At 48.4% G+C, this 142,252-nt stretch overlaps 2 protein-coding genes and 1 pseudogene across 7 annotated transcripts; 1 reads left to right on the top strand and 2 right to left on the bottom strand.

Moving 5' to 3' along the window:
- Positions 1-53,209: 53,209 nt before the first annotated feature.
- SMOX (spermine oxidase) lies at positions 53,210-100,078 on the top strand. Of its 6 annotated transcripts, none has more exons than XM_074346969.1 (8): positions 53,210-53,404; positions 76,348-76,581; positions 80,174-80,400; positions 85,959-86,132; positions 86,295-87,054; positions 87,753-87,913; positions 89,920-90,009; positions 90,440-90,916. In XM_074346969.1, the coding sequence occupies exons 2-8, from the start codon at positions 76,374-76,376 to the stop codon at positions 90,575-90,577; spliced, it is 1,758 nt and encodes a 585-aa protein (XP_074203070.1). In that variant the 5' UTR covers positions 53,210-53,404; positions 76,348-76,373; the 3' UTR covers positions 90,578-90,916. The 6 variants fall into 6 exon arrangements, with proteins under 6 accessions (XP_074203070.1, XP_074203072.1, XP_074203073.1 ...); XM_010972739.3 differs by lacking the exon at positions 53,210-53,404 and adding an exon at positions 59,295-59,750; XM_074346971.1 differs by lacking the exons at positions 89,920-90,009; positions 90,440-90,916 and adding an exon at positions 94,286-100,078 and having other exon boundaries at positions 53,211-53,404.
- LOC123613606 (large ribosomal subunit protein eL21-like) lies at positions 61,012-68,727 on the bottom strand (annotated as a pseudogene).
- Positions 100,079-104,930: 4,852 nt separating the features above from the next.
- On the bottom strand, positions 104,931-124,469 carry ADRA1D (adrenoceptor alpha 1D). The gene is made up of 2 exons (XM_074346973.1): positions 122,557-124,469; positions 104,931-106,383 (listed from the first exon to the last, which is right to left on the bottom strand). The coding sequence occupies exons 1-2, from the start codon at positions 123,668-123,670 to the stop codon at positions 105,782-105,784; spliced, it is 1,716 nt and encodes a 571-aa protein (XP_074203074.1). The 5' UTR covers positions 123,671-124,469; the 3' UTR covers positions 104,931-105,781.
- Between the last annotated feature and the right edge of the window lie 17,783 nt (positions 124,470-142,252).

The raw sequence follows: 142,252 nt of genomic DNA, 5'->3' as shown, positions 1-142,252 counted from the left end.
AAATTGATGCCTGTATTAGTTTCCTATTGCTGCTGTAACAAAATAGCTTAAAACAACACAAATTTGTTATCATAGAATTCTGGAGGTCAGAAGTCCAGAATGTGTTTCACCGCACTAAAATCAAGGCATTGGCAGCTGTGATCCTTTCAGAGGCTCTGTCTAGGAGAGGATATGTTTCCTTGCCTTTTTCAGCTTCTTGAGGCTTCCTGTGTTCTTGACTTGTGAACCCTTCCTCCATCTTCAAAGTCATCAGTGTTAACACCTTAAAGTTTCTTTCTCTTTCTCTCCTCTGTTTCTACCATCACATCTCCTTCTCTGACTCTCCTGCCTCCCTCTTTCCTTTATGAGGACCCTGTGATTACACTGGACCAACCTTAATAATCCAGGGTAATCCTTCCATCTCAAGATCCTGAATTTAATTACATCACAAAGACCCTTATATCATATAAGGTAACAGGTTCTAGGGATTAGGATGTAGACTTCTTGGGGGGCCTTTATTCTGCTTACCAAAGCACCCATGGTCAAGGGTCCAGAATAAAGGGGTTGTAAGTTAGCAACACTGTGCATAGGAAGCACTGTGAGGGAGGGGAAGGTGGCCAAAGAGATTATAATATAAAATGGAGAAATACATAGAGGAAAACATATTTCTGTTGTTTTACATATAAATATGTAATATTTATATATAACATATTATCAACTAGTTACCAGTATGTAAATAAATAAACTATATATATTTAGAAAGAGAGAGAGAAATGTGTGTATAGATGCATGTGTGTGCGCACCTAGGGGGAGTAAGGTGGAGGAAGTGAGGTGAGTGGAATAGTGACAGGGGCCTGGAAGAAACAAGAGAAACTGTAAGGAGGAGACAGGGTGGGTCTACTTCTGAGGAAGTGGCCCTGTCTGAGGTGGGGCTGCAGGGAGGTGGAGCCCATGCATTTTACAGAGAAAAGTTTTATAGGCCACCAAGAATGTTCACAAGCAGTAAAAAAAAAAAAAAAAAAAAAAAAAAGAGGAAGGGAGTGTGAGTATGGTCTGTTGCTCCAGGCAGACCAGAGGGTGGGCGGAGCCTTCCGTGGTGTCCAGGATTGCAGAGAGAGAGAAGGGAAGAGGCAGGGCTCTGAGACCACGGAGGAAAAGAAAAGAGAAACTAGGTTTAAGAGAAACTATGTTTGTTATGGGAAATAGGGCTGTGGTTTCATAGTGGAAATGCCTGTGTGTGATAAGCAAGGGCAGGGTTTGGTAACAGGTTGGGGAAGAAATATACCTTTGGAACTTTTGTAAAACGTTTTGTCCCCTAATAAAATATGTGCGTAGCAAGTGAGATTCATGCATGAATTCATGTAACAAACACTGAGCTGCTGCTAGGCATTGAGCAGTGTTCTCCGCACTGGAGACAGGAACAGTGAGCAAATGAGCTGAGTGAATGGACTCAGGGAATCAGCAATGAAAGAAAAAGACTATGGTATGAATGATGAAGTGGGTGAGTAGAGGACAGAGGCAGAGAACGCTTTCCTTGGCAGGAGATGATGTGGGGTTTTCAGTACCCTGGTCGCCTGCAGGGAGGCTTGCCCAGCTCCCACCCTGCAGCGCATCTGGCCTGGGGAGCAGCTTTAGGCAGTCTTTCTCCACTCTCCTCCTCCTTGGAGTCCTTTCCTTTTTTCTTCCTCCTTTCCCTCTTCCCATGTCTTCCTTTACCCTGGAGAAGTTAACTGTGGTTTCCTTCTCTTGCTTCCACCTTTTCTTTCTATCTTGGACCCAACTGAAGGAACAAAGATTGGGGGAGGGTATAGCTCAGTGGTAGAGTGCATGCCTAGCAAGCACGAGGCCCTGGGTTCAATCCCCAGTATTTCCATTAAAAATAAGTAAATACACATTATAAACTCAGTATATTTCAATAAAAATATATATTAAAAAATTAGTAAATAAATAAAAACCCAATTACCCCTCCAAATAAAATATTAGAAAAATTTAAAAAACCAAAGAAGGGGATGGGAGACTCCCACAGCCAAGGGCAATCTCCAGCAAGGGGGCATCTGGGAGCTGTTAGCAGCCAACAAGCACAGCAGCTGGGCCAGGGTGTACCAGCCAGGAAAGGGGGTCTGTGTGAGGCACCGACAGCGTCCACAGAAAGAAGGAAGTGAAGTAGCAGATAATCTCACACTCCGCTCTAGAAAATGCACATTGCTATAAGACTTTGGAGAGCAATTTGATGATATCTTATAGAGTGGAAGACTCACGTGCCCTATGAGCCAGCACTTCCAGCCATATACCCTAGAGAAATGTTCATATGTGGCAGAGAGTCTTGCAGAGAGAGGGAGAGAGGGCTGCAGACTGAGAGGGTGCTCAGTGAGCACCGGCATTTAGGCAACAGGAAGAAGATGAAAGACTCAAGCGTAGACTCCAGGAGGCAGGGACTATGTGGTCTTGTTCACGTCAATGTCCTCAGCATCATGCCTGGCACATAAGGAACGTTCTTGGGGTGCATGAGAAAGGAAGGAAGAAGTAGTGAAGGAGACAGAGGTCAGAGAGAATCCAAAAAATCAGGAGCCCTCACCCTGGGAGCCAGAAGAGGAGATCATTAAAGGGGATAGACGGCTACCTTGTGGACTGTGCATTGGCCACTCTTCCACTCTGGACCCAGCCTTGCTGTCTGGGTGTGGCATTCCAGCACAGAAGGGACAAACACCAGTTTCACTTGGTGGGTTTTGTCTCAGTCTTAGCTTCCGAGCAGTAGGAACTGAAAGGCCCCACCCCTTCCTGTCCACCAGTCCATCTCTTTATTCTGCCACACCCTTCTCTCCCTTTTCCCTTTTTTGGGGGGGTGGGAGAGAGGTCATTAGGTCTATTTATTTAATTATTGTGTTTTCTCTTTTTTTAATGGAGGTACTGGGGATTGAACCCAGTACCTCATGCTTGCTAAGCCTGTGCTCTACCACTGAGCTATACCCTCCCTCCTTTCTCTTTTGCTTCCCCTGTTTCTCTCCTCATGTCTCCTCTCCAGCATCCCCCCTTCTCAGGTCCTCACTGTGAGGAGTGAGGGTGCAGAGGCCCAGAGGGGAAGAGGCTTGGGGCAGTCGAGGCTCTCTGGGATCAGGAGTGCAGGTGGGCATGGAGCAGGTGGGGGATGGAATGGAGCCCCTCAGTTGCTACCTGTTTGGCCTGAAAAGCTCTCCTGAGCCCTTGTAAAGGGCAGGGAGCCAAAGGCTCCAGGAAAAGGTAGACTCATTGCCCTAGAGATTAGGTGGTTTTGAGTGCGGGAGTTTCACATGTGGCTTTTTTGCATAACCAGGTTATCAGATAGTCCATTAGAGGGCTCATAAAGTCTCCCGCTGCTCTGACTCACAGCATGAGACATGTGTGAGGTGAGCCAGAGGGACAGGCTCTGGGGAGGAGCCGCCCCGTGGCCGGACTATGGGGTGTCAGGTAGCAATACATTTTGGGGCCTAAGTGTCACAAAAACCTGGACTTTAGAATCAATCTGAGTCCAAGTCTTGGCCCCATCACTTGCCAGCTGTGTGACTTTAGGCACGTAATTAATCTTCCCTGAGACTTCGTTTCCACCTGAGGGCATTGGTGGTTTCAAGGGGGAGGACTGGCCTAGGAAAGTGCAGCTGGCTGCCCTGACAGATCCCTGAGGAGGGCAGGACCTGGGCGTGGCCACCACTTTCTGGATTTGAATCCTTGGATTCTCTTTGGAAATTTAGTGATTGGCGCTTTGGCAAACTTGGACAGTACCTACTAAACCCACTGAATTTGTTTCCTACGACTGCTATAACGAAGCATACAAACTAGGGGACTTCAAGGCAACAGAATTTATTCTCTCAAAGTTCTGCAGGCTAGAAGTCCAAAATCAAGTTGCCAACAGGGCCACACTCTCTCTAAGGCTCTAGGGTGAGTCCTCCTATTGGGGTCACCATTGCCCCTTTCTTTAGGACAAGAACTTTTCTGTGGAGGCCAGGGCAGGGCACAATAATGCCTATGTCAGTCCTGATAACATATGGAAGGGTGGGGAGCCCTCAGTGCAGGAAAAAAGGAGGGAACATTATGGAGCCTAAGCTAATCGGGGAGGTTATTTGGGGATCCTTGCATCTCTTCTGGTCCCCTTGAGGTGGCCCTGGGTCCTCAGCATCCTGGTGAGATCACCATGTGTGGGTGGGAGCAGTCAACTCCAGCAAGTACTGCCTCTTCTGGGTCTCCCTCTCTGTTCCAAGGACTCACCCTTCCACCCATGCCCCTTAGGCTAGAGGTATGGGGTGTGGAGAAGCTGGAGGTGGGGCTGATAATGACTGGTAGGAGGTGGCCGAGGAGCAGGATGTCCACTCGAAGGGGCTGCCTGGGGATTCAGCGGATGCCAGGCAGGCTGGGAGAGTGGGGCTCTGTCCTGATTCCCAAAAATTATGCCTCAGAACAAGTGGGGGCATATATATGTGTGTGTGTGTGTATGTATATATACATAGACTCCCATGGTTATAGAGACTGGTAAGTCCAAAATCTGCAGAGTGGACCACCATGCTGGGGACCCAAAGAAGAGATGACGTTGCAGTTCAAGTCCAAAGACCATCTGCTGGCAGAATCTCCTCTTGTTCAGTAAGGCTTTTTCTCTATTCAGACCTTCAGTTAATTGAATGAGGCCCACCCACATTATGGAAGCCAGTCTACTTTACTCAAAGCCCACTGCTTTACTCAAAGCCCACTGATTTGAGTGTTAATCTCATCCAAAAGCACCCTCACAGAAACATTCAGAATAATGTTTATCCAAAAATATAGGCACCATACGGGCTAACCAAGTTGACACATAAAATTAAAATTAACTTTACTCAAATGACTTCACCAGGAAATAGGAATGGCAGCTCCCAGCCACTGAGGACTTTCCTTGTGTTGGGGGCCTTGCACTTACCTCCTAACACATAGGTGTGGTGTTATGCTTGTTTCCCAGAGGAATCCACTGAATCTTGCCTAGTGTGATAGCCAGTGCTGGACCCCAACCTGGATCTCTTTTCCCAGTCAGTAACCCCTCCCACAACTGCTGCCAGGGCAGTGGCTAAAAACTGGCATCTGAGACCTTCTCTAGGGGATTGCCTTGTGGCTGATGTCCTTATCCAGAACCTCTTGGGAACTTCCATCCCCGTCTCCCATCCCCCACCCCCTATTTTCCAGAGGAGGACAATGGCTGATTGATATAGGGTTATGAGAGCCTGGCTTGCTTACCTCAAGGGGGGATAACTCTGGACCATTCATCACCCCCGCGCAGCCACCAGAACTCCCCGTGGGGTCAGGCTGAGGTGAGACTCCAGCGGAGACCCCATCCTTGCCAAGTATCTTCCCTTGCCCTGCCCTGCTTCCCTTCCTCCCTTTCTCTTGAGGTCACTTCCTTAGTAAATCATGCTCATGAATCTCCATGTCACGCTCTGACTCTAGTGAATGGGATTTCAGACACCTGTTAGTGAGGAATTTAAAGCCAGGTCGAGCTGGCTTCAGAGCCAGCCCACGAACTCCTGCATTGTGCCCAGTTGGGGATGGGAAGCTGGCAGGCATGAACGCATCCTTGGGGGACTGGGGTCTTAGCTGAGAAGAGCCCTAGCTCTTTGGTGGCTTTGTCACTCCTTCCCTTGCTTGCTCGCTCCTAACTGCTGTCTCATTCCACAGAACACAGCACCAGCAACAAGCTGCCCAGTTGGGTACTTCCACGAGGGCAAGAGGGGCAAGTTGAAGGTTACACTCATGGGTGCAGAGACTGTGGGTCTGGAGCCGCAGCCTCAAGGCTTCCCTGAGCGGAGAGTCTTGGCTTTCAGGAGCAGGAGGCAGATGTGCAGCAGCAGCTCTGTCCTCAAAATCCTGAGCTGCTCCTTGGGAGAGAGTATGAGCCAAACCCAGGCAGGCAGGCAGGCCTCCTGGTCAGCAGGCTGCAGGCCCAGGCTGTGGTCTGAGGCCCCCATGTGCAGCCCCCTGCCTGTGGGAGTGCCGAGTCACCACCCTGGGAAGGCCTCCGCTGGATTTTTCCATAACTTGGAGGTTTGGAACTGCCCCAGTCACCACTGTTCTAGTTAGAATTTTGCCTCTGGCTTTACCAGGTGGCCTCCAGTCCTCTCCAAGAGACAGCTGCTGAAGGAAAACAAATATGTGAGAGCACATTCTGCCGAGTGGAATGAGAGAGTCTGGACTGGAGAGGGTGGAGCCAAAGCCTGGCAGAGGAATTGCTGGGAGTGGCTGTGGAGCGGAGGAAGGGCTCCTTGCTGGCCCCCAAAGAGCCTTCTACTCCAACCAGCTGGAGAAGACAACAAAGGATGGGGCCCCTGTTGGCAGAAGGCTTCTTCTAAAAAAAAGAGGAGTTGGGCTGTTCTCTTTGGTTGAAGACCTTCACTACTGCTTTTTCTATAAAAGGATATCATGTGGGAACTTGGAAACTTTGGTGTCAGAAGACCTGATTAAAAACCTCTATCCTATCCTTGTAAGTTTTCTGATGCTGGGAAAGTCACTTAATATATCAGAGGCTCAGTTTCCTCATCCAGAAAATGGGTGGCCATGCTCAGTGCACAAGTTTACTGCCTGGGATGGGGCAAATCCAATGAAGGATATAGGTTAGTTTGCCTATTCTTGAACTTCATATAAAAAGAATCATACAGTTTGTACTCTTTTGTGTGAAGTTTCTTTTGCTCAGCATAATACACTGGAGATTCAGCCAGGTTGCTGTGTGTATCAGTAGTGAGTTCCTTTTTCTTGCTGAGCAGTATTCCATAATTTGCTTATACATTCTCTTGTTTTGTTTGTTTTTAAATATTAGTTCAGAATTCTTTTTTTTTTTAGTAATTTATTTACTTTTGAGGGGAGGTAATTAGGTTTGCTTGTTTATTTATTTATTTATTTATTATTATTATTATTTAATTGTGGCACTGGGGATTGAACCCAGGACCTCGTGCATGCTAAGCACACACTCTACCACTGTGCTATACCCTCCCTCTTCCATTCTCTTGTCGATAGACATTTGGGTTGTCTCCAGTTTGGATTCTTATGAATAAAACCATGAACATTCATGTACAAATCTTTCTGTAGTCAGGCACCGTGTACCCCTGGAGTTTTGATTCGCTGTCCTGCTTCACTGGAAAAGTTCCCTGCCACATTAGTCACATACTCAGCTAGAAAGACAGATGAGTTGTTTCCCCCATAAAGCCACTATTCACAACCTAGATGGAACTACACACGCATATCCCTAAACCTGCTCCTTCTGGGGTCTTTGCCATGTCACTATATTGCTTGGGCCAGAAACCTGATTACTCTCTTTGCTCATATCCTTCAACCTAGCCATCAACAACCCCATCAGATGTACCTTCCAAACACCTAACCACTTATCTCCTCCATGGCTACCAGCTGGTCTGGACCACCATCACCTGCTGCCTGGGTCACTGCAGTAGCCTCTCCTCTGCATTCACCCTAGTTTTTCTCCCCCACCCCCACCTCCACTCCTGAGTGATTCTTACCATAGCGTGCAGAGCAATCCTGCAGAGGCTGAGAGAGACTATGCTCTGCCTTTGTATGAAATCCTCCCATGGTTCCCACCCAACTCTAAGCAAGAGCTGCAGTCATCACAATGTCTGTGAAGCCCTCACGATCTCCCCCTGCTAATTCTCTCCCATCACCTCCCTCCCTTTCTCCTCTTCAGTCACATTCTGCTTGTTCCTTTAGTATGTCAAAGATGCTCCTGCCTGTGGACTTTTGCATTGATTGTTCTCCCTGAATAGAAAAGCTCTTCCCCTGGATATCCACATGGCTCCCTCCCTTACTTTCCTTCAGGACCACTGACTTTACCAGCTCTATTTTTCTCTACAGTGCTTGCCACCATTTGAGACAGTCTATTCACTGGTTTACTTGTTTGTTGTCTGTTTGTCTGTCTCCCCCATGTCAGCTCCATGAGCACAGAGACTTTGTCAGTTTGTACTTGTGTCCCTGGTGCCTGAGCAGTATCGGCCGTGTCCTCGGCACCAATTAAGAGACACAGAGGGACCTAGAACACACATGAAAGGGGGAATCAAGTTTGGAGTCTTTCATGCTAAGCTCACTATCTGGGTGTTGGCTACTTTAGGAGACTGCTAAGAGCACCATTTGGGCTCTCTCTGCACCCTCAGATTTAGCTCACTTTGACCCAAGCCCTAGTCTCACAGCCTACGTAATGAGTCCAGTGCAGGCTCAGAGATTGGAAGAGGCTTTTGGAAATGGTGAGTTGGATCCAGGCCTGGAAGGGTAGGTGGAGTTGGGTAGGCAGAGGACAGTGGGACAGCATGGGCTGGCACGGCTAGTGGTGCTTAGGTGAGATATGAGGGGCTGGCACCTTTGACAGATTTTCTGAAAGGCTGCTCCCTAGGAAGGCCATCATCACCACTCCTTCTGGTGCTGACGCAGCAGGGCTTTGGGGGAGAGGTCCCAGCACCACCCACCCATGGTTCTTCTCCCAATATCAACACCAGTCCCAGTCTGGACTTCGATTATTTTCAGAATGTTTTCCTTAGCACTGAAGTAAATCTGTGGAAGGAAGTTTTTCCTTTAATTAATTATTTGTTAATTGAAGTATAGTCAGTTACAATGTGTCAATTTCTGGTGTACAGCACAATGTCCCAGTCATGCATATACATACCTATATTTGTTTACATATTTTTGTGAAAGGAAAATTATTCCTCAATAAAGCAAACCTACAATATCTCTGGACAGGCAAGAATGAGACAGCCCTACCTCAGTCAATCTCTGGAGAGACAAGAGTGAATCTGTCCCTAAACAAAGCAAGGTCTGACCTCTGCCAGGATGTTCTGAAGTCCTCTGCCTTCAGACACAGACCTTGCCACACCCAGGCCATTGATACCAGGTTCCATAGTACATCATGCTGGGTTTTGAAAGATGTGAGGGGGATTTCCTAACCTTCTTGGCTGTTCCCATCAGACCTGCTCCCATCCCATCACCGCTGCCCTCGGTATTTTTTGCAGGGAAGTTTTTTCTTGAGTACAAGCTGTGTCTCAAAAGATTTTCCTACCCAGGAGGAGAGGGGGAGTTTACCACCAGTGTGGTGTTCAAATTGGACTGGGTGGGTCATTCGGGATAGGTCTAGGATAAAGAGTCAAAGAGGTCATGAAAATGATGATAGCAGGGATAAAGGTGCCCAGAGGCTTCCCAACCTGTCATAGGTAGTATGGCAGGTAGGCAGGTTGCTGGCTGCAGAGGCCTCTATCTTGGCTCTATGTGCTAACCTGCCTGGGATCTGGGCTCCTCTGAGCCCCAAAGACCCTGTTCTTTTGGAGAAGGGCTGGGCCCCAATCCACAGAGGCTTCCTCTAGACCCTCACTGACTTCTTCCACAATTCTGTCTGGGTCTCCCCGGAGGTGGGTCCTCACTCTGGAGGGCAAGCTGTCCTGAAGTTGCCCTCCCAGAGCTTGCCCTCGCTCAGGGCTCTTGTCTCAAGACATGTGGGGCTGGCCTGGGAACTCTCTTCCCTCCATTACAATAAGGATCTTAACCTTGTTTGGGCAACAGACCCCTTTGGCAGGCTGGTGAGGCCCATGGAGCCCTTGCCAGAATAATGCTTTTAAATGCATAAAGTAAAACACACTGGATAAAAAAGAAAACCAATTGCACTGAAATGCAGATAGTAACATATTTTAAAATATGGTATAGTAAGGCATGTGTTTCTTGTTAACGCATTAACAAAGAAAATCTAGCATTGGATCTCACATCTATCATAATCTCATAAATGATACTTTAAGGTACCTGCAATGACTGTTATATGATAGAGAAATACCTGATTTCTTTTGGTGACAAAGTCTCAGATGCTGCTAACACTAATGTGGTCTGTTGCCTACATTCAGAATGCAAGGAAATGTCATAATTCAGTAGAGGCTAATCAAAATAATGGGGTAATATTTTTCCCACCCAAGTTCATGGGCCCCAGGATAAGAGGGATGCCTTTGACCTTTCACTTTTATTGCCTCCTGGGGCTAGAATGAGGACATGTGGGGAGATGTGGAGGGGTGCACAAAGCAAGAATACTGCACAACATTGTAAAATGACTATAATTCAATAAAAAATTAAAAAAAAGAATACTGCGCCCTGGTTTCTCATTTGTAAAATGTATTTATTTTAAATTAACAAGAAGAATTGCATTTGTTAAGAATTCAGGCAATATAGATTTATCCCTCAAACCCTCTTTGCTCCAGAGGGAAGCTTGTTATTTTATTTCTCACTCTCTCTCACTCACACATGCACACCCAAATAAAATTAAAAAAGTAATATTGAAATATATTTGTCTTGGAAAAAATCAGATTATTTATTTATTTTTTATTGAGGCATAGTTGATTTACAATGTTGTATTCGTTTCTGGTGTACAGCATAATTATTCAGTTATACATATATATATACATATTTCCTTTTTGGTGTACAGCATAATTATTCAGTTATACATATATATATACATATTTCCTTTTTCATGTTCTTTTTCATTATAGGTTATTACAAGATTTTGAATGTAGTTCCCTGTGCTCTACAGTAGGACCTTGTTGTTTTTCTATTTTATATATAGTTGTTTGTATCTGCTAATCCCAAACTCCTAATTTATCCCTCCCCCCACTTTCTCCTTTGGTAACCATATAGAAACAGTCCTTTATCAAATGCAAGTAGGATCATGCTGTACACACTCTCTTGAAACTTGCTTTTTTCTCCGTTAACAGTGGGTCTTGGATGTCCTTCCATGTCAGTCCATACGCTGCTGTATTCTTGATTTTTCTTATTCTTTTTACTGCCGAGTAGTATTTAATACTATGCATATATGTGTTTTAGTTTATTTAGTCATTGTCTTCTCAATCAGATTTTAGTTTTTTTCAGTTTTTCAGTGTTTTAGACAATCTTGCTGTGAACACCCTTGCTTGTGCCTCTTGGGTATATAGCTGGATGTCTAAGTGCTAGGTCAGAGGGGGTACATGTTTTGAATTTTAATAGATATGATTTAGCCCCTCTACCCATTGTTTCTAGGGTATGGGTGGGGCACCCAGGCCAGAATTCAGGCTTTAACTTCCCTCTCCCTCACTTCAGTCACCCAAGTCACTCAGTCATCCATCAGCAAGCCATGTTAGTTTCACCTCATCTTCTCTTGCTCTTGCCTGAGTTAATGGATTAGGTCCCTGCTCCCACTCCCCATCCCTAGTCTTGGCCTTTCTATCTCCTACATGACCCACATTGTTCTGCAGTCAGAATTTTCCTTCTTGATCCCCAATCCAATCATGTCCTCCTCTGACTCAGTGGTTCCCCATTACGCTTAGGGTAATTTCTAAGCCCTGTTGCTGGGTCTACTTGCATCACTTGGCTAGGCCAAACTCTCCAGCATCCTTCCTCCCTGGCCTCTCACCTCATCTGTATTTTCCTCTAAATTAAATCAAATGTTTCCTTTAATTATGGATATGGGCAACAAATCATGCAGCTGAGTCTTTGCAACAGATATTTGTTTGCCACGAATATTTTCATGTCACATTACAGTTATAAATATTTTGAAAGGTCATTTATACTTCAGAGTTACAGTAGTTATTAGACACTGTCTCCCCCACACTAGATCTCGTGTAGTATATCAAGGAAGAAGCACATATTATATTACATTTTAAAATAATTTGGTAAAAATATTTCAACATAACTGATTTCCTTTATAACCTGATGTATTTAATTTTTCCTATTTTATTGTTCTTAGAAGGGGTCTATAGGGCTCACCAGACAAAAAGCCCAAGAATCCCTGTATCAGATGAGGAAAGGCCAATACTGACTTATATGCTGGGACCCCTCTTGCCTGCACCAACGGCAGACATTACTAACCAATCATGGCAGTCTTTCCAGCAGATGCCTCTGTGGGCATTTTCCACTGACTGATCTGTGTAGACATATGAGGCCAAATTTATTTGTTCTTACTTGTCTGTAGTGAACTATATGAACCAACGCAGAATAAAGCAAGGCAGGGGAAGGGTATGATTAAGTGCTTCTTTGGCAGGCACAGCAAATTAGAGCAAAGTTTGAAACTGAAAGTGAGAAAGGCATTAGAACAACAAGAAACACTATCATGGAACACTCCAGAGTAAGGTATTAAAGGAAGGACATAATTTTGAGAGATGGAGAAAGGAAGGTGAAATGGTATTCAGGGTGGGGAGAGGGGAAAGAAGGGTGAGAGGGAAGATTATATAAGCAAAGGTGCAAGGATGGAAAGAGCAAGAAATACCAGGAACACTGTGGGGACCAGGCTTTAGAGAAGTTGTGATAAATGAAGCTGAGGTATCAACTTCAGTAGGAAGGCTTTTAATACCAAGATGAGGAGTTTGGTCTGGGAAGTCCCTAAGAGTCAGTGAGCAGAAGACAAAGGGTATATCAGTTTGCTTTTGCTATGTAACAAAACACCCCAGAATTTAGTGACTTAATACTATAATTATTTATTATTTCTCACTAATCTGTGGGTTGGCTGAGTGGATCTTCTGGTCTGGGCTGGCTTAGCTGATCTTGGTGGTTCCCTCATGCATATTTGATTGGCTAATGGATTGGATAGGGACTAGCTGGTTCAGGATAGCCTCATCATATGGTCAGCATTTGGCTGGCTATTGGCTGGGCCACATGGCTTCTCATCTTTCAGAAGGCTAGCCTGGGCTTGTTGGTGGCTAGGTAGATTTCCAAGAGAGGTGGAAATGCACATGGCCTCTTGAAGCCTATTCAGTATTGGCATTGTGCCACTTCGACCGTATTCTATTGGCCAAAGCAATTCACAAGACCAGCCCAGATTCAAGAGGTGGGGAAATACTTTTCCTCTTGATAGAAAGAGATGCAAAGTCACATTGCAAAGGGTGTGGACACAGGAAGAGGAACAACTGTGGCCACATTTGCAATTAATATATCACAGAGGGTTTGAGAGTAGTTGGTGGAACGTGAAACAGTAAGAAAAGAGCCCTGTGGACAGGGAGACTGGCTGGGACGCAATCACAGTAGTGATTGGGAAGAAAAGGGTTAGATGATTGCCCAGACACTCTAACGGGAAAGACTAGGGATGGGGGACAATAGAGGAAATGGGGAGGAAACAAGTCTCTGACTTTGAGGTCTGAATGGGCCAGGCAAGGGACAAAACCATTCACAGAGCTAGGGTGTCAGCAGGTGGCTGCTGGTGAAAGGCCTGTCTGATTTGGAGCCCTGCACCAGAGGGGCCTTGGAGGCCTTGGGAGATGGCAGCTTGAGTGTGCATTTGAGTCCTGAGGCCTCTGCTATCTACAAGCTGGGAGGGATCATCAAGCCCTTTGACATCTCCTGGGCTTGCTGTTCCCCTCCGTAGGGTAGGGGGAGGAATTCTAACCTTGAAGGGCTGTTGGATGATAAATTGAGAGGCACAGTAAATGGAAGCATTTTGTAAACTCTCCTGGGATGAACATTTATTAGTGGTTTTATGGCTTGGTTTTGTTTTTAATTCAAGAGATATTAGCCACCCAGGGATTGTGACTAGGACAGACCTAGGACAGGGCATGAAGGGGGAAGTGGAGGGCTCAGGGTTTGAGGGAAAAGGCTGCTGTTAGGAGGTGAGAGGAAAAGAAGGATCCAGAGAGAGGGGGCATGATCTGTCCACAGTCCCTCTGACTTGGGGTTGGGAAAGTCTTAAGACAGTCACAGTGTGGGGCACTCCCTATGGCTGCTCTGTGCTCACTCACACGTTGAGCTCAGAGTTGGAAGTCATACTGGGAGCAGTATGGTAGGAGATGTTAGTCTCAGTTAATCTCCCTGCTTGGTCCTCCAAAGGCAAACTCCTGGGTGGTCTGGACTGAGGTCGTACAGCTCCCCACTCCTCTCTTCTTTCTTATGCCTACTGCTCTGAAAAGTCCAGTGGCATCACTACTTCCAGATGTGGCCTCCAGATGTGGCCTGGAGCAGTTCCAGACGGATCAAGGATGCAGAGGCAGTAGCCAACCTCCTGGCTTTTCCTCCTCCCTTCTTCTCCAATGGGGCCTGCCCAATGTTTTCCCTCCTCTGCCTTCCTTCCACCACTAGGTCAGGGTACCAGGTACCCAGAGGCACTGGTGGGTGGATAAATAAATACCTGTTAGGAATAAACCTGAGCCAGACAGATGCATCTTTATTCGTGTTGGAAGGAGCTTATAACAGGGAGAGTGGAAAACTCTCAAATGTTTCCGTTCTAAGCAGTTCCAGCGGCTCTTGGAGGAGGAAGTGAGCTGTTTCCCTGGCTGGGGAGCTGCCAGGGAACTGGGCTCAGGGCCAGCTGGGGCCTGGGAGGAGCTGCTGAAATCTTCCCTCTGAATGGGAACAGCCTGGGTCCTGGTGTCTTACCAGGATGGAGCCCCAGTTAGGGGGAAAAGGCAGTTGTTTTATTAGTAATAGACCATGCTACCAACACAGCTGGTGCTGCTAAGAGTGAGTCCTTTGGTTGCCCAGGCAAGTGTGTATCAATGTACTATGTGCTTGAGTTCCCGAGGGCTCATGTTCAAATGCAGACTCTGACTCTGTCCATGTGGAGTGAGGCCTGGAGTTCTGCATTGCTCTCCTTCAGGTGATTCGAAAGCTGCCTGTCTATAGACCACATTTTGAGTAGGAAGGGTACTAGACTAGACATCCAGAACATATCTAAACTTTTGACACTTCTCTATTTTTTCTTGCAGGTTTTCCTGATTTTTTTTTTTAAGTTCAAAAAATATCAAAGAGTAGACAGTGGAAAATCTCCTATTTCTGGCCTCAGCAACCCAGTGATCCCTTCCTGTGGCCAAACAGTTTTGTTGGCTTTTGTCTATGTCCTTCCAGGGATGTGTGATGAATATTCAAGCAAGTGTGCATATTCTCTTCTCTCTCCTTGCCCTATTTTGAATCTCATCTCATATATCCTGTTTTGCATTTTGCTTTTTTCACATAACAACCTACCTTGGACATCACACCAGTTCCTTCTTTCTGTTTTTAAAGTCATACAGTTTCATTACAGCTTCCTGGGCAAATCCCTTTCAATGGACACTTGATTACGTCCAATCCTTTGCTCTTGCTGACAGTGGTGCAACGAATAACTTAGCATCCTATTATTTCTCCTGGGTGTGAGTCTATCTGGAAGATAAAGGTCTGCAAGAGGAAATGTAGGGCCAAAGGATATATGCATTTGTAAGCTGGATGAATATCTCCCCAGAGTTTGTGCTAACAACGTCAGAGACAGACTATTTCCCATCTCTCAAAGCCACATGTTAACAAACTTTCTGATATTTGCCAATTTGATATACAAAAATGATCACTGCTCCTTTTGAAGCTCTCTCCTCCTTTAGCTTCCATCATTCTCTTCAACTATTTATCAGAGGGTCATTGCCTTCATCCTCTCTGTTCTAGCAGCCATATCAGGTGCTGGGAATCTAATAAGAAATAGCATGAGTCATCCTTGTGCTTTCCTCTAGTGGGAAAGACAATTAATTAGCCGATAATTCCTGATAAGCATGAAGAGTGCTCTGAATAGGGGGTGACTTCTTAACACAGAGCTACTCAAACTTCAGTGTGCTCTTGCATCAACCTGTGGATCTCGTCAAAATGCAGATTCTGATTCAGCAGGTCTGGGGCAGGGTCTGGGAATCTCCCAGTTCTAACAATCTCCCAGGTGAAGCTGGGACTGCGGGTCCCAGGACCATATTTTGAGTAACAAGGGCCTACAGAACTTCTGTAAAAGAACTGGATGGTAAATATTTTCAGCTTTGTTAGACACCTGGTCTCTATGGCAGCTGTTCAATTCTGATTTGACAGCAGCATAGACAATATGTAAATGAATGGATGTGGTTGTGTTCTGATAAAATTTTATTTACAAAATGGGCAGTGGGCTGGGGATTTGTCCAGCAGTCTATGGTTTCCTGAACCCCCGTGTGGAACATCATAGGCATCCAATAACTACTTGTTGAAGCAATGAGTGAAGGGTGCTATTTGAGTACTAGCCAGGGCCTGGACTCACCTCGGGATCAGTGGTACCTGGAGGAATGGTGTAGTAGTACCAGCAAAACAAAAACCAGAGTTTAACTGGAGGTAATTAAATGCATGGAATTGTTTAGACAGTCAGTGGAAGAGCTGAGAAGTCAACCAGGAGCAACCCAGAAATTAACAACAGCAGGAAGCTGTTACCGCCCTGGGGAAGAGGAGAAGGGCGGAGATGGTATTACTGGGGCTCATGTCACCCAGTGGGAGCTGGAACCATAGGGAGGACCCAGCTGTGGTCGAAGTCCTGGGAGGAAATACCTTTGGAATCTCCCTTCTTCTTTCACTCCAGTCTCCCATCGATTGGCCAGACCCAGCTGTGATCTAATTTACACAGGAAGCTGCAGGGGCCAACCCCTGTCATATGGAATAGAGCAGGAGAAGTCAAGTATAGTCTGAAGCCAACAGGTCAAGGCCCAGCCAAAGGGACACTTAAAATGAGACTGGAAGTGCAGGTAGTAGACCAGGCATATGGGAGGGGAAGGCTGGGTGTTTCAGGCACAGAAAGTAGGCACAGGGCATGTAGGGGTGCGTGTGTGGGATGAGACCAGCAGGGAGGCCACTCCCTTAGGCAGTATGAGATTTATGCTTTAGAACAGGGAGGGGGTGGATGGGTGGGTAGCAAATGTCTTTGTCACATAGTGTTCTTTGTTTTGTGTTAAAAACATGTAAAAACGTAGAAACCATTTTTAGCTCACAGGATGCACAAAAACAGGCCACAGGCAGCCTTGCAGCCCATCACAGTTTGATGGCCTGTTGTAGAAAGATCCACTTTAGAAGAATGGGTTTGGGTGGACACGAAGCTGAGAGAGGAGACAGAGAGGTAGGAAAGGAGGCTGCTAAAGATGCCAGGCAGGGGATGGCAGGAGCCCAAATGGGGAGCATCACGGTGGAGAGAAGGGATGACTTAGAGATGTGCAATGGACAGAATGTGGAATGGCTGGTCTGAATAGAGGGCTGGGCTGGATCTGGAGGGATTTGCTGACACATTGGATGTTCTCCTGATGATCTTGGAACCCTTTCCTCGCTTGCTTTAGGGAATGAGAGGAAATCCTGTCCTGCTGGCAGTGCACTTCCCTCTGCACCCCCACCCTACCCACTCTCTTTAGGTAGAACAGTGGGGGAGCAAGTTGTGCTGCCTCTTAGTAAGCCAGGAGTCGGCTGCCCAGGTGTCGGTGACTCACTGGTTGCTCACGGTAAAATATGGGTAGTAAGAATCTTCTGTCTTCAGTTTCAGGCCTTAGCTGCCATTCCAGAATGACAGAGGACATCCCACCAACATTCTGTGACATCTCCCTGTGGCATTTGGGTCCAGAGTAGAGATGAGGGCTGGAAAGTCCCTTGCCCAGCCCTAAGCTCAGACACCTACTGGGAGCCCCTGCCATCATCTTGATCGTCAGCTGACTGTGGCAGAGACAGGGCCGAGATGCTGTCTTTGTTTGGGCTCCCCTAAAAGAGGAGGCAAGGATTTGTGTGTAAGCAGTTCCTTGCACTAGGAAGGAGTCAGGAATTGAGGCAGCGGAGGGAAGCAGCCCATATTGGGTGCAATATGGAGCCAATTACCACTGTGGGCAACTGGAACTGAGTACTGCTGGGGAGCTCTGGACTTCAAGGTAGAACATATACCCCCAGAATTCTCCTCTCTGAGGAGCGAGGTAGCTAGGGTATATTCATCAACTCCCATGAGTCACAGACGGATGGATCCTCCAAGAGGGGTTGATTCCCTGGTGCGTGCAGCCTGCTACCTAGCCTTCGGCAGCTCAGGGCACTCAAAGGGACTGCAAAGTGGGCTGGGCAGGTTTGAGCCCCCTGCCTCTTGTCCTGATTATTTGGGACCTGAGACTCTTCACATAACTGGGAACAGATGGAATTGTTTGTTACACAGGAAAAGCTAGCTGATACACAGTCCAACTTCTGCAATACCTGCCCCCCAGGTATTCTATCTGTCTGTTTCCTTCATTGATGGAGAAGATACCGGCAAACAGAGGGCCTGTTTCAGGTTTTATAAGGTCCTGTGTTGTCTGTATTCATTGATGGCATGCATGTAGATACTCCTCCACCCTGATATTTAAAAATATCTCTGCCCAAGCCCACTCTGGCCTGGCAGGCTCCTACAGTAATGTGCCAGAGCAGAAGGAGGGGCTGAGGGTTGAAAGAGGCCAAGGGCGGGGCCCTGGAGACCACCTCTGTGGACCTGGGAGAGCATCAGGGGTTTATCATAGGATGGAGCACAGGAACGGAACTTGGGAGGCAGCAAACCTGGGTCAAGTTCTGCTTCCACTGCTCATTAAGTCTGTGTCCTGGGGTAATTTGCTTTTTTATTCAGAGCTTCAGTTTCTCTAAGAGCAGAGTTAGGTTTTGTGGTGCCTGAAGCTGAAACAAGTTGGGAATGCTCTTTAAGCAGAAGAATATCTAAAACTCTCATAACAAAATTATGATTATAAAATTGCAGGACTTTGGAAGAGGCTCTGGCTTCCTTAGCTTTGCAGTGAATTGCTTCTGCTTCTGGCTTCCTCAGTTGTGGAATAGGAAAGGTAATAATAGTGATCGACAAGGATTGCTTTGAAGGTCAAATGAATACACTGTATGTGGGTGTCCTAGTGGATGGGATCTAGCAGGAAGACAAGAAATGATTGCATGGGGCGAAAGGGCTCATGTCGTGGCTGGTGGGTGGGCTTCTGGGGGAGAGATGGAGCGGCATGAGGAGCAGAAGAGTGGAGAAGGACGGTGTGGTACCTATACTTCTACCAGGCCCCTAAGGCTCACAGAGAGTGTCTACAGGCAGACGCAGGAGCTGATTTCATGAGGGTCTTTGTGAGGTTCTGGAGCCCAAGTAAGTTTGGGAAAGGTTCTGAAAACAAAATCGGGAGAAACATGTATCTTCTTCTAGAGTAAGAGGCTGAAATGGGGATTGTTGAGCAAGTGATTTATTGAGGACATGCTCTCAGAGAAGAATGGAAGGGAGGAAGGGAAGCAGGACAGGTCAGGGGAAGATGCTCAACAGGGAGACGGTCTTAGCTGGAGTCTAGCCTCACCCTGACCCCACGGGGATCTGTGGGGTGTGAGTGGACAGAGATTTGTCCCATTCTGAGGGAAGCAGGGCAGGCTTTCCCTGATGTTCCAATCAGTTTTTGGGAGGAGGATGGATAGTATAACCTCCCAGAGTCATCCATCCATCAAGAGCAATTCTCAGGAGAAGGGGGCAGCCTTTGCAGCAGTTGCTGGATGGTTACGCTGGCCTGGGAAAGGGCATCTGGGCAGGGCACTAACAGAATCTACTACAACGGTCCTCTCCCCATTTCTGCAGGATGCTCAGACCTACCGTGGTATGGGGTTGGCAACGTGGGGAGTGCAGGGGGACGAAGGAATGAAATTTAGGAGAGCCCACAGTGCTGATCTTTGGGGCACTCTGACAGGGGCTGTGGACAGGTGCTGCCCCCAAGTGGCTTCTAAGGACTTGGCTTTCTAGAAGGGGCCCCTGTGCTAAGCTCATGTGCAACAGCCTGGGGAATTTCAGAAATAACTGGAGCAAGTCGAGGGACTCTGGAGCACCTGTGGTCTGCAGCTGAGGGTAAAAGCCCATGAAACGTGTGTTTTTCCTATTAATGCAACCTCTTTGTGTCCATGGGCTGGAAAGGCCTGGAGGAACTCCGGGCTCATGTGCTCATGTGGAAAAGGGCTTTGTCAACTCTGAAGTACAGGATGATTTCCAAGACCATGAACATGGTCAGTTCCCTGCCCTGTGGAAGGACCACTGGTTGGTTCAAAAAGAAGGGGAGATAAGCAGGAGGGTATGACTGTTGGTGACTCTGGGTTCATATCCCTCGCTGTGTCCTATTGTCAAAGTTAATGTTATTTCTCTTTGGTGAGATGGGTCTTAGGAAAAAGCAACTAGAACTGGCATGTGGTGTAGGTAGGAGGTAAAATGGACAACCACCTTGGAAAAGTGTTTGGCAGCCTCATGAAGTTAAACATACACTCATCGTGTGACCTAGCAATTTCACTGCTAGATATTTACCCAAGAGAAATGAAAGCCCACTGTATTAGGTATCGACTGCTGTGTACTAAATTATGCCAAAGCCTAGCAGCTTAAAATAACAATAAATATCTGTTATCTTCACAATTGGGTCAGGAATCCAGGAGCAGCTTTGCTGGGTGGTTCCGGCTAGAGGTCTTTCATCAAGCTGCAGTCAATACGGTGACTGGCCAACAAGAAGTCTTGATGGAGCTGGAAGATCTGTTCCCACTCACTCACACACACTTGGCAAGTTAGCGCTGAATGTTGGTGAGAGGCTTCAGTTCTTTTCCACATGGACCTCCCATGGGGCTGCTTAAGTGTCATCACATGGCAGTTAGTTTTCCCCAAAACAAGTGATTGGAAGGAGTAAGGCAGAGGGTAAAGTACAGCTCAGTGTTAGAGCGCATGCTTAGCATGCACGTGGTCCTGGGTTCAATCCCCAGTGCCTCCATATAAAAATAAAACAAAAAAACAAAACCCCTCACACAAAGCCCAATTCCCCTCTCCCCCCAACAAAAAAAGAGTAATGCAGAAGTTGCAATGTCTTTTAAGACCTAGCCTTGGAGGACACACTGACATTTCTGAAATAGCCTACTGACTACTTGGCCAGCTCTATCCAATGTTGGAGTGATGACACAAGGTCTTGAATACCAGGAGGGGAGGATCAGTGGGGACCATCTCGGAGGCTGGTGACGACAGGCGTTAACACAGTCATGCCTCGTCTGTTCTGCACATACATGAGCAACACATACACCTTTGGCATTCTGAGATTCTAGTATGGATTCTGAGTATCCCTGGGGTGGGTATGTGGCTTTGCTTCCAGTGAAGAAGAAAGACTGCAGTGCTCAGCAAGATGCTGGGCAGAGAAGCTGGAGTGGATGCGCTCCTGAGTGAACATGTCTCAGGAGCAGCCCAGTGTGGAGGGTGGCTTGGTGCAGTTTGATTAGACCTAATGGGAGGAAATGGAGGGATCACTTGGCTTCCATTTTTTAAAAAAATATGCGTTGAAACAAGAGTCCAGGACCCTCAAGGCAGCCTCTCAGCTGGTGTGTCAGCAAAGCATGGATATAGAAGCACTTTAATGAAGAGGCAGCTCCAAACCCAAGGGCTTGTCTTTTCCTCATCCTGGAGCCTCCCCAGCAGGGCAAGGAGCCTGTGAGGGGTTTCTCGTCTGTGCCACAAAGCCAGAGCACTGTCAGTCCTCAAATCATGGTCTCATGAGACCCCTCCTGTCTTCCAGGTTGGAGAGCAGGACTTACCCTCCACTTGTTAAGGACCCCTATTATCCAATCATGCGCTTTAATAAATAGGTAACTCCAACAGAGTTGTGGTGAATTCTGATTGCTGGGCTCCTCTCTAGGAAGCTGAGTTCTAGGCTGAATATATAAGTCCTCAGACCCCAAGCCTTCTCCCCCTATCCCACTAGCTCAGCTTCCAGTCTGGGAGCCTTGTGGAGTTGGGGTTGTAACCCTCTCTCCATCTCTGTGGGCTGGGTAAGGGAATGGAGGCAGGAAAACAGGATGTAACCTCTAGTCCTTAAAGGCAGCCTGTGCTTCCATAATGAATTTTGGACCCTCAGTAAAGGAATTTTGAACAAATGCAAAAGTTTGAGGACCCGCAGACAAGCGGACCCCTTCTTTTTCATCACCAGAGCCGGCATTGCTTAAGGATGTGGGTGAAGGGATGAGAATGGTAGGGAAAGGGAGGCACTAGCCCTTTAAAGGGGAAGCCAGGGTTTGCAGAGCAATGTAAATTAGCATGTAAATGGATCTGTAAAATCAGACTTGAGACCCAGGGGCAGTGGACTTGGATGAACCAAAGGATCTTCGCACCAGTTTGCCCAGCCCTGAATCTTGGTTCCCTGCTGGATGTGAGAAGAGGTGACACAGCTCCAGAATTTCTATAAAGGAGGCGCTGGGGTAGGGGGTGCAATCTGGCTAGGAAAGTGGGAGATGGAGAGTCACTGAACTGACCTGAGAACCACACATTTTGTTGATTGTATGTTTACTACAGGGTGGCTTTGACTCTCAATTTTCTCTCTCTTTTCTATTAATGTGACAGCAGGAATCAATGTTACTTTAATAACTCCTCTATCTGATTATCTATTTTGGAATTTTGTAAACGATTCTTCTCTTGTGTGTTCTTTTACCAACAGAATTTAGCTCTTCTCATTATGCATGATGGAATTTGACATCTTTTGATGTATTTGCCTGGTTCTAAGGTTATTCCAGTGGCCAGTGCAAATCTCTTCCTGGAGCTCCAGACTCAAGTAGCCCAGCATCACCTAAACAACCTCTGGATGTCTCGTGGAGACCTCAACCTGAACATATCTGAGATGGAATTCATAGTCCTCCAAAATCCAGTTCTTTTGAATAGTCCCTACCCCCACACCATCCAACTAGTGCCCAAGCCAGAAGGCTGAGATCAGTCTGGACACCTCCCTTGCTCTCAATTCTCCCTGAAGCAATCTATTTCTAAGTCCTGAGACCTCTTGTCTGACATCTTGACAATTTCAATGACTCTTAACTGGTCCCTCTGCACCCTCTCTTATGACACTCCCATCATGCCATTGCCAATACCAATCTGCACACAGATGTCAGGGTTATTTGCGTCCTCCACCCCGAGGCACTAGTTTATCTGTGTGACATTGGGGAAGTTGCTGCTCCTCTCTGAGCCTTCGCTCCCCATTGGTCAAAGAGAAATTGGTCTAGAGACTTGCCAAGGACCAGCACAGATTAATTTCTGGGGTGTTGTGGCACTGAGGGGCTGACTGCATTCTGGATAGAGAGTAACCCCGTGGTAGGGTGGGGGACACCCTAGGGTCCAGGAACTGCAGGGTAAGCAGTACTTGGAGCCATAGGCTTTCCATGTTTTTGCAGCCTGCCAGCCACTTCCTGCTACCAAGAGAGAAGAAGTGTTGTAAGTGACTTCTTCTGAAATTCATGTCTGTTTTAATTGCTCCCCCCCTCCACATACCAAAAATACGTATCTGCTCCTTTCCTATTCCTCAACTTCAAACCCAGCCCAGTCTAACCCAGGTTCTCACCACTGTGAACTTTCCTATATTCATTATTAAAAAAAACAAACAAACTTTATTTTGGACCCGGGGGAGTGTCAGGGAAAGAAAATATGGCAATCCTAAGTGTGTGTGCACACATGACAGCATTGCTTTAGGTGTGCACCACAGATTTTGCTATGTTATATTTTCATTTTCATTTTAGTTTGCTCTATTTTAAAATTTTCCTTGAGTGTCCTCTGTGATCCATGAATTAGTCTGAAGTATGTTGTTTAATTTCCAAGTGTTTGGAGATTTTCCAGTTACCTTTCTGTTATTGATTACATTGCAGGCAGAGGACGCAGTATGATTAAATTCTTTTAAACTTGTTGAGGTTGATTTTATGGTCCAGCATATGGTCTATCTAGGTATATGTTCCCTGGGTGCTTGAAAATAATGTATTTTTGATATTATTGGGTGAAGTGTTCTACAAATGTCAATTAGATCCTCTTGCTTAATGGTACAATGGAGGTCTTCTATACTCTTGCTGATTTTCTTCTAATTGTTCTATCAGTTATTGAGAAAGGGGTGTTGAAGACTCCAACTACGGTAGTGAATCTGTCTATTTCTTCTTTCAGTTCTATCAATTTTTGCTTCACGTATTTTGCAGCTCTGTCATTTTGTGCACACACGTTTAGAATTGCTATATCTTTGCAGATTGTCCATTTTATCACTATATAAAGTCTTTGGTAATTTTCTTTGCTCTGAAGTCTATTTATCTGATATTAACATAGCCATTTCTGCTTTCTCTTGGTTAATGTTTGCCTGTTATAACCTATCATATTTTTTTACTTTTAACCTACCTATATTGTTATATACGAAATGAATTTCATATGGACAGCATGTCATACTTTTAAATCCCTTCTGCCATTCTCTGTGTTTTAATTGGTGCTCTTTGATAATTTATATTTAATGTGATTATTTATGCTAGCCTGCCATTAGAGTCCAAGAATATACCTACACACATCTGGTCAATTGATTTTTGACAAAGGTACAAAGGCAATTCACTGGAGAAAAGATGGTATTTCCAACAAATGTTGCATGAAAAATTGGATATCCATATGCAGAAAAATGCACTTTGATCCATACACGACAACACAAAAAGTGAACTCACAAGTGATCACAGCCCTAAGTTTAAAATCTAAAATTATAAAATGATGAGAATAAAACATGGGAGAAAAAATTTATGACCTTGTGTTAGGCAAAAGCTTCTCAGAAAAAACACTAAAGCACAGCTGTTAAAAAATTTAGTAAGTTGTACTTCATCAACATTAGTAACTTCTGCTCTTTGAAAGACACTGTTAGGAGAATAAAAACAAGCCAAAGATTGGAAGAATGGTATTTGCAAATTATGTAACTGATAAAAAGACTTGTATTCAGAATATATTTAAAAAAAAAACTCTTAAAACTCAATAATAAAAAAACCAACAACTCAACAAAAAATGAGAAAAGAAGGGGGAGGGTATAGCTTAAGGAATAGTGTGCATGGTTAGCATGCACAAGGTCCTGGGTTCATTCCCCAGTACCTCCTCCAAAAATAAATAAACAAATAAACCTAAGTACCTCCCCCCACCAAAAATTTTTTTTTAAATGAGAAAAGATATGAACTCATACTTCACCAAAGAAGTGATACAGATGGCAAATAAATGCATAAAAAGATGCTCAATATTCAGCCTCATTAGTCATTAGGAAAATGGAAATTAAATCACAATGAAATCTCACTACATACCTATTTGAATGGCTGAAGTAAAAAGAAAGACCATAGCAAAAATTGTGGCTGGAGATCAACTGAAACTTTGATATGGTGCTGTTGGGAATGAAAATGGTAAAACCATTTTTGAAAAGCTTTGAAAAGGACTTTGGCAGTACCTTAAAAAGTTAAACATACAAATTCTATATGACCAAGCATTTCATTCCTAGTTTTTCACCCAAGAGAAGTGAAATGTTCATCCAAAGATTTGTACGTGAATGTTCCTAGCATCTTTATTTTTATTAGGCAAAAATTATAAACAACCCAAATGTCCATCAACAGATGAATGGGCAAACAAATTGTGATATAAAATGGAATACTGCTCTGAAATAAAAGTAAATTATTGATGCAACAACACAGATGAATCTCAAAATAATTGTGCTGAGTGAAAGACGTCATTAAAAAGGGCTTTTTAAGTGGGTTCCAAGGAGACACAACTATGATAGATGGAGAAGGAGGTAAGGCATTCGTCTTGAAGGAATAGCCTTGGACCATTTGTTGAGTTAACCTTTTAAAGGGAGGTCCAGGGAAGACATGATCCCCTTAATGGCAGCTGGGCAGGACAGTAAGACAGCAAATCCAGGTGTAAATGTTTGTTCACTTTCTGGCTTCATATCTCTTACCATGAGGACCTAAAAAGCCTGAAATTTGAGCAGTTATTTTCGGACTTGGTTCCACACTAGAACCACTTGGGAACATTTAGAAATGATTTTGCCACCTGCAGACATTCTCATGAAATTGGTCTGGGCTGTAGCCTAGGCATCAGGATATTTTTTTGTCCTTCAATCCTTGTTTACATGCTCTCTCTCTTTTTTTTCATTTTTTCCAGTTTTATTAGGTAGAATTGTTTCAATTTGACTGCTTGTATACAATATATTGCATGTAAATACGTATACACAATGTACTGCATGTATTTTTTTAGTTTACATATATGTACTCAACGTTGTTTCTAAGAACAGTTTAGAGCTTTAGCTTTTTAAACTTACACAGTTATCAAAGAAATAAAGCCAAACACAAAATGAGAATCAACAGAATGTGGTAATCCAATCATAAAGGACAGTCAATTGTGCTTACACATATTCAAGAAATCAATCATCTAAGTTATGAATAATAAGTAGTTCATTTGTGTCCTTTTTTTTTTAAGATTCCACATATAAATGATATATGACATTTTTCTTTCTCTTTCCAGCCCACTTCACTTAGAAGGACGATCTCCAGATCCATCTAGGTTGCTGCAAATGTTATTATTTTATTCTTTTCATGGCTAAGTAATATTCTGTTGTATACATATACCACATCTTCTTTATCCAGTCATCTGTTGATGGACATTTTGGTTGTTTCCATGTCTTGGCTATTGTAAATAGTGCTGCTATGAACATTGGAGTGCATGTGTCTTTTGAATTTAATTTTTTTCCAGGTATATAGGCATCAGGATTTTTAAAATCTCCCCAAGGAAACAAGTGTTTGAGACCATTGCTCTGGAGGGTTGTTAGAAAAACTATGTCTGGATCCTGAAGGAAAGAAAAAAAAAGATAAAATAAAGCCCTCAAATCTAGCAAACACTTGGCCCTTGACACGGCAGAGAAGGAAAGAACCTAAGAATCAGGTTAAAATGTTCAAACCCAGTTAGTGGCCGGTTCCTCAACCATATGATATTTTGAGCATCCATTGATAATCCTTATTCTAATTATTTCACTGGGGGTTGCAGGATTGTTATTTAGTTATTCTATCAGTCCTTTGACATTTATTTACTATTAGTTGAATTCTTGTTTACTTTCTATTTTGCTTTGAGTATCACTATGAACTCACGGATTTTTTATTTTTAAAAGAACATTTTGTAATCAATTATAGTTATTCTTTTTGATTTACTCAAAATGTTCCAAAATTGGTCAGTGGCAGTCCCTTCAAGCTAATGTCTTTGCCCTTTCAGCATGACCCCATGTATTTTTGAGCCCTTCCCTGCTTTCTGCACTGGTAGATGCCAGGTCCAGTGGCGAACAGAGCGTTTGCATGCTGTGAAATTAATACCCCATTACTTGTTTAATTTCTACGGGAGAAGCACCTCTTTACATTAGAAAGATCCAGTGGTCACTATCTGTATTCTTTTCCTGGGACAGCCTAACAAATGACCACAAATGGGATGGCTTCAAAGAGCAGAAATTTGCTCTCTCACAGTTCTGGAGCTGGAAGTCTGGAATCAGGAGGGCTGGTTTCTTCTGAAGGCTCTGAGTGAGAATAAGTTCTGTGCCTGCCTTTAGCTTCTGCTGGTTGCTGGCAATTCTTGACATTCCTTGTAGTATAGACACCCCACTCCAATCTCTGCCTCTGCCATCACACGGTGTTGTCTCTGTGTGTCTGTGTTTTTGCATCCGAGTTCCCCTTTTATTAGAATACCAGTCATTGGAGTAGGCCCACCCTAGGCCAGTATGACCTCATTTTTGGCTTGATTACATCTGTAAAAACACTATTTCCACATAAAATCACATTAATAGGTACTGGAGATTAGGATTTCAACACCTCTTTTGGAGGGACACAGTTCAATTGACATTGCCTTAACTAGTGATCAGACTTACCATCATGTGTAGTCAGACAACTGAACCTTGTGAGTCTCCTGCTATAATGCGACATGATGTCATAGTACCATCTTTGAAGTACTCTTGCTAAAAATGTTTATCCCGAATCTAATTAAGCGTTCTGAATGAACTTCTAGATGACAAGAAATATAGAGGGTAGAAAAACTGAGTAAATGACATCATAATGAAGCAATCTGACAAGTCTGGAATAGGAATGTTCTGTAAGACAACTAGTCTGGTATCCTCAAAAAGCTAATGTCACAGGTAAAAAAAAAAAAGAGGTGTGTATGTGACCAGCACTGCCCAACTTTCTTAATTTAATTGTATTGCTCACTGGGTGAGAGTGTCCATGCCCACTATGGAATATTTTAGGGCAGTGGGTGCTATGACCATGGAAAATTCAGTCAAGGCAATAGTTCCGATGGTTAAGGTGAGGCATGCCTGTTTCTCCTCTATTTTATGTTTAGTGACTCCCCTAAGATTATAAGGGGTATCTCATTTAAATTTAGTGGGATTCCCTGGTATAAGTGTAATGTGAGCGCCACTATTGAAGCATGCGAGTTTGCCAATTGGTGCGTTTCCTCAGGTGCTAAAGTTAACTCAGAACCCATGTTGCAGAGGAGCAAAAGCCAACTGGTGCCCTTTTATCTTTTTACTGTATATGTGTTTATATATATATATGTATATATATATATATTTTTTTTTTTTAAGCAAATTTTGGATTTCCAGTCAGGTTATTTCCGATTTTGGACCTCTGTTTTTGTTTTCTCCCCTTGTATCCAGGTATTCTGGGGGGAGGTTGTTGTTGACTATACTTTGGTGTAGACCCCCCTCTACCCTTCTCATATTTGTGTTTCTTTTTCCAGAGAGCCTCAAATCAGCATCATCAGGGTTAGAGGCCTTCTCCAGGGCAACTGTCAGCTTATTGGCTAAGGGGCACCAGCCTAGGCAAGGGGCAGAGTTGTGTTGATAAGACACCATACTCCATTGATCCCAGAGTCTTTTTTGGCCCCTTTTGAAGTTGTTCAATAGGATCATGGTATCCTCTGGCCCTTTAAGAGAGGCAGGGATACAGCATACAAGACACTTTTCATAAGGATCTGTGCCATGGCACAGCATGGTGTTTTCCCCATCACCCTTTGCATTGGCAGAAGCAGCAGAGGCGTGTAAAACTTGTAGAGTACTAGTGAGCCGTCTGCTTTTAAGAATGTGGCCCTCAGCAAGCCCCACAGTGACTGTCCTCTTTCACGGGAGCGAACATCGTTGAACCTCACTATTGCACAGGGCATTGGTCACAAATCAACAGTCGCAGTGTAAGAGTCGTTCCCCTGAGCCTACCATCAGTGGTGGCTTGGCTGGAATCGAGATATACAATTCACTGAGACACACATGTAGGTCAAAGCCAACGTACACAACCCAGGGCCATTATAAGGAGGGCCCCAATGTCATACTCCCAACCCTAAATGCCAATGATTGAAACTTCCAAAATAGGCTGAAAAAATCTATAACTGGTGCTCACTAGGTCTCAGTAAATGCAGCACAAACAGCACAGCCCAAAATGCAAGCTAACCAGCAAGTAGCAGACTCAGTTAACCAGCCAAAGCAAGAGAAGAGAGCCCTCCAGTAGTGGTCATCATCTAGACACCCTGCTTGCACTGCTATGTTGGGGTTCACCCTGATTCCCTGGGCTGACAACCTATGTTGAAGTATTGAGCAGTGATATGTCATGATGTCTGCAACTGGCTTTGAAAAGCTTCATCCTGAAGGCAGTGGGGAGCCACTGAGGGCTTTAGGCAGAGGAAGGACAAGGTTGATTTGGGCCAGAGAAAAATCCCTGGTGGAGGGGGACAGTGTGCTGCAGCTGGGGAGGAAGGCATGGGAGTGGGCGGAGTGTGGGGAGATGAATTTTAGTAACTGCTTTAATAATCCAGTGAGAGTTGAAGAAGCTCCCCTCTGTGGTGGTGGGAGATGGGGGAGGCCATACTGAGGAGGGAATGAGGTCAAGGTTCACTCATTGGTGGGAACATATTGCCTAGTGGCTAAAAAAAAAACAAAAACAAAAAAACAAAACAAAACAAAAAAACGCTTGGAGCCAAACTACGCATGGGTTCAGGCAGCCACTGGGCACATCATTTAACTTTAGTGTGCCTCAGTTTCCTTATCTATAAAATGGGGTGTACTAGTTGACAAGAGGTGCCATAACAAAGTACCACAAACTGGGTGGCTTAAACAGCAGAAATGTATTTTCTCGGCGTTCTGAAGGCTAGAAGTCTGAGTTCCAGGTGTCCATAGGCTTGGTTTCTTCTGAGGTCTCTCTTGTTGGCCTGTAGATGGCTGTCTTCTCCCTGTGTCTTCAGATGTCCTCCCTCCTTAGGTGTCCGTCCACATTTATTCTTCTCATAAGGACATCAGTCATATTGGATTAAGGCCAATGCTAATGACCTCATGTCAATTTAATTACCTCTTTAAAGACCCTACCTCCAAATACAGTCACATTATGAGGTTATTGGAGGTTAGGACTTTGAATGTGATTTTGGGGGAGATACAGCGTAGCCCATACCGGAGGATAATCATAGGATTTATTTCACAGACTGTGAGGATTAATTGAATTAGGACACATCAAATGCATAGATCAGTGATCAGAAATGTTTTCCATTGCTAAAGATGACAGATGAAATGACATGAAAATGAGGCAGCCATTTATTTCACAGATGTCCCTAAGCTTCTGCCTCCTGTGAAAGTGGCTCCTTTGAGTCCTAACATTTCTCAGAGCCCAGCACTGTCAGAAGCATCCCCTGCTTGCTTTGGATGTTTCTGAGGTCACGGCTCTCAAGGGTCAAAATCCTCTTTAACCCCCTACTCCCCACATGGCAGCCTGCCCGGGTAGTCCCTTGAAAGCGGCTAAGCCTGTGGTTCTCAAAATGTGGTCTCCAGACCATTAACATCACCTGGGAACTTGCTAGAAAGTCAAATTCTTGTGCCTACCCCAGACTTACTGAGTCAGCATCCCTGTGTGTTAATAAACCCTCCAGGTGAGGACCCTCCAATTTGAGAACCACTAACCAAATGTTGCTTCAGGAATGAAATCTGCTGAAACACCACTTGGGGGCAGCACAGGACTGCCAGGTAAGCACAGGCTAATGAAAACACCCACAAATGCAAAAACCTCCCACAGCCCTTCCTGCCGCCAGTCTTGTCCCAAATCCTCCTCAGTCCTCCCCACACAGTCAGAGAAACCTCTAGAAATGTCAAACCCGATTGTGTCACTGGTCTGGTAGCTCTTGAAGGCTCTAAAGGCCTTTTAACTTCCCAGGCAGCATCTCCTGTCTCATGCATCTTTCACATTGCTGTGTTCTCTTTGTATCTTCCCTGGAGTCAGAACTACCAGGGTTTGAATTTCAGCTCTGCCGTTTACCATGTGGGTGTGGCTTGGGCAAGACACATCATTCTGAGCCTCAGTTTTCCTCATCCGTGAAATGGGAGCAATTAATAAGCCTTTTCTCGAGGGCTATTACTAGAGGGAGCTTGTTTATAAAGGGATTCTAGCCTAGGCTCTCACAGACAGTGCTTCGGATGGAGCAACTCTCTTTCCGCTTGTGCACCGCCAAGCACAGTGTAACGTCAGGGTCCACGTGTTTCATGCCAGGTGCAGTGTGTGCATTTGAGCTCCACACATCTCCCCAGTGTCATAACTGCCACCTACCAGTGCCTGTGTCTCTTTGCCTGGGGCTTTCTCTGGCTGCTGGCACCCACTGTGGTGCCATCTCTGGCTGCTGGCACCCACTGTGGTGCCAGAACCAGAAAACTCCATACAATGGAGATAATAATAGTGCCTACCTCGTGGCACTGCTGCGAGGGCCTTGTTAGTGCCCTGTATGGAATGGGTCCGCAGACTTTTGCTGTTAGGGAGACCTAGCACCTGCTTTTCTCCTGCCCGTCTCTGTGACTCCTCTACCCTCAGGAATGGCCATGTCGGAATATCAGGCAGTGAATGAGGGACAGGGTTTGGGGGAGAGGCCTGAAGGGGCCTGGCTTGCTGGTGACTCCCTGCTCTACCACTGCTGACCTCCTGCCCTTGGGCCATGCAAGCTGGCTCCTGGCCACCCCCTTTCAGGAACTTAAGATGCCTGAGTGGTGTCATAGGATGTAAGAGGACACCAGGCCCTGGGGGCTGCCAGATAACCCTGGTGCCTTGGCAGGGCAGTTGGTGTTTTGTGTGCTCTCAAAACCTGGACCATCTCAGGCTGGGGACCTGGAGGTGACACAGCTCCTCAGCCCACAGCCTGCAGGCACATGGGCACACGACCCTGCCCAACAGTCAGTGATACCAGGATGCCTCCTGGGGGTTGCTTTGCCCTTGGTCTTCATGTTCTGTGTGGGGCTGCCCTGGATGCAGTAGACATACGTCTATATGGCCTGCAAAGGGATTCCAAAAGCACCCTCTCCCCATCCCCAGGCTAAATGTCTCTGCTACCAGCCTGTCATACTGTCTGACTGGGAATGAAACCCTGGGGTGCATCATTGCCCTCTTCCAGCTACTCTGAAAAAGTTAGCAAACTGCATGCAGAACCAGCTGTATAATTTGCAGAGCCCTGTGCAAAATGAGAACGCACGGATTCCTGTTCAAAAAGTATGAAGAATTTCAAGACAGCGGCAGTGCAGCACTAAGCCGAGTGTGGGCTCTGTGGGACAGGACAGGTCACACACCCAAGAGGCCGCCCCTGATTGCAGCCGGTAACCCTGCACATGATGGAGTTCTTCGGCAACTTTCCTTGCACCAAGCAGAAGCCCTGGAGCTGCTCAGAGAAGATGCAAGGACACAAAGTCAAAATCTGTCCCTCACTCAGCTCAGGACACCTGTTGTCTTGGAGACACTAGAGGCCAGTGTTCCCTGCCCAGCTGGCCTTTCTCACTGGGCCACCTCCATGGCAGCGTATGGGGCCGTTTCTGCCTCTGGTCTGGCTGACCTCTGGGCAGGTCCTTACTCATGTGCCTCTACTGTTGTGTTTGCCTCGTCTGTTCTGGGATGTGGGTCCCCTTTTCTCTTCCCTGAACAACCACCAGACCTTTGGATTTAGATCTTAGCAGCCCCTGGGGAGTACCCCCAGACCTCTCCCCATGTACAGGGCTCCTCTAGGCTCTCTCTAGGCCCTCTCCCAGCCCAGGAGGCTGAGCTACATGGCTGCTCCTTTACTCTGGCTCCTGGTTGAGTGTGACTAGAACTGGTGGAACTGGAGGGAGGGAAAAATGAGAGAGGTGGGGCCATTTATTCTCCCAGTTCCTTCCTGTAGCTTTCTGGAGCCTGGCTGTGTCCCTGTCCCAGGTCACAGCTTCTTGTCAGGCTGCCGTCTCCATGCAGCCCTCTCTGCCTCCATGTTTTACTTCTCTGGGCTAACAGCTCCCTGCCTCAGCCCATCAGGACCTGTGGTCATAGAATCCAGCTGTCACTACTGTTCCTGACCTTGAGATCACCCCATATTCTGCCCAAAGCTTTGTAAATAAATCCCTTTATTAAGAATTATCCTAATTTTATATCCTAGAATTATCCTAATTTGAATTTGCATCTGTTTCTTTCTGGGATGCTGACTGGTACTGAAACTGAGTTTTATCCAAAACTTTTTTCCTTTCTGGTCCCATACCTGTTCCCCTCAAGGGAGTATCAAAGAGGGGTATTTGAGGAGTATCAAAGAAAAAGATGGATTGAAACTGAGCAGGACCCTGTGGGGACCTCCTGGGGCAAAAGCCTTTCCATATCCTGCTTCTTGTTTGTAGGAAAAGGGCTTCAGCCTCCTAGACCTTCCCTGAGTTCCAAGGGTAGATTCAAACAGTTACTAATTAGGGGAGTGAGGGAATGTGGAAACAAAGCAAAAGCAGTCAAGAAACAATAGTGCAAAAATAAATATATATATATATATATATATATATATATAAATAAATAAAATTTTAAAATAAAAAGAAAAAGTGGGGAGAGTATAGCTCAGTAGTAGAGTGTGTGCTTAGCAAGCATGAGGTACTGGGTTCAATCCCTAGTACCTCCATTAAAAAATTTTTTTTAAAATAAATAAACCTAATTACCTCCCCTTAAAAAATAAACAAAAAACACAAAGCAAACAGAAAAAAAGAGAAAAAGAAAGAAAGAAAGAGAGAGAGAAAGAAAGAAATAGAGAAAGAAAGAAAGAAAGGGAGAAAGGAAGGAAGGAAGAAAGAAAGGGAGAAAGGAAGGAAGAAAGAAAAGTGCGGTGATAAAGCAGAGTCCTAGTTCCTCCTCAAGGGATATACATAACAACCTGATGTTACCTTGGAGTTGTTCTGCAGGAACGAAGGCCCCCACCCAGGTGGAGGATGGTAACTACATGCTGAGACCCCAGACCCGCTGGAATCAGAAGGGTGGTGATTGAAATTCCTGGAATCACCACCCTGATACCTCACCACCAACCAATCAGAAGAAAGTTATGCACCTTGCAGCCGTCAGCCCTGAAAATTGCCTTTAAAAATGCTTCCCTGAAACCCACTGGGGAGTTTGGTTCTTTTGAACATGGGTCACCCATACTCCTTGCTTGGAACCTGCAATAAACACTGTACTTTCCTTTACCACAACCCAGTGTCAGTAAATTGGTTTTGCTGTGTGGCGGGCAAGTGGACCCAAGTTCGGTCTGGTAATAGTACAGGGATCTTTGTTCTCTGTTGTGCCAGAAATCTATCTTTATAGCCCCTGATCCCTAGAAACAGCCAAGTCAAGGGGTGAGTACCCAGGAACTTAGCCAGGGGCCACTCCCTTGTTCCTTGGAAGTGCACACTCTACCTCATTTTGAAGGAGAATTAATAAAATGGCCACACTCAGGCTAGCAGATTATTTATTCTCATGTTTGCTTTTAAACTGGCCAACTAACCTGACTGATCTGTTGCTGTTCACAGCTCCAGGCCCATTGTTAAAATGAAGCTATCTTTATCCAGTCTCTGTTTTATTCCAGTAATCAAAAGCAATAGTTATACTTGGTTTCTGAGTTGCTCTCCAGGGAGAAGGTCACGGGACTGCAACTTTACAAAATAGTCTGAATCACCAAGAAGACCACGCACTTACAGGATAAAGAGACCGAAACAGCAACAACCACTAGACTCTATAGAATTGGTCGCCTGGAGACATCATGACACCACTCTAAGTCTTATGACAAGAAAATGGTTCTGTTGATTGTTATCGATGTTTTGTTGTTTGAGCTATGGCTAATCACCCTCTCCCATGCCTAAGGTGGGTTCACAGTTTTGAAGGCACTAGTCTGCTATGAGTCCCCTTTGCCCGGCAAAGCAATAAAACCATCTCTTTTCTTCAATGCTCTAAAACCTTTTCTCTGAGTTTCAGTTTGGCTCATCAGGGACGGGGGCCAATCTTTCAGCAACAATGTTGCCCCAAACATGTCCACTTGACCTTCCATCCACAGCTGATTGGAAATCTATTCTAGGGATCTAGAAGTCCTGTCTTTCCCTTTTTCAGCTTCAGGGCCTGATGGAGTTGTTACTAAGCAAAAGTTCATGTGCCCAATGCACAGTGAGGTCAAACAAACCGAAATGTTGGAGTTTGGAGTGGGAAAGCTTTATTGCAGGGCCAAGCAAGAAGAATGGGTGGCTTGTGCTCAAAAAACCCAAAATTCTCAATGTTTTTTGGGGGAAAGTTTTTATAGGCAAAATTTGGGATGAGGGCTCAGGGTGTGTGGCTTTCTTCTGATTGGCTAATGGTGAGATAACGGTCGTGTTCCAGGCATCTTGTGCTCAGCCTGAACTGGGGTGGGGGCCTTAGTTCCTGCAGAAGAACTATTCCTATTGCACTATTGTTTCTTGACTATCCCTCCCTTGACTCTGCATTCTTCCCCTTCACTGATTAGCTGATGTTTGTATCTGCCCTTTGGAACTCAGGGAAGGTCAAAGAGGCTGAATGAAGCCTATTTCCTGCAAACAAGAAATGGGGGGCATGGTAAGGATTTCCATGTTTCAGAGGCAAGATGGTCCCCTCAACCAGAGCACCCCACCCCCAGACAGGTCCCCTTTGACCAGGCAATCAGGTAACCAGAGAAGCAGAGAGTTCTACTCCCTGTTTCTCTGAGTTTGGCTTTTTTAAGATTCCATATATAAGTGACATCATACAGTATTTGTCTTTCTCTGTCTGACTTATCTCAGTTAGCATAATGCCCTCAAGTTTCATCTAAATTGCGGCAAATGGCAGGATTTCCTTCTTTCTCATGGCTGAGTAATATTCCATCGTGTGTGTGTGTGTGTGTGTGTGTGTGTGTGTGTGTGTACAGAAAACATTTTCTTTATCCACTCATCCATTGATAGGCACTTAAGGCTGGTTCCATATCTTGCCTATTGTAAATAACGCTGTAATGAATATGAGGGTGGAGATATCTCTTTGAGATCCTGTTTTCATTTCCTTTGGATATATAATTCAGAAGTGAGATTGCTGGATCCCATGGTAGTCCCATTTTTCATTTTTTTGAAAAACTTCCGTACTGTTTTTCATAGTGGCTGCTCCAGTTTACACTCTAAAGTGTGGAGGGGCAGTCTTTTTTTTTGTATATACATTTGTTGGAGTATATTCTGTTTACAATGTTGTGTCAATTTCTGGTGTACACCATAATGCTTCAGTCATACATCAACATACATATGTTTGTTTTCATATTCTTTTTCACCATAGGTTACTATAAGATATTGAATATAGTTCCCTGTGCTATACAGTATGAACTCGTTGTTTATCTGTTTCATATATATTAATTAGTATCTGCAAATCTCAAACTCGCAATGTATCTCTTCCCACCTCCTTCCCTCCTGGTAACCATAAGTTTGTTGTCTATGTCTGTGAGTCTGTTTCTGTTTTGTAAATAAGTTCATTTGTCTTTTTTTTTTTTTTTTAGATTCCACATGTAAGTGATATATGGTATTTTTCCTTCTCTTTCTGGCTTACTTCACTTAGAATGACAATCTCCAGGTCTATCCATGTTGCTGCAAATGGCATTATTTCATAATTCTTTATGGCTGAGTAGTATTCCATTGTATAAATATACCACAACTTCTTTATCCAGTCATCTGTTGATGGACATTTAGGTTGCTTCCATGTCTTGTCCATTGTAAATAGTGTTGCTATGAAAATTGGGATGCACGTATCTTTTTGAACTAAAGTTCCCTTTGGATATACACCCAGGAGTGGGATTGCTGGATTATATGGTAAGTCTATTTTTAGTCTTTTGAGGAATCTCCATCCTGTTTTCCATAATGGCTGCACCAAATGACATTCTGGAGGGGCAGTTAACCTGTAGGGTCTGATACTATATCTAGTGCCAGAATTGAGTTAAATGATAGGACAACTGTTATGGAATACAATGGCGGCCAGTTGGTGGCATGGTGACTTGCGGGTGGGTGAAAGAATTTACCAGAGATAAAGTATGAGAATAGAAAGGAGCTTCTTAGGGTACACTGCCATAGACAACAGCAGGCCACACAGATGAGAGGTGCCTGTGTGAGCCCCGAGGGCCGGTCATTGGGGTCTTTTATAAAGTCGGGTCACAGGGTGCCTGATGGGCTCTTGCACAAGTCTCTGATTGGTTGTAGGTGAGGTAAGTTGTTTAGGGTCGGTGAAGGTTGGCAGCATTTATGACTCTGATAAAGTGGGCTGAAATGAAACAGCCTGAGCCATTGTGAGATTAAGCATTACCTGGGGCTGTTAGTTTGTTCCGGCAAACACGCCTGGTAAAGAATGTACTTTATTTGTTGAGGGATCGCAGGCAGACATCTGAGAACCCAGAAATGGGGGTTGTTGGATTCTGAAGGACATCATTTGGCCGCTCAACAACCAGTCGGTGTCCACCAGAGAAATGAATTGCATGGTGGTGGGAAAAACCCCACACAGCTGGTGCCTGAAGTGCTCTGTGCGAGTGTGGAGAAAGGTTTCGCGAGTCCTGGGTGGGATGTGAGCCGCTGCAGCCTTGCTCCACCGGCCTGCCTTTGAGGTGGGAGGGATCAGGACAAAACCACACATGGGAGAAGAGGCCTCTGCCGGCTTGTGGGAGTCACTTGGAGGCTTGGGCTCCAACATGGGTCTGCTGTCAATGAGCTGGGTTGATGGACATGTCCCTTCTGCTCTCAGGGCCTCGGGCTCCTCACAGGTAGCCAAGGGGGGAGAGCTTCCTACCCTGCTTCACCAGTGCGAGGGGCTGAGTGCATCCTGGGAGCGCTGGTTGGGTGTGCAGGCCAGGGATACGGCCTACTCCAACCTGGCTTTCTGAGTGTGAGGCCTTGTTCTCTCCGGGAGAGGAGCCAGGGCCCCCCGCCCCATTCTTCATTCAGAAAGCCTGGGCTCCCAGCCAGGGAGAGAGCCTCCTGCTCCGGCAGCTCAGCCTTCTTCTCGGCTTCTGGCCTCTCCCTCCTCTGGGCTCTTCCTCCAACTCCTGCACTGAATCAGGGCTCCCAGGGGAGCTAAGCGCAGGCTGTTGAGGTTGACTTTATCCAGGGAAGCCCATCTGCTCTCACAGCTCAGCTTTTAGTCATTGGGAATTGTCTGTCCCACATGTTAGAGCAGTGCTTCCCAAAGTTTGGACTCCACACCAGTAGCAAGAGCCACACCTGAGAACTTGTTAGGAATGCGAGTTCTCAGGTCCCATCCCAGACCTGCGGAATCAGGTATTCCAGTGGGTACAGCCCGGCAACAGGTGTTTGAAGGGGCCTCCAGGGGATGCCCCATGTGAGAGGCACTTGAATCTGTTCTAGAAATGGCTGGGAGCTGTTGCTCCTACAAAAGATGCAGGAGGGGCTGGTCTGGTGCTTGTCTAGATCCCTTGTAGCTGCAGGCGCCCCATTCTGGGCTCCTGTGAACGAGGCTGGCTGCTAAGGCCTCCGGCCGGCCCTTCTCTTGAGCTCCGCCCTATGCTGAATCACTATGCTCAGAAATGCTTGAGAGATTATGTACTTACCACCACCTCCCCCTCGCCACCACCACCGTGGGCTGCGGCCAATGACTGATGGACGGGGTATAACAGGCTGGCCCCTTGTCTCAAGGTGGGACATTCTGGTGTGAATTACTCTCTGGAGCCCCCCTGTGAATTAGGTCAAGGCTAGATTTTAATTGCTCCAAGTTGTTGCTTACCCCAAATGTCCAGAGCTGCTGTTGGTACAACAGGTATGAATTACCGTACAAGACTCTGGTAAAAAAAAGAAAATGTCACTTGGCTTGCTTTGGAAAAATAAAAATAAACCTGGCTGTGAAGCCCTGCCCGCCAAGACGGCGCTGCTCAGTGCCCTCCTCTGTGGGCTGGCGTGCACTCAGCCAGGGGGCCTTTTGCATTGGGGGAGGCTGGGGCCGTCCCAGGATCGGAGGCCCTGGTGCCACTCTGCGATGGGCACATTTACCTCTTGGCCTTAAAGAACCAACTCATCTGTGCTTGGTCCAGAAGTCACAGGGACATGTTTCACAGGGATCCCAGGAAATACAAAGAATTTGTCAATGATTCTCCCCCAAAACTGCCCTTTCTGAGAGGAGAGGCAAGATGTTTACTTTTTGTCCTCAATAGGAAAAAAAAAAAGGCAAGACATGAATTAATTTCCCTAATTAGTTTCTGGAAGTTTCAGAGCAGAAGGTGTGAGAGAGAGAGAGAGAGAGTATGTGTGTGTGTGTGTGTGTGTGTGTGTGTCTGTGTGTGTGTGTGTGTATAGGGGTATGTTTGCATATTGTATACGCAGAGGTGTGTTTGCACCCGTGAGACTGGGGCTTGGGTTCAATTACAGAGAGATGGTGACCGTGGCCAGAGGCTCTACGGCTCCCTGAGGTGTCTGTCTCTCCCCTAGCCCCAGTCTTCTGCCTCAGGCCTCACAGCTGACATGGCTCCCATCTGCTGCCCTCTTGGAGCCCATTGGGAGCACAGAAGGGGGTGCTGGACAGGACAGTGGAGTGACCTGTCCAAGTTCCAGCCACCTCCCTGCTTTGGCTCTTCAGGGATCTGCGGTTCTCATTCCTGGTGTTGGCTGTTTTAGCTGTTTGGGAGCCCAAATGGCAAAACCTGGGTAATTACAGTAATATAATTAAACATTTAAAGCATTTTTTTCCCCTTGCGAGCTGTGATTATGGGTGATTTCTATTTATGTCTTTGTGTTTATTTGCATTTTTAAAACTTTCTACAATCAACATGAATTATGTGTACAATAATTTAAAATGACACCATAAGAATAATTAGAAACACTCCCACATCTATTCCTTGAGTGGCAGCTTCTTACCCACATCATCAAAGGAAAGGTTTCATTTCCTCAAGTTTGTGTTATGAAAACTTCTTGGCATACAGAAAAAGATCAGAAAAAAATGGAAAGACCAGTATGACAAACACTTGTACAGTATACAATATACTCTACCATGTAAATTCATACTGGGACATTTTTTTCCTATTTTATTTATTTATTTATATTAAAACATATACTTTCCCCCTAAAACATTAAGAAAAATAATGAAAATATTCTAAAACAGTTTGTAAGTAAATTGCAGCTATCATGATATTTCACTTCTAAACACTTTGGACTACATCTCCTAAAAGTAAAGATTCCTGAGAATCCAGGTCAGTTCTTGTGAAATGTCCTACAATCTGGCCTAGTCACTGTCAGCCCTCTCTCCTTGGCCACTTCCCTCCACGGAATATTTCCCTGGATGGCTTCACCTGCCCAGAATGTCTGCAGATTTAGGGTGTATTGCAAACCCTACCTCCCCCATGAAGCCTTCTCTAATATTATCAAATAATATCCTATTTTGTTATCTAACTATTCATTCATCATTTCTTGAGTAGAACAACTCAGACCAAGATTCAGTCTTGCTCCAGGGAGCTAGAAGTCCAGGTGTCCTGGGGGGCAGGAAACAAGTAATTATGCAGAGTGTGGTGGGTGCTGTGGGCGGCACCAGGACTTGGTGCTGGTGAAGTTGGAGCAAGAGTGCCTCCCTGAGGCTGGCGGTGGTCAGAGAAGATATTTCAGAGGCAGACGGTATCTGATCTGAGATCTGAAGGGTGTGGGAGGGGCAGATCAGGATCGGTGGAAGATGCCTTGGTTAAATTTTCATGTTAGGAAAATTTCTCTGCCCACGTACTCAAAAATAGTGTTTGAATGAATGAAATGCTGAGTGGAGAGTGCACTGGAGAAGAACAGAACTGGAAGCACAGGGACTATCGGGGAGCTATGGCAGTCACCCAGGAGATGATCGGAGTGTAACTTGAGTAGATGGATTTCAGGGTTATTAAGGAGGTACATTCAGCAGGGTTTGGTTATTGAGTATATATGGGAGGATGAGCAGGGAGATAGGTCAAAACTAGATAAAGCATCCTAATTTCCATTTGAGCAACTTGACTGACACTGGTACCTTCCATGAATCAGGTAATTAAAACAAAAAAGTAGGTTGTGGGGGAGGGAAATAGCTCGGTAGTAGAGTGTATGCTTAGCATGCACGAAGTCCTGGGTTCAATCCCCAGTACCTCCATTAAATAAATAAAAATAAAAAAGAAATAGATTTTATAGATGGAGGGGTGGATGGGGGAAGTGAATTTCCTTTTTTACATGTTTTATTTGAAGTGCCTGAGGCTCACCCAGGTGGAGACATCTGATAGCTGGGAGTTTAAATGAAAGGTCAGAGGACTCATCTAGATGGAGGATACAGGTTTGTGGGGTAAACGTATCTGTATGCTTGGCAAATGACACCGCACCTCAGAAAGGAGAAGTGAGCTGAGCCCCAAACCTGGAGGAACTGCCTGCTGCATTTGAGAGTCAGGAGACTGAGAAGGTGTGGACAGAGAAGTGAGAGGAAAGCCAGGACCTGGTGCCAAAGAAACCAAGGGCATTACTAAGGAAGGAGTGAGTCAAATGATCCCAAGAGGGTAAGTCAGATGAGGATGTACAAAGGTCCATAGAGGACGGTATCACTGAAGGACAGTATCAGTAGAGTGATAAGGGCAGAAGCAAGATTCCAGGGGCGTGGATGATAAGCAGAACCCAAGGCAGGGAAATCCCATGAGGGTTTGTTCTGTGAGCAGTAGGAAGGAGTTGGGAATGGAGGATGGGTGGATGGAGGAAGCGGAAGCTCTTCGAAATGGGGCCTTCCTTTCTCCACTGTTCCGCAGTATCCAGCCAGTGAGCAGAGAACTTGTGATAGGACATAGGAATGGAGGAGGATGGTGGCAACTGCCAAATAAACACACCATCCAGGGAAGCCAGCCAAGGCTGGGCTCAGAATATCTGGAACGGAACCTACCTTCCGTCTGCTGCAGGAAGTGGTATTGGGAGCTGAGCTGACTGTGGAATTTCCGAGCGGTGAGGATGTTCCTGGTGAATGCTTTTTATTTATTTATTTATTCATTCATGAAAAAGACTTGGAATTAAGTGACCCTCTCCCCTCCTCCAAACATTCCCTCCCACAGAGGAAGTGCTTAATTTAGCCTTATGTTTCAGTTGAAAAAATATCCCTAAGGTTTGGAGGCTTCTGCTGTTTGTTTGTCACCCTTGACGATGGCAGGATGTTAATGCATACAACAAGATCGGACTCTTTGTGTCTTGATTTCAGCTGAGGTCCTAAGAGAATAGGTGGCACCATCCCAACCTCCGCACCAAGAGGAAGTCCTGTTAGACCATTTACGCAGGATGTGGAAAGAGGTGTCTCTAAAACCAGCTTTAGGTACCTTTGATGACCCTCCACCCTCTGCCCCATAAAAGAGGTTGATGAGACAGAGAGAGAGAGAGTTGAAATGAGTGCAAATGATGGAGTCCTCCATGGCATCACTCAGAAAGCTTGATATGTGCCCTTGGAGCTTGCAGGGCACAGAAGACTGGTATCTGATTCATCCAAGAAAGCTGACTTGTGAAAGACTATGCCTCAAACCGACTGAGATCTAAATGCAAACATGACTGTGTTTGGGAAGTAACTGCAGTGCCCGAGGTGTTGAGTCAAAGGCACTAGTCTTTTTGTACCAGATGTGACCACAGAAAGAGGCAAAGAGGATTATTCAGATTCTTCCCCAAAGGGCTATCTAGCATAAGGAGCAGGGAGGCAAACCCTCTCAGATACCCGACTACCTGTAAGAGGTGGTTTTGAAGAGGTGGCTTTGCTTATCGCTAAGCAAGTAATAAGACTGGAATCCCAAGGCTTTTTCAAGCGTTTGCAGGAAGAGTTCTTGGCTGTACAATGGGCATCTGCTCAGCAGCAAAGGTCAGAATACAGCTGTTGCCTTCACATCTGTGATACTGTGATTTATCATAGGAGATATATCTGATCTTTGTTCCTGGTTTCTGGCATAAAGCTCCTAAAAGCCTTGGGATTTCTTAAGTAAGAGCAATAAAGGTGTCTTGATATTATAACAAACCCCTTTTGATCTCACCTGAGTTTAGGGAAGCCCTTAAGGATTGGGGAGCTGGTTGCCAGGGGACCAACTTTTAGTCCCATTCCCCCTGACTTCCAGAGAGTGGAGACTGAGTTCAATCATTAATGGCCAATGAGTTTTGTTTTTTTTTTTTTTTAATGGTAGGGGGAGGTAATTAGATCAATTTATTTATTTTTAGAGGAGAGGTACAGGGAACTGAACCTGGGACCCCTTGCACGACCACTTGTGCGCTCTACCACTTGAGCTATACCTCCGCCTTGGCCTATGATTTATTTAATCATGCCTATGGAGATGGGGAGGGTGGTGCGCCTGGAGAGGGGATGGAAGCTCCTCACCCTTCCCCCATACCTTGCCCTATGCACCTCTTCCATCTGGCTGTTGTGGAGTTATATTCTTTCATAATAAACCAGTAATATAGTAAGTAAAATATAAAATATGCATTCTGTGAGCCAGAACTTAATCAAATCCAAGGAGGGTTTATGGGGACCTCTGATTTATAGCCAGTCAGTTGGAAGCACAGATGACAAACGAAACTTGTAGCAACTGATGTCTGAAGTGGGGCAGAGGGGTGGGGGCAGTCTTGTGGGACTGAGCCCTTAACTTGTGGGATCTGACACTGTCTCCAGGTAGATAGAGTCAGAACTGAGTTGAATTGTGGGACACTTAGTGAGTGTCCACTGAGAATTGAAGAATTGCTTGGTGGTGTTAGAACAAACATACACACTGAAACATCCAAGTCTATTATTTTGTATGTCTTTAGGGAGCTGTCATTAAGTTGAATTGTGGAGGATGTCATAATACAGAGGCCGATGAATAAAAGTCAAGAGTTTCCAAATGTGAAAATAAAAACAAAAAGAAAAAAGATGTTCTTCAGGTAAGTTTACTTAAACATCAAATTGACTGTGGATAAACACATCTGAAGCCTTCTAAAGGTTTGATGGGGCTGGACTAATAAGAAATCTCCAAGCCTGCTCTGCAACCCTTAAAGCAACCCCAGACCTGCTGCACCAGTCAGAAGCCAGTTGTGAAACGTATGCAGAACCCAGGGAGGGCACATGCTTCAAAGTCCATTTTAAATTGGGAAGAACTGGTGGGGAGGGTATAGCTCAGTGTAGAGCACATGCTGAGCATGCATGAGGTCCTGGATTTAATCCCCAGTACCTCCACTGAAAAAATAAATATCTAAATCTAATTACCCACTCCTGCCCCCCAAGGAAGAACTAATCTCCAAGTGGCAATTCTATGGCCAAAGAGGAAAAGAATAGACCCAAATGGGCCAACCAAGGAACTCACTCCATTGTCAGGGCAGAGATTCCATGACTCCTGCGGGTAAAGTGTGGCTTGGTCATAGCTTGGACCAGCGACTTCTGGGCAGGTTTCCCATTCTCCCACTTTTCAAATGAGAGTTTTGTTGTAGTTGTTTTGTTTCTACTCCAGCATTGTACACATCCCCATGCATGGTGGGGCCGGATAATATGTCTTTTTTTTATAGGCCATTGAATGCAGAGAAGTTTATCCAGATCTGATGGGGAAAGCAGCACATCTCCCATAGACCTGGACTTTGAGCTAGAATCATTCATTGGATAGGACTTTGGGACCTTTAAGGAGGGGCAAGGGTGTTTTTCTACGTATGGGTAGAGGGCTTGCATGGTCAAAGTGGTGGACTGTTAAATTACTAAATCGATTGTGGTGGTGACAACATAACTATATGAGTTTTTCAAAAATTGGAGAACTTCACATTAAAAAGGGTGAGCATTCATACATATAATTTATACCTTAAAAAAAAAAGAAGAAGGAAAAATGCAGGGCATTTTACAATCTCACTCTCTTTGACATGGAAATAAATGCTGTTCACCACACACACACACACACACACACACACACACTAGTTGGGCAGGGGAGATCAAGAGTCTTATTTTGGGCATGTTGAATTTGAGATGCTCAAAGGCAGTTGGACAAAAATCCAGTCACAGGAGGAGTGATTGTGGGCTGTTGATGCAGATTTAGCAGACACCATGTTGGAGCCATGGGGCTAGAGAGAGAGTGTAAGCAAGGGGAGGCAGCCCGTTCCAAGACTTGGAGCGCTCCAGCACTCAGGAGGCACATCCACTGAGACAGGAGGAAAGCCCACCTGGGGAGGGCGGGGCCCCAAAGAAGCCAAGAGCTGAAAGCCTTCCCAGCAGGAGGCAGCGGTCAGCAGTTTTGAATGTTTCTGAGAGATTGAACAAGTGAGTGAGGGCCACTGGATTTGGGAACCAGGAAGTTTTGGAGGGTTTTAGCAGAGTGTGAAGGAAGGTAGACTAAAGTAGATTGCGAAGGGAGGAAGTGGTGTTGGGACCTGTCCCTAGTACTTTGAAGCAGTTTTGCTTTGAATATCAGGTGAGGAATGGTGGTAGCTGGAGGCAGACACAGAGGTCTAGGGAAGCCCCCCTTTCCACTTTGTTTAAAGATGAGAATTGCTGGAAGATAATTGTATGCTTGTGGGAATGGTCCACTAGTCCCACAAGAGAGAAAGTGAGGGAAGAAATAGGAGAGGAGGGAGAACTGAAGGAGGAGGGACACAAGTGATGGAAGTGGGATCTTCTCCATCTCTGAGGAGTGTGGGGAGAGAGAGTGGGTCCTAAGTGGAGGTGGGTCTGAAGATTTGGAAGGAGGATGGCGTCTGCTTCCTCAGTGAAGAGTGAAGCAATGAAGAGGATGGCGCCTGTGTCCTTAACAGCTGGGCTGGGCACACGAGGGGGTGTTGGAGGTTTGAGAACAGAGGAGAAGGAATGAACAAGTCCCAGAAGACAGTGGGAGAGGCAGCACCCACAGGAAGAGCGGTGTGCCGGGAAGGCAATGCTGAGAGCCCCGTGGCCCTGGATAGAAAGGGAGGCCAGTGACTAGGCTGAGTGACTTTCTCCGGCAGTACTCACTATCCAGGTTCTCTGGGGTTTGTGGAGAGTGCAGGCAGCTCTAACTCAATCAGTTATTCTCACAGTGGGCTTCATGGACCAACAGGATGAGACTCACCTGGGAACCTGTTAAAAATGCAAATGATTGGACACCACCCCAAACCTACTGAATCAGAAACTCTGGGGGTGGGGCCCAGCCATCTGTGTTTTTTGCAAGCTCTCCAGATGGTTCCAAAAGCTTGAGAAGATCTGAACTAGAGTGAAGGAACTTGAGGGCACTGGGGATGACCTGCAACTTGAAGGTGAGAATGGCTACCATCCTCCAGGGCAGAAGTCCTCATGCTATGAGCTCTGGTGTATCTTCTCTCTTAACTAGTGACAGATCTAGAACCAAACCCTGGGAATTGCCAAGGACAGAATGCTGTTTAGAGGGGCTCTGACCGTTCTAATGAAAGATTGTTTCACAAGGTAAACACATCTTTCAAATGTACTTTTTATTTTTCTGAATCTGAATTTGAATGGGTTTTGTGTAACTGGATTTTTGCTCCTGCCACAGTGTTTTGAAAGGACCCTGGACTCTCCTTTCTCTCCCCAGGGCATGTCTTCCAGGCTTGTCACAGGGACCTTCTTGAGCCCTGCTCTCTCCTTCCACATGGCTCATTCCAGTTTTCAAGTCTGTGGGGAAACAACAATGAACAGGACATTCTCCTACGTGTGAGAGCTGAAATAAAGACAAGGATGAGTCAGCCTCTGCCAACCTCCAGGATCTCCCGGTCCTCCCAGTGACTCAGAGGATGGTCTGTTTAATGGGTAAGTGCTCCTCCCAGGATGCTGGCAGCCCCAGCCTCCCCCTACCTGAGTCACCAGGCCTGGGTGCTCCTATCAAGACATAGTTATCTCCAGGACCAGGGGAGGCAAGCCAAGAAAGATCAGGGATAAATGGACCAGGAAATAGGATGGGAATTGAAAGGCTAAGATGTGGGAGGCTAAATTTGTTCTTCATTTGCCTGTGGCCTTGAGTGGACCAACAAAGAGCTCCTATTTGAAAATGGAAGAAATTGAGTATCCTCCAATGTTGGTAGCCCCAGTAGTGGCCCAAAAAGGAGAGAAGAGCCTTTCAAGAGTATATCTGACTGGAGACAGAGAGACTTTGGAACTTCTTGTGCAAAAGGAAGAGAGCCCTGGAGATGGTTTATCCTTGAGGATTTCTGCGACAGGCTAGAGCCTGAGCAGGGCCTGCAGGAGGGTAGGGGGGCCTCCGTGAGAGGAGGGGCAGGAGGTCACAAGTAGCGGGGAGGGGTCTGGCCCAAGGCAGGGGAACTTGGTGAGTTGGGGCACTGAGCAGCTGGTGGAAATACAGCAGCCCAAGACCCTGGATTCGATAGTGCCTGCATGGCTGGCTCTGGTTTTCTTCTCTGTCTCCTTCACTCCCTCTCTCTGTCCATCTTTGTTTTTCTCTAGTCACCTCCTCCCCTCTCTCCTACAATACAGGGAGTAGCGAAGGCTCCCCTCCCCGTGGTTTGAGGGTTTTCCTCCCAGTTTAGATGGTGACTGGCATCTGCTTATGGAGGCAGCAATCAACCCATCCTGTTTACTAGTCGCTGACACAGTAGGTTGTGGTCAGCAAGGCTGTCTGCCACAGCTCCCCCAGGGTGAGGTGGGGGCCAGGATGCTGACAAACACAGGGACACTCACTCAGCCACCACCAGGTCAGTCTGCCCCACTGGAGTAAGGAGGTCCTAGGCTGTCCTGCTCTGATGTCTGGGATGTTGTGGGACAGTCAGCTGGGCCGAGGTCACCTCCTCTGCTGCTGACGTCGATGGCCCAGCATGCTTGGCACGGACTCAGGGCTCAGGAAAGCTCTTCTGACTGAAGCTGAATGCACAGGGCACAGTTCCTCGGAGGGCTGGGGAGGTCTCAGAAGCAAGAAGGGTGGCCCCGAAGGGGGATAATGGTAGCAGGCATCTTGCTCAGAGCTTCCATTTCTACATGAGGAGTTAGGACCAGAGAAGGCAAAAACCTTGGAGAATGGGTCAGCCTTAACCATGCCCCCCTCTCTGCTCTCCTTCTCCCAGACTAGTTCACATGATTTGAGAAATACATCTGAGTTGGTTTTTCTTGGTTTCTCCAGATCCTGTGCAGTGGCTACTATTCAGGGTTAGGCTGGAGATGGACAAGGTTTCCAGGGGTTCGTGGTGTGAGTGGGGAGGCGGAGGGGTATGGCTAGACGTGTGGGGGATGGATGGTGGTGGACATGCAGAAGAACCAAAGCCAAGAGGATGATGTGATTTTCCAGGCATTTACCTAGGACCCGACTTCTAAGCTCTGGGTACAAGCAGACAAAGATGCTCAAAGGAAAAAGCAAGGAACAAATAAAACCCACGTAAGCCAAGAGTTTAGGTGGATGCCCTTCAAATCTTTGAGGGGTATTTTGGAATTCCTGGGGTCATTTGGAGTTTGCCAGGGTCTGCCTCTGGGCCTGACTTCACACCAGCTGTTGACGGCGAAGCACCAGCTAGACCTGGGTTCAGGCGCTCCACTCTGTCACTCGGTCCTCTGCCACTGGGGCCCAGGCTTCCACCAGGAAATGATTCATTATCTGAAATTCAGATTGAGCTGTGTATCCTATATTTTTATTTGCTAAATCTGGCAACTCTTCTGAGCCCTCCAAAAGTCAGCCCCCATCTCTAACCTGAGTAGCAGACCCTGAATTACTTTGAAGACTGGGATTTTATCTTAAAAACTCACGTAAAGTTTATCTCTGTATTTCTATCTTGCTTTGATATAAAACAGGTAGAAAGCAAACATTTTCCAGTTATTTACACCCGATTGTGAACTAGTTATGACCTGTTCATCTCGATGGCTAACCTTCCACGTGGACAGAAGGAGGCCCCTGGGCTGCACGTGGTGCCCTGGGGGTGTTTGCACCGGGCACCAGTGCACAAGGAAAGGAAGAGCGGGATGGTGAGACTTCCACAAGGTCACATTTGTTCATTTTAAAGGACTTCATTTTTGTCTTCCCATTTTGCCTTTTTGATAGGTGTTTAATTTTCTCTTCTTTCACAAAATGGGAATCATTTTAGTTAAGAAAATTTAAATTCCCTTAATTGGCAAAATAAAGGGTATCCCTTTAGAACTTTATGAACTCCCATCCCTTCTAGAACTTTATAAACTGCCCCATGGAAGAGATTGCTGGCTGTTCACCAAAAATCACGTTCCTACCTTTTCTGGGCTCCCAGCTAGAACACATTTCCCAGCCTCCCCTGTAGTTAGGCTTGACTGTGTGACTCATTTTGGCCAATGGTATGTGAGTAGAAGTCATGACATTTTTCAAGCTAAGGCACTTGGCTTTGTGCAGATGATTACAAGTGTCTAACTGTTGCTGGAGGCACAAATTGGAATGAGCCTAGATTCCTGAATCACTATGTGGAGGAAGGTCATCGTGAAATGGGAACATTTCTTTATCATGTGGGTAAGATATGAATTTCTATTATGTTCAAACCATTGTATTATTGGGTTTCTTTTACAGCAGTCAACATTACTGTTACTAACACATTTCTTAAAGCCCTTCTTCAAGGGCTCTGTTCTCCGTGATAGGGTGTGGAAGTGCTTTGTAAACTGTGAAGTGCTCCACACACGTGAAGTCTGACTGTGAGTAATGCTTTACTAATGCTTCAACACGAAACGGAGTCTAAGTCAGTGATACTGATATGACTGATGCTAATAATGACTGACATCTAGAGGAGGCCTGAGGCTTTAGATATCAGTTTTCACATCCTTTAGTCTTAAATTTTTGCCACAGCCCTGAGAGCAGGCTTTTTAACATTACCCCCATTTTAAGGATAACAATTAACAGATACACACTACTGTATATAAAATAGATAAACAACAAGGACCTACTGTGTAGCACAGGGAACTATAGTCAATATCCTATGATAACCTATAATGGAAAAGAAATTTTCCATATCGGAAGAAGTATTTATATATATAACTGAATCACTTTGCTGTACACCTGCAACATTGTAAATCAACTATACGTCAATTTAAAAAATGATGGATTATAAAAGGGAGTTCAAAGACTTGCTCAAGGCCTCACAGCTGGTCAGGTGCCTGAGCTTGACCTTCTTCCCCTTGTTTTTCTGGGAGAAAACAATGAGGAGCTGTCTTAGCTCCAGTCCACTTTGCACCAGTCAGGCTCCAAATCCTCCCCTGAGGGGATAGAAAAACAGGTTATACCCAAGGCTGATGCTGGTGGCTTGATTTGTAAGGAATGTTTAAAGTTCCAGGCCCTACTTTAAACTGCCTAGCTCAGGAATCTGTTCTTGAATGTAAGAGAGAGGTATTTCTTGGGGCTTCTGTTTTGTGGTAGATTATCTGCAAAGATGGCTGCCAAGGATTCCTTCTAGTCCTGTATGCACATTTGTTATGGGTTGAATTTATGTCCCTCCCAATAGATATCTTGGATATGCTGGAGATATATTGGAGTCCTAGACCACAGTACCTTCTTAAAATGTGACCCTATTTGGAGACAGGGTCTTTACAGAGGTAATCAAGTTAAAATAAAGTCAGCAGGGTGGGCCCTAATCCATTGGTGTCTTTGTAAGGGAGAATTTGGGCACAAAGATAGGGACATACACACAGAGAGAACTCATGTGAAGATAAAAGGATGAAGGCAGAGATTGGAGTGATGCATCAAGGAACACTAAAGGTTGCCAGCAAACCATCAAAGCCAGCAGAGAAAAATAGAACAGATTCTCTTTCCCTTGCAGAAGGAACCAACCCTGCTGACACCTTGATCTCAAATTTCTGAGATCATAGTTCAGACCTCCAGAACCATGAGAAAATACATTTTTGTTGATTAAGCCACCCAGTTCGTGGGACTTTGTTGCAGCAGCCGTAGCAAACTAATATAATACCCCATTCCTCCTGTCAAGAGGTAGCAGTCAGTTTATCCTCCCTTTGAATCTGAGCTTGCTTTGTGACTTTTTTTAACCAACAGAATGTGGCAGAAATAATGAATTGGCAATTCTGGGCCTAGGTCTTAAGATGCCTAGCAGCTTCCATTTTCACCCTCTGGGAAGCCAGGCTGCCATGTTGTTAGGATATCCTGCTGGAGAAGTCATATGGAGAGAGGAGACATTTGGATTGCTTCAGCTCCAGACAAGTTTCCAATTGAGGTCCCTAGTCAACATCGAATGCAACAGAAAAACTATTTAGCTGAGCCCAGTGAACCCAAAGAATTGTAAGAAAGAAATCACTGTTGTTTTAAGCCACTAATTTTGGGGGGATGGTTTGTTATGCAGCAGTAGACAATTGAACTGTGCACCTTCATTTGTTTGGCAGGTACTCCAGCACATCTGCCATTGTTACTCCTAAAGCCAGATGCCTTCAGTACCATTCTCTTGAATGGATTCTGGGTGATGTTTGTCTCCGGACATTGCTCACTTCCACATGAAAATCTGCAGTAGTGTGTATGGTTGGCAGGAGCTGGATAATGCCAGGAGATTGAGAAAGAGTGTTTCTGGCTTTGAAGTAGGAGGTGCAGGATTTGTGAGATGGAAAGTTTCCCAAACATAGACATATGTTCAAAAGGTACCTCTGAAATGTAATGAGGGTCTTCAACAACAGCCAATATTTTTTGTGAAACTACCATGTGCCTGGTACACAGTTTTGGGTTTATTCACCTTCTAATGATAAACAGTGCCCTGGCGTCACCCTTCTTCACTCTCTATCCCTATGGTCTAGATGGGATCAACTCCAGAGTTGGGCTTGTGCTGCAGGCCCCAACAACGATATGCGACCCAGTCAGAGCCAATTTGGTGTAATGCTGGCTTTTTGCTGGGAAAGCTGAAAGAATTGAGGACTTGGGCTGAGAAGATGGAGCCTAGAGCTGCTGGTAGCCATCTTGCCACTGCAAAGAACAGAGATGAGAGATGAGGAGAGGAAGACCAATTCTTAATGATATTTTTTAAGTCTCTTGGTACCAGGTCAGTAATACCATTGGAGTCTTCTGTTACGTCAGCATGTACATTTCCTATTTGCTTACAGCAAGTCAATTGAAGTGGTTTCCCATCATTTGTAATCTGTTAAATCCATCTCAATCTTGTTTAAAACAAGTCTTTGGAGTAGGGACGATTTTCCAGATGAGGAAACTGAAACAGAGGCATTAAGTGACTTCCTCAAGGCCACATGGAGCCAGAATTCAAACCCAAGAAAGCGAATCCTGAGAACCCACTCATATACATTCTGCTCTTCTTGGTGACAGGGAGGAATTCACAGAGGAGGGTGTGACATTTAACCTGACATTTAACTCCAAGGGGGCACAGGGGTTTGTCAGGAAAGAGAAGAAAGGCTTCTAAGTGGAGGGACTAGCTTGGGCAATGACAAAGTCTTTGAAGAAATCTCACGTGAAATTCACCTTGTTCCTGACCTGCAGACTCTACTCAGATGGGTCCCTCTTTCAGGAGAGCATCAAACTCCATTTCCACAGGAACACTTCTGCCCTCCTGGTCTCTGGACCCTTGTGGACCTATACTCTGCACTGGGGCCTGGTAGGTCCCTTGTGGGGTCCAGGTTAGGTGGGGCACCCTCCCCAGTTCAAAGGGCAGTTCAGGCAGTGGCCCAGCTTCCACGGAAGGCTTGCGCTCCTTGGACTGGGTCTCTGTCAGCCCCAAGAGGCCCTGGAGATGCTCATAGGGTTAATGAGAATGAAATTGTCAGAGACCACCCACCCACTCATCCGTCCATCCGTCCACCCACCGCTTGAGGTAGGACGATGAAAAACAACCAGAGAGCAGAATCTCAAATAGAAAACGAATAAGCCAATAACTTCCAAATCTTTGATTTTTTTTTTTAAGGAAAAAAAGTCACTTTCATACTAACAGTTGCTTGGGTTTTTATTAATTGAGGATGAGGCAGTGGGTGCCAGTGATGGAAGTCTTCTTACAGAGGTCACCTCTGCTCAAAGCCATGCACTGTGAAAGGACAGGCTCCAGCGATCTGAATACCCTCAGGTCCCCGTCGTCCTTGGCAGTTGAAGCTTCGCGATTGATGCGCGGAGGTCTGGGAGAGGGTGGCGGCGGCGGCGGCGGGGTGTGGCAGGGTGTTTCGGAGAGAATGAGATTGGAGATGGCTCTGCGGGACGAGCCCTCTGACCCAACTGAGGTCCAGTGGAGGGTCTGCGGCAGTGAAGGGAGCTCCGGGAGGAGAGAGGGGCGGCCCTTCTCTTCGACAGAAGGGTTCCGAGCGCTGCAGGTAAACTGAGCCTCGCGTCCTAGCTCTGCTTGTCGCCTGGCAGGCAGCTTCGGCTCTAGGGAGGGCAGGGCTGGACTGCGGGGGGCAGCTACTTTTCTTCTGGGGACAGGTGGGGACGTTTGGAGCCCAGCTTGAGGAGGGGTTGTGGGGCCCAGGTAGGGAGCGCTGGGCCCGGGTTCGGAGGCGGGGACACCGAGGTTCTCCGCCAGGGCGGCCTGCAGCCTCTCGCCCCCGGCGGGACGGGCTCGGGGAGGAGCTCGGCGCGTCCCCGCCCCGAGGCGGAGCGAGGGCCGGGCCTGAGCGGACTGGGCGGGGTGGGCCGGGGACGCGAGGCGGAGCGGGGCCCCACACAGGCCGCGGCGGCTGGCTCCGGCCCCTACGGTCCCGGCGGCGGCTGGAGGAGGAAGCCAGGCGGCGGAGAAGGGGAGACGGTGGAGGCCGAGGCTGGGGCCCCGCTCGCCGCAAACTCACTTCCCCGGCTCAGCAGGGAAAGGTACCGCGCGCCCGCTCTCCGACCCCCGGCCCCTGGCCCCATCTCGGGTTCCGGCTGCGGCTGCGGCGGCCGCCGCCGCCGCCGGGGGAGGGTGAGGGGCCGGGAGCGGCCCCGAGGGCTCGGCCGGCCCGGGGCTCCGGCAGCCCGCGCGGCGGGAATGCTAGGGCGGGAGGTGGGCGCCGCGCCCCCTCGCTCGCCTCAGGGGAGGCGGCGGTCAGCCGGGTGGCGGTGGTCCCGGCGGGGAGGCGGCGCGGGGGGTGAAGGGCAGGCGGGACCGGAGGCTGCTTGCGGCAGGGCAGCGCCGGGGCGCCCGGCGGGCGCGCTCGGTGGGCGCAGACAAAGCTGGGCGCCGACGCCCCGCGACGACTCGGGCGGCCCAGAGGGTGGGCACTGGGGAGAGCAGAGAAGCGCCGGGGCGCCGGCCGGGACACCGGGAGAGGCTGGGCCGCCCTCCTAGAGGGCGTCCAGGTGGTCTCCTCGGGGGCTGGGGTCCCTGGGCAAGGTGGGGAGCAGCTCTCTCTAAAGGGCCAACTAGGGGCTCGCGGGCTGCGCTGGGCTTGGGAGAGCCAGGCTCGGAAAGGGGTAGGGAATGTGGAGTGCTCGCTTTGGGGGAGGGGCTCAGAGAAGCCACTGCCCTGGGGTGAGGGCTGGGGCGGGGGCTGGGGCTCTGGTAGAGCGGGTGCGGGACCTGGGGACCCCCTCGGAGCTTGCACCGGGAAGGGGCATAGCCTGATGAGATAAGCGCCGTAGCTGGCACCTGTGGCGAGATGTGCCCACAGGTTGGTTGCAGAACCTGCCAGTGGTAGCACATCCCGTGTCAGTCCGGGGAGGGGTGGCGGTAACTTGTCCGTGTTTGCAGCAAGCAGCAAAAGGGCGGGTGTCTGGAGGGTCATTGGAATAGGCGGAATGGAGGGGTGGGTAAGCGTATATCTGGAAGTATGTGTAGTGAGGGCCCCCCCATCTGCATTTTGTATCTTTGCCCCCCCCCCCCCCCCCCCCCCCGTCTCCCTTTCCTCTTGTTAGGGAGAAAGAAGCATCCCAGTGCTGCCAGAGGCTCGTGTCTCCACTAGGGTTCCGAATTGGGCTGCCCCTGTCCCGGGGTCTTCAGTTACTCCCCCTCTCTCCAGTGTTGAAAGGGGCTGCTTTCCACCTGGATCCTTCACAACAGTGGAAGAACATACTTTGGCACCCCCCGCCACACACACACACACACACACACACACACACACACACACACACACACACACACACACACACACACACACACACACATTTTATGGCCTCCTGTTTTGCCTTCATCCCTCCTTCTCTCCCAGTTACAGATCCACTTCTCTTAACAGCAAAACTTCTCCAGAGAGCTGTCTGTACCTGCGGTCCCTGTGGTTCTTTAGCCCATTTGACCTGGCTTTGGTCCCACCACTTCACTGAAACCGCCCCAGTAAAGGTCTCCAGTGATTTACACACCCCCACAAGCAGGTCTTCCTTGACCTCTCTTGGTCTTGATCATCCTCTCCAACATCCTCTCTTGGCTTCTCCTGGTTTTCTTCCTTACCCACCCCTCCCCCTTCCCCCCAAAGTGCTTTCTTAGTCGTCTTTAAGGACAACTCCTTCACTCAACTCTAAATGTTGGAGGATCCCTGGGCTCTGTCCTCAGCCCCCTCCTCTCTCCTGACTCCCTTCTGTTTACATACCCCTCAAACTCTCATTTTTTCTTATAGTTTTTAAAATCAAGCATTCATTTACAAACACACAGATCTTAAATGTACATCATTTTCATTCTCATGAATTAAAGTAGCAAATTTTATCTCTGGCCCCAGCCTCTCTATCCAACCACCAATCTGACAATTTATGATGTCCTGGATATCTCACAGGTATGAAAAAATTTAATATGTATGAAACAGAACCCTGACTGCACTCCCCAAACCTGACCCTCCACAGGCCTTCCCATCTCAGTAAAGGGCCCATTACTCACCCACCTTTAATGACAGGAAACCAGGTGGCATCCTCTCCTCCCTTTTCCTCCCTCTCCATATCTAGACAACAGCAAGTCCTTTTGGTTCTTTCTGCCAGATCTATCTCAGGCCTATTCATGCTCTTGACTCCACTGCTACTGCCCTAGGCCAAGCCAGTTTTGTGTCTTGCCTGAATGCTGTAGTAACTTCTGCCTGCTTTCCCCAAGTCTGCAATTGTCTCCTGGAATCCATTTTCACAGAGCAACAAGAACAATTTAGAAACATACTGATTCGTCTCATTCCTCTAAGATCCACAGTAGCTCCCTATGGCATTTGAAATAAAATTTCAAAGGATTCCCCTGGCCTTTCAGACCCTTCATGATCTGGCCACCACTGACCGCCCTCAGCCTTATCCTGACAACTGTCCCCTTTGCATTTTTTCTGACAGCCACACCTGAATCACTTCTGTTCCTTGAACACCTAAGCTTTTTCCTGCCCCATGGCCTTTGTCTGTGCTGTCTTCTCTGCCTAGAATTACCCTGGAATTTGCCTGGAATTTTACACTGTTCTTCTAGGGTTTTCTACTGGGCTGCCTCTGCTCCTTCTTATTTTTCAGATCTCAACTTAAATACGCCTTCCTCAGATGCCTTCCCAGTGTTGATAGAAGCTCATCCTTCCCTGTAATTTACATCATAGCAGCTGGTTTACTTTCTTCATTACGTTTCTCACAGTTCATAACCATTTGTTGCAGTTTTCTGTTTACTTCTGACTTCTCAGGTCCTGGAACCTTGACTGAATTGCCCACTGCAGCATCTGGAGCATCTAGCTTGGTGCCTGGCATGTAGCGGATACTCAGGAAATCTGCTGGGAAGGTCAGGGCAGCGCAGGAGTCCCCTTTAAACTTCAGGTGGTCCCAAGGATTTTTATGTTCTCTCCACAAAAGGAGTTGAGCAAATCACTGCAAGAATCTGAGGGGGCCAGTGGGATGTGAGAAAGGGAAGTGGCTCAAAGGTAGGCCTGTATGCCTAGTGGGAGGTTGGATGGATCTAAGGGGTGTAGAGTTACTGTGAGCCACTGTGGGTTGGGGATAAATGATTTCCTTTGCTCTCTTTGGTGGAAATCCAGACTGGGTCAACAGAAGGGTGTGTGCATGCATGTGTGTGCGAGCGTGTGTCTTCTAACTCAGGAGATAGTGGTGGCCTGGGCAGCCAGGGATTTATTTCACACCACCCTCTTGGGGACTGCTGGGTGCCCAGCCCTTGAGGCAGGAAATTGAAGTGGAAGAAGCAGCTGGGGTTGGGGGGCTCTCTGTAGACCCTTGTCTTTCCACCCACAGCTCTCCTCTTGGCACAGAGGAGCCAGCTGAGAATTGAGTTGTGTGGGTAGGGCTCTCAGATGGTGGGCTGAGAGATGGGGAACCTCAGATCTAGGCCCTGGACAGGGGAACCTAGTAACATTGTGAGGTGATCACTGGGACTGGGGGCTGGGGCTTCAGATTAGGGCTGAGCTGGCAAGCCTGGGAAAGGCTTTGAGCTGGGATAGATGGGAGCACAGAGGGGATCCTGGGTGGGGAAGTCAGGCAGAGACCAAGAGGCTGGGCCGGGGCCCTGGTACACTTACTGGGTGCTAGGCAGTATTCTAAGGACTTTGCAAATATTAACTCCTTTAATCCTCTTAGCAGCTCTATAAGGTAGATCTTAGTCCCATTTTACAGATAGGAAGACTGTGGCACAGTTGTAACAGTTCAGTAGTGACAGAGCAAGGATTTGAATCCAGGTAGCCTGGATACAGAACCCATGCTCTGAACCACTCTACTGTCACCTCTCTCATGCCTCTCAGATATGCATCAGTTGAAGTTTTTCTTTTTTTGTTGATTTTTTGGTTTTTTGGGGGTGGGGTGGGGTGGGGTGGGTGAGTAGTAATTGGGTCTATTTATTTATTTTTAGTGGAGGTACTGGGGATTGAGCCCAGGACCTCATGCATGCTAAGCATGCACTCTACCACTTCAGCTGCACCCTCCCCACTCCACGAAGTTTTTCTAACAGTGTTTTTTCCTGACTCCCAGAGGTGCCTGGCCTTGGGGCTGGAGAGGTGGGAAAGAAGTCCCACCCTCTGAGGTAGAAGGAGTCCTCACTCAGAGTGGTCAGCTGAGTCTCCCTGCTTTATGCCCAGCATTTTTTTCCAGGAGGGGTTCCAAGCCCAGCCACATAGTTGGGAGTTATGCACACTGTGATTTTTGGGGAGCTGGGGAGGTCATCTGCTTCTGGTACAAAAATAGCTCCCTGCTTGAGATGCCACCATTAGAACATCACCCCTTTGCCCCGTTGCTCTCTCCAACTGCCTCTGGAGAGTGCAGTGAAGTCAGGTAGGAGCTCTGCAGATTAACTGGCTTGTTTTGGGTTCCATCTAGGATGTTGTGAGGTGGAGCTTCAGACTTGGCCTTGGGAAACCTTGTTGGGGGTCTGAGTAGGGCTGGGTCCAATGTGGGAGTACAGCCAGGGCTAGAGATGGGGAGACAGAGTAATGGGAGCAGAAAAGAGCTTAATCCACTTCAGTATTGGCCCTGTCCTTATCTCTTTTCGTCTTTCTGTAAAATGAGATTAGAGAGATTTTTTTTCTTTGCTCCCCAGAGGCTGTGGAAGCCAGGAGCTCCTGAGATTCCCTGCTTGGATACCTTCTTGCAGACCTCATGTAAAGGAATGAGGATGTCACATGGGATGCCAGTTTGTAGGAACTGGGCCAGGAAGGAGGGAGAAGGAAGGAGGGTGTGGCAGCCCTGTCCTTTGAGGCTTTCCTGTTTGGTCATGAGGACGCCGCTGGGCAGGTGACTTGGTCTCCCAGGCTGACTGGCCTAGAGAGGGTCTGATGACCACACAGGGATGGAGTCTCTTTGCTCCAAATTCTGACCCCAGGGTTTAGGGGATCTGTGTATCTATATCAGCAGATCCTGCCAGCCTCCCAAAAAACAGGGAGGTAGACTCAGTGGCATTCTTTTCTGCATTTTGGGAAACTGAGCAAGCTCGTTGCTGCTAGAAGCTCACTAGGCCCATGGTTCTAGGGAGTGTGCCTTCTCTGGCAGGGAATATGCTGGAAGCTTGTCCACACTGCCTGAGTCCTAGTCTGCTGAGTTGAGGTGATGGCTGTGGCAGAGCCTGAGGCCAGCGGGTTAGGGCTAAGGGTGGACTTCCCAACAGATGGACTCCGGACCTTGTTACCTGTGTTTGGCACTTGGCATCTTCTATGCCCCACCCAGGTGCTTGGAGCCAGTGGGAACACAGGACAGGGTCCTCACTCACCAGGAAATAAGAGTGAGCCATGCCAGGTGTGATATAATGAGGTGTAATTCAGACCAGCTTCTTGGAGGAAGTGGTGCCTTTAGAGGGCCCTGAAGTCCTGGGCCACTTGGCTGACAGAGGAGAGGATGGCGTTCCTGAGGTAGAGGGGGATCCCAAGGCTGGAGAAGTTGGTTGAAGCCTTGGCTGCCAAGCCACTGAGTCTAGGCTTGATTCACTAGGCCCTGGGGAGCCATCAAAGGTTATAGGCCATGGGTGCAATGACTTGATTAGAACAGTGGTCTATAAAATTACTTCCCAAACCCTACCAGACACGTGGGTCGTCTGGGCAGCTTGTTAAAGTTCAGGTTCTAATTCAGCAGATCTGGGGTGGAGTCTGAGACCCTGCATTTCTAAGAGGCTTCTGGGTGGTGTAATGCTGCCAGGCCATGGGTCGTCTTTGCTTAGTGAGGACTGAAGCTGGGGACCACGGCCCAGGTCAGGTGAGACCCGGAACAGGTAAAGGGGACCATCCTGGCTCCTTTGGACTGTGTTGGGGGAGGGGGAGGGACAGAGGGTGTGTGTGGAGGGTGTGGGATGCAGGGGCTACTCTGCTGGGGAGTGGGGCTGAGTGAAGGGCCTCTGGGGACTTGGGTCTCAGGCTAGGAACACAGGCCTGATTTTTACAGTGCCCTACTGTGAGGAGCTCCCAAAACGATGACAGAGTGTCTTAGGCGACTGCCCCAGGGCAGGGTGACATGCAGGCGCACGTAGGGCATCTTATCTTTCCCCGCAGCCCAGCCCGGCCCTGTGGGTAGCCAATCTGGGGTGAGCACTCTTCCTCCAGCCAGGGTGGGGCCAAGGAGATTGGGGAAACAGCTAACTCCAGCCCTAGACATGCCATCTTCTCCTGAAAGCCCCTGAAGTCTCCTCATGCTGAGCCGTCAACCCCAGCGAGCATCCTTTACTCCAGCCTGGCCTGCCTGAGGCCCTGTGGCCGCCCTGATGGTTGCATGAGCTGCTGTTGGGACCTTAGCCCACTCGGGCCGCCTCCCCAGTGCACCGGGAAGTGGGGAGGCCTGGATGCTTCTCTCCGCTCTGCCCTCAGCTGGGCCACTACAGGCAAGTGTCTGTTCTGCTCCGAGGCCTCAGTTTCCTGCACATTGAGGGAGTCAATCCCCTCCCTGGGGACCAGCGCTCCGGAGAGTTGCAGGGTGTATTGGGTGGAGCACTGCATCTTCCCAGAATGGTAGTATAATATATTTCAATTTAGGTTGACTATTAAAACTCATGTGCTAATGATGGAGTGGGAGGAGCAGTTTGCCCAGAAGAGCTTGAGTTAGGGATCTCCCAAGGCCCCTTGCTTGCTGGGCTCTGCTTGGCCTACAGGGTGGTATCTGAGGGCACTGGTCAAATGAGGTCCCTCGAGCCTAGCAGGAGGGTAGACAGTCACCTCACTCAAAGAAAGGTGGGAAGGGCAGATGGTAAAAGGAGAGGTTCTGCTGCTCTGGGCAGTGCCAAGAGGGGCTTTCAGGCTGAGCTCCCAAAATGTCACACATACCTTCTAAAAGGATACCCCTGCCCGCCCCCACCATTGATGCCTGCCCATGTGCTCTATGGTGTGCCAGGCTGTCCTGAGGAAGTAGGAGGGGGTGGCATTTCTCAAAGACTGTTCTGAGAAACCTCAAGCATTCAGGGGTCAAACGAGGGTAGAAACGGAAATTCCACTCCACTGCCCTGTGAAAGATTCAGAATACTAAGAGAATTAAAGGCTCTGACAAGTCCTGTAGAAAAAGAAACGTGTTTCCTAAACTGATTTGACCATGAAAAAAAAATTTTTTTGGAGGACTTCCTAATAATGTCCCACTGACCAATAAAATACATGATGGGAAGGGTGCTGCTCCATGAGAGACCACACATATGGGTGATGGATGGGCCCAGAAGAACAGGGAGGGAAGGAAGAATGGACCGATAGCTTTCTGAGGCAGGCAGACTTGGTGGGACAGGAACGATTTGGATTGTGGAAGAAAAGGGCACTGCAGGGGGAGGGATGACCTGGAGGAGACTGGGGCCCAGAACCAGCCCTGGGTTCTAGTTCTTTGCTTCACTGGGTGGGTGGGGAAGGGACGCAGCAGTAGCCAGGCCTGGGTCTTTGACATTCTCGGGGGGACCTCCCATCCCACCCTTCCCTACATCTTCTTGCTCTGTAAGTTCTCTCCCAGCCTTGTTCCTCAGACAGCCGGGTTGTGATCCCTGGGCAAGAAGCTTAAAACAAACAAACAAACAAACCAAAACCCCAAAAAACCTTCTCTGTGCCTCAGTTTCCTCATTTGTACTGTGGGGGTAATGTTACCTCCTTCAGAGGGTGGTTGTGACACTCATATTCCTGTTAGCTGCTTTTTTTTTTTTTTTTTTAGCAGTCCAGGTCTTTTATTTTCTTTACACCCCTCATGCCATGAAATCACAGGGAACGGGTCCCAACAGCTCAGGCTCCTTTGCATTGGTTCTCAGGTTAGTGGGCTTCTCTGGGTGGAGCCGGCTGGCGCTTCAGCTGAACCCAGGTACCTTTCTCTTTGGCTTCCTTCTTTTTCTGATCATTTTCCTCACTCGTTTCAGAAAGCTGTCTCAGCTCTTAGAGTGCTTGATATGCTCAACACGTGCATTAATTCTCTTGGCAAGAATCTTGCCCTTAACTTGTTTGTTTACAATAATGCCAACAGCGTGCTGGGTAACATTGTAGACTCTTCCAGTTTTGCCATGGTAACATTTGTGGGGCATTCCTTTTTGAACAGTACCTGTTCCCTTGATGTCTGCAGTATCACCTTTCTTGTAGATGTGCATGTATGTGGCCAAAGGAACAACTCCATGTCTCCTAGAAGGCCTGGAGAACGTGTAGCGGGTGCCCCTCCTCTTTCCCTCTGTGTTGGTCATTTTGGCAAATTACTTAAAGATGGTCTGTTAACAGGCCCAAAAGGCCTGTGAACTGCTCTTAATGTGATTGACATGGCTGTAGACAGTGTCTCCAAGAGGGACCCAGGGAAGGGGACAGTTGTCAGGGACAGTTGAGAGGCACAAAGGCCTGCAGAGAGCATGTAAAGCTTAGGGTGGGGTCCTGGTTAGAACAGAGGAATGATCAGAGTGAGGACTGGCTTCCTGGAGGAGAGGCCAGCAGGGTGGGGAGATTTGGGCAGAGTGAGATTTCAAGGGCTACCCTCAGCCCTGTGGGCCTAGTCTGGGGATGGGAGTCAGAGGGTCTGGTTTGGTGTGTGTAGGAGATAAAGGAACTGAGGGCAGGGAGGAGGTGTTGGGGACCTGCCTTCATTCGTTAGGCCACTGGGAGCCATTGAAGGTTTTTGAGCAGGGCAGTGGTTTGATCAGAGCAGTGCTTTAGTGAGAAAAGTGGCAGGGATGTGATGGTGGGTCGGGGGCACAGGACCCCCACATTGGGCTTCCTCACAGCATAGCTGTGCCCTTGCACGTCTCAAAGCATGGGGAGGGGTTGGATGGTTCATATTACCCTCAGATTATTGGAGCTCTGAGTCATTTTCCCAAAAGGTTAAGAAATCTCATCCTTGTCGCCTTCCCGGAAGGGGTGTCTAACATGCAGGAGGGGAGAGTCCCAGGACCCCTGCTTCCCCTACATCCTCTGTGGCTGAGAGAGAAGGTCACTGAAGCCACCCTGCCTTGCCCCTTGCCGCATCTCATTTCCTCCGAGGTGTGAGGACTCTTTGTTCAGATGCTCAGGTGGGGGCGATGGGTGTGGCATTTCAGACAGCGACCCAGAAGTTGCTGTCATGGTGCAGGGTAGGGTGGACAGGCTGACGCGGTGACAGCGGTCCTCGGGGGGGGGGGGTCCTGGCAGGGGATGCTCAGTGAGCTTTCTTAGCCAGCACAGCTACACTCTCATCTTCCTTCACCCCCGTTTCTTTCTTCCACAAGTGGACAGGAGCCCAGGACTTTTCCTGCTCTCTCTAAATCAGGGGTCAGGAGGATGGAGGAGGAAGGAAAGCCTTTGGGTTCAGCCAGACTACAGTGCCCTGGCTGTGGGGGAAGGTGGGTGAGTAAGTTCAGCACCCCTGCCCCTCAGTGCAGGTTCCTTTCTCCTCTAGCTGCTTCTTGGTCTGGGGAGGGTGTTAAGGGAGGTGTGATTTAAGACCAGAAGCAGCACTTGGAAATGGGTTGTAATTTATTAGGAAACAGAACAAAGAACCCAGCCGCCCTCTGCCAATCTGTGCGAGACCCTGGGAGACCTGGAGTTCCTGTCCTCGCCACGTGGCCCACAAGGGAACACTGGCAGTGCTAGCAAATGGCATGACTGCGTCTCAAACCCAGGTTCTAGGACTTCTGGTTGGATGCCCTTTTGTCAAGTCACAGACTCCTCAGAGCCTGGTCTCCGGACCTTCAGCTGTGACTTCCTACCCACAATCAGACCTCCCCAGACCAGCCCAGACCAGCCCCCCCAAACTCCTGACCCCAGGGAGGAGGGGCCGAAGGGTCCTCCTTGTGGTCTGACAAATAACTAGACCTTGAGTCAGCAACATTTTAAGATGACTCAAGCAGAAGACACTCAGGACCACCAATGGGCAAACATTCTTAGGAAAGATTTTTAAATGAGTCCTTTAGTTGTTAAATACACAGATCCTTTTTATTCTCTTTTATTTTGGAAAATTAACTTAAGAAATCACATACAATAAATGTAAAACTTTTGAGTTAATCTGAAAAAGTAGATCAAGAAAAGATAATGAACCTAATTCATTTCTTGGTTTTAAAAAAAGAGTGACGCCTGAGCCTTAGTATCTTCCTGAGTGTGTATCGGAACGCCTTACGTTAGGTGGCAGGTGTGGGCCCTCTCCTCACCTCACTTTCCTCCTCTGTAGAAGGGGGTGGATTTTGACATGAGGATTAACCAAAATATTCCATGTGAAATGCTTAGCATTGCTGTCTGGGCCTCAGAGGTACTCAGTGGAAAATACAGACAATGATGATAGAATTAAAAGAAGACATTTCTTTGTTTCCCCCCCAATTGACGTAGACTTGATTTACAATGTTGTGTTAAGAACAGACATTTCTTGATTCCAAAAGCTGGTGAGTTATTAAGTCTCTCTTTGAACTCAACAAAAGAGCTTGAAGAATGTGTTTATTGTCCGATCTCAGCGTCTTAACTCCGTAGGCGTTTTATGGGTTAAATCACGGGGCCCACGTGTGCGTTTTGAAATGAGCACCACGGGCTTTCAGGCCTGGTCTCAGCTCTTCCTGCGGCCGGCAGCTGGTGGCGGGTGGTGTCCTGCTTCAGGGCTGAACTTTATGGAGCGCCCCTTACGGGGTGATCCTGTGTTAGGAGAGCGTGTGGAGGACTTGTTAGGAGAGTACAGTTAAACCACCTCAGAGGTACCAGGAGGGGAAACTCTTGGGCCAGAGAGAGGACTGTTGAGAGGGAATTAGGATTGAGTTGCTCTTAGAATTTTTATCTGTGCTGCCAAAAGCCACTAGACCACTATCTCTGTCCCAGTTTATGGAGGATGAAACCAAGAGCAAAGGGCTGTTGTCTGGCAAGCCTGAAGCCAGCCCCCATGGGAGCAGGGAGACTAGGGTGGCCCCCAGCCCACCTAACACCCTGGCCAGGAGGCAGGTGGCCTCCCGGTGGCAGCCCCAAGTTCTGGCAGTGTAGCTGGGGTGAGCCGCCAGGCCTGGGGACGCCTGCTAGCCCCGAGTGCCTGGCACAATGTGTGCAGTGTCAGTGTGTGGGGAGGGGTGGGACAGAAGTGCCAAGAGGAGGGCAGTCCTCAGGCCTGCTGTCCCGGGAGGCCAAGGGAGGGCCTGAGAGGCGGGCGAGCACTAGTAGAGAGGTGAGCTGAGCCTTGTCCAGCCCGGCTCTGCTGCTCACTCTGTCCGGGGGTCCTCATCACACCTGTGAGCCTTTCAAAGCCTGTCTCCTCATCTGCCAAGTGGGCATCAGGGGGTGTGGGGGAATTAAGCGATGCCATGAATGGAGAATGCCCAGCGTGGGGCCTGGCACATGAAGAGCTCAATAAATAGAGATTTGCTCTGGGGTTTATTTTATCTGGTGGCTGGATTTGGGGGGGTGTTTTCTTTCTTCCATGTTGTGATCATGCATGACACCTGTGCTGTGTGATAAACCACGCTGAGGCAGGTAGAGATGAGTGAGTGTGTTGGGGGGTGGTGAGCAGAGGAGAGGGACCTTTGCAGGAAGAGTTTACAGTGGAGGGGACCCCCTTCCCACAAATGCTGCCTGGACCCGGCAAGCCTTGGGTAGCCCAGCTCTGCCATCGGGCCTGCGGCCTGTCCTTGTGGGCCAGGAGGACAGGTCCTGGACTGGGCAGAGTGGGGACCCCACCCGTGGCTCAGGAGAGAGGACTGGCCTGCAGGAGACCCCCCTCCTTCCAGGGGCTGGAGCCGAAGCACAGACGGGCTTTGTGCAGAGTCACGAGGGGCTGGCGAGGGGGAACTGTGCCCGGGCTGAGCTGTCTCACAAGCCTCAGTTCTTGTCCGTGGTTTTGAAAGAGTCAGTGGAAAGTGCTGACTGGGCTGTCCTCCGTCACCCCAGAACTGAGAGGCTGCGGCTCCTGGCAGGGAGAGGGGAGAAGCCCCGCTAGGAGGCCACCTCCTCATCTGCCAGCTTCAAGTGCCCGTCTGCAGAATGAGTGGATGTCCGCGTGGTGACACTAACCCAGGTCGGGGCTGGACAGGGGCGAGCCTGCAGGTGATGCCTGGGGCAGCAGGGCTGGCGGAGGGCCCTGGGCTGTGTGTCTGGGGGCCTGCTCGGCCCTGTGATGAGGGGCGGCCTGGAGGAGTGGTCCCAACTCTGGTGATAGCCCCAAGGAGAGAACTGGCCTCTGGTATCAGGCCACTGAGGGCCCTCCTCTTGCCTGTAGGTCCTGCACCAAATTTCTTGTCTTTCCTACCTCAGAGGCTTGTTGTGAAAGGGAAGGGAGGTGACCAGTTGACACAGAACTTGTAAGTCTGGTCCTGGTGTCATGACTGGTCACCGAGTCATCCTGACCTATCCTTGCCCTCTCCCCAACATCCGTCATTCAGCAAATGCCAAGGCGGTCACCACAGCACTTCACCCTCTGGTGCCCTCCTGCCTGTTACTTCCTCTGCTCCAGTATCACCTCATCACAGAAGCTTCCCTGACACACAGCAGAGCCTCTCCCTTCACCTGCTTTGCTTTGTGGCACCTGCCAGCCCTGACCTGTTAGATCCTCGAGGGGGAGGCTTCTGACCGTTTCTGCATCTTGTGTACCCGGCACACCGTGGCATTCACTGAACTTCCATTATTGTTCTGGTTGTTTTTATTGTGGTAAAATACACATAACATAAAATTTCTCATTTTGACCATTTTAAAGCATACAGCTCAGTGGTATTAAATACATTCACATTGTCGTGCAGCCATCACCACCGTCCATCTTCAGAACTTTATTTCATCTTCCCAAACTGAAACTCTGTGCCCTTTAAACACTATCTCCTCATTTCTCCCTCTCCCCTGCCCCTGGCAACCACCATTCTACTTTTCGTCTCATAAATTTGACTACTCTAGGACCCTCCTAGAAGTGGAATAATACAGTATTTGTCCTTCTGTGACTGGCTTATTTCCCTTAGCATCATGTCTTGTAGGTTCATCCATGTGTCAGAATTTCCTTCCTTTTTCCAGGCCGAATAATATTCCATTGTATGCATGGACCACATTTTGTCTATTCATCCGGCGATGGACACTTGAGTGGCTTCCACCTTTTGGCTATTGTAAATAATGCTGCTGTGAATGTGAGGGAAGCTGTTTCCTAAGAGAGACAAAACACAGATGTCTCTGAAAGCTTCTAAGTGGGAGCCTAGGACCTGTTAGAGAACAGAGCAGGTTTGATGGCAACACTCATTTTGCAGATGAGGAAACAGTCTTCCCCAAGATTACCCATCCCTGTACCCTGGGTCCTCTCTAGGGGAACGGTCCCCATGGGTGGAGAGGTTGGACCTCTCTGGCCTGAGGTACATTTCAGATGTTCAATGCCGAGTGCTTTGGGAGTTGAGCAGCCGCTGGGGAGGGAGACCCTCAGCCTAAGCTGAGTGGTAGGGAGTGGACCTTGGGTACTGCCTGACTTGCTGCTCTCTCTGCCTCCTCTGGTCCTGCACAGGCAGACCCCCGATGTTCTGGGCTGACGTGGAATCTGCATTTGCAGTCTGCTCTAGAGCAGCGATTCTCAGCCTTGGCTATACGTTAGCATCATGTGAGGTCCTTAAAAAAAATCCATGCTCGAACCCCACCCTAAAGAGTGATTTAGATGACCCGGTCTCAGGGCTTGGTATTGGTCTTTTAAAAAAAAATCTCTAGGCAAGTCTAATGCACAGGCTGGGAGGGAGTTCCTGTCTCCTGGGCCTTGTAAACTGTAGGGCTGGTCCAGGCTCTCTGCTCACTCTTCCCCAGCCCTGAATTTCAGAAAAGTTTACCCGGGTGTCTCTACCCCAAGGGGTCTCTGAGAAGAGAAAATTGCTGACAGTATTAGTTACCTATTGCTGTGTAACAAACTACTCCAAAACTTAGTAGCTTAAAATGGCAACGAACAGTTATCCTCCGTTTTTGTGGGTGAGGAATTTGGAAGCGGTTTAGTTGTTTCTGGCTGGAGGTCTCTCGGGAGGTTGCAGTCAAGAAGCTGAGCTGTAGTCATCGGAAGGCTTGCCCGGGGCTGGTGGATTTGCTTCCAGAGCGCGTCAGTCACAGCCACATGCTTGGCGAGATGGTTTGGCTGATGGGAGGGCTCAGTCCCTTGCCTCTCTATGGGTTTGCTTGAGTGTCCTCACGACATGGTGAGTGGCCTCCCCTCTAGTATGCTGTCTAAGAGAACAAAGTGGAAGCCACAATGTGAATATGACCTAGTTTTGGAAGTCACACTCCATGCTTCTACCATATCCTGTTGGTTACACAGGCCAGCTTTGGCGGGGGCATACTAAGGCGTGAGAACACTAAGGCGTGAGAACTAGGAGAGGCGAGGATCAGCGAGGGCCATCTTGGAGGTTGCTGACCTGTGGCTGCACTTGGGGCCTCACAGACCTTTCCTGGAAGGGTCAAGTACCCCCAGTAAGTAGGGTGGCCCTTCTCTGACTCGTCCATTCCTCCCTGTCATCAGACCGTAGCAGTGTCACTGAGGGGGGGTGTGGTTTTCTCTGAGGCCTGCAGGTCTTGCTCCAGAGTCATCACGCAGTAGGGTCTGTGAGCTCTCTACTGGCTGGATTCCCCATCCCCACTCATGTCTGGTGTCCTGGCCCAGCTCTCTCTCTGATGACCCTACTAGCGTGCAGACTTGGGCCTGTAGTAAAACTAGCGTAAGAACCATTGCTGCTACATGCCTGGCTCTGGGCTAAGCATTTTGCATGTCACACTCAACCCTGTGAGGCAGGGGCTCTTTATCCCCATTCTAAGGATGAGGAACTGAGGCTCAGGTCACTCATCTAAAAACTAGTGGAGACTCAACCACTGGTATTCAAAAACAAGGACCTCTTTGAAAACCATGGTGCTAGAAGGTATTCCCAAAGGAGCAGACTATTTACCAAGCTGAGTCATCAATTGAAACATAAGGGTGTGTGTGTGTGTGTGTGTGTGAAAGAGAGAGAGAGAGAGAGATCAGAAGAAAGGTGTATTTTCATGGGGTTCCCCAGGGGTGACTTGGGTGCCTCAGAACAGGGCTGGTATTTTGGTCTTGAAGCTGGTTTTCTCTCTCTAGATGCAGCCCTTCCCAGGGTAGTGAGTGTCTGTGAACACCATCTCCCATTAGCCCTCCCTGCCCACAGCCTGATTTGGTGTCACCAAGGGCATTCTTGTGCCAGTGTACTCACTGGCATGGTAACCAGCTCTGTGGTCTCTTACACTTCTGCGGTTGATAACTCCCTTGAGGGGGTTCAGAGTTGGGGTGTCAGATTCTGCTCAGAGGGAGGTGTACCAGGCTATACGGTCTCATCCTAAGGGGTACTAAAGGGAGCCACAGTGAAACCTGTACCTTTAGGACTTTGTTGGGGATGCAGGAAGCTGGTTAATAGGGTCTGGGGTCAGGACTTACCTCATTCAGGATAGGGGTGATTGTTCCCATTTTACAGATGGGGAAACTGAAGCTCAAGTGCTAATAGACTCACCCAAGGCAGCACTGGGTAGGGACACAGGCTGCTGCCTGGGCAGTGTCATGTTCTCCAGGAGTGGCAGTCATGGTGTCAGACCCCTGAACTCTCTCTGGGCTGGGGCAGCGTGGGCTTTGCCTGCCTCTGGAAGATCTGGGATCTAAGGGGAAGAATGTGGGCCCTGGTAGAGAGATGACCTGCAGTTAAGACCTCTGTGTGCAGACCCAGACAGTGATGGGAAACGGGGTGTACATAGATCAGAGAGGGAAGCTGGTGGTGCTGGCCCAGATTTTGAAAGGTTTCATAGATGTTTAGATGATCAGCACCTGATCTGATCGATTGTCAGAGTGTGATCTGCTCAATTCTTTTTGCTGAAGGTGGGTGAGATCCCTAGGGTGGAGTTTGGGGTAAAGCCCTTTCAGTGTGAGTATGGGGGCTGGAAAGCAGCCCTGGGCTCTGCCCTGGCCCGTCTCCACCCTGTTTCTCTCTCCGGCTGCACAGTCATCAAGGCTGCCTACTGAGCTTTCTGCCCATTGGAAAAGACCCTGCCCTTTCTCTGACTTCTCTCCATGCTTTCTTTCCCTCCTCCACCCCCTCAGGTAGTCTCCAATGTCTGTCTTTGCAGGCAGCTATAAGCTGGGGTCCTGGGACAATTCCCTTGGGTCTGTCCCACCTTGCAGAGCATCAAGAGAAACAAGCCAGCTGGAGTGCTCACCTCCCCAGGACTGCCTTCCCCTCCTGCCTGCCAGTGCCTGTATGCACCGTGCCTTTGGCTCTGACTCCCCCAAAACACTGAGTCTTGGGCTGCCCCTCTCCATGCAACTCAGGCTCCCCACTTCTCTTCTGAAAAGGCTTACAAAGCCTTTTAAATTGTGCTTTTAGGGACTTTACGCATCTGGTTGCAGGAAAGAGATATGAGTAATAAAGACATTGTGCTTGGAGAAAAGTCTAAGTATCAGGAAGGAAGATGGGGCCCCTGGAACCCCTTCCCCATGGTGGCCTGTGAGGGTGGGGGGCTCTGCAGAATAAGGCCCCCACACATCGTCTCTTTTGTTGAGCTTGGGGTTGGCTGACGGCTACTGTTTCTGATGCCTCCCCTACCCCCCTAGTGCAAGATGGGCAGGATGGTCAGGCTGAGTCAGGGTTGGGGGTCAGTCAAACATAGGCTGTGGGATAGTCTGATTGATGTCAAGATCAAGGTCCAATCTGATATTAGGGTTGGGGCCAAGGCTGAGTCTGAGCTCAGGTGAAGATGGCTTCTTTTACAGGTGAATGGAGCTCCAGGCCCTAGGAGAAGTGGTTCCTTTCTCTGTCCTAGTCTCTGGCGATTGTCCTCCCTTTCCCTCCCTCTTTGAGGTGGCCCTGGAAGGTGGCCACACCTTTTCCCTGTGCTATCATTTAATTCTCCCAGCAGTCCCACCAGGTAGCTATGCTTATCCCCATTTTTGCAGATGAGAAAGCTTAAAGACTAAAGGAGGCAGGCAGTTGAGCATCAGGCGCAGGGCTTAGACAAGTATGTCCAGGAGGCGGGGTACAGATGTGGTGTCCCTGGGGTGAGTTCAGAGGTGTTGGCCAGGTGGGGCCCAGAGAAGGGAAGACACTGGTCTGGGGTCACCAGCCAAGAGAGAGACTGACCTGGGGCCGGAACCCTGGTCTCTGGGCTCCCAGGCCAGTATTCTCTCCTCACCCTGAGCCTTCTGGGCCCCCAGGCTGCCCCTGCCCTGTCCCCCCGCCCGTGGCTGGCCAGGCCTGCCTCAGCAATCCTGGTCTTCACTTCCTGGCTAGCTGGCCTGGGTGAGGAGGGCTGCGGAGGGTCTGGCTGGGCGGGGTTCAGGCTCTGTCCCTCCCTGGGGTTGAGGGGTAGGAGGAGCCTCACGGGCAGACACAGAGCCCCTTTGTCTGGGCCACTGTGCAAAGCAGCTGGTCTGGGATTTCTGGGCATCTTTTACATTTGAAGAATAATTGCATTGTCTGGGGGGCCCTCTAGAATCCAAATCCCTCCCCAGAACTGCCCGGCAGTCAGAGAGATTCCCCAGGGCCAGCACCCCAGCCCTCCCCACCCACCCCCGAACTCCTGTTAGAAGCCTGCGGAAGAGAGGGATTCCTCCCGGGAAACAGGATGGGCCGCTGCCCTAGGGAGGAGAGACTTGTGGGCCCCAAGTTTGGCTGGGGAAGGTGCAGGTGGCCCCCAGAGCCCTGGAGAGGGCTCGCATGAGCCAACGCGTGTCTTAGAAGAGGAGAGAAGCCTGCTTATTGGAAGAGGGGGCCCATCTTGGAGTGTTTCAGCTGCTGAAGGCTGGACCCTGAGGGGTGGGGTGGGGTGAGCCAGGTGGACTAACTGCCTGGGCCAGACTCTTCTCTGGGCGGGTCCCTCTTGGCATCATTTTTGTTGTAGTGGTCATTGTTGGGCAGGGAAGTGACCTGCTGATGGCCTGGTGAGCTGAAGTGGACTCCGACTCTGAGGAGGGAGGAACGCCCCACACCAGACTGGGCTACTGACCCTCCAGGGCTGGGAGTCTAGCCTGCGACCTCAGCCCTGCTCAGTGACTGTGGGGCTGCGGCCTCACTCGAACAACAGGCAGCAGCCCTTCCTGGGGCGAGATGCCCATGCTTTGGGAACAGGCTGGGGTTGAGCGGTGGTGGCTGCGGGGCAGAACCAGTGCAGGGAACTCACGTTTCCAGGGTGTCTGTAGCTTCAAGAAACATCGACAGAGCAGGGCTTGCTGGTAATTTAGGAAACAGAGAGCCACGCAGGCCCACTGCTGCACAAGCACAGTGGCCTTCACAGGGTGTGCATATGTTATAGGAACCCAGAGCCAGATTTTCTGCCACATCGGGGAGGGACGTGTCCTACAGGCCTTCAGGTGGGCTAGGCTGGGGATGCCAGAGACTTGGCTGAGGTGGAGTGTATGTGGAGGTTTGTGTGGCATGTGAATGAAACTGAAGCCAGAAAGGTCAGCTGAGTTCAGAGGGTCAGAGGCTGACATGCTGAGGCCTTCCTCATACCTGGCACATAGTAGGTGCTCATGAATTGCTAGATTTTATCCTGGGTCAATGAGAGGCCATGCTTGTCTTTAAGGGGTGGGACTCTGGGAGGCCAGCATGTAGGAGGCAGGCGGGTACCTGGAGTAATTGAGGGTAGAGGCAGCAGTGATCTGGGCTGTGGGCTTGACAAGCCTTGGCCTGATGGGTAAGGGCAGGACTTGCACTGAGGATGGAGCCTTGGGCGTGCTCTGGCTCTCCAGTGGTTTAAACTGTGATGGAGAAAGCATAAGGGGACTCCCGATGCCCCCAGTTTAGTTCTGGGCATTTCCAAGAAGGGCTCAGTGGAGTCAGATGTTGGAGGCCAGGACTAAACCATGTCTCTAGTTATCTGGCAATTAGGAGGTTCTTCTTGGAGGGTGAACTTCCGAGGGTGACAAAATGAAATCGGTGAGGATGTTGAGAGAAGGGGGGTGGGGAAGTGGCAGTGGACACATGCTGGATGCCCAGCGCCTGGCCTTCATCCATCCTTCTTTGGTGACCCTGCCATGGGACAGTGTCTTTCTTCCCTCTTTTCTTCTTTCCTTCCCCTGCTACCTTCTTTCCAGTTTGGCTTCTTGGGCAGATTCAGTCTCAGCAGTGTTGGCTCTGGCCTGCAGGGGGAGGTGGTGGCCTGCAGGCCCGAGAAATGGTGGTGAGGGTCGGGTTGGAGGAGGGTGGGGGAAGGGCAAGGAGGCCGTTGGGCATCTGGGCATCTTGAATGAGGGTGGGCCTGATTTCCTGAAGCTACCAGGGTTGGCCTGACTGCAGACCTGGGGGCCCCAGCCTCCCACCCCCAACTGGCCATGGAAGCAGGAGCCAGAAGGCAAGTGGCTGCTGCCTGGTGCCTCCCTCCTCCTCCTCTTGCAACTCCTCCTCTTGCTCCCAACTCCTCCTCCCCCTCCCCCTCCCTGCCTGGCTGAGCCAGCACTTTTTTCTTCTCTCCTTTATCTGCTCGGAAAAAGTACAGGGTGTTCTGTTTCTCTTGTGCATACAGATCAAGGAGGGGATGTTATTTATTTATTTATTTCCTGAAGGCAAGAGGACAGGCAGGCACTGAGGAGCATTAAGTGATTCTTCTTCCTCATCAAGGCATTTCTCATAAAATGAAAAGAAAAAATTCCGAAAGAAAAATGACAAACCAACAGAAACCAAATTTTCTCCCCTCACCCCTCTACCCTAGAGGTAATAGCGCCCAAAGGTCCAGTTCAGCACTTAGCTGAGGTTCCAGCCTAGAGTAGGTGTTGCTGCCTATGGCTTTCTGTCTCCTCTTCAGTTTGGACCCCAGGGTATGCTGGCTCCATGGGCCACTGTCAGGGGCCATGGGCAGTCTCCTCGTTTCTGCTATCTGTAGGCTGTGCATGTGGCTTCTTTGGCTTCTTGGAGGATCCCAGAGGCTCACAGGCCCATTTGGGACAAGGCCTGTAGGGAGATGGAACTATGGGATTAGCAGTGAGGGTCAGGGGAACAGGTGCCCTACGTGGCCATCCCTGTTTACCTGCTCCCACCATGTCTGTTTGAGTTGAATGTCTCTGACATGTTGGGAACTTGGGGTCCTTTCATGTTCATCTTAAAGGCAAACTGCCTGCCTGCATTTCCTGCTAGCCATTCCTGAAGCACATTCCAAAGAAAGTCGGCCCATAATTTAGCTGCAGAACTACAAATGAGTTTCCCACATGAGGCTCTTGAATGCTGGAAATCTCTTGACATCCATATAGGGCCTGGAGTTCAGGTACCCGCCCTGGGAATGCACTGCTGCCCCAAGGATCCCTTCCCTCTACAGGGCTCCAAGGCTGCAGCTTATCCTAGCCCCAGGGATTCAGAGATGATGCTGCAGGGAGCCTGGGAGGCTCTGCGATGAGTCCTTAGGGACCTCAGGGGCAGCTGGAGCCCCAGTTTCATCCCAGTTACACCCTAATCCCCGTAGGAGCTTTTCGAGAATGGGTTCCACCAGTAAGGTCTGAGAACCTTTATTGTATAAAAGTGGTTGTTTTGGGGGCAGGCCTTGGGCTGGAGGTAGGGCTGGAGACCGAGAGACCAGCGCAGGGGCAGAGCCCCCCAGCCTTGGCGCACTGGGGCATGGGGGCGGGGCGGGCGGTCCGCCACGTCGTCGCATAGCCGGGTGCCCATCAGGCCCAGCAGCGGTGGCGTCAGCAGCAGCTCTGAGCACCCTGCGTGTTTACAAACCTGATGCGGAGCATGGCCCCTGCCTGTGCCGCTAGGCGGACTCTTCCTCTCCTCTGGCCTCCGGTGCAGGCAGCCACACCCTCACCTCTAATTTTAGTCCTCCCGAGGAGAACCTGGGGGAGGGAGAGGACGCAGTCAGAGGGGGAGCGGAGGAATTGTAAGGGGGAGGGGAGGAAAGGACTCGAGCCAGCTCTGAGCTCTGTGCCTCCAGGAGGCCGAACAGAACATCACTGGGGCGGGGGTGCGAATTGGGGGAGGGGGGAACAGAAGAAGGACAGAAGGACACAGGAAGGAGGAAGAGGGAAAGCCAGGACACAGGATCTCCTGGAAGCGGGGCAGGGAGCGGGGCTGTTTGGGAAGCCCCTGCCTCTGAACCGGACACAGTGCCTCCGAGGGGCTCCGAGCAGCGGGCGCCACCTTCCGGCCCTCTATGGAACAGTCCTGTACCGAGTCGAGTCGGCCTATGGGTTGGGGGGGCGGGGTAGTTTGGAGGGAGTTTGGGGGCTTTTTGGCAGGTGGAGTGGGTGGGGAGAAAGACCCCTTTTAAAATCTATGATCAGAAGTTCTTAGAGAGCGCTGTTCAGGGTGGGATGGAAGCCTAAGTGATCAGACCTTGAGATGTGTGGATAAGGAAGTTAGTGTGCTGCATTTATTTTATTTTATTTTTTTATGGGAGCCAGGAATGAGTATCTGAATGGCTACTGAGGTGTTTGTGTGTACTTAGGCACATACATATAGTGAGTGGTGTAAATCCTAAGGGTACTACTATGCACACTGTGTAACTACCATTCATGGAAAGATCCATATTCCTTCCACCCCTAGAAAGTTCCCTTTTGACCTCTTTCACTCATTCTCTTCCTCCCAATCTCTCTTCTGTTATCACAGAGTCATGGTACCTTTTCATGAATTTCACATAAATGGAGCCGCACAGTATGGTGCTCCTTTGTCTCTGGCTTCTTTTGCTCAATGTAATGTTGAGAATATCATTAGTTTGATTCCGTTTATTGCGGAAGAGTATTCCCTTGTATGAATACGCTACACGTAGCACAGTATTTTTATCCATTCTTCTGCTGATGGACCTCTGGGTTGTTTGTTTTTGGCTATTATGAATAAAGCCGCTATGCACGTTCTTTAGTGTATCTATTTGGTGGAATAAACTGTTTCTCTCGGGTGTATTTTTGGGAGTGGGATTGCTGTCACTGGAAGGGTTATACTTAGCTTTCTTAGGTATGGGTGACAGGTTTTTATATGCCCCCTGCCCACTGCCCAGAAGCTACCTTCCACCCACGTTCACTCCCTTGGATGCTGTGGATGTTATGTCTACCTGGACAGTATGCAGCTTCTGCCAGGGAAAACTTAGCAAAGGCAGCTGAGTCAGGGAATGAACAGGGTCAGGATCAGAGCTGAGTGGCCCCTTGGGATGGCCCGCAGACACCTTCAAACCCTCGTGGTCACTTCGGGAATAGAAGGGTAGCCTCTCCCAGCCCTGGGGTCAGATTCAAAGACCCCCTTAGCCTCCCAACCATCAGTTGCCTAGGCTGGCGTCTCTGAGCAAGCTGGCTTAGCGTAACTGTCAATTTGATGTCTGGCCTCAAGTGCCACGGGTCCTCATGGTCCACTGTTTCCTGGGCTCTTTGCTGCTTTGCGGTGACTGAGGGGCTGAGTGGCCTGAGAAAAAAACTGGAGACCTACCCGGAATAGCAGAGGTTCATCTGATACCAGCCTTGTGGCACTTTCTGGGGGAAGGGCAGGACTGTATCCTGCCTACCAAATTGCCACCTCATCGAGGCTTTGAAAGACTAACAGAAAGCAAGAGGAGAAGAGAAGGGGTGAAGAAGAGAGAGTGCCAGGGAAGGTCCAGGCAAGGGAGGGAGAACAGAGTGTCTGGTGCTGTGTGTGCAAGTATCCTGGGGTTTGCTCCAGCATCCTGAGGTCCATGCAAGCATCCTGGGGTCCCTGTGAGCATCCTGGGGTTGATGTGAGCTGGACCACAGCAGCTGGGTAGGGCTGTGCTGGGCTGAGCTAGGATCAGCAGCACCAGGGTCTGTTGCTCCTGACTTTGGCCTTCTTGGTCATTCCCTTCCTGGTTGACTTTAGTCTCATCCTTGTCAGGTGTGGGGTGGGATTGATCGATTTCAGAGGCTCAAGGTGGGCTCTCAGCTCTCCTGTTTGCTGATGGGGGCTCACAGTGCATTCTCCCTTCCTATCTCCTTCCCTCTGGCTCTCTCCCTCCCTCCCCACATCTTTTGGAAATAGCTTTTCTTGTTCAGGTCCTTGGGGAGGGAGTGAGAGGGCTCAAGGTCCCCCTTTGAGGGCAGAGCCTGTGAGCATCTCTTGGGGCAGGTGGGAATGAAGGCAGAGTGGGTGAGCTGTGACCCCGTCCCCTCTGCAGGTTCCTAGGAGGTGAGTGCGGACGGTATGCAAAGTTGTGAATCCAGTGGCGACAGTGCGGATGACCCTCTCAGTCGTGGCCTGCGGAGAAGGGGACAGCCTCGTGTGGTGGTGATCGGTGCTGGCTTGGCTGGCCTGGCTGCGGCCAAAGCACTTCTGGAGCAGGGCTTTACGGATGTCACTGTGCTTGAGGCTTCCAGCCGCATTGGAGGCCGTGTACAGAGCGTGAAACTTGGTGAGTGCCTCAGTCCACCTCAGCCTGGTCACTTCCTAAGGTCACCTCTTGTCCCCTAGTGCTCTGGCCCAGACTAAAATCTTGTTATTTTAGCTTCTTTCCTGGGGTAAGTGTTCCACCATGCATGTTGCCTGGGCATTTTCCAGAAACTTCCTTTGCCCATGTCAGCACCCTTCTCAGGTGGGCAGGATGCAGCTCTGGCCACCATTTCTGGAACATGATCTAGGGTTCACAGTGCTTAGAAGGGTGTAGACACCCAGAACCAAACTGTCTTGGCAGTGGGTAGACCGATTTCTATTTCTCAAGAAGGAATTCTGCAAGTTTCTATTAGCCATTAACTTTTGAGTGTGAATTAGTGTATCATGACTGAGAGCTAGCCCTGGGACAGTAGGAATTCAGGGCAGTGGAGGTGGAAGAAGACTTCGGGCCTCCTTATGAGTGATCGACAGGTCTTAGGATTGTCTGGGAAGAGTCTGTCCAGATTGCAGAATAATGAGGACTCTGGAGAAAGCAGCCAGGTAAGACTTCCCTTGGCAGGGGGCAGATTTTGCCAGAGGTCCTAGAGGGTAGGGAATTGCCTCACTTGCAGCTGGAAGCTAGGGTTTCTCAGCCAGGGGATCTGACCAATGAGACCATGAAAATGGCCCAGTGGAACCGCTCATGGTGGTCTAGCGTGTGTGGGCTGCCTGGACCCTCCAGAGGATTTAGGGTCTGTGTCTGTTCCCCCATGGGCAGCAAGGCCAAGTGTATTCTGTGTGCCTGCTTTTGATGAATGGGGCAATTGGCTCTGAGAAGTAGCTGTTCAGACTTAGAACACGCAGAGGTGGAGGAGACATGGGAACCTTCTCTCTTCTTCCAGAAACATTGATCACATTAAAAGTCTTTCCCGAGAGCATTTCCTGGAAGTGAAGTTGCATCCCTCTTCCCCTGGCACACACACGAGTGTGTGTTGGCAGTGAGGATGAAGGTGCAGTCCAAGGCGCTCGTAAACCTGGGGCCAGCCAGCTGGGAAGCCCTGAAACTCTTTGCTCAACATCTGATTGGCTGGCCAGGAGCCTTAGAGATGGGATGGCTCCATTTGTGGTTCTTGAGTCTTGATAAGACATTCAGGGTCTGACATAAAAGCAGAAGATGGGAGGACAAATGGCCCAGTCTCAGTGGCAGTTGACAGCTGAGGCGTGCTGTGCAGGAAAGTGATGGTTCAAGGCCATGAGGTGGAAGGGATGGGGCTGCAGGAGGCTGAGGGCGTGCATGTGGCAGGAAGCCTTCCTCATAGGGGAGGGAGCTCTGGTGGGCCTCAGGTGAGGGGGGAGTTGGGTAGGTAGTGAGAAGAAGGAGGGGGCAGTTGCACACATGAAATGATGTATGTGTGGAGTTGGATCGAGGCAGACCCTGCCAGGAGATGGGAGAGCAAGTCCAGGTGAGGGCTCATGTGCGTGTGCTGTGTGTGCAGACAACGCAGGCTGAAAGCCCAGGCTGCAGGTGCACCTGCTGCAGTGTGAGGTGCTGGCCGTGACTCCTGGTGGTAAGGGCTGGAGGGGTGACCAGAAGTCCAAGGACACGGTGTGGTAGATATGAAGATGGTGCCTGGTACTCTTTGGATGCAGGGATGTAGCAAGGATGACAGAGGTGAGGGGCATGTGGGAGAGGGCAGGAAACATCCTCAGACAGAGGCCTGCTCTGGGCTGCCCCACCTCCTTGTAGAGCTTGGGGAATAGGAGTGGAGTGCTGACCTTGATGTTGACCTTGAGCTGCTCACCTCACTGCTGCTCATGCTAGTGTCTGGAGCCAGGAAGGATACCCCATGCCTGGACATCACTGCCCAGTGACTGTGACTTGGAGCTCCCTGGTATGCCCTGGGGAGAATCCAAGCTGCAGGCCCCCTTTTGCTCCTATTGGGAGCTCAAACTAAGCAATACACCTTGGGGAGCCCCAAGCCTGAGGCTGTAAAAATGAATTACTAACAGATGTCCCCACTGCCCCTCCAGGAACCCCGCCCAGGGAAGAAGGTCACTGGGTTTCCAGTTTTTTGTGCCCTCTGGTCTGCCCACTTTCTCCAGACAAAGGGACTTACTACACATTCTTGCCTGTGATTCCAGAGACACCAGGAAATTCTGTTGTGGCTTGAGGTTGATTGTGTTTTCTCTTGCTCTGTATTTGGTACATAGTTGCTTACAATGCTTTTTTTTTTTTAGTAACTGATGGTTTAATTAGAAACAGCCCAGGAAAGAGAAAGCACAAAAAAGAGGAATGCCCAGTTCCAGGGGTGAGGGGTGATTGTTGTCTGTTATGGTGCGTTAGATGGCTATTGCTGCATAACAGACCGCCCTAAAATGTAGTGGCTTAAAACAGCACCATTTTATTTGCTTATATTCTGTGGCTCCAGAAATCTGGGTTTCTTTTCATGGTGGTCACATTCTAAGAGGGTGAGAGTGGAAGCCACAAGATTTTTTGAGTCCTAGGCTCTGAAGCCACAAATGTCGCTTTTACTGTGTTCTACTAATCAGAGCAAGTCACAAGTCCAGCCCTGATTCAAGGGGTGGGGAAACAGACTCCAGCTCTTGATGGGAGGACTGGCAAAGTCGTGTTGCAAAGGGCCATGTGTGTCAGGATAGAAGGAATTACTGTGACCATCTTGGCAAAAAAGGTACCACACATGATGTCTTGAATCAGGCCTCCAAAAACAAAACACCAAAAAAATGTTCCTTTCTGTTCCCCTTTCATTTTTCCAACTTACCTGGGAGCCCGGCTGGGAAGGAGACAAATGCATCACAATCCCTGCAGCACAAGAAAAGGAAACTGAGGCCCCGAAGAGGAAATAGGTCCAGGCCAGTGGCAGCTTGCCTCAGAGCATCGGGTACCTCGGCTACAGACGGGAGGGTAGAACCAGCCACCAGCCCTGTCCCAGCTTGGGCTCGGGAGTTGCCCTCTGCCCTGGTCACTCTTAGGGCTCTGCCACCTGTGCCAGAGAACAAGAAAGCTTAGTTTTCTCCAGAAGTCTGGTTTAGACTCCCTTGGGGAGTATTCTTCCAAACCGGAATGTTTGCCCTCTTTCCTCTGCCCCAGACTGAGTTGGGAGGTGACCATCTTCCGTCTGTGAGGGGGGCGTAGACGCTTAGGCCACTGGATTTTGAGGAACTGGAGGAAGGCCAGATGGGGACCCAGGGTCTGGAAGGCAGGGCCTGCTTCTGGGCCTCCTCACTGGGGATTTCAGGCACCCTTGCTCCCCTCACTGGGACCATTGCACCCTCTGGTGCCCATAGAATTTCTCACAAGGGGGAGGCACCAGTGAGGAAGGAGGATCTGTTGTCTGGTGTTATCTTAGAAGGAGAGCCTTCTAATTCTAGTGAGGTGACTTGGGGTCAGATCATAGAGTCATTAAGGGTGGACGTTACCTCAGCTATGAAGTGGAGCCCATTTTGTGCCACACATGGTTTCCGTTGGGAGTGTTTGTTGCCAGAGGGGGACCTAATCCACTTTCTGCCCTGTTCTTGGGGGTGGAAGGATCCTCTTAGAGGAGGGCACATACGGCAGTGTTCTGGCCCTCTCTGAAGAAGTCTTTGTCCCTCTAAGAGCCTGTTGTCGCCATCAGGACACGCCACCTTTGAGCTAGGAGCCACGTGGATCCATGGCTCCCACGGGAACCCCATCTACCATCTAGCAGAAGCCAATGGCCTCCTGGAAGAGACAACTGATGGGGAGCGCAGTGTGGGCCGCATCAGCCTCTACTCCAAGAATGGCGTGGCCTGCTACCTCACCAACCGTGGCTGCAGGGTCCCCAAGGACGTGGTTGAGGAATTCAGTGATTTATACAACGAGGTGAGGCGTCACTGGGGCAGCGGGTCACAAGGGTGTGGGGGGCAGGGAGCACCCTGGCTGTGTGCGTGCATGTGTGTGTGTCGGTGGTGGGGGCTGGACGAGCTGCTGGGATCTTCTATGGTCACGATCCTGGTCATGTCTGCACACTCTCTGGGCCCTGCGTTTGGAAAATCAGAAAATTTGAGAATAGAATGAAGATGATGAGTTGAGAGGTACTAGGTAAGAGATTATTGATACTCATGGTTAAATATTTCCCCAGAAAGGCCTCCAACATCTTCTGTTAGATTTATTACTAGGTATGTGGGTGTGTGATTATTGTTAGATACTCTCATAAATGGTAATTTTAAAAACCTTTATCTTCTAATTGTTTCCAGTGTATAGAATTGTAACTGATTTTTTCATTTTTTTATTGATGAGTACTTGACATACAATATTATATTAGTTTCAACATAGTGATTCAATATGTTTATACATTATATGCCATTTAAAGTTATTACAAAATAATGGTTCTATTTCCCCATGTTATCCAATATATCCTTGTTATATAGTAGTTTGTATCTCTTAATCCCCTACCCCTGTCTTGCCCCTCCCTCCTCCCTCTCCCCACTGGTAACCACTAGTTTGTTCTCTATATCTGAGTCTGTTTCTGTTTTGTTACATTTATTCATCTGTTTTATTTTTTAGACTCCACATATAAGTGGTAACAGAGTATTTGTCTTTCTCTGTCGTCAGTATTATGTTTCACTAAATGTAATACTCTCTAGGTCCATCCACATTGTTGCCAATGACAGATTTCCATTCTCTTCTTTATGATTGAGTAGTCTTCCATTATAAATATAAACCACATCTTCTTTACCTGCTCTTCTCTTGATGGACACTTAGGTTGCTCCCATATCTTGGCTATTGTAAATAATGCTGCAGTGAACATTGGGGTGCAAGTATCTTTTTGAATGAGTGTTTTCTTTTTCTTTGGATATATACCCAAGAGTGGAATTTCTGGATCATGTGGTAGTTCTGTTTTTAGTTTTTTGAGGAATCTCTATACTATTTCCCATAGTGGCTATGGCAGTTTACATTGCCGCCAATAGTGTAGGAGGGTTCCCTTTTCTCCACACCCTCGCCAACATTTGTTATTTGTAGTCTTTTTGATGATAGTCGTTCTGACAGGTGTGAGGTGGTATCTCACTGTCATTTTAATTTGCATTTCTCTGATGATTAGCTATGTTGAGCAACTTTTCATGTGACTGTTGGCCATCTGTATGTCTTCTTCGGAAAAGTATCTATTCAGGTCTTTTGCCCATTTTTGAATCGAGTTGTTAGTAGTATGAACTGTTTATATATTTTGGATTTTGTTTTGTCGATGGCTTCCTTTGCTGTGCAAAAGCTTTTAGGTTTTATTAGGTCCTATTTGTTTATTTTTGCTTTTGTTTCTTTTGCCTTAGGAGACAATCCAAAAAAATGTCATAATTGTCATAATTGATGTCAAAGAGTGTTCTGCCTTTGTTCTCTTCTAGGAGTTTCATTGTTTTAGGTCTTACATTTATGTCTTTAATACATTTTGAGTTCATTTTTGTGTAAAGTGTGAGAAAATGTTCTAATTTCTCTCTTTTGCAGGCAGCTGTTCAGTTTTCCCAGCACCACTTATTGAAGAGACTATCCTTTTTCCATGTATATTCTTATCTCCTTTATCACAGAGTAATTGTGCATGGGTTTATTGCTGGTCTCTCTATTCTGTTCCATTGGTCTGTGTGTCGTCTTGTGCCAGTGTCATGCTGTTTTGATTACTATAGCTTTGTACTATAGTCTTAAGTCAGGGAGCATGATACCTCCAGCTTTGTTCTCTTTTCCCAAGATTGCATTGGCAATTTGGGGTCTTTTCTGATTCCATATAAATTTTAAGATTATTTGTTCTAGTAATATGAAAAATGTCATGGGTATTTATACCTTATTTTTAGGTATTGATTTTAGCTTTCTTGCTAAATTATTTTTAATTCTGATACTATATCTATTAATATATCATATTAATTTATATTCTAACTGTGTCTTAGAATTTTATGTATATAATCCTATACCAAAAAATGAGAATTTTGCTTTTCCCCCTTCTAATCCTCAGACCACCATTGTCCAATAGAATTTTCGATGATAGTGGAGATGTTTTAGACCTGCACGATCCAGGATGGCAGTCACTAGCCACATGTGGCTTTTGAGCTCTTGAAATGTAGCTAGTAATAGTGAGGAACTAAATGTTTAATTTAATTTTAAATTACTATAAGTATCTAGTGGCTACTGTTTTGGACAGCATAACCTAAAACTATTCATTTCTTTTTCTTGCCGTGTAGTACTGGCAATCTCCAGTGCAGCGTCTGACAAAAGTGGCAGTGATTATACATCCTTGTCTTATTCAGGCTTTTTTAACAATGTTAACATTTTTAGTGTCTTTCAGTGGTGCTGTGAAGTGCACTCAACAGGCAAGGTAACGTATTGATCTTGCCTTCGGCTAGCTTGTCATTTATAGTGTAATGAACCTTTGCTTCAGGTCAGTAAATTGGCCAGCAGGCACCTATTGTACATTTCCTATGTCTCTTGGGCATGGGAAAGGGGAAATGACCCTTGCTTTGGGGTAGTCCCTGCTCAGAGGAGGGCAGGCACACTCAGTGTCTTCTGTGTGTGTACCCACAAGGTATGTTGTGTACAGTTCCATGGTATTGTGTGTTGTCACTCAATATTACTACTGATCAGATAAGAACTAATATTCTTCAAAGGAGACATTCCTGGTCTACTGGGAAGTCATGTCCTGATTCTTACGTTATTGTGAGTGCTTCAAGCACGGATGTTTCTTGAGAATGACTTTCAGGGTCCGTAACTTACTTATTCTTTTACATGTCCTTCAAAATAGATCATCATCAACTCCTTCTTATGGGTTTGATGTTTGAAAGCCAAGAGTGGGAGTCATGGAAAGTAGGATGGATAAAGGTGGGTTATCACTCTGGTGGTGTGCTTTGGGTCAGAGGAGATGTTAACCATGAGGTGAAGAGACAGATTTCCTTATGTAACTCTTAAACAATGTTGGAGGCTGTTCTGAAGAGATGTGCTCCTAAGCATGAAGCCTTGCCTGAGGGTGAATAAATATGTAGCCCTCCCCCTGAAGGTGATGACTTTGAAGGGCTACTCATTTGAATGTATTACATTTGTTAACAAATAAATGAGTTTGTACAGTAGTTATCATATAGAGCTTAGTCTCTGGAGCATGATTACTGTGATTCAAATACCAGTTCTACCTTTTATTAGCTATATAATCATGGGCAAGTTATTGAGCCTCACTCTTCTCATCTGTAAAATGGGCACAATTATATGTACTTCATAGTGTCATGATGATTTAATGAGATTCCATTAAATGCTTCATGAGAATTGGGGTGAGTATTATTAGTTGTTCCAGGCCAGTCCCATATTCCTTGGGTCACCTTGGGAAGATGTCATTTAACCCAGGACAGGAGACTGTATCTGTATGACAAATGCGTGTTCAGTTAAGGCTGTCTGAGTGGTTGACACAAAGAATCATGTAGATGGACTAAATTTGTTAGCTGGGCACTTTTGCCTTTAGTCAGCGTAAGCTGACTAGCCAGCAACACCATGCTGCTTATCACTAAAGCGAAAACCCCAGGGAGGAGGAGGTAAGTTGAAAGCCTGACTCCTTGGCAGTGGTACTGGGTGAGGAATTTGCTGAGGACTCCAGTTAAGGCCAAACGCCCAGCATCTTGTGACAGTAGGAAGGAAAAAATGAACAACTTAACTCATTTTCTTCTTGTGTTTTATATTTCAGAGACATGTTTAATTCATGTTTCAATCTTATGGGGTGGGGCATTTCCCTTGGGTGGAGTGGTGGTGGGGGTGCAGTGCCACCTTCTTTCCAGCAGCCTCGGCCTGGTTACAGGGCAGACAAATCCCTATGAATGTGTATTGACCACATTCAGACTCACTTTAGGAAGGTAAACACTCTATTAATCAGCACCAGCCACAGATATTTGGCCACGGAGCCCACACTGGCCAGGGTCCTGGGAGGGAGAGTGGGCATGTGAAGATGCCCACAGCCCTTCAGTGATGCCAGGGTCTTGGATAAAGTCTGGAGTCCCTGACTTGACTCTTAGTCCTTCATGCCCCAGCCTCTGCCTGCTTTTTCAAAGTCATCTTTTGCAACTGCCTTTCTCCTTGCTGCCCGTTTCAGCGAGACTGAGCCACTCTGTATTTTTATTTTATTTTTTGGAGAGAGGTAATTAGGTTTATTTATTTACTTTATTTCTAATGGAGGTACTGGGGATTGAACCCAGGAACTTGTGCATGCTAGGCATGCACTTTACCACTGAGTTATACCCTCTCGAAGACTGAACCACTCTGAATGCATCTTACATCCTCCCTCATCTTTGGGTATGCTGTTCCTTCTACCTGAAATACTCTCTCCCTCCTGCTGCTTACCTGGCTATGTCCTGACTTGGTCTGAGGTTATCTGAGTTGGTCTCACAATCCCTGGGTTCTTTTCTGTCATAGCACAGCACATCATATGAAAACAGCCCAGTTGGGATGTCTCCTCAACTTGAGTAAGAGCAGGAGCTCAGAACTGTGCCAACTTGTGTCAGGCACAGAGCCCAGTAAATGTTTGTTCAGTAAATGTTGGGGCTCAGACCTTTCCCTTTGGGGATTCAATGCCTGACCCAGGACTTGCTTACTTTTCTCAGGGGAGACTTGCCCAGTGTTTGGTGGGAGTTGTATGCCTGGCAGGCAGGCGAGGCAATAGGACCCTGCTCCAAAGGATTGTTCATTGCTTTCTGTTGGTGAAGTGTGGGTTGGAGTTTTTGCCAAAATATGCCCGTGAAATAAATTTCCATTTCTTAGTGTACTGGGGACTCCTTCCTCTCCACATGCCCTGCCCCAACATGCCATCTTCCTGAGATGCATCTGGGTCCTGCAGTAAAGGGGGCACTTTGTGTGGACCTGAGCACAGCGAGGGAGGGTCTCCTGAGAGATCATATTTCAGGGCCCCTTCTGCTCCCTCTGCCCTAAAACACTGGCTAAGCTACCACCCCACACTGCACTCCTGGGAGAGGGTGAAGTAGATACACTTGGGCAGGAATGTCAGGGGAAGTTTATGCATTTGGTTCTTGGAAAAGAGAAATGTGTGCAGACCTGGGTTCTCCAGTGGGCAGTCCGCTCAGCCATGTAGAGCCCACGATGGGGCAGTTCCTTTCCTGCAGACTGTATGGCACCAGCCGTTTCAGTTTGTTCCAAGCAAGGGCCCAGCAAGAAAGCCTCTGGGTCCCATCTCACCGCCTGTGTCTGGAGGCAAGGGAGCTGGCTGCCCAGGGCAACTTACCATCTTCAAGCCTTGATTTGGATGGTGCAGCTCAGGGCAGCACTGACTACCATGTTGATTTACCGAGGGGGAGGCGCCATGAGTTCAGCACACCTGGGAACAGGTGGGAGCTGGTGACTTTTGAGCTGGGGCTCTGAGGTCTGAAACGGCGGTGGGATAAGTGTGTTTTCAGTCTCCTGGGGTCTCCCTGCAGGTCTATAACTTGACCCAGGAGTTCTTCCGGCATGGTAAACCAGTCAATGCTGAGAGTCAGAACAGCGTGGGGGTGTTCACCCGAGAGAAGGTGCGCAACCGTATCAGGAATGACCCTGATGACCCGGAGGCCACCAAACGCCTGAAGCTCGCCATGATCCAGCAGTACCTGAAGGTATCTTTGCCATCGCGAAGCTCTGTTGAGTACAGGTGCCAGAGTGAGGAAGACTGATTCTGGGGAATCTGGGTCCGAGGAGGGCGGCACTGCCCTGAGGTCCTGCTCCTACCCCTGCTCAGCCTTGGCGGTCACCTAGCTCCCCTCTGGCTCTTCCTACAGGTGGAGAGCTGTGAGAGTAGCTCACACAGCATGGATGAGGTATCCCTGAGCGCCTTTGGGGAGTGGACTGAGATTCCTGGTGCCCACCACATCATCCCCTCAGGCTTCATGCAGGTTGTGGAGTTGCTGGCTGAAGGCATCCCGGCCCACGTCATCCAGCTGGGGAAACCTGTCCGTTGTATTCACTGGGACCAGGCCTCAGGCTGCCCCCGGGGCCCTGAGATTGAGCCCCGGGGGGAGAGTGACCATAATCATGACGCTGGGGAGGGCAGCCAGGGTGGAGAGGAGCCCCGGGGGGACAGGCAGGATGAGGATGAGCAGTGGCCGGTGGTGGTGGAGTGCGAGGACTGCGAGGTGATCCCGGCGGACCACGTGATCGTGACCGTGTCCCTGGGCGTGCTCAAGAGGCAGTACACCAGCTTCTTCCGGCCAAGCCTGCCCGCCGAGAAGGTGGCTGCCATCCATCGCCTGGGCATCGGCACCACCGACAAGATCTTTCTAGAATTTGAGGAGCCCTTCTGGGGCCCGGAGTGCAATAGCCTACAGTTTGTGTGGGAGGATGAGGCAGAGAGCCGCACCCTCACCTACCCACCTGAGCTCTGGTACCGCAAGATCTGCGGCTTTGATGTCCTCTACCCGCCTGAGCGCTATGGCCACGTGCTGAGTGGCTGGATCTGCGGGGAGGAGGCCCTCCTCATGGAGAAGTGCGACGACGAGGCAGTGGCGGAGATCTGTACGGAGATGCTGCGGCAGTTCACAGGTGCGCCCCGTCCCTGCCCCCCGCCTGCTTCCACAGGCCGGCTCCAGCTGCCATCCTCTGCCGGACCCTCTGAGCATCCCAAACTGTGTGGCAGCATCCTCATCCCCAGGTTGTGATACTGAGGTGGTGTGCCCACTGGTGGTGATGCCAGGAGGGTGCCACACCTGACCTTGGGCTCTTAAATGCAGGCTCTCCCCCGTATGGAACTTGAGACACTCAGAACCACAGGCTCTGCATTTCTTCTCTTTCTAAGGGCTGATGGTAAACTCAGATATCACTGCAAAGCCTCAGACCGCCCATTTCCTACTCATATTGTCTTGCTAAGAGATGGATTTGTGTTTCTCTGTCTGATTCTTTTAGTTGAACATACTTCCTCCAATATCCCAGAAGAGCCTCCCTCACAAGAACCCCTGAAGCTGGAAGGGGGAATGTGATTATTTGGAATGTTTTTCAGATAGATAACTGAGGCCCACAGAGAGGTGGTGTTTTGCTAGGGAGGTCACAAGGAGGCATTGGGGGATACACAGCTTGAACCCCACCCTCCCTCCCGCCCTCCCTTCTCCATCCTCCGTGCCTATCTGTAGCAGCCCAGCCTTCTTGGAACCCTGGAGACAGAGTGGGAGTCGTCTGCTTAGGTGTGTCTTCAGTGTGCATCCATGTCTCACCCTCCCCCCTTGACTCTTCTCACTCCTCAATAGGGAACCCCAACATTCCCAAACCTCGGCGAATCCTGCGCTCTGCCTGGGGCAGCAACCCCTACTTCCGGGGCTCCTATTCGTATACACAGGTGGGCTCGAGTGGGGCAGACGTGGAGAAGCTGGCCAAGCCCCTGCCGTACACGGAGAGCTCCAAGACAGCGGTGAGTGGGGAGTGTGCTGGGTGTGCGTGGGCTGCCGGGCCAGGGCATCTGTGAGGGGTGTGTTTGGTCCAGGAGAAGGAGCGGGAGGGTGGTGGTGGTCACTGAGGATTGTCGAGGTAAGATGGATGGAGTAACTCCTATAATGAAAAAGAAAACAAGAAAATATGCCCTTAACATCAGGAAGAACAAATGGAGTCAATAACTGAGATGTGTTAAAATGCTTTCTTTCTTTCTTTCTATTTTTTTTTAACATGTATCACATTAGTGTATTTTTTTTTTTTAATGGAGGTACTGGGGATTGAACCTAAGACTTCATGCATGCTAAGCATGTGCTCTACCACTGAGCTATACACCCCTACCAAATGCTTTCTTGAAACCATAAAAACTGAGCCGTTTTAATGCTATGCTGTCCAATGTGGTAGCCATTAGCCACGTTGAATTTCAATTAATTACAATTTAAAGTAATAAATACAAAATTTTGTTCCTCAGTTGTACTAGCCGTGTTTCAAGTTTGAGAGCCACATGTCGCTCATGGCTACCATGTTAGAGTGTGTCACTCTAGAGCATTTCTGTCATCAGGAAAGTCTAATGGACAGCACTGATTCAGTGGAAGTAAGTTTCCTCAGTATGCTTTATTTTTCCCCAATATGTTTTAGAAAATAAAATTAAGAATATTGACCCTCCCCCAAATTATATCAATTGTATAATAATATATAGAGAAAAATATTTATAAGTCAAAAAGCAATAATTATATATATTTATGCTCCCATAAAGTAGATTTTGAGTTCCCTTTATCAAGCATACACATACAATAAATGTTAAAATCCCGACAGAATTACATTTAAAATAATTCTTTGGTGTAATTGGTGAAGAAGATTGCAGTCAACCAATGTGTGTTGTGCCTGCCCTGGCTGTGCTCAGGGGGAGAGAGGAGAAGGCCTTCACTGCTGCTACAGCCATCCTCCCAAAAAGCAAACCTCTTGTCACCTGTATCAGTTAGAACTAGCGCATGTGACACAAAGCAGAACAAAACAAAACAAACTGGTTTAAGCAAGATGGAGGTTTCCTTCTGTCACACAAAAGGAAATCCGGAGGTAGGTGTCAGGGGCTGGTATCATTAGTGACTCGCTCCATCTTCCGGACCAGCTTGTTGTCCAAGAGGGCTGTGGAGGCTGCTGCTCTAGCTCCCAAGTCTGTGCCGGGCTGCCTGGTCAAAGAGCGGAACCCCTGGTGCTGAGTCACTGTCTCTAAGCAACAGTGTGCTTGAAGCTGATTGGCTGGAACGTAGTCACATGACACTACTAGCTGCTAGAGATGCTGGGATTCATCGCCTCTCCGCAGATGGCAATGAAACCAGTTAAAAGTCAAGATTTCTGTTCTGAGGAGAAAGAGGTTCGTTGTGGCAGTAGGCAGCTTGCCCTCTGTCACAACGTGTGCCCCATTTTCAGCTTAACCACCTCCGCAGCTCCTTGTTGGTGGGTTAAAACCTCGCTACTCAAGGTCGGTGGTCCACGGACCAGCCCCCTGGCATCATGTGGGGCACGTTAGAAATGCAGATTCTCAGCCCACCCTAGACCTGCTAAAGTAAAAACTGCATTCTACCAGGATCCCCAGCTGGTACCTTTGCACATTCAGTTTAAGATACACTGGGGTAAAATCCAAACTCAGGCTTTGAATGCAAGCACTTTGCTTGGACCACACCTAAACAGCCTTCTTTCCTGAGGTTGAGCCCTGGCTTTACCAAAATCCCCACTGTCTTCTAGACAAGACCTATTTTGGTGCATTTTTTGCCCCCATTTTTCCTTCTTCCTGAAACATCCTTTGCCTGTTGATTTATCTAGCATCTTCCAGAGAAGAAGCTCACAGGTCCTGTCCACTGGGAAGCTTTGTGCGAGCCCCCTGACAGTTGGCCTCTTTTCTGGGCTCTCAGAACTTCACCCAAACACCCATCACGTCACATATGACACCGTTTAATAATTGGGTTTCATGTCTGGCTTCCCCACCAGCAAGGAAGCTCCTCAGAGCAGCTGCCTGGTCACCTTTTATCTTCCAAGTGCCCAGAACAGTCCCTGGAACCTAATAGGGGCTCCATAAAGGTTTGTTAAATTACTGCCTAACTTTATCAAGTACTTATATTCTTCAGGTTCTGAGTGCTTTAGATACATTATTTCACTTAATCCCTCAGAAGTAGATGGTATAAACCCATCTTGCAGATGAGAAAATCAAGGTTTAGGGAGGTTAAGTCATTCCTTGAGTTCACTCATAAGAGGCACAGTGAGTTTCTGAAACTGCAGAGCCATGACTCATAAAAGCCTCAGAGCAGAAAGAACTGAGGCCTGGATGTTTGGGGAAGAAGCAGGGCAAGATGGGCAGGTGGGATGGGCAATTCCTCATCCTGTGGAAACAGCAATACCTGCATCTCAGATGCCTGCTCATTCCTCTCTGACTTGTATGGATGGGGGGTTCTGGGGAAGACAGGTAGCCATTCTTGCTCCTCCACCTTCACTTCCCTGTCCTGCCCCCCAGCCCATGCAGGTGCTGTTCTCAGGTGAGGCCACCCACCGCAAGTACTATTCCACCACCCATGGTGCTCTGCTCTCTGGCCAGCGAGAGGCTGCTCGTCTCATTGAGATGTACCGAGACCTCTTCCAGCAGGGGACCTGAGGGCTTCCTAGCTGCCGAGCGTGTTCCTTAAAGAACCACTAACTCGTGACTGCCAGCCCTGCCCCTTGCTGCTGTGTATTCCTCACTCCTTAATCCTCTGTAGAGTGGATTTGTATCTTTTGTAGAGCTAGACACCCGACTGGCCTCAGACCTGGCCCTGTAGCTTTTCCTTTTCCTCTTGCCGGGTGGTGACCAGGATGGGGTCTGTTGATTTACCTCTGTGCTCTGACCTCCGACCTCCTCACGCCTCCCCTCCTCTCCCGCCTTGTTATTGTAAGTGCCTTCAAGTCTTTGCATTTTGGGGTAATAAAAGAGGCTTGCCCTTCCTGTGCTCCTCAACTTCTCCCGTTTTTTTCTCAGCCATGTATGTGTGTGTGTGTGTGGATGATGCGGGGAGCTGTGGTCTGGCTGTACCCTCAGAAGGGAAGGTGCCTACCTTTGCTGGAAGGGGCATCCCCTCACCCCAACCTGTGTGTGGTCATTTCCCTTCCTGCTGGTGAGATTCCTCAGGGGTAAGGGCTCCTCACTGCCCAGCCCCAGCTCCTTCAGGACAGGCCTGGGTCTGCCCACTGGCCCTTTGCTGGACTTCTCAGAGCCTGATTGAGTGACACGGCCACATGGAGTGAAGGTGAGTTTTATGGGAGGGGATATCCGTTGTGGCTCAGGTGTGTTAATTACTATTCAGTGTCATCTGCTCCTGTTGACTTCTGGGAAGGTGGATAGTCTGGCCACTTTTTGGCTGAGTGAAAAAATACACATACACACACCCCTTAAATACCCACATACACATTTACACACACTCAGTCCCGCACAGATACATCACCCCACACCCATATACCTATACACAACTACATCTGTACACATGCATAGAACCTTAAAGAATATTTAGTCATTTTCTGACTCCAGATTTCTAGTGCTAGAGTTCGAATTCTGTGGAGTTGAGGGGTTGGGTAGTTACGGAGGAAGTGATGAAAAGCCAGGTGCGCCCCCTGGTCTAACTCTGGATGAACTTAGGTTGGGTCCCCTCCTCAGATGTTTAGTGCATTGCCGTTGGCATGAGTCCACATCTTCTCCCCCCTCACCTCAGGCTGTGATGGAGATGTCCAGCACATAGACACACCCATACACATGCCTCCCTGCACCCACCTGCACATCCACCTACGTGCACATCCACCCCTACACACACTCTCACACACACACTCTCACACACACACACACCTGCATGCACATATCTAAGAGACATCCTTGCTTTGCCAGGGTTGATCCACCAGACATCTTCAGGGATTCATATTCACCTGATGTATAACTTAAAAAAGTTGTAAGTGTATAATATTGCTTTTTGTTTTTGAACAGAGGATCCATCAGGGTAGTTTAAGCTCAGAAGTTATAAAATGATACACTGAAACATCTTGTCCCACACCTGTCCCCAGTACCGTTGCTGCTCCCCATGGCCCCATGTCATTAGTATCTTGTGTATCCATTTCTAGAAATGTCATTATAAATACATACCCTTCTCTCTTCCTTTTATACAAAAGTGACAAACTATTAATCCTGTCCTGCATTTTGCTTGTTTTAGGTAACATAATGTATCTTGGAGATCTTTCTATAATAATACTTAAATAGACAATGTAAATTTGGACCTGACTTTGGTCAGAGTGTCTCCTCCCTGACCAGAGTTACTTTGCAGGAAGCAGCTTCTATTAACTTTGATCCAGCTCGGACTGTCCCCATGCCCTGGATTTCCCCCCACTAACTGGTGGGATGTACAGAAGTGGCCTGTCTCTTAAGTCGGGGAGGTGAAAGTAATAAGCAATACAGAGAGTCTCAGGATCACAGGTGTAGTAGAAATTTTAAAGAACTCTGTGAGGGTGAGGAGCTGGAAATATTTGCTTGGTGACTGCATGTTGGGGAGCTTCAGATGTGGGCAAGAGGAAGGGAGAGAATATTCACTTGGTGCCAACCGTCTGCCAGTCAGGAGGGCGCTCGTAAATGCTGGGCGTAGATTCTCTTAATTTGACATGGATATGAGCTCAGGCTGGGAGGGTGATTCATCCCAGGGGGAAACAGAACCTCTGAGAGTTCAGTAATGCAAGTCATGTGCCTAAGGTCACTCAGGTCGGAGGTGATGTCAAGACTTGATCCAAGCTCTGTTTGGTGCTACAGTGCAGGCTTAGTCTACTGCTGATAAAAAGGAGAGGCTGGTGCCATTGAGGGGAGAAAAAAATCTAAGGCCATTGCTAGAAAGAGTAGAACTGGGCAGGGCCACACTGGGAGACTGTGTGGCAGATTTGCTGAAGCTGGCCATGTGCCCACCAGCATTTCCACTCCTGGGCATACACCCTAGAGAGATGAGTGCATATGCCCATCAGGAAAATGGACCGGAGACTAGGTGTACCGGGGACACAGCATGAGTTCCTTGCTGTGACTAGTTTTCTGAAACAGCTGTGGCATTGATCGAAACTCAGAGGACTGTATTTGGGGTGTCTAATATGGCCTGCTCAGGCCAACACCCATGCCTGCTATGTCTGTAGGAGGCCTTTGCTGGCACTGGATTCTATGTAGAGTTGGTTGCATGGTTTCTTGTGCTGTGAGCATCAGTGAATCTGCGAGCGAGTTGTTTGTGGCTTTGTGGAAGCCTCAGAAATGTTCCTTCAGGGGGCCTGGGGATATTTGGCAAATGCTAGCTCCACTTTTGCTGCTCTGGGATGGGTGGGCAGTATTAGCTCCCACTCCTGGGAGCCACTTGGAATGTCGGCATCCCCCACAAACAAAGGCAGCAGTGAAGCGCCTCTGGTTTGAGTCAGCCCGCATTTGCCTGGGGCTGTCGGGTGGAACTCAAGGATGATCCCAAGGTGCAGAGTGAGGTGGGCTGCCGGTTCACTTCTAGAGAAGCACCTGTCTAATGGGTGGTCTGCCAAACATAACGGTAGAGTTCCAGGCAGCTGTGTTTTCTCATAATGACTGGCTGGGCTGTTTGTTGAGGCCACTCTTGATTTGTGTAGGATGATCAAATCTCGACAAACAGGAGGGAGTTGTGGCCCTGCTAATGTGGCATCCAGGACATCCAAGCTCATGTTGGGTACTGAATACAAGAAGGAAGGGCTTGGAGGTAGCCCAGCTTCACACTGTCTACCTGGAGATGATGTGTGTGAAAGCTGTTCTCGCCTCCCAGGACTCTGGTGGTGGTTGCTGAGCACCGATTTTGCAGGGGTCTTCAACTCTTGTATCTTTGTTAGGAGATGCAAGATGTCAGGCATATGCTGTCTCAGGGAGCGCAGTGCTTGAGCAGTTTTGATCTTCTGCGCTGGCTGTTCCCTCTCTGTTTCACTACAGAGCCTGTTACTGTTTTTTGTCCTGGATCTGTCACCTGCCCCCTCTCATGTGTTGGGCACGTGGGTTCACGCAGTCATCTGTCCAGGTCCAGGTCAAGGCCATGATCAAGACCTGACGTCGTAGAGCTCTTCTTTCCATTTGCGTGCTACTGCGGTGCCCTTTCCAGCCACTGATTCCCCTTTGGCTTAGTTGGGGGTAGGTTTCTATCACTTGTGATTGGTCTTGATTAATTAAAACTGGTTCCAGGAGTGGGGTTTTCCGTTGTCTGTCATTTCACCAGTCTCTTTCAGGTGTCCTTAGCTTTCTCGCCATTTGTTCTGTTAAAGCCAGTCAGCATAATCCCAATCATGGATCAATTGTCTGCTTTCTCCACAGATGTGTCTGGGTCACCAATAGGTACTTCTGGAGAAAACCACAGAGCCACACCTGCTGGGCAGAACACGGCAGAGCAAAGCGAACAACACAGAGCCACACCACCTACAGGGTCTTCTGTGTCCAAAGCACAACTCCGACTGCTCCTTCCCAAATCAAATCTCGACTGAGCCACCATCTGGCTCAGGGCAAACCCCTGAGACATCATCGACTCTTCTTTTTCTGTCACACTTCACATCAGATCATCAGATCTGCCATTGGCAAATCCTCTCAGGTCTCCCTACAAGACACATCCTGAACCTGATCACGTCTTACCTCCTCCCCTGTACCTCTTCTCTCTGCCCTGGACAGCTGCAGTGGCCTCCTGTGTGGTGTCCCTTCTTCGACGCTTGGCCCTTTTAGCCTGTTCCCCCCACAGTAGCCAGTGTGATACTTTTAACAGTAGGAATCCGGTCTTGCGCCCCCCTGCTTTCCAGTGACTCTCATTGCAGTGAGCATAAAAGGTGATTTCCAGCGACCCGTGTGATCTGTTCTTGGCCCCTGCTTCCTTCCACAGCACTCTTCTGGGGGCCCTGGCTGTCCCCTTTGTCTAGAATGCTTGCTCACAGTGCAAGTCTGTTTCCCTTGCTGAGTTCAGATCTCTACTCACCTGTCACTTCTCTAGGAAGACTTCCCTAAGCACCCCGTTTTCACAGCCCTCCCAGCACTCTCTGTCCCTCCCGTAGTCTGTTTCTTCATTGCCTTTCTCTTTCCCTGATGTCATAGTGTTTTTTGTTGTTGTTGTTGTTTATTTGTATGTCTGTTTATTTGTCTATCTGTTCCCCTTCCACTAGGATGTAGGTTGTATCCAAAATAGTGCCGGGTGTAGTTGGCTATTCGTTAATATTTGCAGAATGAATGAATGAGTGTATGAAGAAGCAGAGCTGCACAGTATCTTCCCCAGACCCACCCTCGGTGCTTGCCAGCAGTCCTCCTGGGCCTCCCTCCCCTTCAGCTCTGACACCTCCCCTCCTCCACCAGCTGTCAACAGGCAATAGGGTTTGCTGCTTCACAGACAAAATAGGAACCCCCTGGAGGCAGCTTTCTTGACAAACCTGCGAACTGCCAGCCTTCACATCCATTCTTTTAGACCTTCCCCAGATGCAACAGAAGCATGTGACCCTTCGTTTGGGCATCCCATGCTCCAACCTCAGGGACCTTGCTCGTCCTTTTCTATCCCCAGTCTCTCCACTCCTTCCCACCCACCCACCCACCTTTCAGTGCTCAGGTCTTTCCCATCACCAGCCCCCATCTTCCTCCCACCTGCCCTTGCCTCCCTTTCAGTCAAGCTTCACACTAGCATTTCTATGCTTGCTCTCTCTGCATCCTCACCCTAGCAGTGGTGGGTGGGGGCCCTCTGGCTGCAGAGGGAGACACAGGAGGGACTGGGCTGGCTTTCCTTTCACATGGCTGGGAGAGGTGAGGGGGACTCCCAGTCTCTGGAAAGAGAACCTCATGGGTTGAATCACATCCTCTGGCGCCATCTGCTGGTCATGTGGGAGTGCAGCCCTCTTAACTGCACAGAGATCATCCCTGCCCTGGATTCTCTGTGAGCCTTTCTGAATTAAAAAATAAATAAATAGATTAAATAAATAAATAAATAAGTATTTAAATATATTTATAAATAGAAAGTACCTTTAATTAATATTGAATAAGTTTATAAAATAAGATTGCAACTTACTCTAAGTATCATTTATTTTTCATTCTTAACCTTTTGTAAAAAGAAACCTTGTTGGCCCCCAAGATGAAAAATTCTCTTTTTTGTTCATTCATTCATTCATTCATTCAATCTTTCTTTTGTTCATCCGCCAGACCTTTTATGCCAACTTCGATTGCTAGAGAGGTTTAATTATGCTTCTATAAATAAGTTTACTTAAAAAAATAATAATAAGTGTGAACTTATTTGGTTCCCCAAGTGAAGCTGGATGATATGATTTCAATTCTTTTAAATTTGTTGAGGTTTGTTTCATGGCCCAGGCTGTGGTCTTTCTTGGCATAGGATGTACGGTGCTTGCCACGGATGTGTATTCTGCTGCTGCTGTCCTGGTGGCATGTCCTGTGGGTGTTCATTACATCCTGCTGGTTGATGGTGTCATTGGTTTCCTCTATATCCTTGCTGTATTTCTGTCTAGTTCTGTTGGTTGTTGAGAGGATAGTGTTGAAGGGTCCAACTATAATCATGTATTTGTTTATCCTTTCAATTCTGTCAGTTTTCTTGTATCAATAGACTTTTTAAAGAACAGTTGTAGATGTACAGAAAAAGCAGGTATACAGCCCCAGTGCCCACTTTCCCTGTTATTAACATCTTACATTAATACGGTACATTTCTTATAACCAGTGAACCAACATTGGTATATTATTATTAAATAGTCCATAGTTTATTCATATTTCTTTAGTTTCAATTTAATGTCTTTCTGTTCCAGAATTCCAGCCAGGATACCCTGTTACGTTTAACTGTCATGTTTTGTTAGGTTCCTCTTGGTTGTGACATTTTCTCAGATGATCTCAGTTTTGAGGAGTATGGTCAGGTATGTGGTAGGATGCCCCTCTACTGGAACTTGTCTGGTCTTTTTCTCATGGCTAGACTGGGGTTATTGGTTTTTAGGAGGAAAACCGCAGAGTTAAAGTGTCATTTTTCTCTCATCATGTGATCTTGGTCAGCTTTCTGCACTGTAAAGTTATGCTCATTCCCTCCCTCTTCCATATTGTCCTTTTTGGAATGAAGTCACTCTGTAGCCCACACTTAAGGAGTGGAGAGTTGTGCTTCTGTCCTTTAAAGTGTCTGCATAATTTATTTGGAATTCTTCTGCACAGGAGAATTGTCCCTTCTCTTCCCTGTCTCCCCCTTCCCTCCAATTATTAGTTTATTCAGTCATTTATTTATATCAGAATAGACTCATGGATATTTATTTTACACTTTGGATCACAAGCTAATACTACTTTATTTTGTTGTTAAATTGTTCCAACTTTGGTCACTGGAAACTTTCAGTTGGCTCCTATGTCCCTTTTGACATATCCCCATCAACGTGTAGGTTTTTTTTTTTCTTTTTTTCATTTTTGAGTACTTCCTTACTTTCTGGCACTACAAGATGCTCTATACTCATATATTTCCTACCTCTGTCATCAAAACAGCCAGTTCTCCAGGGACCCTGATTGTTTTCTTTTCTTTTTTAAAAAAAATAAATTAGGTTTATTCATTTCTATTTATTTATTTTTTAGTTTTAGAGGAGGTTCTGGGGATTAAACCCAGGATGTTATGCGTGCTAAGCATGCACTCTACCACTTGAGCTATACCCTCCACACTGCTCCCCCGCCCTCACCCAACTCTGGTTCTTTTAGTAGAACTTGTTCTAGCTTGGGGCAAAAGCTAGATTGCTTTGGCCTCTTAGAATGGCACTGTGACCTCAGTTCTTCACTCCTCCCTGCTTTGCCATGTGACCTCACATCTCTTCCCACTAGAGGTTGTTATGGGCTGAATTATGTCCCCTAAAATTTATGTGTTGAAATCCTAACCCAGCTCCCTGTGTTGGATTAGAAGATTATTCAGCAAGTATTCAATCACTTTCCTCTCCCTCTGGGAGCAGAGTTTATTTTCCTGCCCCATTGACTCTGACCTTGGCCATCTGACTTGTTTTGATCAACAGAATGTGAATAGACATGATGTGGTATGAGCAGAAGCTTCAAGCATTCCTTGTGCAGTTGGGTTTGGCCTCTCATGTACTTGCTATTTGTCATGACAGGAACAGGCCCCAATTGCTGATGTTTTAAGGAGAATATTGAGAAAAGTGGAATAGAGCTTAGCCTATAGAAGCCTGGAACCAAACCTAGGACCTGCAGACAGACAAATAAGTAAACCTGTGAATTCATGGGTGATTTGTTTTGCAGCATTATCATGGCAATAGCTGACTGATACACCTCTTTGGGGGAGTCATCCAGCTAAAGAGGGATATTTCTAGGCACTAGTGATAGAGTGAGCAGTGGCCCATAGACTGGGAAGCCACCCAAGGTACAAGGGTGGCTCAGTCCCAGCAAAGGTGCCTGGCAGGAATGGGCCAAGGGATTCAGATCCTTGGAGGCTTCATTTAATGGCTTGACTCTGGCTTAAGGAGCTAGAAGAGACGCAGCCAGTGGCATTTTTTTCAGTTCTTGTTCTACAGACTGAGGACAGACCATCTTCTACCCACCACTGCCCAGTTCTCAGCTGATGAGGAAGAACTTTGTTCTAAAAAGTCAGGGCTGCTACTGCTACTACTCCTCTTCCACCAAATGGAGCACCTGAGAAACTGCAACGTCCTACTCGGCTGTCAAGATCTCTGAGCCAGACCCACAAGCCTGGACAGTCTTGAAGTCATTGCTGAAGATGGAAAGTTCCTCCAGGGAATCAGGAGGGTGGGGGATCATTACTGAGTCCTCAGCTGCTCAGAAAGCAGTTCTTGGGCAGTAGGACAGTGGCTGGAGATCAGCTGACTCTGGGCAGGCTCTTCTTGGAGTTAAGGTTACGGAGGGGGGATATGTTGGGGGGAGGGTAGAGCGTTCCCCTTCCCCACCCCCTGGCCAGTGGTGCCTTTGATGCAGAGGCCAGAACTCTGGCAGGCCTTTTATCTCTGCTTCCTCAAGTCGTCGGCTGATACTCTGACATTTTTTCAGAACTGTCTTGAATTTCTATCCTCTTTTTAGGTCTTTTTTGGTATTTTAAGGAGAGGAGTCTTACAGAGGACTTGATAGGGTGTCACTTTAAGTTGGAAATGTCTGTCCTTGATTAAAAAGAAATCTTTCCTGAAGTGTTCAGGGCTCCTAGTAAGGCAGGCAGGTCTAGATGGTAGCATGGGGCGGGTGTGCTGAGCATGGCCGTAGCACATGGAAGTGCCATCTCCAGAATCATCTCTAGAATCCTCCAGAACCTCCTCCAGAACCTCCCTCTTCTCGTCATTCACCTCCATTCCTCTGCTCAAGCCACCCTCCGCTTTTGCTTGGATTGTTGCAGTCACTACTCTCTGACTGGCCTCCCACCTTCACTCTGGTCTCTCTTCGTTGTTTGTTTTTGTTTTCAACACAACAGCATGCAGGAGGGTCCTGGGTTTGATCCCCAGCACCTCTTCTAAAAATAAATAAATAAATAAATAAATAAATAAATAAATAAATAAATCAATCAATCTAATTACCTCCCCCCGCCCCGACACACACAAAAGCAAAAACACAACAGCCAGAGTGACCCAGTTTACCGAAGTCAGATCCTGTCACTTTGCTCCTCAGCCCCTTAGTCCTCATAAGACCCCACCTCACTCAGAGGGAATGCCAGAGGCTGGCCATTGTTCATATGGCCCTGGGCACTCGGGCACTCCTGACTACCTCTGGCACCTTCATTTCCTTCTCCTCTCCTTTGCCTAATCTGCTCTGGCTACTCTGCCCACATTGCTAATCTGAACACACCCTCCTCCTAAATTAGGACTTTGCACCTGCTGTTCCCTCTGCCTGGAATGCTTTTCCCCAGTGATCTGCATGGTTTCCTTCGATACCATCTTTAGGCCTTCTACCTGAGAACTCCCCTGGGTACTCAGTCTCAAAGTGCAGTGCCTCCACCCTCAACACTTCCTAGTCCCTTTCCTTGTTACATTTCTTTTGCTTATCACCATCTACAGTGTAGGTTATTTTGTGTGTGTTATTACCTGTCACTCCTGTTTCTCTTGTAATGAAAACTCCATAGAGGTTTTTTTTTTTTTTTTCATGGATATATCCCCACCTAGTAGGCACATAGTAGGTGCTCAGTAAATATTACAAAAGGCATGTGTTGTTCAATGACCGTCATCTGGCCATTTGTTATTGGTTGCAGTGGCCCAAGCATCTGGCATTTGTAGGTTGGCCCACCAGGGTGACCATAAGGTATTCTCTAAGAACTTGGACAAAAAAAGCTCTCAAGACACTTCTGAAGGTTCCACTCTGAAATAGACCCATGACAGATGAGATTAGACACAAGCAAAGTGAATTTAAAGACACAAAGTAAGACAAAAGGCAGGGACTGAATCAGGAGATGGGAGGATACAGAGGGATGCATTATAGAAGCAGAGGCAGGATGCACTGGGAGGTGGAACACTGGCCTAGAGGTTGAGCCCCAGGCCTGGTGCACAAAATAAGTGACTCTTTCCTTTGACTTCCTGACTCTGCCCCTTAACTCACTAAGTGGCTTTCAGACCACAGTTTGGCTTCCCATCAAGTTCATTCATCTTCGTTAGGAGGTTGACTTGTATGAGAGTTAAGTTACAGTTCCCATTAAAAATGAGCACAGTGGCTTTGGGCTTATGAACCTCACATCCTAGTGGTCAGGCCGTCGGTGATGGGAGACTGGTAACTGTGGAACACTGACCAGACCCATTTTCTAGAGCCCCCTGGCTGGGGGCAAGTTCATTGAGCAAATAATACCCCATAGAGCCTTTTGGGGCACAGCCATCCAGATGTTTCATGGTGTCCCCCTTTTCTTTTTATAGGTCTTTATCAAAATCCCACACATTTGGTCAGTTTGGGAAAATGTCCTGGAGGTAGAGGACTTCCTCAAAAACCCCTCTGTGTTAGCGTCCTGGTGAGAAGGGGACTCTTACCTCATGCTGTTACAGATTAGGTAACTGACACAGGCTTGCAGTGTGATGACAGACCTGTGTAACAGACACTGAAAGCTGCCTGCCTGGTAGCCATGGCTTCCGCCTGCTGCCAGCATCCTGATGGTGTTCAGGATAGCAGTGCGCCCAAAGGGAGGCGATGATCCATGCTGCCCTAAAGCAGCGTCGACCAACTTCATCAACAACAAAAAAAATTTTTTTTAACTTTAGGCTTTGGGAGCCAAGAGGTAACTTTCATATTATACACCTATCCTGAAATAGTCTTTTGACTTTTTTCCCCAGCCATTTAAACATGTAAAACCCATTCTTAGTTCCTAGGCTGTACAAAGTCAGGTGGCGGGCTGAATTTGGCCCACTTTGCAGACCTCTGCTCTAAGCCGGTCACTCCATCCTGTTTCTTATTTTACCAGGCCGCCTTGCAGGATGGTCTTGGCACCCAGTTCTGGCCTATAAGACCTAAGTGGAGGTGTGCTGGGGAAGGGTGGTCTGGGGCAAGTTTTTATCATCTTGATAAAAGGACCTAGACCCTTCTCTTTTCTCTGCCTTGAATATGAATGTGAGTTACGGTGCCACTGACCATGATGAGGCAGCAGAAACCAATACACCAAAGATTATGAAGCCAAGATCGGAAGAGCTTGGGTCTGTGACTGCAATGCCGGAACCTACCTACTTTGTAACTTACCAAGCAAAGAAAAGAATGACCAGTGTTTGAGCAGCAATTGATCAGCTTCCTCATCACTTGCAGCTGCACTCTTAGCCGATCCATCATGTGAGAGATGTCCATCATTATCTGTCCCACCCCTCTCTCATCTCGGAGAGTTACTCCACCCACAGGCAGCTGTGTTTTGTACCATGTGCTCTGTCCCACGCCCATCTGCCTGCCAAGCTGTTCAGTCTTGACCTCATATCAGCCAATCCATAGGCTGGCCAGTGAAACTTGGTTGCTTGGCTCAAAAGATGAGCAGGACCAATCAGGTCTCAGGAAGGGGAGCTGGGGCTCCTGTGGTTTCTGGCAGGACATAAAAAGGTGAATGAAAACTGCATGGTGGAGTCCCATGAAGGGCAAACTCCTGGAAGGAACGTCCACAAAAGTCATGGGTGAGGTCCTCCTCCAGTGCATCCTTCTCTCTGGCTCCTGGCTCAAAAACTCAGCCTAGCATGGCCCCAGTTCCTAGACTTCTTCTGGATTCCAAATGCACCCTGTAATTCCTGCTTCATTCTTCCCTAGACGAGAGCAGTTTGAGAATGTAGGCCAGGGTCCTGTTCAGCATTCTCTTTGTCGTCTGGCTCCCACCAAGGGAAGAAATAATAGCGCGGACCCACAGGAGAGCCAAGTGCAGCCCCCCTTCCCAAAGCCACCACCCCCAGCACCACCTGGATCCGCTGGGCTCCCCAGAGAGCTATTCTGAGCTGAGAGGCTATGGGACAGGTTTAGCCTTTTCAAGCATCTGGTTTTGTGCTTCACTGGAGCCACAAAAAGAAGGGGGAAAAAAAAGAAAATTCTTTTCCATGTGGATAGTGAACATGTAACCCCCTGGGGGTGTGACAGGATGGGAATAGAAACAAGGTCAGGAGGGCACTGAGGAGTCAGAGCTCTGATGGGTCGCTGAGATCCGGAACCTTTCCCCAGGACCTGTCAGTGCCTAGAGCAGGAGGGCCTTAGAGATTGGCTTGTGGTGGCTGTGGTAGCGGTGAGAGGCCTGCGGGGGAGGGTGGGCCTCCTGGTGGGAGGGATGGCCGGGCTGCAGGGCACGGGGAGCAGGAGTCTCTGGAGAAGTCCAGGATACAGCTGGCTCTCTGACTGGGGAACGATGCACGCTCTAGCCTCTTGAGGACTAGTGGGACTAGATGGGGTGAGGGCCTTGCAGACAGTGATGTTAGCCAGCCATCAGGCGGGCACAGGGGCAGAAAGCCTTCTACCCCGTGACAGACAAAGATGCAGATTCTGTCAGTGGACTGGCTTATATCAGTGCGAGCTACCCGAGAGACTGAGGGCTGCTCAGGGCTTCATTCTGAGCAAGGGTCTGGGAAGGAGGTCTGGGGAAGATGATGGCCAGTGGAGAGGGCCGGCAAGGAGGTGCCTCCGGGATCCTGAAGATTCAGCACCAGTGGCCTTGTCATGCCTGTGTGGAGTAGAGGAGATGGCTTTGCAGGCCAGTGGGCTCATATTGGGGGTGTCTGGGGAATCATCCAGGGGAGGGTGAACACACATATTTGAAACTAGAGACAGACCCTTGGGAGCCATTTATATACAAGTGGTCACGGAGATGATTTGGAGTGGATGAGACTGGGTGGTGAGTTGAGATAAAGAAAACCCCGGGGGGACACTTAAGGGCATGGAGACGTGCCTGTGCAGGAGGCAGAGAGAGAAAGTGTAGTCAGGGGACCAGAAGATCCCAGGCGTGTGGCTCAGTCAGGGAGGAATATTTCATGAAGCAGGGGGCAGCCCCCAGTGTGGACTGTGGCAGAGACAGAGGGGCGGGGATTGGGGAAATAATAGGTCCCAGGTGACTTGCAAAAGCAGCCCTGGAGGATGCTGGGACAGAGGCCCTGGAAAGACTGTGGGAAGCAAGAAGGATGGGTGACAAGAGCCCAGCTGGGGAAGGAGGGCGGGCTGGAGCTGGGGCCTTGGGAGGGAAGTGGGGATGAGGCTTTCTAAGGAATCTGGCGGGGGGATTGGGCAAATGCCAGTATCCTTGGAGGCTTCTGTTCTTGTCACATCTCACAGATCCATTCTCCTTCCCCCTCATAGACTCCTTTGGGCCCCACCCCATCCCTTGAGGGTTGTGTAAAGGCATTCCTGCTCCCATTTTGATGGGTACTGAGAGTCTTCCCCATTCCCTCAGTCGCCTTGACACTTCACAGGGACCTCCTGTAGACAACAGCCTCATTTTAAAAATGTGCCTCAGGAACAGTCTAATCAGAGATGTCGGCAGGGCTGGGGCACCTGGGGGCCCAGGAAACAGTGCAGTGAATGCATGTCTTCCAAATGTCCCCAAATCATTTTGCAAGAGGCTCCCTATTCCAGAAGGGCTGTTGTACCCCTTCCATTCCTCCTGGCCACCCTAGGGCTCTTTGCCACGTCCTGAGAACAGGGTCAGCAGCTCAGTGCTTTACTGACGATTAGATCTGGGTTGCTGGATGCACTTGCTGTGGCACAGCCTCTCTGGGGGCTGTGTAGCACCCCCACCCTCTGAAGGCGCGGTCTGGTGTGGAGGGCACGGGAGAAGGCAGCTGTGTGCAGAGGGCCCTGTAGGCAGGAGTCAGGAGCTGAGGCTTGAACATCAGATAGATTTTGCTGACTGATCATCGAGCCTAGAAAAAGTACTGGGCAAGCTGCTGACCCTGCCCGCCTCCACGCCAACTATTATCCACGACAGGGAGGTCCCCCGACCCAATCCTTCTGCTGACAGCTCCCTCCCCACCCTGCTCCCTTGTCCCCACTCTTGACCTCCTGCGGGCTCAGTTGCCCTGGCAGGTGGGAACCAAAGTTTGCCCTGCTCAGAGACCCTCCCCTGCTGTTGAATCTGCCTGTGAGCCCAGTGTTTAATCCTCAGTGACCCTTACTTGGATGGATGGATGGATGGATGGATGTGGTTGATATTATCCAGCTGAGGACTGAACTACCTACAGTCTCTTGGGAATATGACAAGTGTTGGACATTTTACCCAAAACTAACAAGCATTCTTTCTAGGTAGATATCTCTTACTCACCATGCACTCCTGTCTACTTGGGCTCGTATATTTTTCATGTAATGTTTCACCTATTTAACTGATGGCCACCGTCCTCACTGAGGCCCTCAGAGCAACACAGGTTCATCTGGGGAGACTGGCAAAGGGAAAATTTGTACTTATGATTACTGTTTGGTTGCCAAGACTGGTTGTATGAATTTTAAAAGCCAACCTGAGGCCTTTGGTTATGCTAAAAGTCCCAAAGGACAGCAGCCATCAGTTAAAGAGACAGTTAGATTGAAACTAGAAAGGTGAACACAGACCCAATCTATTTTGTTGTGGTCTTTAGTACTTGAAGGATTTTAGGGAAAAAATGTAGTTCTTTATGGTTTGTATGCTAAAGAGGGACAGTTTGCACCGTTTGGACAAAATAGAAGTTCTCTGACCAATAAATATGTCTAAAAATGACAAAGCTCTCCCCATTTGATGGCTCTGGATCCCAGGGAGAAATGGTGGGCACAGGCACAACGAACTATATACAGAGTGTAAACAGTAAGGCCCCTGGGAAGACATAATGGGGGCAGGGCCAGGTATGCAGGGAGGAGCCTCAACAGAGGGGAGTGGGCCCACTGGTTAATACAACAGGCTTCTAGCGCGGTCACCCAATCTGCCACCAAAGCTTATGGGTGGCAGTGGCAGGTCCACTGGATTCTTCCAGTCGGCAGTAAGGAGAAATTGTGTCCGTTGAGAAGCGCTGGCCCCACTGAGTTTTCCCCTAGGGGAGGCATTGTGGGCAGCCAGGCAGGGTCTCTGTGTCCTTCCCTCCCCAAGAGGAGGGACAGGGCTGCCTGACCATACTTGGGGCCATCTACTCTGGGTTCAGGGCATGGACAGGGCAGTGTTTCTCAAACAGAGATTGGAAGCAAATGGCCCCAAGGAGCCCGCAGCCCCTACCTGGAAAGGGAACTGGGGGTATTTGTGTCCAGTCGGGGTGGGGGTGGGGGGTTCCATCACTTTTCACCCTTTAAGGGCCCCACCCCCACCTCAGTTCCTCAGGGATGCAGGAGAGCAGATTTCCTGATCAGTTTCTGGGTCCCCGATTTTCACCGGCCTCTTGAACAAAGCCAGCCTCCCTCTCCATACCGTTCCTCCCACCGCTGACATACTCCCCAGGGTCCTTAAATATCAGTTTCCTGGAGATGGCTGTAGTCGGCCAATTTATAGGCCTGGCAGGTGGCGCCCTGGGCCACGTCGTGGGGGACGCCTAGGGACACAGTCTCCACCTCCGAGGGCAGGGCGCACGTGGCCTCTGCGCGGGGCGCGCTCCCGGCGCGGATCTTGTGCGACAGGCTGGAGACCTTGGCGCGCAGCTGGGTGGTGGGTCTCCGGAATGGCCCGAGCAGTCGCCACTCGCGGAAGGCACGGGGCGGCTTTCGACGGCCGACGACGGGGGCCTGCACCTCAGGGGTGCCCGGGGAGCTGGGGGCCGAGGGCGCGGTGAGGGCCAGCGGGGCGCAGGGCAGCGGGGCGCCCGGGCCAGGGGCGCAGGCGGGGCGTGGGCCGCCGTTCCAGGCCCGCCAGTGGCGGCCGGGGTCGCGCCAGAGGGGGCGGCGGCGCCGGCGGGGGCGGCACTGGCAGCGCAGGAGGCGGAGGAAGGCGCGCTTGAACTCGCGGCTGGAGCAGGGGTAGATGAGCGGATTCACGCAGCTGTTGAAGTAGCCCAGCCAGAAGATAACCTTGAAGACGCCCTCCGAGGGCTTCAGCTGCGGGAACAGGGAGCCTGCGGGGAGCAGAGACGCCGGCTGATTAGATGCTCAGGAACAGGGGGCACGGGCAGCCCTTGGTGCAGAGGGGCCACCCTCCCCACGCTACCCCCACTCCCACCCCTTTCACGGGCCCTGGCCAGTTATCACCTAGCGGCCCTCAAGATCTCTCTCCTCCAGAAGTCCCGCACATAATTTGAGGGTGTCCATGAACTTGGATGAGGAAAAACAGTCACCTTCAGTTTTACTCACATTTATCTGAAACTGAGCATTTCCCTCCAATGGAAGCAACAGAGCAGAATTAGACACAAACCATATGAAATCACTGTTTTGTAGCTCAAAACTGGTACAATATTGGCAGTTTCACATGGCTCAACTTAATAGTAGCAGCTCCCAAAGAGATTTTCCTACCACATTCAGTGGTTGCAGATGTTTGGAAACACTGTCTCTGCTCCTCGCTATCTGGAAATGTCAGTCATTAGAACGCACCGCTAGATCTTGTGATTTAATGCCTTCACGTGGAAGCACATTTATTTCTAAATCCCAAATTTCACTTAAAATATTTGGACAAGGTTTTCAATGAAATTGGTTTCATGTGCAATCCTTTGTATTTTATTTTATGCATTTGAAAGAGTGACTGAGAAGGGCTCCACAAGGGCTTCACCGGACGCCCGGGTAGTCCCTAGCACACAGAAGGTAAGAACTCCTGAGTGAAATGTTGACCAAGGCTTGCCCCATGCCAGGCACTGTGCTGGGCTCACATCAAACATGGCCCTGCTCCCTCGGTAGCAATGTGGACCAAATATCATGGGAATGAGGGCAGGGTGATGGTGATGGTGATGTTGGGGTAGGGGGCTTCCAGGGGTCTCAGAGGATGGACAAGAGCCAGGCAGGATGAGGAAGGTATCAGGGTATCAGGAATGGAAGGGACAGGTGCGCAAGAGGATAAAAGTTTGGGGCCCGAAGGATATGCTCAGAAAACTTCATTTGGGACAGATGTTCAAGGGCCTTAAATGCTGGGAAGTTTGGCTTTTATGGGTAGTTAGGAGTCATGAATATTTTTAAGCAGGCAAGGGAGCTTAGAATTGAGCCTCAATAAACACAATGCCCATGGGCTGTTTGAATGCAGAACAGTGGGGCTGTCCCAGTGGAAGTGGGAAGTGGTCAGGGAAGGCTTCTGGGATGGCTTTGCAAGGAGGCAGAGTGCCAGGCAGGAGGGGTGGGGGCACTGGGGTCTGAGCTGTGTCATGAAGACCCTCCTTCCCACAAACCTCTCCTCCAGCTTCCCCATGATGGCCCTGAAGGAGTCATGTCTCCAAAAGGCACTCAACACAAAGGCATCATCCAGGAAGCAAAGGCCACTCTCTCACCCTCACTCTCAGCAGCAGCAGGGGTCAGGTGTAGGGGGCAGGCGTGTCCCATCCCTGGCAAAAGTTGCAGGTGTCAGCCAGGCTAAGCAGACCAGGGGGAGTGGTCCTTGACAAATCATGGGACTTGCTTACTCTCTTTTTTGTCCCCAAAGAAATAAGAGCAGGGTCCCCTACTGGGGAGCAGAGGCACCACACCCCATCTTTGACCTGGGGGCCCTTGCATATTACCCATCTCCCATCTGGTGGGAATTCCTGGTACTAAGTAATGCTGTGGAGGAAGAGGGGTGTCAGGCAGCATTGCATGGCACAGGCTTTTCAAATCTTGGTCACCCAGCCCTGAGCAAGTTATTTGGCCGTCTAAGTCTCACTTTCCTTGTCTGTGAAATACAGACAACAGTATTTCTCTGGAAGGGATTTTGTGATGATTTATAAGTTTCAGGGTATAGGACTCAGCAAGTTTGTAATAAATACTGGAGTCTGTTCACCTCCCCACCACCACCTATTTCTCTGGCTTTTGGGAAAGGAGACCTTAGCCCTGGGTAGGCACTGTGTTCCCAGCTCTGAACAGTGGCCAGAAACAGAAGCCAAGACCTGGTGGGTTTAGGGGAGGCTGGGGCATCAGAGTATCTTACAGAGACAATTTCCCTTGGGAGAAGTGTTGGGCAGTTGTCCCTTGAATGTGGGGGACACCAGGTTGACCTCAGCCTCCAGGAAGGCAGCCTTCCGAACAGCATCCCTCAATGGCTGCAAAGTAAGACAGAGTGCTGAAAATAACTTCCTGACTCAGGCCACAATTCTTTTATATTTAGCCCAGGATGACAAATCAGTGGACTATGCTTTCAGCAGCGAGCCTGAAGCCGGCCAAAGGGCATTGTTATCAGCGTGGTTTTGATTCAGATTGGTGGGCAACGTGGCATATCGTAGTTTGCCCTGGGTCTTGTTGTAAACATTAATATTTTAACTTATGCTCAACCAACCTATACGGAAGCCTGCTGCCAGCTGAGAATTTCTTACACATAAAGGAGCTGGGATTCAAATTCAGCCTTTCAGCCTGAAGTTTTTCCTACTGTGTTCTGCTGAGGTTCTGTCTTACTTTGGGCTTTCCCAGAAGTAGACCCTTGAGACAAAGATTCAAATGCAAGTTGTTAATTTGGAAGGTAAATGAAATATCAGTAGTAAAATGTGATGAAGAGAGGGAAGAGAAGGAAGCCAAGAAAAGGAGAGTTAGTTAACAAGTTAGTCACTGCTGTGGGCAACTGGGGTGCAATCGCACTAGGAGCTCTGGGAGACCGTGGGGAACAGGAACCTCAGAGTTATCTCAACAGTGGGGTGAGGGAGGCGGGGTATCTATACACCCATTCCTGTCAGTCAGCTGCTCCCTCAGGGTGTTAATTTTCTACAATTTCTGCCTGCTGTATGGATGGACAATGAGGATTTTGCTGGTTAGAGAAAGCCTCAAGCAAAGAAATCCAGGCAGCTGCTGTGGTGGAGGGTGACCTGTTGGAGGGGGCTGTGTGGGGAGATGGGGGGGGTGTGGGGAGATGGGGGGGGCACCAACAGCATCTGCCACAATTTTGTTTCATTTGCTCTCTGCCTTCTGTACACAGACATCTTGCCTGGAAAATACAGACGTCTGTGTCTTGGGCTCCAGCTTCCAGAGGCAGCCGTTCCCAGACTTTTACTGTGTTCCCTTCACATACAGCAGTTCTGAGCCTCACACCTACCTCCACCCAGAGTGCTGCAGTCTGCCTCCTCCACTTCCTTGCACCCCACCTCACTCTTTGCTGCCTGCCTGCCTGTCCCAACATTCTCTCAACTGCCCACAGCCTCTTTCAAGGATTTCTGGGTTAGGGGTGGGGAGATGGTGGGCACTGCCCTCTCCTTTGCCACAGATGAGGTGGGTAACTGCCTTAATGAGACAGGAGGGAAAGGAGCAGGGCACAACCATTAAAAGAATGACACAGCAATTGAGGAGAGGACATAAACTGGTTAGAACCAACTAGGCTCAAAATGGCGGAGGATTTGACTTCCCTTAAGCCTCATTATGTGCTCATTGTAATGTATTAGCCTGCTAAATGACACACCCACAGGTGCCATGACAGCCCCGAGGCTGACCATAGAAGGCCCAAGAGCAGGCAGGGACCCAATTCCAGAAAATCCCTGCCCCTTACCCCAAATAGTTGGAATAATCCTCCCACTTGTTAGCATATGAAATTACCCAGCCCGTAAAAAAATGAAACACCCTCGCACCCCAGGGCCTCTGCCTTTTGAGACGTGTATCTGCCAATGGGATGTGTATCTCCTAGGCCGCTCTCACTTTCCAAGACGATCCCATCTCCTGGGGCCACGGCTCTTGCCTTCTGAGGCAGCCCACACTCTGTCCGTGGAGTGTGTATCTTCCTGACTAAACTTGCTTTCACTTTACTCTGGCTCCTTCTTGAATTCTTTCCTGCATGAAGCTAGGGACCCTCACTTGGCAGGGTGCGTCCCAGGGACCATCCTCGGGCCCCCATTTCTCCTGCAACACCGTAACCCTTGAGGATGCTCGCAGGCATTATCCCTGCAACACTGCCCTGCTGTAGGGGCATCAGTGGACAAGCCCCTTCTCAGCAACTCCCAACTCTCTCCTCCTCCAGCTCCTCTGAGTTACGGCTTTTCAGGTTGGCCATCTGTTTCGCCTATCTTGCCTTCTCATTCCTCTCCAGCTGCCTGGCACATGCCTCTGCCAGTCCTTGGAGCCCAACTACAGGAAAGCCTCAGTGGGGACGTGGGGCTCTGAGACAAGGCCCCTGCCTCCCAGTACCTGGCAGCCCCCTCCTCTGCCCCAAGTTGCCCCCCCCAACTCCCCACTTTGTCCGCAGCCTTTCTTGCAGCGTAAAGTTCAGCTGTGCTAACTCATCTTGGCAGTTGTCACCAGAAACAGAGCCGCTCACAGGACACCCTCCCTCAGCCTCCCACCATCCGGGCACCCAGCACCACCCCGTTGTTCTCCCTTCTCTTGTGAGTCCCGATTCTCTTCTGTCTTCACGTGCATCAGCCACGTGGCCACAATGACTTCTCCTTCCCCTCTGGCCACAGCAGGCTCCAGTCTTGGCTGTGTGCTTTTGTACAGGATCATCCTGTAAATCCATCACTGTACGTCAATAAAAAAAACTGCAATGTTCACCACCCCATACTCCCCACCCCCCTCAACTGGGGGGACTCTATCCTTGGCCCTTGTCACCTTCTCCTGCACTAGCCAAGTTATTCTTCATTTTGTCTAGCATCTTTCTCCCTGCAGTCGGAGTCCATGGGGCAGGACTAGCGTCTGTTTCACTTGGTGCTGCACTTCCACTGCCCAGAAGACCTCATGAGCACCCTGAACACACAGTAGGTCCTCAGTTTGCCGAGTGAGTCTCTCTTTTCTAATCTATATGTCCAACTGGTCACCACGTGTAGTGCATTCCATTTTCTCCCCAGCAGGGTCCCTCCCTTCACCTGCTTCCTGAAACCTTTGCTTAGTCTGGCACCTCATTTTGTTTACATGGCTCGCCAAGGGGTCCCTTGTCCTCTCTACTCTGCACACAGCTGCCAGAGAGTTACCGAAAAGAATGGTTTCTCTCCTTTCCCCTCTGAAAGCTGTTAGTGGCGTCTAATGGCTCCGAGGAATAAACCCAAATTTTCTCGTGTGGCATTCCAGTCTTTTTAGGACCCCGTGCTGTCTTCAGCTTATCTCCCTCCAAATTTGGCCACACGCAGCCACAAGCATGTCTTCCCCCAGGGGCTGGGCTCCTTCCGCCTTCCTGCTTGGCCCCAACTTCTCCCAAGTGCTTCCTCCCACCTCTCCCTCCAGCCCAGGTCAGGTGTCCGCCCCCACCAAGCCTAAGTTAGGTGCCCTTTGACCCCTGCTTGCATTTTAACAAATACAATTTGTTACTGCTCTATCTACTCTCCTAGGCTCTAGGTTTCTTGGGGGCAGGGATGGGGTTAATGATTCTTTTCATCCCAGCCTCGAACACAAGCGCCTGAGCCAGCGCAGGGGCTGTAAAACGTCTGCTGAGTGAGGGAATACGTGTCTGGGTGGGTGTGGGTAGCCTCCCAAGTGAGGAGGAAGGAAATGGGAGCCCACGCTTGCTTTCTGAGTGTTCAGGACCTACCAGGCTCCACGCTGGTCAGGCTAAGGACAGACTTTTATACATAAACACAGCGTCCGGGGATGGCGAACATCACTGGTCAGCAGAGGAAGGACCTCTCCTCTGTCAGCAGGTAACCCCTCGCTATGGCATGCTGGCTAGGCCAGGCTGGCCTAAACACTGGTGGGGAAACTAAAGGCAGCCTGTGAGGTTAGGGGGAGTGTTCGCAGCCTGGTCACAGGCCACTCCCCTCTCCTAAGGAACGGCAGTGTCCTGGCCCAGGAGGTGCCGCTGAGATGCTGGGTGGGGCTGCAGCTGGCCAATCTGGCCAAGCCTCGCTGAGGAGTGACAGTGTGGAAGCCAAGGGGCGGACGCTGTGATCAAGAGCCCTCTTCTGCCCTTACCAGAGGGAGCTTGTTCTTGGCAGAATATCAGAATTCACAGGCAGTCCTGCTCATAGCTTGCAGCCAACCTTGAAATATCAGGCTGCACCCCAGCCTTTCTCCTTTCCCACTCCCTCCATCACCAGTGATTTTTCCACCCACAGGCAGCTACTTTCTCTAGCCAGAAAGAAACAGAGGGGTTAAAATGCCATGTTCTCTTGGGTATTCAGGTCTCTTCCAGCCAGCAGGGCTCAGAGAGAAGGAATTCCTAGCCCTAGACCGTCTTTCTCTCTCCCAGTTCTTCCAGCCACTCACTCAGTGCCTCTGACTCTGGAACTCAACAGCACTTTCCCCAAGAGAGGCTGGGAAGCAGAGGACCTCTTTGCTATATTCTAAAGGGTCAGATGAGTCTCTCTAATAAGGCACATTTGAGCTGAGACCTGAATACCCTGTGAGGAAGTGAGTCATGCATCTATCTGAAGAAAGAGAACTCCAGACAGAGGAAGGGGCGTGTGCAAAGGCCCTGGGGCTGCAGGGTACCTGACAAGTTGGAGGGCCACCAAGAAGTTAGGATTGCTGAAACAGGAAGGGGGAGGGAGAGAATGTAAGAGATAAGGCCCATTTTGAGGCAGAAATAATCATGGAAGGCTGTCAGGAAGAGTTGACCTGAATAGGGTGCAGGTCTTAGATGGATTGTGAAGACATGGAGGGATCAGTTGAAGGTCCTGTGGGGCTAGCTGTGCCAAACCAGATCTCTTGAATTCCCTGCATTGCCAAGTTCCCATGCAGAGAGGAAACTGGTGGGTCCTTGGGCTCAAGATGGGTAAGTTGCAGATCAGAAGTCCTTTGGTGGCTCCATGTTTGCCTTAGGATCCTTGACCTCTGTGGGGCTGACCTAGAACTACTTGCCTGGCCCTGGACACCTTCCATAGCTGTTGGGATCGGTGGGGAGGGGCAGTTCCCATAGCCACAGAGGCTGCCTGGTGGGGCCCAAGGTAGGGAGGTGAGTCACTGACCTGTCCAGTGTCCTACATGTGCACCCCTATTTCCCCCTCAGCTCTTTCTCCTCTTCTCCCTTCTTTCTTTCCACCTTCCCTCTCTCTCCTTTCTTTCCGCTCTTGTCACTTCTTAATTCATTTACTTCCTGATCTGCGGCCTTGAAGTGGCCTCACCCCAAGTTCTGAGTGCCCAAGACCGAAGTCCCTGCCAAGTGGCCCTTGTGCTCAGCTGAATAAGACTCTGATCTTAGCATGAACCCCTCAGCTCTGTAGCCACACTGACAAATGGCTCCTGAGTCTGGGCAGATCAGTGCTTTTACCAGAGGTGAGAAGGTGGCCAGACAGGGCTCACTCTGTCCAGGAGTCCAAGCACTGAGCTGCTGGGGCACTGCCCACTAGGAAGCCAGGCTAATGTTCTGTGGGGTCACCACCTGCAGAGTGAGGGCAGGCAAATCTCCAGCATTAAAGGAGCCCCTTTTTAGTGGGCACACAGCTCACAAAGCAGGATGAGGCAGGGCTCAGCTGGGGTCAGAGATGGACTCAGGAACTCAGAGACTTTCCTATGAGGAGGGGGCTCAAGGGCTCTGGGGGTCTATGAGAAGATCAAACCATGCAGGACCTGGTCCTGTCCCGTGGCACTGCTCAGGGCCCTCATGGCCAGGACCTGGGGCAGAAGGGAGCCTGGAACGGAGCCTGGTGAAGGTGTGCAGGCACCAAAGCATTTAGTGAGATTTGAAGCTTAAAACTGACCTTTAACCCTGGCTCCAGCCTGACCTCTGACCTCTGACCCCTGACCCAGGCAGGAAGTAACAAGGACTTTAGAGCCAGAGTGCTTAGGTTCCAAACCCAGCTCTGACATCTAGGCTTAAGATTAACACCAGAATATTTTTTAAAGACCTAAGTAGCAAGAGATATTCTTACAAGAAGGTGGAAAGGAGGAAAGATTACAGTGAGAAGATGGGAACAGAGTGAGGGTGAAGGGGCTACAGGCTGAGGGTGAATCATTTTTAAGAGGCATTGTGGACACATCTCTGTGCTGTGTGAGCGGGCAGAGGAGAGGTGGAGATAAGGAGGGCCGAGCAGTCACTGACAGAGTAAAACCCCTTAGGAAGGAAAGAGAGTTGAGAGAGATCTGAGCCGACAGGGAAGCTGCAGGACTTCCGGCACATGGGGGCTGCCCCAAGGAGGAGGCCTGGCTATGGAAAGGGTGATTTTTTTATTTTAGCAAGTGCTCATCTAGACACCAGTTTGCATTGGTTCACAAGACCTGATTGTTAAATTTTCAGGAACTCTGCAAGCCAGCTGACATCTCTTTGGTAGCCTGAAACTGACCGTGGTGGGAATAGTGGCATCATGGAAATGGGCAGATGCCATAAATTAGCCCCTACTCCACACCAAGTTTTATACATTTAGCAGCACACACTGTGAACCACATGGAGGAACGGCCAGATTCAGGGGTTGGGGTTCACAGAAGTAGGTGGAGGCGAGGCAGTTAAAGACGGCAAGAGAGGGTAAAGTGGTGGATTATGGCACTAGTTGGGGAGGGAGGCCTAACTGACCAGAAGACAAAGGGAGGGGCAGGGATGAGAAGGCTTAGTCAAGGTTGGGGTCAGTGAGCAGGTATGATTGGAACCAAGGAGTAGATGGACTTGGGTGGCAGAGATTCACTGAGGATTTGGGAGGACATAGATGAAGGTGGGCACATGGGCCACGGCATGACCCTGGGAGGAAGGGTGGAGGGGGAAGTCAGGGTCAGCATGGGTCAGCCTCAGGACAGTGGAGCCACACCAATGACTAAGGCAGAGATGAGAGTGGGGGCGAAAGCATGTGACCCCAGTATCCTGGACTTTAATGAATGAGGCAGAGCAATCAACAGTTCATTAGATGTTTATGACAAACATCTGAGCAGGACTTGGGCAGAGGACAAGACCCTCAGGGGAGGAAGGATCTGTGCTCGTCTGACAACAGAAGTCCACCCCATCAGTGGCATATTTTTCTTTTACGCCCCGCCACCCCCCCCCAATTTTTTTTCCTAGCTCTGTCCATGAGTCAGTGGCCAACTTAGTATCAATGCACAGCCAAGAGCTCAGATTGTGGTCTTTAAATTTTCATTTTCCACTAAAAGAGACCACTTTAGAGAAACAGTCCAGGGCAACAAAAAGTACAAGCTGAGCCTGAAACATCTCATGAGACCAGAAAACTCAAGACTCTGGGTTGTGCCAAAGGTCCCAGGAGCCAACGTGAAAGGTCACTCATTGGCCAACCCCCCAAAATGATCGATGTCTGTAATGTGTGACAGCTTTAAAAATCACTTCATCACGTACTTAAAAAAAACCCTATTGGTCCCCTTTGGAAAGACTGCTAGGAAATTGACTCTTCTCTTGATAAAAGGGAGTACTGAGCAGTTCTGCTTTTTTTATACAGATGTTATTTCAAGTGACCAAATAGCCAGTGGCGAACTGTTTTTAGAATTTTTAGTCTACAAATGCAGGAGGAATGACAGAATTTGGATATCGCCACTTTTTAAAGTGATATAATGGGTCCAGCCATGGTCAATGGCTGCTAAAACCAGCAGGTGAAAGGCTGACGGGACATTTTATCATGGACAGATGGGGCTGATCACGTCTGAACCCCTGATCAATCTTAACATCACGAAAGGGTGGAATTCTTGCCCTAAGCACTGAACTTGAATGTGATCAAGCCAGTTTACAGGAAGTACAGGGAACAGGGGGACACATTAAATGGTACCATAGGGATGCAAACTGCGGACTGGTGGCAACTCCTTCAAGACAAACAATCTGGTTTCTTGACCAAATGGTTGAAAAGGAAAATTTGGGGAAGGGGAATCATCAATCAAAGAAACTGAGGAGGCAATTCAACTGCATGCAATGTACGTGCCTTTTTTGGACCATGATTCAAACAAATAAACTAAAAATGTGTGAGGCAATCAGCAACATTTCAACATTAAGATATTTGTTAAATTAATCAATTATTTTTATGTGTTATAATGGATTGTGGGTTTTTTTTTAAGTTCTAGAAATACATACTGTAGAATTTACAGATGAGCTGATACAGTGTCTGGGATTTTCTTCAAAATAATAAGCAAGTGAAAAGTGAGTGGGGACTGGAATGAATCGAGCCTTGGGTTGATAGCAGTTGAAGCTGGTGGTACCCAGGGGCCATCACACTGTTCTACCTACTTATGTATATGTTTGAAACCATCCATGATTTTTTTAAAAAGAAAAAAAAAACCCTAGTTCATTGCTTGTTCATAATAATCACTAAATTAATGTTAGCTGCTATGCTTAAAAAAATTTTAGGTTACATAAATGAGGTGGGGCACACTCAGTGCATCGCTAGGGAGAGGGGGTCCTGCTTTACACAGAGGGTGGTATGCTAAGTGAAATACGCCAGTCATAGAAGGACTGCAGGATTCCACTTCTAGGAGGTATCTGAAATAGTCAAAGTCAAAGAATCAATGAGTGGAATGCTGGGGGCTGGGGGCTGGGGGCTGGGGGCTGGGGGAAGGGAGGACCGGGGAGTTGCTAATAGCGGGCATAAAGCAAGATGAAGAAATTCTGGACAGCCTCGTGCCTACAGTGACCAATCCTGTGCACTTAAACATTTGTCAAGAGGGTACATCGCATGTTAAGTGTTCTCACCACGGTGATACCACTGCTACTACTACTGCTGCTACAATCGAGGGCTGTGCTTTGTCACCCAGATCCTTGGAGTGGCAGGGTGTGATGAGGCGGTGGGTTCTGCCACTCTTTCCCTCTGCACACACACATTGACTGAGCACCAACCATGTGCCAGGTGCCACAAAGGCACAGATAGAAGATGTAATGCCAGCCTCTTCTTTAGGCTTTTGGGCTTTTGGGCACAGTAACGCCGTTACCGAGGACCTGCTGCGATGCATGCCCCGCCTCTCTCCCTGCATCTGGGGATGCACACGCTGAATGCACCCTCCACACCCGCCTGCCAAAGTGTGCTTTCCAGTCTAGACACCAATTCCTCAACCTCCTCTTGCCTCCTCCCGCCTTTTCTCCTTCTTTCTCTTTCTCACTGTCACCTGCGCGCTCTCCCTCTCTCTCTCATTAAGCATAAGGTACTGACAGTCAGGTTTACAGTGTGTACATTTTATAAGCACAGACGGATGATGTTACATGTGTATACACCAATGTAGCTACCACTCAGACTGGGACATAGAATGTTCTCAGCCCTTCAGAAGGTTTCTTGGCCCTCTTTTCTAGGCAATACCCTCCGTCCCCATGACACACTCACACATGTCGCCATTGTCTTGATTTTTATCACCATTGCTTTGCTTTGCCTGTTTTTGAACTTCAGATACACAGAATCATATGGTACCTATGCTTTTAATTTCAGATCTGGTTCATTTTGCCCAGCATACTGTCTGTGAAATTCATCCTCATTGTTGTGGACATCGAGTTTGTTAATTTTCCTGGTCGGGCAGTAGTCCAGTCAATGAATACACCGTGATTTATTTATCCATTGTCCTGTTATTGGCATCATCTTGTGACCCCTCTTCTCATAGACTCCACATTTCAGGTCCCCCAAACCACAGGACACCCCCAAATACCTCCACTCCTCCATGCCTGTGTATGTAGTGTTTCCTCTGCCCTTACAGATAACAGCATGTGTGAGAATGCTGATGACCACAGTCCACCGTGACAAAGCTAAACGCAGAGTGTTTGGGGAGCACAAAGAAGCACCTGGCTAAACCCGGGGCTGTTCAGGGAGGCAGCATTATCACAGGGCCTAGACTGATAGTACAGGACGGAGGACAGATGGCTGGGAGTGGGGGCCTGAAACCCTGGCTGGAGTGTCCTTGTCCTGGGACTTCTATCACCTGCACACCTTGATATGTATTTGGAAGGGGCCCGTGGGCTCTGAGCCTCTGAGGCTGTTCTGTGTGACCCACACGTTCCGGAGGCTGACTCAGAGGCCAGTGAGGCTCAGTGACCCACCCAGCAAAAGAGAGTTGGGAGTGCAAGCTGGGGGTCTGCCTGTGGTCACTAGGAATGACAGGGCTGGGGCTGTCCTGTGTGTGTGTGTGTGTGTAGGTCTCAGTGGACAGGTTACCTCTGGGCATGACTGGGACACTTGCCAGGCAGGCCAAAGCCAGACTCAGTGAGGTACTGCTGCTAGGAAAACATCAAGGGAGATGTGGCCCCTGGAGGGGCCTAGGAGGGGAAGGGAGCCCTGCAGGAGCTGGTGCTGCCCTCCCCGCCTCGCTGCTCGAGTCTCAGGGCAGCCATGTGGTGTCTCAGGCTCATGGAGACACCGTGCCTGCTTCCACTTACCCCACAGGTGCTCCTCACAAAGAAACAGAGATGTGGGGGATGACCCCCAGTCCCTCTCTGGGCCCCGAAGGATTTCAGGTGCCCCAAGTCTGGGTGCCAGTCTTTCCTGCCCAGCACCTTGGGCCCCAGAGGCCCCATGGCTCGGCACACCTCATCTGTGTCCCTCTCTGCTGCAGCTCTGGCTTGACTGGCATTTCAGGTTTATAGTTGATGGTTCAGGACCCTGTGCCAGTGTCCCTCTGGGTCCCTGCGCCCCCTTCCTAAGGCTCTCAGTATCCTCTGAGCTTTTGGGGCTGCTCACTGGCTATGCAGTGGCTGGGGCTCCACCCTCCGCTTGGAGTGTGTGGGGGTGTTGGGGGGCACCTTGGGTCTGCTCAACAACCCCCAGATTGTGGCCCTACTGGGTGCCTTCATGGGAACCAGGGCCTGGGAGGAGGGAGGTACCACTCTGCCTGGCTGCCCCCTTTTCTGCCTCCTGGTTCTTTCAAAGTGGGTGCTCCCCAAAGCTCCTTCCCCAGCCCTCTCTTCTCTTTGTCCCTCTGTCCTCTTCCTGGGAGACTGTACCCCACACTCCTGCTTCTGCAACTGTATCCATCCCTGGCCCCCTTATCTAAGTTCCCAACATCTTTCACCTGTAAGCACCTACTGGTACCTCCCATCAAAATATGCCAGTCCCTTGCATTCCACATTTCCCCTCAAAAAGTTGCTGCTCAGAATGATCCCTATTCCTCCAAAGATGCCTCTCTCCTCCCAGACCTGGGCCCAGAGCTGGGAGGGAGGGTGTGTCAGGACCTCCTGGTCCCCTCTCCCTCCTGCACAGCCCTCAGGCCGCTCCTGCATCCACCACAGCCTCTGCCCTCCCGTCTCGCTGCTGCCCTTGCCCTCTGAGCCCCATCACGGCAGATCCGAATACTCCGTGTCCCTGCGTGGCTCTGTCCTGCTTGCTCATTACTGCCAGATTCCACTCAGTCAGTGGCCCTGGGCTTGGTTCCGGGACGCGGTGAGATGCCCTGGGAGGCTGGGCACAGCACAGACTGGTAGGAAGGAGGAGGCAGGGCGGCGTGTTCCCACGCCGCGTGAGGAGCAGCAGCGATGGAGGGACTGAGAAAGAGCAGCGTGTGCCGCAAGGGCAGAGGCCATGGACGGTCAGGGATGACTTTCTGAAGGAGGGAGACACGGGCTCTTAACCTCAAAAACCAGTAGCCTTTTGTGGTGTTGACTGTAACCATGAAAAACTGGAAAAGCTGAGCAGGAGACTGCATCAACACACCCTGGAACACGCGCAAATGGAACACTGCTGCTGGAACGAACCAGAATGGACGAACCTCAACGACAAAATGCTGGGTGGAAAAGGCAAACTGAAGACCGATATGCGTGGCGTGGTGCCATTTGTAGAGATCTGAAGGACACACTAAACAATACTGTTTATTATTATGGATTCAGGTGTTTGTGGTAAGAGAATAAACCGATGTGTGGGAGTGATAAACACTGGATTTACCTCTCAGGGGGGAGGGAGAAAATGACAAAAGGACAGGAGGTGGGGACTCCGTTGTGTCTGTGTTCTATTTCTTTGAAAAGAGGGAGAAAAGAATCTGAGGCCGATATGGCGAAATGTTATCATCTGTTCAATATGGGTGATTAAAGATAGACGGACAAGTGATATATTATTTTCTCCTTCTCTGGACATTATTCTGTAACTCAAATTTTTAAAAGAAGTTAAAAGAATGTAATAGGAGGTGGTGGCATGTTATACCCACCTCGATCATTCCTCACATGGGGCCGGGGTGAGCCAGGGGGCAGGGAGGCAGCTGAGGGCCCCTGGAACAGGTCACAGCTGTGGTTGGTGGGTGGGGAAAGGAACCTGGGTGGTAGGCTCTAGATCCTGGGTGCATGGGTTTCTAAAGAAGCAGACACACCGACTTTCTCCTGCCTGCCTATTGGCCACCTCCTGTTCCACCTGTCCCCCCTCCTCCCCCAGCAGCCTCTGGCTGGCTGATTTTCAAGTTGGTGATTTATTTCATTCCTTACCATGTATTTATGGAGCATCTGCTATAAAAGCAACAGCTCAGACTGCACTCACCATGTACCAGAATTATACTCACACATAGCATCTCCCTGAGGTCTCACCCCAGCCCTGCAGGTGGGTATGACTACCATCACTGCCATCCCTATCTTACAGATGAGGAGACAGAGGCAGAGAGGCTCAGGGATTTGCCAGAAGTTACACAGCTAGGAAGGGGTGGAGCTGGGACTTGAACCCAGGCTCTGGCACCAGAGGCTGTGGTCCTCTCGGCTGTGCTGTTGCTCCTCATGTGCCGGGCACCGTGCTGGGCACTGGTGATGACATAGCTGATCCAGCCTTGCCCTCACAGAGCTGCCGGGTCAGTGGGGGGAATCACACACCAAATCAAGCAACATAGACATGTGATGACAGTTAAGGAGCCAGTAAAAGAAAAAAACTTCGTGCCAGAGGGAGAGAATACAAAATACATACTGAAATTGAAGGAAGAGAAGAGGGAAGGCCGCTTTGAAGTGGGGACATTTATGCTGAGACTTACAGGATGGGGAGTTAGCCCGGAGGAGCTGGGGAGGGCGGGCCAGACACAGGGACGAGCAAGTGCAAGGGCATGAGCTTGGCGTTGCAAGAAACCAGAAGAGGGTCAGAAGGGCCTGTGCGTGCAGTGAGCAAGGGGCAGGTGGCAAAGCCATGGGGTCAGACGGGAGGTGGCCCATCACTCAGGCCCTTCCTTATAGGAGGGGGACCACATGTCACAGTCCTGGTCTGTGCCTGCTGTCCCAGTGTAAAGATTCATAATGTCTCATTTTGGTCCAGACATAACAAACTTGATGGTCACCCTATCATAGGTTGTGGTACAGAGTTTGGATTTTGTTCCCAGGACAGTAGAAAAGCATTAAGGGGTTTTAGAAGAGAGCGACACTCGAATTTATAATGCATAAAGGTCACTCTGACTCCTGTGTGGAGAGGGCCTGCAGGAGGGAGCAGGAGGGAGGCCATTGTCTCTTTCCTGACTCAGCTGCAGAGTGTGGAAGGAGCAAGGCCTGGGAAAGACAGGGAGATCCGGTTTCGGCCAACTGAAGTTGCAGCCATGGGTGAAGTGACTCCGGGCAAATGCATCCCCAGAGATGCTGTTCCCCTTGTCCTTCCTGTGCCTACTCAGTCCCAAGGCTTCCAGGAGGGGCCTTAAGGAGTGGGAAGAAGCCCCTGAGGGCAGCTGTCCACCTCCCAGGACTACAGGGAAGCCGGTGAAAGAAATAGCAAAGTTCTCTGGAAGGGGTAAAGGACTCAGTAAATTTAAAAATCGACGACGAACAATATTAACTTTCCATTTGATAAAATGCCCTTTCCCTTTCCTTCTCAGCCCCACACAGCCCCCCACCTCCAAGAGATTTCAGAAGTGAGAGCCCAGGGGGCATTCACAGATACCAGCTGGGGAGGGTCTCCCAGGGAGGCCAGCTTCCAAACCGAATGGGTGCTGGGAGAAAGCAGGTGGCTTCCGGTGCCTGCTGATGTGCAGCTGACTGGCCCACGAATGAAGGTAGCCTCACTCACCTTAGCACCACCTCTGGGGGTTGGCATTTATATCTGGGGGTACAGGGAAGGGGAATATGTGGACAAGCACATACACTGCTCACAACATGCTACGGGCAGATGCCAGCACAGATTTCCAGTTACCTTTTATATTTAGAGGAGGTGGGAGCAGAAAACAAGCGAAGAGCTTGTAATGGCAGTGAAGAGTGGGAAGGCCAGGAAAGTTAGAAGTCCGTAAAACAAATCCTGCAAGCATGAGGAGCCTCTCAGTTGTCTTCCTGCAAAACAGCACATGCGCGCATGCCTAAGAGACCAGGCAGGTTATTAAGTAAACCTTCGCTCAGGTGGCAAGTCACCCTCCACTTGGGACGTCCATCCAAGTCCGGTGCCAGGAAGGGACAGCCACAGGCTCAGGGAGGAAGGGAAGAGGCTGATGGGAGAAGGGTCACTCACCCAGTGGCAGGACGAAGAAAAAGGGGAACCAGCAGAGCACAAAGACTCCCACGACGATGGCCAGAGTCTTGGCCGCCTTCTTCTCGCGGGAGAACTTGAGCAGGCGCACGGACAGTGAGCTGCGGAAGGTGTGGCCCTTGGCGCTGCGCCTCCTGCCACGGGCCGCATCCGAGCCGGTGCTTGCGCTGCGACAGTGGATGCGCAGCACCACCTCCGAAGCCTTGCCCCGCTCGCGCTTGACACCAGCCTCCAGGCTACGCGTGGTGCTTCGCGCAACCACGTACACGCGGCAGTACATGACCACGATGACGGCCATGGGCAGGTAGAAAGAGCACAGGGAGGAGAAGACGGCGTAGCCCGCCTCCTCCGTGATGCCGCAGAAGCGCTCGTCCGGGGGCACCGGCTCCTTCCAGCCCAGCAGCGGCCCCACGGATACCACGAGGGCTATGGCCCAGAGCAGCGCCAGGATGGCGGCCGCCTTCCGCTCGGTCATGATGGAGGGGTACTTGAGCGAGTGGCGCACGCCCACGTACCGGTCCACCGAGATGGTGCAGAGGCTGAGGATGGAGGCTGTGCAGCAGAGCACGTCCACGGCGGCCCACACGTCGCAGAAAGCCCGGCCGAAGGCCCAGAAGCCCAGGACCTCCATGGTGGCTGAGAAAGGGAGCACCGTGGTGCTCAGCAGCAGGTCGGCCACGGCCAGATTCACAATGAAATAGTTGGTGACCGTCTGTAAATGGCGGTTGCAGGCCACGGAGAGGATGACCAGCAGGTTGCCTGCCACCGCCGTGAGGATGAAGGCGGCCAGGAAGACTCCCACGCCCACGCCCTGCGCACTCACCACCAGCCCCCCGACGGCCGCCGTGCCGTTCACCTCGCCGCCAGCGCCGGCGCCCCCCGGCTCCCCCGCGGAGCTCCTGTTGTCCTCGCCGCTGTCCGCGCCCACCACGCCGCCGCCGCCGCCCGCGGTCCCCCGCACGCCGTCCACTGCGGGGCCCTCTGAGACGGCTGATCCGCCCGCGCCACCCCCGCCGCCGCCCGCGCTGGAGCTCCTGGCGCTGCTGTCCGAGCGGGATCCCTCGAAACTGACGCTCAGGAGGTCGCGGAAAGTCATCTCAACGCGTGGCCGTCGGGGGCTGGGCCCGGGCGCAGGACGAGCGACTGTTAGGGCGGGGGGTCACTGGGCATAGTCGCGGGGCTCTGGCTCTAGTTTGGGGCGCCGGTCCCGTCAGGATCCTGCCCCAGTTTCTGTGACGTGGAGCGCAGCTGTCCTCGAGCACAACGGGGCCGACGGGGCCGGCGACCGGGGCTCCCCGAGGCCGGCCGCGGAGTGGGACCCAAGAGCCGGGGCCGGCGACGCGCGCCGTTCTCTGAGCGCGCCTAGGCGGCCAGGCGGCGCAGGCTGCGGCCACTGCGGCGCTCACTACTGGGCGCGGGGGCGGGACGGAGGAGGTGCAGCGCTGGGGAGGAGGCGGGGAGGGGGCGGCCGGCGCCGAGGGACCTGGCGCCACACTTGCCCGAAGAAGGGGCTCTGTGCTTTGGGAGAGCCAGCGTCCCGGGGTCCCCAGGGGCGGCGGCGCAGGCGCGCGCTCCGACCCCGCAGCAGCAACCCCCGCCGCACCGCGGGTGCCCACGTCCGCCCTCTCGCCTCGCGGTCCGCTCCCGGCTCCCTCCCCCAGCCCTCCTGGGTCTCCTCCCCCTTTCTCCTCAGCTGCGTCTCCCTGCCTCCCGCCCTTTTCCCCAGCGTCTCGGGTCACTCGCTGGTGCCCTTGGGCGCACCGAGCGTAGAAGGTGCGATGCTCGAGTTCCCCAGACTCACGGCTCCGGCCGCCAGAGAGCAGCAAGCGCGTGGAGGCTGCAGACTGCGGACTGGACCGCGCCATGCCGCGCCGGGTCGCCTCCAGGGACTGCCTGGATGGAGCTGTGGCATCTCCTTACTTCTCTCAAGGCACTGGATAAGGGAGGGTCTCAAACACCTCTGTACAGTGACGTGGCGTGGAGAGCCCCAGGAAGGGTCGAAAGCTTTGCGGGCCTGTGAATGGGCGAAAGGACAAGAGACTACACTTACATGGTTACAGTTTTCAGATCCTGCCGAGGACACGTCGGTCTGTCTATACCAACTTCTGCACAATTACTTTACTCCATATTGGGTGTCAGAATAACACTTCCTATTGCTATACTAAGTAAGTGGCCTGGTTCTAGGGCGGGAGGGTTTAAGAGCTGGAGGGTGGGAAAGGCCACTTGGTGGAATGGTTAAAGCAGTGGGGGGAGGGCAGGCAGACAGTCTGGCTCCAAACTCAGGCTCCACCCCTTGCTAGTTGACCTCTTTGTGTCTCAGTTCTTCATCTGTAAAATGAGGATAACAGTAGTGTCTGTCTATTGACCTGAAGGTTAAATGAGTTAATATGTGTTAAGGCCCTGGAGTAGTGCTTGCTGTTAGCTGAGTAGGTCTAGGCAGGGCAGGATTTGAACAGGGAGGATAGAGAACAGCAGGGTTTGGAGCTAGTGTGAACCCCGGGACACAGGTAGAGGGGTGGGTTTGAGGAGCCTCCTGTTGACAAGCAAGACTGGACAGGGGGAGACAAAAAGAGACCATTTCTTTGGCCAACATAAAAATACTAACCAGGCTGCTATGTGTCAGGCCATACCAGACCCTCTGGATGGCAGAGGCGGGGAGGAATTGCAGGGAGGATAATGCCACCGAGTAGGTGCAGGATGAGAAAGGCTTGAGCCATGCCAGGGAGATGAGGACCTATTTGGAGAGGTGTCTGGGATGGGGTGGAGAACTCACGGCTTCAGCGCCCACTGGCGATGAATGACATCTCAGGATGTCTGAGAATCCTAGATGAGAAGGTGCTTTGGAGAAGAAGCATAAAATGGGGGAAATGGTGAGAGATGAGTAGCCCCACTTCACACTCCCTCCCCAGCCCAGGAAGCCAAAGCTGTTACAGCCATAGCTCTTCCAAGGCCCCCGGCTTTCCTATATACATCTTCCATCTTTTACTTGGGTCTTTGGGAACTTACTATGGAGAGTTGAAATGAAAGCAAGGTGGCTTATAAGGATTTCTTGGCAGCTGATCAAAAGTAAAACTTTGGGTTTGGGCTTCCTTTCTGAAGGGGGGGGGCAGGGGGTTCTGGAAGGAGAGGCCGGAGGCTTCTCACAGGGGAGTGTCAGTTGGCAGGCTCAGTCTCTGTGACTAGTTGCCATCTCACAGTGTGGGACAGGGGTACCCCTGGTGGAGTACATCTCACTCTGGGCTTGGTCAGTTTTCAGGAACAACTGGGAATAGAAGACATAGTTAAATCTGAACTAGTAGGAAACTACTTGACAGGTGTCACATAGAAATCTGTGCTTGATTCTGGCCTAGAGAGCCAGCATAAGGCTGGCTGGAGGTATATTTGCCAGCAGGGTGAGGAGGCATTGTGGATAGGGTGCCTGGAAGGAGATGGGGCTACTTCACTGCATCTCAAATCTTGGTCTGCCAGGGGACTTTGGAGATTCTAGAGCTCTAGGGGAAGAAAGAGGGAAGGACAGGAGTAGTGAAATTGTCTGTGACTTTCCTCTACCAGCTTATGATACTCAAATCTGGGAAGGGGTCACGTTGTTAGACCAGAGAGCCCTGGAGACCTGGCTGGCCCTTGGGTTCTTTGTGATCCAGCAGCATGGTTTCTAGTTTAAGATGGAAAACTAAGCACCTGTGTTTATGTCCTCTCCCTTATGAGACTCCTCTAGAGTGAGAGTAGAGAAAAAGGAAAGATTCATCGTACAGCTGAGAAGTTATATCTTAGACTGATAAGCCTAGACTTCAGCCCTTAAAGAGGAGGCTTGAGGGACCTCTACAAGAGGTCATGGGGGGTTTGAGTGTCCTTCATGACTTATCTCTTGGGCTCCTCCCAATTCTTCTTCTCTCCTCTGTCTCTCATGGAGATGGTGAAGGGTTGTCACTTTCAGAGTCAGGGTGCTGAATGTGCCTATTGGCCATCTATGTGTCTTCTTAGGAGAAATGTCTGTTTAGGCTTCTGCTCACTTTTTGACTGAGTTGTTTGTTTTTTGATATTGAGCTGTCTGAGCTGTCTCTATATTTTGGAAATTAATCCCTTGTCAGTAGCATCATTTGCAAAGATGTTCTCCCATTCCATAGGTTGTCTTTTCATTTTGTTTATGATTTCCTTAGCTGTGCAAAAGCTTTTAATTAGACCCCATTTGTTTATTTTTGCTTTTGTTTCCTTTACTCTAGAAGATGGATCCAAAAAAAATATTGCTGCCATTTATGTCAGAGTGTGTTCTGCCCATGTTTTCCTCGAGGAAGTTTATAGTACCCAGTCTTACAGTTAAGTCTTTAATACATTTTGAGTTTATTTTTGTATATGGTGTTAGAGAATGTTCTAATTTCATCCTTTTATAGGTAGCTCTCCAGTTTTCCCGGAACCACTTATTGAAGAGACTGTCTCTTCTCCATTGCATAGTCTTGCCTCTTTTGTTGTAGATTAATTGAACATAAGTGCATGGGTTTATTTCTGGGCTCTCTATCCTGTTTCAGTCATATATGTGTCTGTTTTTTTTTTTCCCCTGTACCATGCTGTTTTGATTACTGTTGCTTTGTAATATAGTCTGAAGTCAGGGAGTGTGATTCCTCCAGCTCTGTTCTCTTTTCTCAAGACAGATTTGGCTATTCAGGGTCTTTTGTGTTTCCAAACAAACTGAAAAATTTTTGTTCTAGTTCTGTGAAAAATGTCCTTGGGATTTTTATAGATTTCATTGAATCTGTGGATTGCCTTGGGTAGTATGGTCTTTTTAACAGTATTAATTCTTCCAATCCATGAACACAATATATATTTCCATCTGTGTTATCTTCATTTTATTTCATCAGTGTCATTTAGTTTTCCAAGTACAGGGCTTTTACCTCCTTAGGTAGGTTTATTCCTAGGTATTTTATTGCTTTTGATGCAATGGTAAATGAGATTATTTCCTTAATTCCTCTTTCTGATATTTTGTTGTTAGCGTATAGAAATACAACAGATTTCTGTATATTAATTTTGTATCCTGCAACTTTACCAGATTAATTTATGAGCCCTAGTAGTTTTCTCATGTCATCTTTAGGATTTTCTATATATAGTATCATGTCATCTGCAAACAGTGACAGTTTTACTTCTTCCTTTCCAATTTGAATTCCTTTATTTGTTTTTCTTCTCTGGGTGCTGTGGCTAGGACTTCCAAAACTATGTTGAATAAAAGTGGCAAGAGTAGGCTTCCTTGTCTTGTTCCTGATCCTAGAGGTAATTTCAGCTTTTCACCGTTGAGTATAATGTTAGCTGTGGGTTTGTCATATATGGCCTTTATGATGTTGAGGTGTGTTGGGATATGATGCTGAATAAAGTAAAATCCCTGCCATTCTGGGACTTACATTCAGATTGTAGACTGTGCTACCCAGGAGAGTTAGGAGGAGAGCCTCCTCATGGACAGACATTTTGTTTGGGTTTGACATCTGGATCTTGGAGACCCTTTTCAATTAAATCTGCAAAGAAAATTCAAATCTAAAGGGCCTGTTTTCTAGTACTTTCCCACTTCAGAATAGTGGTGGGGCCTAAAAGGGTGCAAATACATGCATGTCACTGGAAGACTTGGCTAAAGCTGCCACTTCCTGGAATCAGTTCCTACAAAGAAAATGAACATCCCTTCTCTTCTTCAGCTGCAAATGGATCTCTAGCTCCAACCTGATGTTTAAGCATACAGTGGCCTGACCCTACCCCTGGCTACAAGCTGACCCACAACCTAAGCCTTCCTGATCCCTGTCATTCACCCCAGTTGCAAACTGTGGTCAACAGGGGCACTGGGTGAAGGGGTGAGGGCTCAGTGCTGCTCTCTTCCACCATCCGGACAGTAGAGTCTGGTGCTGCTACCTCTCAGAGGTCGTGGGTTAGGTAGTATGTGAGGAGAAGACACTGTTTCTGCAGAAAGGAGATATGTACTTTTTAATCCATCTTCCCAGCCTTATCCCTATGTCAAGAGAGACTACTGGGGACTAGAGCACCTAGTTATGATTTGATTATTTATGCTAATATTTGCCTAAAATTAACGGAGCTGGAGTTTGTGACTATATCTCTCATTAGGTAGAAATGGTAGAGACTGGGGATGGGCACCAATGAAATGATTTTCCTCCTTGGGGCCTGGCAGGCAGCCCACTGCTCTGGGGACCCTTGGTGTGAATGTTTGCTTTGCAACTGTGTTTGTGTCTGTTCCTAAGAGATATTCTTTTTTTTTTTTTTTATTTTCTTCAGGACACGAAATAAGCTGGAGGAAGAAATATATTGAACAAAGCTGGAAGACCCACTAGGGTGGAAAACTCTCAGAGCCGGGCAGAGATTAATTATGGTAGGTTAAAAGCTGTCCTGGACAACCCCCAGACTTCAGTGGTATAGCACAGTAAAACTTTATCTCTTATTTACGCAGCATCCAATATGAGTATACCTGGCTGGGCAGCTCTCCTGGACAGATCTCCATGGGGTGACTCAGGGATCCAGGCTCCTTCCAATGTGTGGCTTCACTGTTTCCTAGAGGCCAGAATTCTCCAGGGCCTTGAGCTGTCTTCTAGATTTTCTACATCCAGCTGCCTGAGAATAAAAGGGGAGTGTGGAGGGTTATGTAGACATTTTAGGAGCCAAGCACAGCACTTGTGTCTAAGCCCATGCCCCCACTTAAATGCAAGGGGGAAATGTGGGTCCACCAAGTGCCCAGGAATAGGGAATGGATTTGATGACCATCCAGCCTACAGGATGTTATGCTGCAGGAAAGCAAGAGTCCCCGGAAGACTCCATTTGGGCATTAACGGGGCAATGCCTGATGGGTGGACTGTGAAAAGAGCAGGTTGATTGGCTGATCTGAACTTCTGGCTAATATTCCATCCAGGCCTAGTGGACACTTTTCATGTGGTTATTCCCTCTAGACCAGGCTCAACTTGCACATTTCCAGTATGGTTTACTGAAAAAGGGAGAATGCCATTTGGGAATGTGCCATTGACAATGACAATTCCAATTCACTCAGCTCTGGAAATGCAAAAGGAACATTAAGGTGGACAGTGGGAACTCAGCTAGCATTGCTTTGACCACCATGGAGAATAAGCAACCCCCTTTCTGGTGGGGTCCACCCAGTGCCAAGGGGAATCTCTTTCTCTCCTTTATTAATGCCTGAAATCCCACCCTTAAAATCTAGGGCTTCTAACTGCAAGGACCAGCGTTTCTCATTACGTCACAAATTCTTTGTACCTCCTAGTAGAGGTGACATATAATGTAACTTATCTCCTCCAGCCCCTGAGATCTGATTACCCATTGTGGGATGTGAACTGGGAAGAGTGGGGAAGAAGTTCCATAGGGATATCCTGTGGTAATGAAAAGAAATATGAGAAAGTTCTAGGTATAAACTTGGCTAACCTGACAAATTCTCTGACCCCCAAATGGAGCAGCAAATGCTAATGAGGAAGATTTCCTAAAACAGAATTAAAATAGGACAGTCAACTCAGAGGAAGTGGCCTATAACCAGCTTGAAAGGCCAGGCAGAGTTGCATGACTCCAGATCCCAATTAGGGAGGCTGAGACGACTCTTGCTGGGATGTTAGCCTTCCAGCTCACAAATAAGATGGCACAAAGCCATTTTCCATTTCCTTTCTCCTGGGCCAAGAGTCAGTCTCTGGAGAAGACAGTGAAGAAAGGAGGATTCCCTTGATAATGATTCCTTGGAGGAAAGAAAGGCTGAAGGAAGAAAAAAAAAATCCCAAATGTCCCAGGAAAAAAATTCGGAAGTGAGGTTGGCCTTCCCAACTTGAGTGTCCTTCATGACTTATCCCTTGGGCTCCTCCCAATTCTTCTTGTCTCCTCTGTGGGTTAGTCTCTTAATCTCCCTAATCCTCCATTTCCCCATAAATGTAAAATAGTGATAATAACTCTGTCCTACATGGGAATTAAGTATTTGCAAAAATCCCATTTACCTCCTCCTCTGGATCCCCAGTGTCTCTGACATATTCCTCTGTTGAGTCGTGTCTTGTAATTTCATTGTTTACCTAAAGTATCTGGAGATAGGGACCTTCTTGGGCTTTTCAGTGACTGTGACATATTTGTCTTTTTGTGCTCGGGAGCTAGTGCAGTACTGGCCTCTTGAAATTGCTCAGTGAAAGTCTGCTGAGACAGTGGATGCAAGTATGAATCAACAAGTGAAGAAATGGATGAATGCATGAAAGTATGAAGGACTGGGCACCTCTGAGTGCCACTCAGGGTTACAGTAGATGTCTCTGTCCAAGAGTGCCAGCCTTTTGCAGTAGATGACTGGGAAGGGCTTTCACACATTCCAGGGAGCCTGGTCTGCTGGGGCAGGAGTGAGCACCTTTCTCCGGGGAGGAATGCTTCTGAGGGGTATCAACAGGGCTGAGAGTGACCATGCAATTCACAGTTAATTTTCCTTGGATATTTATGGGTAAGACAGGATATTGGGTACATTTTCCTTTCTTAAAGCACCTTTATTGACCTAAATTGAGGGACTTTTATTTGTCTTGGTTTTTCTTCAGTAAAATGGGATGATGTTTCACCAGTGTGCCTTCTGTTTACGATATTGACACATGTCCTTATTATTAAAGGTGGTCGGTTGGGAGGTGGGCCAACTAGCTGGGCCAATCTGCAGGGCTGTAATTTTAAAGTCTTTATTTAACCTTTATTTTTATTTCAAGGAACTGGCTCAGTTGTGGGGGTTGGTAAGCCCAAATCTGTAGGACAGACTGGAAAGTCAGATAAGAATTGAAGTTGCAGTCTTGAGTCTGAAATCTGCAGGGCAGATTTCTGTGTTATACTCTTGAGGCAGAATTTCTTTTCTCTGGGAAACCTCAGTTTGTGCTCCTAAGGCCTTCAGCTGATTGGATGAGGCCCACACACATTACTGAGAATAAATAGGCTCCTTTGTTAAAAGTGATTTTAGATGTTAATCTCATCTACAAAATGCCTTCACTACAACATCTAGGTTAGTGTTTGACCAAACAGCAGGGTACCTTAGCCTAACTTTTCTTCTTTTACATGATTGAATTATGGTCCAATAGATTTTTATTAGAAATATTTTAGCTATGGCTTTTAGGAGACTTTACCCTGCTTTTGGGGTCTGTTAGTGACCTCCAGTTCGTTCTAATCAGTTTTGTCATCCACGATCCAGCATCTGAGGTTCTGACCAACATGTATAAAGTTGATATAGATCAGGTAACCCTGGATCATATGTACTCAAAAGAATTCTAAATTCCTCAATGAATAGTTACTGGTCTTGTCTGGGTTTAGGGAAATGCTTAATTATAGTTATTAATTCAGCTCTGGTCCAACAGTTGTCTGCATGTCTAGCTCATGGAAGGACTGTACCATTAGAGGCAACTGACATTTAAGGATCTTAGGAGATGTTGGGAGAGTGTAGGGGCTGGACAGGGGAAGAGCAGGGAGGAGTCAGTAGAGGTGTGGAGGGGGATCAGTTGGGAGGATAAGGGGGAAGACGCAGGTGCTGGGTCTAGGGAATTAACTGGACGAAAAGGAGGGGGAGGATTTGCCAGTAAAATGAATCTAGCTTGTTGTTGCCTAAGTTTGTCAAATTGCTCATTAGCTTGGCCAAGAATCTTTTAGCGAGTGTCTTGGGCCTTCAGCCTGACGATTGGCTGTCTCCAAGTGCAGAGCTGGCAATTTGCTCCCTGCAGAAAACCAGGGAGAATACTGTCTCTGGGAAAAGTATTGGGATGGAAGAAGAATGTTACCCAGTTGTGTTGGTGACCCACAGCCAAGTCTGCATGAGAACCACAAACTCACCAGTGGGGTCCATGAGGCTGGCTTGATCAACAAGCCTGAGGGGGGCCTATGCCTGTGTTCTGCCCTGTGATTCTCCTTCTTGTGACAAACAGTAACTTTGACGGCAGCACACACGTTGGAAATACAAAAGGGAGCAAAAGAGATGAAAAAGAATGGCCTAATTCCACCAAGGATGCAAACAAATGGGAACCAATAATAAAACCTGGGCGCTAAACCAGTAATAAGTAGCTGAGGACTCAGTGTGAAGGGGGAGGAGTTCAGATTTATCGTGTTGGTGTGGATTTGACCAGCCAAAGGCAGCAATACACAGACAATACACCTGGCCAAAGGCTGGGGTCTGCAGTGATGCGTAGTACAGACTGTTTCTCGGTGGGACCTCCAGGAAAACTGGAAATAAATGAAGACCACCCGAAGGAGAATAAACAGAAGCCATTTATTCAGAGCCTGCTGTAACAAGGGAATCAGCCAACATCGCTTGCTTTTGTCAGGGTCTCAAAGGCAGGAAGAGGGTAGGAAAGTATTACAGTAAAAAAAAAAAAAAAAGAAAGAAAAAGAAAAAAAAAGGGAAAGCTTCAGGTGTGCTGATTGGAGGTGGTTGGCATGGCGACCCTGCAGGAGACCTGACTAGAAGAGGGGCATCTTACGTGATTGGTTTGGGGAAGACACTTGCCTTTTTCTAGTAGGACCTGAGTTGGAAACAGATACAAAAAATAAGGAAGCTGGAAGTCACTGGCCAATTTCTGACCATTCTGGGCTAATTTCTGCAGAGGTTTGCCTGCCTAGGTGGGTTGTTACAGATTGTGGGTCAGAGTTCTATTGTCATATACGATTTGAACATTGTCTGACGAGACATTTGGTGTCTTGCTCTGGGAAGTTCACAGACTGGGTAAAGAAATAGATGTACGCTCAAGGACAAGACTGTGCCTGGGCTAAGGGGATCCATATGAGGCCAGGCTAAAGGGTCAGGCTGTAGGTGGAGTGAGGGTTGGGTTGTACTCAGGAGCGGAGTTGGGCTTTGGGCAGGTGACTGGTCAGAGTGGAGCAAGGGGATTGGCCAGAGGCTTCTTTCTGAGGGCGGGGCTGACTTTAACGCTGGTCCCATCTCTGACCAGCTCTGATTTAAACTCCTCCTACTTTTCTACCATCTACTTAGGCATTGAGAGACCTTCCCCCAACTGCACCTAGTAGTCTTTGGGGGAGTACTTTGAAGTGTATTCTAGGGAGGAAGTGGCATAGCTTTGGTAATAGGGATCCTGGGCGAAATTACAGCCTGCAGTCTTTCCCTGCTGTGTGAGAAATGTGTTATCTCACCATCACCAAAGCCACTCTCAGAACATTTTCATTCCTGACCCTTCCCTCTCTGCCCAAACAAGTCTCTGCACACAAGCAGCCACTCCCATCCCCTCACACTTACTCTCCTTGGTTCTAGGCAATCATCAATCTACTTTTTATCTCCATAGATTTGCCTATTCTGGACATTTCATATAAATGGAATCACACAGTACATGGTCTTTTGTGACTGGCTTTTTTCACTTAATATTTTCAAGATTCATCCATGTTCTAGTACATTTTGGTACTTCATTCCTCTTTCTGGCTGAATATTATTCCATTCCATTGAAAGTAGCTGATTTAAGGTCTTTGTCCAGGTAGTTCATCATCTGACTTTCTCAGGGACAGTTTTCTATTGATTGCCCTTTTCTCTGTATGTGGGTCATACTTTCTGGTTTCTTTGCATGTTTCTTTAAATTTTTGCTAAAACCTGTACATTTTAAAATGCAACATGGCGTGTCTGGACATCAGATTCTTACCCTTCCTCCCCATCAGTGTTTGTTACTCTTGCTATTTGTTGTACATGTTGTTGTTTGATGACTTTTCTGAATTAATTCTTATAAGTCTGTATTGTTTGTCACGTGTAGCCACTGACGTCTCTCCTTGGTTAGTTTAGTTGTCAGCTGATAAATGAACAGATTTCCTTAGATAAGTCTCCCAGGCTTTGCCAAGGGGCTCTGTGTTCATGTTGGGGCACACTCTCAGCCCTCAGCCAGGCAATTGACACCCCTTCTTTTGCCTTCACTTGCTTGTGTGGCTCCTCAAAGTCAGCCACAGATGGCGTTCAGGGCTTCTCAAGCCTTTACTGAGCGTGTGCACAGCCCTACACATGCAAGTGGTTTTCTAGATTCCCAGGAATACATCAGAATTTTCGAAGTCCCTACGGATATCTCATTGTTCAGCTTTTCCTTTTAAACTTTTTGCTTAGTCTAGTGTTTGCTCCAACTGTTATCCACCATCTTAGGCAGCATGAAGTTAAGCACTTGCCTTTAATTGGTTTTCATATTGGGAAAACAGTCACGTCAAATACAGACAGCCTTGCACGTCTGCAGATCTTGCAAGGAATCATCAAACAGGTCAAATAATGGCAACTCCTCAGGACTGTGGTTTTGAAAGAGCTCCACCTCTGCTCTGCTCCTGGTGGCTGCCAGGTTGCTACTTTTCACTGAAAAGGTGGGTGGTTATTTTTCCAGACTGCTGTGTGGAACTGTAGAGTGGGGGATGGGATGAGGGCAAGTTAAAATGCAACAAAGTTTACTGTTCTTAATGAGACTCAATTATTTTTCTTTGAATACGTATTCTGTTAATAATAAACTCCGATTAACTTCTTGAGTTCTAAAAAAAAGCTGATTCTGATGAGTTTTGCTGTTTTGGAAGAGAAAATTTTCAGAGATCCTTACTCTGCCATTTTCACTGATGCCCTCTCCTCATGGTCTTGTTTAACATGTTCATCTGGGCATCTAAAAAGATTTTGTGTGGCCATTTCTTTCCTAGATTCATTATTTCTTCAGAGGGTGTGAAATTGTGGTTTTCTGCATCTGTCATTTCTTCTGCATTTGTTAGCTGTGATTCCATTTATTAGCTGCCCTCATCAATTTTTGGTTATTCTGGAATATAGTTATGCAAGAAAAGAAGGCTAGAAATTTGGTTCCTTTTTTTATTTGTTAGTGTGATTAAAAAACACGAGAGGCAGGTACAGCTCAGTGGTAGAGCGTATGCTTAGCATGCATGAGGTCATGGGTACAATCCCCAGTACTTCTGTTAAAGTAAATAAATTAAATAAAAACCTAATTACCTCCCTCCACCAAAAAAAAAAAAAAAAAAAAGAGACTGATTAAAAAAATAAGAAATAAAATTCTAAAAAAAAAATGAAATTTATCACCTTGACCATTTTAAGTATATATAGTTCATTAGTATTAAGGGTATTCACATTGCTGTGAAACAGAGATCCAGAACTTTTTAAACTTGCAAATCTGAAACTCTATACCTATTAAACAACAATGATCCCTTTCTCCCTCCCCTCAGGACCTGGTAACCACCATTCTACTTTCAGTTTCTATGAATTTGACTATTTTAGATACTTTATATAAGTGATTTGACTATTTTAGATACTTTATATAAGTGGAACCATACAGTATTTGTCTTTTAGTTACTGTTTTATTTCACTTAACATAATGTCTTCAAGTTTCATCCATGTGGTAGCATGTGACAGGATTTCCTTCTTTTTTGAGGGTGCATAGTATTTCATTGTGTTTATAAACTGCATTGTGTCCACTCATCTGATGGATATTTGGGTTGCTTCCAACTCTTAGCTATTGGGAATAGTGCTACTATGAACTCGTGTGTGCAAGTATCTCTTCAAGAGCCTGATTTCAATTCTTTGAGATATATGCCTGGAAGTGGGATTGCTGGATCAGATGGTAGTTCTATTTTTAATTTTTGGAGAAACCTCTATACTGTTTTCCATAGTAATTGCACCATTTTACAATCCCACCAAAAATGCACGTGTTCCAATTTCTCCACATCCTCACCAATCCTTGTTATTTTCTAGCTTTTTAAATAGTAGCCATCCTAATGGGCATAAGGTGATATTTCATTGTGGTTTTGGTTTGCATTTCTCTAATGATTAGTGGTGTTGATTATCTTTTCATATGCTTGTTGGTCATTTGTATATCTTCTTTGGAGAAATACCTATGCAGGTCCTTTGACCATATTTTAATCAGATAATTTGCTTCTTTGTTGTTGAGTTGTAGAAGTTCTTTATATAGATATTCTGGATACTAACCCTTTAACATATTATGATTTGCAAATATTTTCTTCCATTCAGTGAGTTAGTTGTCTTTTTACTCTGTTGGTTGTGTCTTTCGATGCACAAAAGTTTTTAAGATTGACAGAGTCCTGTTTGACTACTTTTGCCTTTGTGGTCTGTCCTTTTGGTGTCATATCCAAGAAATCATTGCCAAATCCAATGTCTAAGCTTCTTCCCCCCGATATTTTCTTCCAGGAGTTTTATAGTTTTGAGTCTCACATTTAAGTCTTTAATCCATGTTGAGTTATTTTTTGTATATAGTGTTAGGGGTACAACTTTATTCTTTTGCATGTGGCTATTCGATTTTTTCCCCAACACCATTTGTTGAAGAGACCCATTGAGTGGTCTCAGCATCTTGTAGCAGATCATTTGATCATATATGTGAGGGTTTCTTTCTGGGGTCTCAATTCTATTCCATTCGTCTATTTGTTTTTCTTTATGCGAAGCTTGATTCTTTTCCTTTATCAGCTTTCAGAGTAAAGAGTTAATATCCTATCCAATTCTATTAGTCTTTCAAAAAAAAATCCTTAAATCTCATGGATTTTTTTGATTTTGGTGTGTTTGAATTCACTGCAGTCATTGCTCTCTCTTGGACAATGTGAAGATCCTCTCTTAAAGCTGTGAAGACCCTTTAACTTGGCTCCTATGCCAGCTTATTACTGGAGAGGTTTCAATCACAACAATATATTCCAGGACCATGCTGTATATTTCCTGCTTTAGACCTGGGCTCAGCTGCTTCTCCAAGGAGTCCTGGTTTGCTTTAATTTTAGAGATCACAATATAGGTGTCAACTGCTTTTTCGGATTACCTATTGCTGTGTAACAAACTACCCCAAGGATGCAGCTTAAAATAACAATAATTTAAAATTTTTTTTTATCATTTATAATGGTTCTGGCCGTTGACCTGGACTCTGGTAGTTTCCACTTAGAGGGGCTGGGGAGCTCTTTTATGTGGTTGCAGTGAGTTCCTATGTCTGGGGGCTTCTCCACAATTTAATCACTTACATGTCCAATGTCTGAGTTGGGATAACTTCTAGTGGTAGGAATGGCCGAAATTCCTTGGCCATGTCTCTCTTCCCCACCCTCTCTGTGCTCCGTACACCTGGCAGCCTCAGCACACCTGGACTTCTTATATGGTAACTGAATGCTCCCAGAGCAAGTGTTTTTAAGAGAAATGGGCAGAAACTATATGGTATTTCCTACCTTAGCCTTGGAAGTAGTGAAGCATTACTTCCATTGTAGTCTTTTTTATAGAGACAGTCACATCTACCCAGGTTCAAAGGGAAGGACTTACACTCTGTATCTTGATGAAAGGACCTGTCAAGGAATTTGCAGACGTTTGTGGACAAGTTCTAAGACCATCATAGCCTTTCCAGTAGACAGAGTTTGAAAATACATATGTATGTATGAGAAGGAGTAATTAATCGTAAGTTTAATATGCCAAGTCCTAATCCCTAAACCTATGCATTTTAAAAAATATTTTATGGTGGGGGAAGTTAAGATTTCAGAAAGATCTAATTCTTTTTGAATTTATTAATTTTTACTAATCAGCTGACCTTAAAACAAGAAGAGCATCTTGAGTTATCCAGGTGGGTCCAGTGTAATCATGAGGGTTCTTAAATGCTGAGGAGGAAGTCAGAAGAGACAACCAGAGAGACAGCATCGTAAGAAAGATGAGACTGGCCATTGTCGACTTTGAAGATGGAAGGGGGCCTTGAGTCAAGGAATGTGGGCAGCATCTAGAAGCTGGAAAATGCAAGAAAATAGATTCTCTCTAGAACCTCCAGAAATGAACGCAGCCCTGCTAACACCTTGATTTTAATCCAATGGGGCCCATTTTGGACATCTGACCTCCAAAATGGTTAGATAATAACTTTGCTTTCTTTTAAGCCACCGAGTTTGCAGTAATTTGTTAATTAGCAGCGATAGGAGGCTAGTACAAATTTTGGTGCCTGAAGCAAGGTGCTGCTGAACCAAATACCTAAAAATCTGCAAGTGGCTTTGAAATTGGGCAGTGGCTGGAGGTTGGAAGAATTTTTTGCAGCATGATCGAAAAAAACCCTAGATTGTTGAATAGATTTTTCGTAGAAATAAGGATGTCAGTGATAACTCAGAAGGAAGTGAGAGGCAAGCTAGCGGAAACCTCAGTTGCCTCAGAGGACATGTAATCATAATGAACAGAATGTTGCTTTTTTTTGTGGGGGAGGGAAGGATATGTCACTTGCAGCAAATAAGAATACCAGGGATCTTTCCCAGAGCAGTGTCTCCATGAACAGAATGTTGACAGAAACATGGATATTAAAAGTACTGTTGGTGAGGGCTCAGATGGAAAAGAAAAATATGTTATTGGAAACTCGTGGAAAGGGGATTAGCTAAAAGCTTACCACATTGTGTTCTGCAGTTATGTGGAAAGCGAAACTGATAAATGATGAATGTAGATATTTAGCTGAGATTTTCAAACAAGGTGTTAAATATGTAGCCTGGTTTATTTTTGCTTCTTAACAGCAAAATGTGAAAGAAAGAGGTTGAGGGAAGAACTGTTACACAAAAAGGACCCAGAACTTGAGGATTTGGGAAGTTCTCCACTTACCCAGATTGCAAAAAGAAGCTAAAAATTAGGAGATTCAAAGTCAGGAAAGCACACTTTAGAGAGAAATTTAAGTGTGTGGCTGGACAAACTTTTATTAGTGCTTTGGAAAGATCAAAGTTCAGAGTGATCATACACAGGGCTCTTTGAAGTTGTGCGACTCATGGATCCCTCAACTGTCTCAGCAAAAGTCAGGAATAGACATTTCTGTAGGGGAGCCTCTTGTCTAATGGAGTGAATTCCTGAGATACATGCAGGAGATCCACAAGGTTATTGAGAACCTATGCCAGCAGAAACACTGGCACCTTGGCTCAAATGGTAGAGAGAGAGGAGAAAATGAAAGAAGGCTGCTGGACCCTGAAAACTCTACAGGAAAGAAACAAGCTGATTAAACTATTCAGCAGCAAACACAAGACATTTCATAAAAGAAAAAGAGTGTGACTCCAAGGGTAAAGACTTGACCTAGAGAGGATTATTCCCAGACCATGGAGCCAAATGGAATTTGCTTGGCCGGATTTTGAAATTGCTTGGGAACTGTAACTCCTTTTTCCCTTCCATTTTCTTCTCTTTGAACCAAATACCTGCAATTGGTTTCCTATGCCTGTCCCACCATTGCTCTTTGGGAGCAGATAACCTGTTTCTTGAGTTTCATAGGCTCACAGATGGAGAAGAATTGTGTGTCAGATAGATGATAGCCAGAGCCTTACCTATACCTGATTTAGATGATTTCAATGATGAGATTTGAGATTTCTGAGCTAATGAGATTTAGATGAAATTTTGGACTTGATGCGGTCATGAATTGAGACTGGGGACCTTGAGATGGAGTGAATGCATTTTGTATATGGAACAGATGTGAATATTTGGGGGCCAATGAGCATAATGTGGTAGGCAGGATAAAGGCCCTATAAAGATGTTCACTTCTAACCCCAGGACCTATATTTACAGGTTATGTTATACCGTATGACAAGAGAAAATTAAGTCTGCAGAGGAGATTAATTTTGCTAGTCAACTGAACTTAAAACAAGGAGAGTATCCTGGATTATCCAAGTGAGCCCAGTGTAATCACAAGGGTCTTTAGATGGTGATGATGAAAGCAGAAGTGTCAGAACCAGAGAGATGACAGAAAGCTTAGACTGGCCATTGTGGGCTTCAGACATGGAAGGGGCCCGCAAGCCAAGAAATATGAGCACCTTCTGGAAGCTGGAAAAAACAGGAAAACAGATTCTCTCCTAAAGCCTTCAGAAGTAAACAAAAACCTGCTGACACCTTGGTTTCAATCCAGTGAGACTCATTTCAGTCTTCTGACCTCCAGAAGTACAGGATTATGCATTTGTGTTGTTCAAACAGCTGAATCTGTGGTTATCTGTTATAGCAGCAACAGGAAACCAAGACACCAACTTTATGGCCAACAACAAGACTGCTGAGTATAGTTTAAGATTTCTTGGAGAGGAACTAAGATGGCAAAGTAGAAAGACCTTGATCTCACCTCCTCTCAGGAGTACACCAAAATCACAACTATCTGCAGAACAACCATTGATGGAAAAGACTGGAACCTACTAGAAAAGATCTTCTACAAATAAAGACAAAAAAGAAGGAACCACAGTGAGACCGGTAGGAGGGGCAGACTCATGATAATCAAATCCCATACCCCGAGGTGGGCAACCCACAGACTGGAGAATAATTATGCTGCAGAGGTTTTCCCATGGGAGTGAGAGTTCTGAGTGTCACATGGGTGTCTACAGCCCAGGGGTGCTACACCCAGAAAATGAACCCTCATAGCATCAGGCAGTGAAAGCCAGCAGGGCATAATTTTGGGAGCCCCACAGGACTAGGGGAAATAGAGACTTCATACTTACAAGGGCACACACAAAATCTCATGTGCGCCAGGACCCAGGGCAAAAGTAGCAATTTGCTAGGATCCTGGGCCAGACCTACTTGCTGGTCTTGGAGAGTCTCCTGGAGAGGTGGGGGTTGGGGAGTATGGCTCACCCTGAGGACATAGACACTGGTGGCAGCCATATTTGGGAACATTCTACTGCGTGAATGCTGCTGCTGGTGGTTGCCCTCTTGGCTCATTAGCACCAAGACCTGGCCCTACCCAACAGCCTGTAGGATCCAGTGCTGGGATGCCTCAGGCCAAACAACTAACTGGGCGGGGACACAGCCCCACTTAGCAGACAGGCTGCCTAAAGACTTCCTGAGCCCACAGCTACTTCTAGACATGCCCCTAGACACAGTCCTGTCCACCAGAGGGTGAACCAAGCTCCACCCGCCACTGGGTCTGAATTGACCTCTAGACCAACCTCATGCACCAAGGGGCAGACACGAGATGCAAGAAAACTATGACCCTGCAGTCTGCAAACTCAGCCCACCAACAGCAGGCAAGACCCTACTCTGATACCCACTAGCAGGCCAAGGCAAGCTTTGGATGGACCTAGAGATTAGCATACAAGTAAAATAAGTCAGACAAAGAGAAATATCATATGATATCACTCATATATAGAATCTAAAATAAAAGATACAAATGAATTTATTTTCAAAACAGAAATAGACTCACAGACATAGAAAACAAACTTACAGTTACCAAAGAGGAAAGATGGGGGGGGAGGGATAATTCTCAGTTTGGGATTAACACACACACACACACACTACTATATGTGTAACAGATAAACAAAGAGGACCTACTGTACAGGGACCTATATTCAATGTCTTGTTATAACCTATATGTTAAAGAATCTGAAAAAGAGTATAAATATATATAATGTATAACTGAATCACATTGCCATATATCTGAAACTAACACAATATTGTAAGGTAACTATACTTCAGTTTTAAAAAATGGTTAAAAACCAAACCAAACAAAGAAACCCTAACGACCCAACTGAAAAATGGGCCTAAGAACCGAATAGACATTTTTCCAAAGAGGAAATGCAGGCGGCCAGCAGGCATATGAAAAGGTGCTCAACATCGCTAATCCTCAGGGAAATGCAAATTAAAACTACAGGATATCACCTCATACCAGTCAGAATGCCCGTCATCAAAAAGAACACAAATAACACATGTTGGCGAGGATGTGGATAAAAGGGAGCCCTAGTACACTGTGGTTGGGAATGTAAATTTGTGCAGCTACTATGGAAAACAGTTAGGAGGTTT

Source organism: Camelus bactrianus, chromosome 19 (assembly GCF_048773025.1).
Source record: "Camelus bactrianus isolate YW-2024 breed Bactrian camel chromosome 19, ASM4877302v1, whole genome shotgun sequence".
Taxonomy (NCBI): Eukaryota; Metazoa; Chordata; class Mammalia; order Artiodactyla; family Camelidae; genus Camelus; species Camelus bactrianus.
The sequence above is the reverse complement of the archived record's forward strand: the minus strand, read 5'-3'. Positions and strand labels throughout refer to the sequence as shown.

Excerpts from the sequence above, each read along its gene's own strand:
- SMOX (XM_074346969.1), top strand. The coding sequence starts at position 76,374 with ATGCAAAGTTGTGAATCCAGTGGCGACAGTGCGGATGACCCTCTCAGT. Across the intron at positions 87,055-87,752 it reads GATGCTGCGGCAGTTCACAG|GGAACCCCAACATTCCCAAA; the intron begins GTGCGCCCCGTC and ends ACTCCTCAATAG. Across the intron at positions 90,010-90,439 it reads CTAATAGGGGCTCCATAAAG|CCCATGCAGGTGCTGTTCTC; the intron begins GTTTGTTAAATT and ends CCTGCCCCCCAG.
- ADRA1D (XM_074346973.1), bottom strand. The coding sequence starts at position 123,670 with ATGACTTTCCGCGACCTCCTGAGCGTCAGTTTCGAGGGATCCCGCTCG. Across the intron at positions 106,384-122,556 it reads TTTCTTCGTCCTGCCACTGG|GCTCCCTGTTCCCGCAGCTG; the intron begins GTGAGTGACCCT and ends TGCTCCCCGCAG.